This window comes from Pelodiscus sinensis, chromosome 3, assembly GCF_052426305.1.
Source record: "Pelodiscus sinensis isolate ZL-2025 chromosome 3, ASM5242630v1, whole genome shotgun sequence".
Classification (NCBI taxonomy): Eukaryota; Metazoa; Chordata; order Testudines; family Trionychidae; genus Pelodiscus; species Pelodiscus sinensis.
The window spans coordinates 9,645,409-9,789,587 of NC_143054.1; the positions used below are offsets into that span (position 1 = coordinate 9,645,409).

General features: G+C 45.2%; 7 long non-coding RNA genes across 7 annotated transcripts; 5 read left to right on the forward strand and 2 right to left on the reverse strand.

Moving 5' to 3' along the window:
• Positions 1-7,612: 7,612 nt before the first annotated feature.
• On the forward strand, positions 7,613-12,115 carry LOC149524611 (uncharacterized). The gene is made up of 3 exons (XR_016349093.1): positions 7,613-7,751; positions 8,269-8,390; positions 11,960-12,115. It is a non-coding gene; the product is annotated as an uncharacterized LOC149524611 (long non-coding RNA).
• Positions 12,116-23,955: 11,840 nt separating this feature from the next.
• Positions 23,956-26,761, forward strand: LOC149524612 (uncharacterized). The gene is made up of 3 exons (XR_016349094.1): positions 23,956-24,094; positions 24,608-24,732; positions 26,589-26,761. It is a non-coding gene; the product is annotated as an uncharacterized LOC149524612 (long non-coding RNA).
• Positions 26,762-31,570: 4,809 nt separating this feature from the next.
• On the reverse strand, positions 31,571-114,583 carry LOC149524613 (uncharacterized). Its single transcript, XR_016349096.1, has 2 exons — positions 112,135-114,583; positions 31,571-32,112 (listed from the first exon to the last, which is right to left on the reverse strand). It is a non-coding gene; the product is annotated as an uncharacterized LOC149524613 (long non-coding RNA).
• LOC106731785 (uncharacterized) lies at positions 35,671-38,346 on the forward strand. The gene is made up of 3 exons (XR_001368051.4): positions 35,671-35,809; positions 36,323-36,447; positions 38,173-38,346. It is a non-coding gene; the product is annotated as an uncharacterized LOC106731785 (long non-coding RNA).
• Positions 38,998-60,988, reverse strand: LOC112545314 (uncharacterized). The gene is made up of 4 exons (XR_012902450.2): positions 59,759-60,988; positions 53,234-53,391; positions 43,646-43,782; positions 38,998-39,759 (listed from the first exon to the last, which is right to left on the reverse strand). It is a non-coding gene; the product is annotated as an uncharacterized LOC112545314 (long non-coding RNA).
• Positions 45,560-48,391, forward strand: LOC149524614 (uncharacterized). Its single transcript, XR_016349095.1, has 3 exons — positions 45,560-45,696; positions 46,209-46,342; positions 48,255-48,391. It is a non-coding gene; the product is annotated as an uncharacterized LOC149524614 (long non-coding RNA).
• A 21,817-nt stretch (positions 114,584-136,400) lies between the features above and the next one.
• Positions 136,401-143,145, forward strand: LOC149524615 (uncharacterized). Its single transcript, XR_016349097.1, has 3 exons — positions 136,401-136,559; positions 137,072-137,196; positions 142,954-143,145. It is a non-coding gene; the product is annotated as an uncharacterized LOC149524615 (long non-coding RNA).
• Positions 143,146-144,179: the final 1,034 nt, after the last annotated feature.

Consider the following 144,179-nt stretch of genomic DNA (forward strand, 5'->3'; position numbering starts at 1 on the left):
AATATCACATTTGTCATTTTTGTCCTACTCCAGTTACTCAGTCTGGCTTTAACTGTGTATTTCAGGGTTTTCCAAGTCATGATGGTCCTGTTAAGTTTGGGGGTATGCTTGGAAGTCCCTAATGCCATGAAAAGTTGCTTCATCTTACCACTCTTTATCTAGGTGGGAGGGCCCAAATATCTGCTAAATTTCCTTTAGCTCAGCATACAGGAGGTAGCCCGTAGGCCCCTTGTGTTACAGCCAAACTGCTTCAGCATAAACCTATTGCATCCTGTTATAATAATCAAATATTTAAACCCTAAGGAAATAAGAAATCTATACGATAGTGTATAGCGATGCAAGTGGGTTAGCCCTATAGGCTACAACTGAGAAGGGGATTTAGAGGTGAGTAGATGAGGATTGGTGGAGAATAGGTGTAGGGGCTTCACATTCAGCTTCACATTTTCCCCTTCTCTATATGTGCCTAGATCTGGGCATGTTCTGTCCTTCTTGGGGTCGTGGGTTTGATCCTTCTTCCTTGCCTCCTTATATGAGCTAGGATTTGGGGGCTGGGCCTCTCTGTTTCCCCCTATGTATGCCAAGATCTGGGGGAGGGCTTGGTTCTCAGCAGTTTTGAGCTTTCTCAACTCAGTGCACAGGCCAACCTAAATAGAGTATTAACAGAGGTCAGGGTTGGGGATCCTCCTTTGCACAGGCCACACGTGGCTCATTGGTATTTGCCACCAGGCAGGCCCTCAGGTGGTTTGTTTATCTGATATCCACGGGCACAACACGTTGCAGCTCCTAGTGGCCACAGTTCAGCATTCCAGGACAATGGGAGCCGTGGGAAGCAATGGCCTGGCCTATGATGATTCTACCAGCTCCCATTGTCTGTGACTGGTGAACTGCATCCACTGGAAACTGCAAAGTTCAGTTCCTGTGAACGCTGTGGAAAACAAACGCACTAGTGCAGCCTGCCAGCAGCTAAACTTAAAGAGCCACATACAGGGTTCCCCACTCCTGAGGTAGGTTTTTTCCCATTGAATTCTTAAGGCTTTAAGAGACTGGGACGTGCTGAAGTGCAGATGTTTGGTTTGATGCAAGTGATATTTATCAGACTGTGTTGCAATCTGTTAATTATCACTCTTAGTCTTTGTACAGCACCAGCAACATCCCTGACCCATTTCAGGGAAATACAATTAACTGGGTCCTTCCTGGGAGCAGTTGCAACCCATAAACATAGACTTTCTAGAGCAAAGCCAGTTCAAACCAACGCTGAGACTCCCAGTGACTTCATGAAGCGTGGGGAAACTGTCCAGTTTCAGAGAGGGATTGCAGGAAGCAGGTCTATCCAGGGAGAGGCAAGGAAAGAAGGTGTATTCATTTAGAATAAATTGTATCAATATATTATATGTATGTTGGGCAATTTCCTACTTGTATGTATCGAAACCCAGAGGAGAAGAACAACAGCTCAGTGCAGGTGGTAGGGCAGTGGGGGAGCAAGGGACTGGTCTGGGAGAGGACGGAATTCCTTCCTCACAATAACCAGAAGCCATAGCTTGAAACTTGCTGATGGTGCAATCCATCCCCTTACTCAGGTCATTAATAAAGATGGTGAACAAAAATGGCCCAAGAACTGATCTTTGGGGCACTTTCCTTGATAGCGACCGCCAGCCAGCCAGCGAGCCATCTGCTGAAATAGATGATCTATCCAGCTTACTTTCTACCTTACAGTTTTGCACCCCTCCCTCCTTTTCTCTAGGGCAACCCATCCCTTCCTTGCACCCCCCCCCCCTCATGGCACAGTGGACGGAGATTGCCATACCTGCATGAGCACTGCTCCGACTGTGGATCTTCCCACGCTGAACTGGTTCTCCACAAATCAATAGATATCCGACGTGGAGAGCATCGTGCCCAAAATGAGCAGCAAAGTGCCCAGGAGCGGTTCTGGCTCCATCTTGCCGAGTGTTGTGGTGTCCTGAGTCAGGGCACCCAAAGCAGAGAGAGAGAAAAAATCTTTGCTGTGCTTCAGTGAGTTAGGCAAGCAAGCAGGGAAAGCTGAGAACTGGCTGTCTAGGGGGGTCCCTTTAAGCACAAGCCTCAGATAGCCTCAGCCAGCAGCCACACAAAATAACTACTGATCTGATGCCCTACTGACACCGGTTTCAGCTCCCGTTAAATGCAATTCAGCGTCCAATCAGTGTAGATGCGCTATTTTGAAATAGGACAGTGCTATTTCAAAATACATTTTGTATGTAGACGTGTTATTTTGAAATATCTTTTTTCGACTTAACTGTTTTGAAATAAAATATTTTGAAATAACTCTGTACGATAGACATACCCTTAGAGATCTGGGTGACCCCTCTCCCACAGTGAAGCTACCAAAATCTTCTGAAGAACTGGCACCATCTTATTTCGTAGTACCCTCAGTCCTTTGAAAAATCATAGACGGAATCTTCAAGAAATCCCTTTTGAAGCGCTTGGAAAAGAGGAAAATGATCAGGAATTGTCAGAATGGATTCACCAAGAGCAAGGCATGCCTCACCATCCTGATTGCTTTCCATGTTGAGGTAACTGGTTCTCTGGATATGAAGAAGGCAATTGACGTGATATAACTTGAATTTAGCAAAATTCTAATATTTCCCCACAGTATTCTTGCCAGCAAGTTAAAGAAGTATGGATTGGATAAATATCCATTTAAATATCCCCGGCTTCATTAAAATAAAAATGGCTACCACGCTGTGCCGGCTCAGCTGATAGTCGGCAGAGAGCATGAGTCAAGACGTGGATCGGTTGACAAGGGAAGCCTTTGTCAACCGCTCCTGTAAACATCGTTTCACGAGGCATAAGGAAGAGGGTGACAAAAGCTTCCCTTGTCAACCGATCAACGTCTTGACTCGCACTCTGTGCCGATGAGCAGCTGAGCCAGCACAGCATGGCAGCCATTTTTGTTTTAATTAAACCAGGGATATTTAAATCCTGGCTTCACTGACTATATTGGATAGTCTAATTCGCATGCCTCTGGCGACAAAGGCATGTAGTCTAGATATATCCCTTGTGTGAGTGGAAGGCGGAGGCTTTCCTGACAGCCTGGATGACAGAGGCCGACCACTTGGCCGGCCTCTATGTGCAGCCCCACATGGCTGCCAGCCGGAAGGCCCATCGGCGGGCTGTCTGCATCCGGGAGGCCCTGTGAGAGAGCTTTCACCCAGAGAAGGACTAAAGTATCCCTGGTGCGCCCCACTGGGGGCTTGTGCCTCATTTCACCCTCACATCCTTTCACAGACCCCTCCTTAACCCCCCCTTCCTGATATAAAATAAAGACACATATGTTGACAAAACCAAATTCTGTTTATTGACCATATCTGGGGTGAGGAGTGAATGAGGGTGAGAGAGGGGAAGGGTAAACCTGGGAGGCGGGAGCTGGAAGGGGGAGGCAAGGGGAGGAAATGTCAGGGTTGGGAGTCTTGCTGGTCCACCTGTCTCCCAGTGGCTGTGGGGGCCTTGGCGTTGGAGCGGGTATGGAGGGTGGGGAAGGTGTTGGGGGAGGAAAAAGCGGGAGGGGTAGCAGGAGTGGGAAAAGCAATGATAGCTGGGGCAGCAGCAGGGGCAGGAGCAGCAGCATGCAGAAATATCTGCACTAGGGCCTGCAGGTGGTCACGCATGGCATGCCCCTGGTCAAGCAGCTCCCGCAAGCTCTCCCGCTGCAGCTGCAGGTCTTCCTCCACCCAGTGCTCCTGGAAATGGACCCACCATCGCAGGACCTCCAGGTGCTGCTGCTGGTATCCTCCTGGTTCCGGGTCAGCCTGCTGAGGGCCCAGGTGCAGCAGGATGTCCTGGATGGGGTAGTGCACCCTGCACTCGCAGCAGCTGTAGCTGGGGAGAAACATGAGAAGTAGTCAGTTCTCCCTGGGAACACAGTGGGTGAAGCCCAGCCCCCCTCTGCAAGGCGAGGATGGCAGGTGTCCGCACCATCATGTCCTGCTATCCCCGGAGTGTGAGCTGGCCCCTGTGCTGCATATAATGTGTGTGGGGAGTAGGAAGGGGGGAAGGAAGTGGATTTGTGCCCTTCCTCTGCCTAGAGGGGGCTTGTGGAGGGAAGGCATCATGCAGTGTCCCTCCTTGGAGTCAGGACTATGTCATGTGCCTTCATACATACATACATGTGTGTGGGTAACAGGCCAGGGCCCCTCTGTGGCAGCCAGACCGGGCCACATGCCCAGGGTGGCACGGCACATGCACAGGTTTCTGCGTACTCCGTGGTCAGTCAGGCCCATACACATGGTCTTTGGTCTCCCTCTCCGCCCTCCCCATCCCCGCATAAGGGGACAGGGATGGCACTCACATGTCGAGGCCTCCCCGACCTCCGATGACACCGGTAACAGGCTACCTGGGATGGCTTGGGGGTCCTGGGTGAGTGCCACGCTCCCTCCTGGCTTCTGCAGCTCCTGGGTGTTCTCCTCCTGGTCTTCTTCTTCTCCCTGGGTGTCTGCCCCAGGATTGATGACCACCTGTGGGGCACGGACCGTCTGGCCCCCCAGAATGCAGTCCAGGGTATCATAATAGGGGCAGAGGTCAGGGTCAGCACCTAGTTGGGAGCTATCCCCATAGAGCCTGGCATAGGCCTGCTGCAGCTCTTTTATTTTCATGCACACCTGCTCTTGGGTGTGCATGTGGCCTTTGGTGGCCAGGCTGTCAGCCATCCACCTGTAGACATCCGTGTTCCTGTGTCTAGTGCACAGATCGTGTACATTGGAGGCCTCCCCCCAAACCTCAATGAAGTCCACAATCTCCGCACTAGACCAGAAAGGCGCCCACCTTTTTGGTCCCCTGGCAGGCTCCTGGGAGCTGCCAGCCTGCTCCTGGGGAGTGGTGGAGGGCTGGGTGCCACTGGGTTGCTGGCTCATGCCGGGCCAGCTGCACAGACTGCTGGCTCTGTCCTGACAGGCTTGAAGCTGGCATAGGCACTGTGGCCGGAGTCTACCCCTTTGAGAGCTCCATGGCTGGGGCGGGGGGAGCAGAAGAGTTTTTCTGGTTGTTCCCAGAGTAAGATACCCTTGGAGGGGCCGGAGGCCCCCTATTTCAAAATAAGCATCTACACAGAGCTTATTTCAATTTAGCTATTTCGAATTTGGCATTATTCCTCGTGGAAGGAGATTTACCAAATTCAAAATAAGTATTCCGCTATTTCGAATTAATTTCAAAATAGCGGTTTGGCTGTATAGATGCTAGAAAAGTTAATTCGAAATAACAGCTGTGATTTTGAATTAACTTTGATGTGTAGACATACCCTAAGATTATAAGAATGAAGGTTGGGATACCAACCATCTTTTGGAAAGTGAAAAGTGCATAATGTTGGTGGGAAACATAAAAAAATGGCTGGGCCATCCCTGAGGAACAGAGCACAAAATAAGGAGCAAATGCCAGGCTGTTAAATAGGTTCCATCTTTCGGGACCTAAAAAAGATGATGTTTGACGGAATGGAAGGAGACTATTTAGACCTCTCATGTATCCCTAAGGATTAGAGATTTAGATACAGGGCAACTGAATGTATTTAAATTTTAGTTATGTTATTTTTCAGCTTCTAGATGGATGTGAAAGGAGGCCCAGGTGTGATTAGTTGGTAGCAGAAGGTGAAAAGGAAGGTTTTTTTGGTTGGTTGGTTTCATGGGTGGATGTGTGTGTGCACAGAAGGGTGCTTTACATTTTCTCTGCAGCAGTTTGCTCTTACACATCACTGCCACCCACATTCTCCTGCCTCTCCCCAACCTAGGTGTGGTAATGAGTTGACCAGGCAGGGACTAATTAAGGGAAGAGCCTTATCTTCCATTAAGCAATTGGAAGACGACCATTAGCAGCACCAACACCTGTGGGGAAAGTGCTGTGGATTGAAAAGTGTAGGAAAACTGTAAGCGACAACTTTAAATTCTCAGAGTTTTCTCCTAGTCATGCTCAAAGGCTAGTGAGCTTTGATGGGAATCATGTGCTCTGGGATTAGCAGACTCAATCACCATGCACATAGACTAGTATATGGCGAGATGAGCGGTATCTTTCTGATTCATGGAGCAGCCTGCTTTCTCTTTCTCTGTTTTTACGTTTGTGCCTGTTATCAGTCTGAAGGCCAGGAAATAAAGGAGTCCCATCTAATGAACTTACCGTGAGATTATTGCTGATCATTGTGTAAAACGTCTCATTTGGGTATAATATGAATATAACAGGGAACAAAGAGTAAAATGGCTGGCCAGGCTAAAGTGCCAGATCCTGGTGTCCCAAGAGGGTTAGAAGCATTGAGTGCTCCCTGTCCTGTCTCTGTGAAGGACATGGTGTGGGAGGAAACCAGCATCTTCCATCCACACAGACATGGCTGAAATAGAGGGCAACAACTGGAGCTAAGAAGGTAAAGGCCCTTCCAATTGTGGACTGCCCTGCTGATTTCACCTGCCCCCAATACTTTGCATTTGGTACATCCAGATGTGTAGAAATGGAGGGAAGGAGGAAAGTAATTACCAGGAAATGATTCTGAATGAGGTTATGAAGCCTTACGTGCATTTATATTTTGCCAGGTCTGAACCCTTGTTGGAATGAATCCCCTGAAGAATGCAGAGGTGTCGGACTTCTATGTAGCACCTTAACAGTTTTCCAAAATATCCCTGGCTGCAGTTTCAACCCAATCAGTTGAAGAAGCATAGAATCCTAGGGCTGGAAGAGACCTTAGTAGGTCATCGTGCCCAATCCTTAGCCCTATGCAGAACCAACCCCAACTAAATCATCCCAGCCAGGCCTTTGTTAAGCCTGTACATAAAAACCTCTAGAGACGGAGATCATACCATCTTCCTAGGTCACCCATTCCAGTGCTTCGCCACTCTCCTAGTCAAATGATTTATCCTCATATCCTACCTAGAGCTCCCCCACTGTAATTTCAGACCATTGCTCCTCGTTCTGCTATCCATTAGTACTGTGAACAGTCTCCTTTGAACTTCTCTCTCTTTCCTGAGAATATGGGAGAAAACATGACAGAAGCTTATGTCCTGTGAGTTCACATGTTGCACCACCTATATTTCATATTTGTAGTTCAGAAAGTTATAATAAAAGCTGATGTTTGGTGTTTGGGGGGGGGGGAAAGAAAAATTATGATTTTTTCCAATCATTCACTGTAAAACTCCACAGTTTACCCTTAGAGGAAAAAAGCAAATAAAGTATCCATTCCTGTCAAAGAGTATTTTACAAAGTTAAAATACTTTCTCATTTCAAAGTGAATATAACCTAAATCCCTAAATATACATTGATAATTATTTAAAGCAACTACAGAAACAAACATTCCCTGCATTCAATTGTTTCCCTGGCAGAATCATATTCTGAAATTCTTCCGTGAATTATAAACCTCTTCTGAAGTCAGGATGAAGATTTTTACCCAGCGGTCAATGTTTATCAGATATAAGTATTCAAATTATTAATTTCTTAAGGCAGGGAGTTGTCAAATGTACTTCCTTGAAATTCTCCAGGACTGTTCATGGTGTTGTACAAATAATAATTACAGTGATTCACAGATTGCAGCAGACTTTCTGAATGTCATGTGCATCAACACAAGATTTCAACAGACCAGTCCATATTCTAATGCTCAGCACCCTATAAATAGACAGAGTTGCAGTCTCACGTCGATCTCAACGTCTCTTCTCTACAGGCGCATTGAGTTCCCAGCCAGCCTTCAGCTATGAAGATCCTGTACCTTCTTTTTGCTTTCTTCTTCTTGGTGATGCAAGTTAGTGGGCAAGGTAAGATTTTAATAAAGTGTGGGACCGCTATGAAAGAATATTTGTAAATAAAGACTAAGAGTGCTTAAAATCTTTTCATTTCTTCTTTCTTAATGCTTCTTTTCCTAAAGAACTCCAGTGTTTACATGATTAGCAGATGATTCTGTAAATTTAGCTGTGAAATAGTCCTAGGATTACGAAGATGCCTGAAATGTGCATGTGAAAATCTATTCAGAGCTGGTTGAATTGTTCTCTGTGAAAATATCCCCACTATTGGACCAATCCTATTCAACATTTTTATGAATGAGCTGGCAGAGAACATAAAATCATCACTGATAAAGGTTGCCATTGAAAATGGACAAAATTGCAGCTATGTAAGTATTATAAAATATCAAGCAAAATGGGGCACAGGAAGATTAGTGGACTGACTAGGCAGCGTCCTAGCGAGTGGGAAACACCCGTAAAACTGTAATCAGAACGCTCATTTTCCCTCATGTGTGTTTATGAAATTCAAGACTTTTTTCGTTTTTTGGTGCAGGCTGTCCTCTTGGTTGTAGAAATCGATGTATTAGGATGCGAGGCCGGTGCCTTCGTCGTTGTCCAAGCAATACGTTTCTCATATTTCGCTGCGGCTGGTACAGATGCTGTCGTCGAAGAGGGGTAAGTTCAGGATTCCACAAGGAAGACATGACTATGTCAACAGAGATATTTTTCCATCACTTTCTATAATGTTTAATCTTGGTGGAGGCATGTGACAAAGCACTTTCTGGGCTTCTGTGTTTTCCTGGTTCTGGCCCGCTTGGGAGCTCACTTAATGACGTCTTTTACTTAGAGCTGCCTTCCCCAAGTTGCCAAGAGAAACTCCTCTGAGCCCCTTAACAACAGCATCAACTCCAGCACAATCCATAGGTCCGTGGTTGAAAGAGGACAGCACAGAGCCAATTACATCAGCATTAGTTCGTCCATGGGTCTATTCTGTCAAAGCACCTATAAGTGCCAGACCATCATTATATGGGTATAAGCTACTCCGAAGATACATTCTGAAATAGCTTATTTCAAAATAGAGCATCCGCACTACAAGGGAGCTTCAAAATTATTCTGAGGCAGGCTCCCCTTATGTGGATGCACTACATAGATTTAGAGCCCCAAGAAGCATGAGGGAGATATTACTTAGAATGTCCCTGGTGAGGAGTTATTCTGTAATAGTAACACTGGAGCGTCTACACTGCAGCTATTTTGAAATGGCTATTTCGGAAGAGCAGTTCGTCCTCATGGAATGAGATTTAAAAAAGTCTGAATAAGCTGACCGTTATTTTGATATTATTTCAAAACAATTAATTGCTACGTAGACGCTCACATTTTTAATAACGGTGGAGTGTAGACACATCCTGACTCATAGCAGAACATTTCTTGGAGTTCTGTAGTGATGAGTTCTTGACCATGCACCATTTAATATTTTTGTCCTGGAAAGCAATGGGCTCGGCTCAACTCAACTAAGCAGAAGATTCAAAAGAGGATATGAATATTCAGCAGGAATTTCCATATCTTCTTCTGATCTCATTTCGAAAGTGGCTTTTTCCGTAACCCCTTTTTTTGAAAAGCCGTATAAACCTCATTTTTTAAGGAAGAGCGGCTTTTCGAAAAAGGGACGTGTGCCAAAAAAGCTGTATTCCAACTACTTTCACTTTCGAAAGCTTTGCGGAATTTCCAGACCCTCTTTTGAATCTGCCTCATAGTGTAGACATAGCCTTAGACAAAAGAACACAGGAAATTAAACTGGACCCCGGACTGACCACTATGGGGCCCCAATGTGCACACCCTACCAGTTTGAAAGTGAATCATTGACAACTGTTGTTTGATTTTGTTCTTTCAACCACTTGCGCCTCCACCTTACAGTAATATCCCCTAGACTACATTTTCCTAGTTCGCACATGAGAAAGTCTTGGGCAATCGTGGCAAACTCTTACTAAAACTCTTACTGAGCTGTATCATGTCTATGGCATCTCGCAGGTCTGTAGACAGTAATCCTGCCAAAGAATCATAATGTATTGTGTCGGCAGGATTTGCTCTAGAAAAAGACATGTTGACTGTCATCCTCCAGTGTTTATAAGTTAATAAGTTCAGAATTAGTTTTAGTATCTTTCCAAGAAATGAAGTGTGGCTGATGGATCTATAATTTTCCCAGTCCTGTTTGGTCCCTTTTTAAAGATAGATACAATCTTTTGGCCTTCAAAGTTCCAGCAACATCCCTGACCCATTTCAGGGAAATACAATATACTGGGTCCTACCTGGGAGCAGTTGCACCCCATAAATATTGACTTTCTAGAGAAAAATAATCAGGAACTCTCATCATGGATTCCCCAATGGCAAGTCATGCCTCAGCAACCTAATTGCCTAATTGCCTTCAATGCCTTCTTTTACGCCAGCTCCCCCCAGTCATGACTCTTGCTTCCCCCTCCCCTGGCTGCCTCTGATACAGTAGTCGAGTAGTGACTCAAATTTCCAGTTACCACCTTGAGGGTTGACAGGTTCTTGTCACAGGGTCAGGGCCAGTATTTAAATTATTGTATGCTTGGGAATCTGATGTGCACCGTGGCAACACTCACACTATAGGAACTCTCATGTGACTACAAATATATTTTATTAATATACTTAGAACAGTCAAAAACTCCCTAACGTAGACAGATAGACTGGGAATGTAGATCTATATTTCCACATACACCGTTCCTTCTAGAACATCCTCAAGTGTATTTACCCCCCTTACTAATGGTGAAATGTTTGTTTGTTTGTTTTTGTTTTTCATATACATCAATTTCCTACCATGGTTCCTTTTGTGGTATAAATATCACATTTGTCATTTTTGTCCTACTCCAGTTACTCAGTCTGGCTTTAACTGTGTATTTCAGGGTTTTCCAAGTCATGATGGTCCTGTTAAGTTTGGGGGTATGCTTGGAAGTCCCTAATGCCATGAAAAGTTGCTTCATCTTACCACTCTTTATCTAGGTGGGAGGGCCCAAATATCTGCTAAATTTCCTTTAGCTCAACATACAGGAGGTAGCCCGTAGGCCCCTTGTGTTACAACCAAACTGCTTCAGCATAAACCTATTGCATCCTGTTATAATAATCAAATATTTAAACCCTAAGGAAATAAGAAATCTATACGATAGTGTATAGCGATGCAAGTGGGTTAGCCCTATAGGCTACAACTGAGAAGGGGATTTAGAGGTGAGTAGATGAGGATTGGTGGAGAATAGGTGTAGGGGCTTCACATTCAGCTTCACATTCTCCCCTTCTGTCTATGTGCCTAGATCTGGGCACGTTCTGTCCTTCTTGGGGTCGTGGGTTTGATCCTTCTTCCTTGCCTCCTTATATGAGCTAGGAATGGGTGCCAAAAAAGGGACAGGTGCCAAAAAAGCTGTATTCCAACTAATTTCACTTTTGAAAGCTCTGCTTTCAAAAATGATATCGGAAGAAGATATGGAAATTCCTGCGGAATTTGCCTATCCTCTTTCGAATCTTCCTCGTAGTCTAGACGTAGCCTTAGACAAAAGAATACAGGAAATCAAACTGGACCCCCGACTGACTACTGTGGGGCACCAATGTACACATCCTAACAGTTTGCCTTCGGTCCACCCTCTCTGGGGAAGCTGGTGATAGCCACTGTCGGAAGACAGGATACTGGGCTAGAAGGACCTTTGGTCTGACCCAGTACGGCCGTTCTTATGTTATGTTCTTGAAAGTGAACCATTGACAACTGCTGTTTGATTTTGTTCTTTCAACCACTTGCACCTCCACTTTATAGTAATATCACCTAGACTACATTTTCTTAGTTTGCACATGAGAAAGTCTTGTGCAACTGTGGCAAACTCTTACTAAAACTCTTACTGAGCTATAACATGTCTCGCACCTCACTAAAAAGTAATACTGCCAAAGACTCAAAATGGATTGTTTCGGCAGGATTTAGTCTCGAAAAAGACATGTTGACTGTTCTCCTCCAGTGTTTACAAGTTAATGAGTTCAGAATTAGTTTCAGTATCTTTCCAAGAAATGAAGTGTGGCTGATGGATCTATAATTTTCCCAGACTTGTTGGGTCCCTTTTTAAAGATAGATACAATCTTTTGGCCTTGCCCTGTTCTCTGTGACCTTACTTGTTCACCACAAGATCTCAAATATATTTGGCCATTTTTATTAAAATTGTAGTTTTCTAATGTAATGTCATATTATTCAGGGTCCACGGGAGTGATGACAACAAAGATTCTCAAGGCATCATCTCTGAAGAAAATGCCCTTGCAGTGAAAATCTTGAAGAAAATCCAGAAAGAGGCTCTCTAACCTGCATTATGACCTCTGTCTTACTGGAATAAAAGCAACTGGTTGTGATGGTATATTGCAATTGTGTGTGAGTGTTTTCATGAGCACACTGAGCTTGTTTTCATACAGAGCAATGGGGACGATGGCCATGTCTTGAAATGTTTTCAAGGTGGAGTTGTTAAAAGGGACAGTGACAGAAATCTCCTCTGTGTTCTAAGTCCCTAGTCTTTGACCTGGTTATTACATGGCTGGCACAGCAATTTTAAGCGAGTGAGAGAAAACGGACAGTGCATCTCTCCTCTTCTCTACCAACTGCCTTATCATTCCCCATGACATTCCCCATGACAGGTAGCCACCCTGCCTCCCAATATCTCCTTCCCTACCATCCCGTTAAACCTGTAGTTGGTCTCCTGTCCTGTCCTGCTGGGCTCACATATCACAGGCAGAACCTCACGCACGAGACCTCAGCTGAGGCTTCACACTGAGCTAATCCCCTCGTTCCCAAAACCCATCTCCACCTGGGACACCTGCCTCTGCTTCAGCCATGCTTTCCCAGCCATGTTAACCCAGTGCTGCCCTGTTCCAAAGCAGAGACCTGCCCCACACACAACCAAGTCCATGCAGTGAGCATTTTTAATGTGTGCTTTCTGGGTGTCACATAATCAAATTTAAAATGCCCTCCAATCCTCCTTCTTCTCTCCCACCCCCCTCTTTATCTCAGGTCACATGGAAAGACAGTGAGAGGGGCTCAGACAGGCCAGGATTAGCAGGGCTCTGCAGATGTAAGGACACACAGCAAGGAGGGAGAAGGGCTTGGAGTCCTGCAGAGAGTCTGAGCTTCTATAGATCTATAGATCTCAGCATGCCCACAGGAGGAGAGAATTGAATGGTGACATCCCTACATCCTCAACTTCCTCTGGTACTCCTCCTATTCCCCCACCCACCCTGCCCTCTTCTATCCCCAGTAGCTACGAACCACCCTCCCCCACACACACATAGAAACACACTTCTTCTTTTTTCACATTTATCCATCTCCTCCTCATAGCCCCATCCTTCTATGCAGGCCCACGTCCTTATTCCCTCAGTCTTTCGCCCTGCCAGCATTCTCAAGGGGAATTTATTTTCTTTTAAAAAACAGTGGTAGTAAAATATATATAGTCAGCTGAGCTCAGATCCCATTTCTCCACAATTATAATGAGAAAAAAAAATGAGGAGAGGCAAGTTCATTGTCAGATTTCTCCCCCCAAAACAGCTTTCAAATATCAAACATCTTTTATAACCCCTGAATAATGTAACCCATTCAACAGCTCTGTATTTCCTCCATCCTTTGTGCTCTGTTCCTCGGGGTGGCCTATTCGCTTTCTTTCCTTCCCCTCCAGCATTATAAGAAGCTAACCCAATGCACTTTTGTCTTTCCAAAGATGGTGGTTGTCCCAGTCCTCATTCTTATCATCTTAAATGTCTGGGTGACACTTCTCACGGAGTGAAGGTACCAAAGTCTTTTGAAGAACTGGCACCATCTTATTTAGTAGAAAGTCCCCTCGGTCCTGGGTAAAATAAAAAAGGGGATTCCCAAAGAATCTATTTTAAAGCACTTGGAACAGAGAAAAATAATCAGGAACTCTCAGCATGGATTCACTAAGGGCAAGTCACGCCTCAGCAACCTGATTGCCTTGAATGCCTTCTTTTATGTCAACTTCCCCCAGCAGTGACTCCTGCTTCCCTCTCCCCTGGCTGCCTCTGATACCGTAGTCGAGTAGTGACTCACATTTCCAGTTACCACCTTGAGGGTTGACAGGTTCTTGTCACAGGATCAGGGCCAGTATTTAAATTATTGTATGGTTGGGAATCTGATGTGCACAGTGGAAACTCTCACACTACAAGAACTCTAATATGCTTATACATATATTTTATTAATAGACTTAGACCAGTCAAAAACACCCTAACTTAGACAGATAGACTGGGAATGTAGATCTATATTTCCACATACACCATTCCTTTTAGACCATCCTAAAGCGTAGTCCATCGTCTTCCTCATCACTATCGCCTTCCCTATGGTCACCAAGGGCCATCATTCTGGCACCTCCCAAGGAATACATCTCCGAATCCTCCCGCACCTCGGTTGGGATGGCATTTTTATATATTATGCTGATGATATTATGTTTGATACATATTCGAAAGGGGACTTTTTCCTATCACCTTATTTGTATTTACCCCCCTTACTAATGGTGAAATGTTTGTTTGTTTGTTTGTTTGTTTTTCATATATAACAATTTCCTACCATGGTTCCTTTTGTGGTTTAAATATCAAATTTGTCATTTTTGTCCTACCCCAGTTACTCAGTCTGGCTTTAACTGTGTATTTCAGGGTTTTCCAAGTCAGGATGGGTCTGTTAAGTTTTGGGGTATGCTTGGAAGTCCCTAATGCCATGAAAAGTTGCTTCATCTTACCACTCTTTATCTAGGTGGGAGGGCCCAAATATCTGCTAAATTTCCTTTAACTCAACATACAGGAGGTAGCCCATAGGCCTCTTGTGTTACAGCCAAACTGCTTCAGCATAAACCTATTGCATCCTGTTATAATAATCAAATATTAAAACCCTAAGGAAATAAGAAATCTATACGATAGTGTATAGCGATGCAAGTGGGTTAGCCCTGTAGGCTACAACTGGGAAGGGGATTTTGAGGTGAGTAGACGAGGATTGGTGAATAGGTGTAGGGGCTTTACATTCAGCTTCACATTCTCCCCTTCTGTATATGTGCCTAGATCTGTGCACGTTCTGTCCTTCTTGGGGACATGCGTTTGATCCCTCTTCCTTGCCTCCTTATATGAGCTAGGATTTGGGGGCTGGGCCTCTCTGTTTCCCCCTATGTATGCCAAGATCTGGGGGAGGGCTTGGTTCTCAGCAGTTTTGAGCATTCTCAGATCAGTGCACAGGCCAACCTAAATAGAGTATTAACATAGGTCAGGGATGGGGAGTCTCGTCCACGATCTCCGCACTAGGCACAGGAAAGTGGCCATCTAGGGCAGGAGAGCTGCCAGCTTGGCCACCCAGGAGCAGGTGTGCATGAAAATCAAGGGGGTCCACTGAGACCCCCGACCCTGAGCCCTGAGCTTACAATGGCCATCCTGGGACAGACCAAAGGTCCATCTGGCCCAGTAGCCTGTCTGCCGACAGTGGCCAACCCTAGGGACCCTGGAGGGGATGGACCGAAGACAGTGACCAAGCCATTTGTCTCGTGCCATCCCTCTCCAGCCTTCCACAAACCTTGGGCAGGGACACCACTCCTACCCCCTGGCTAATAGCACTCCATGGACCCAACCTCCATGACTTGATCTCACGTCCCTTTAAACTCTGTTCTAGCTGTAGGCTTCACAGCCTCCTGCAGCAAGGAGTTCCACAGGTTGACTCTCTGTGAAGAAGAACTTTCTGTTACTAGTTTGAAGCCTGCTACCCATTCCTTTCCTTTGGTGTCCTCTAGTCCTTCTTTATGGGAATTAATGAAGAACTTTTCTGTATGCACCCTCTCCACCCAACTCCTGCTTTTAGAGACCTCTATCCTGTCCCCCCTCCGTCTCCTCTTTTCTAAGCTGAAAAGTCCCAGTCTCTTTAGCCTCTCTTCATATGGGACCTGTTCCCAACCCCTCATCATTGTAGTTGCCCTCCCCTCTCCCAGCCTGTCTCTTCCCCTCTCCCACCTCCTTTTCCCAGTCTCCCCCAGTTTTGTTCAATAAAGACAGATTCCATTTTTGAACACAATTGTCCTTTATTTTGTACATCAAGAAAAGGGGCTAGGGAAGGGTAAGTGGAAGGAGATGAGGGAGGAATGGGGCACGAGCCCCCAATGGGGAGGACTGGGCTGGCTCTGCGGGATTCTGGGGGTGGAAACTCTCCTGCAGCCCCCCAATTGCCCCCTCTCCCCAGATGGCAGCCTGTGGCAAGTGCATCCAGGCTGATGGCCGAGTGCTGTGATGTGCCCAATGTGGGTACTCCGGGCAATCCAAGCCAGGACTGGTTTGCAAGCAGGGCACCCCTGAGAACGGTCTGTCCGAGATGGGGGTTGGGACCCTTTAAGCGCAGCCCTCGGCTAGCCTGAGACAGCATCTCCACGCTCTAAGTCCTCCTCTGATGCCCTGCCGGCACTGCTTCCGGCCATCCTTAAGCCTGGTTCAGGGTCCACGTAATGTGGACATGCTAGTTCGAATTAGCAAAACGCTAATTCGAACTAGTTTTTAGTTCTAGATGCGTTAGTTCGAATTAGCTTAGTTCGAATTAACTAATTCGAACTAAGTTAGTTCGAATTAGCGCTGTAATGTAGACGTACACTATGTTGGGCAATTTCCTACTTGTATGCATCGAAACCCAGAGGAGAAGAACAACAGCTCAGTGCAGGTGGTAGGGCATCGGGGGAGCAAGGGACTGGTCTGGGAGAGGATGGAATTCCTTCCTCAAAAATAACCAGAAGACGTAGCTTGAAACTTGCTGAGGGTCTAATCCATCCCCTTACGCAGGTCATTAATAAACATGTTGAACAAAAATGGCCCAAGAACCGATCCTTGGTGCACTCTCCTTGATAGCGACCGCCAGCCAGACAGCGAGCCATCTGTTGAGGTAGATGATCTATCCAGCTTCCTGTCTACCTTACAGTCCATTTATCCAATCCATACTTCTTTAACTTGCTGGCAAGAATACCATGGGGAAAATATTAGAGTTTTGCTAAATTCAAGTTATATCACGTCCATTGCCTTCTTCATATCCAGAGAACCAGTTACCTCATCATGGAAGGCAATCAGGATGATGAGGCATGAGTTGCTCGTGGTGAATCCATTTTCACAATCATAGAATCATAGAATAATAGGACTGGAAGGGACCTCAAGAGGTCATCGAGTCCAGCCCCCCGCCCTCAAGGCAGGACCAAGCTCCACCTACACCTGATCATTTTCCTCTTTTCCAAGTGCTTCAAAATGGATTTCTTGAAGATTCCTTCTATGATTTTTCAAAGGACTGAGGGAACTAAATAAATTATGAAATAAGATGGTGCCAGTTCTTTAGAAGATTTTGGTAGCTTCACTGTGGGAGAGGGGTCACCCAGATCTCTAAGGGTATTTCAAAATATCATATTTCAAAATAGTTAATTCGAAAAAAGATATTTCAAAATAACACATCTACATATAAAATGTATTTTGAAATAGCATTTTCCTATTTCAAAATAGCGCATCTACACTGATTGGACGTTGAATTGCATTTAAGGGCAGCTGAAACTGGTGTCAGTAGGGCATCAGGTCAGTAGTTATTTTGTGTGGCTGCTGGCTGTGGCTATCTGGGGCTTGTGCTTAAAGGGACCCCCCCCTGGACAGCCAGTTCTCAGCTTTCCCTGCTTGCTTGCCTAATTCACTGAGGGACAGCAAAGATTTTTTCTCTCTGTCTGCTCTGGGTGCCCTAACTCAGGACACCACAGCACTCAGCAACATGGAACCAGAGCCACTCCTGGGCGAACCAGTTCAGCATCGGAAGATCCACCGTCGGAGCAGTGCTCATGCAGGTATGGCATTCTCCGTCCACTGTGCCATGAGGAGGGAGGGGGGTGCAAGGAAGGGATGTGTTCCCTTAGAGAAAAGGAGGGAAGGGGTGCAAGTCCCATTCCTGGGAGGGTTTGGTCCATCCCAGTCGTACTATGGACAGCCTGCGGTGGCCAGATTTGCAAGGGGGGTTGCTCCTAGGGAGTGGGGGTGCTGGGCAGTGGGGGGGAAGGAGCATCCTCAGCCACCCTAGGACCCCAGTGACTCGCTGTTTTGTGTGTACCTCTGCAGGTGGTCAAGGCCATCGACAGAGTACTGCTCCACAGAGTCATCCGCCTCACCGATTTGGATGTGGTGATCAAGGGGTTTACTGCCCTGGGCTTCCCCAACTGCGGGGGAGCAATCGACGGGATGCACATCCCCATCCGTGCCCTGGACCACCAGGCCTCCCTCTACATCAACCGGAAGGGATACTTCTCAGTCATCCTGCAGGCTGTGTCTGACCACTGGGGACAGTTTGTGGACATCAACATGGGCTGGTCCGGCAAAGCCCATGACACGTGAGTGTACAACTCCTCTGTGTGCCGGAGGCTGCACGCTAGGATTTTCTTCCCCAACCACCACATCAGGGTCGGGGTCGTGGACATGACTGTGTGCCTGGTGGAGGATGTGGCCTACCCACTACAACCCTGGTTGATGAAGCTCTACATGGGACACTTCAACCCCTCCCAACAGGCCTTTAATGTCAAGCTAGGCAAGGCCCGCATTGCGGTGGAGAGTGCCTTCAGTCGGCTGAAGGCCTGCTTTAGATGCCTCCTCACCTGCCTGGACCTCTCTTCCGCATGTGGTGGCAGCATGCTGTGTGCTGCACAATTTGGGCATGTCTAGACTACATGTCTCTGTTGCCAGAGGCATGTAAATTAGACTACCTGACACAGTCAATGAAGCCGGGATTTAAATATCCCCGGCTTCATTAAAATAACAATGGCTGCCACACAGTGCTGGCTCAGCTGATAGTCGGCAGAGAGCATGAGTGAAGACGTGGATCGGTCGACAAGCGAAGCCTTTGTCGACCGCTCCTGTAAACATCGTTTCACGAGGCATAAGGAAGCGGTTGACAAAAGCTTCCCTTGTCGACTGATCCACATCTTGACTCAGATAGCCTCAGCCAGCAGCCGCACAAATTAACTACTGATCTGATGCCCTACTGACACCGGTTTCAGCTCCCCTTAAATGCAATTCAGCGTCCAATCAGTGTAGATGCGCTATTTCGAAATAGGACAATGCTATTTCAAAATACATTTTGTATGTAGACATGTTATTTTGAAATATCTTTTTTCGACTTAACTGTTTTGAAATAAAATATTTTGAAATAACGCTGTATGATAGACATACCCTTAGAGATATGGGTGACCCCTCTCCCACAGTGAAGCTACCAAAATCTTCTGAAGAACTGGCACCATCTTATTTCGTAGTTCCCTCAGTCCTTTGAAAAATCATAGATGGAATCTTCAAGAAATCCCTTTTGAAGCGCTTGGAAAAGAGGAAAATGATCAGGAATTGTCAAAATGGATTCACCAAGAGCAAGTCATGCCTCACCATCCTGATTGCCTTCCATGTTGAGGTAACTGGTTCTCTGGATATGAAGAAGGCAATTGACGTGATATAACTTGAATTCAGCAAAATTCTAATATTTCCCCATGGTATTCTTGCCAGCAAGTTAAAGAAGTATGGATTGGATAAATATCCATTTAAATATCCCCGGCTTCATTAAAATAAAAATGGCTACCACGCTGTGCCGGCTCAGCTGATAGTCGGCAGAGAGCATGAGTCAAGACGTGGATTGGTTGACAAGGGAAGCCTTAGTTGACCACTCCTGTAAACATCATTTCACGAAGCATAAGGGAGCAGTCGACAACAGCTTCCCTTGTCAACCGATCAACGTCTTGACTCGCACTCTGTGCCGATGAACAGCTGAGCCAGCACAGCGTGGCAGCCATTTTTGTTTTAATGAAACCAGGGATATTTAAATTCTGGCTTCATTGACTATATTGGGTAGTCTAACTGACATGCCTCTGGCGACAAAGGCATGTAGTCTAGATATATCCCTTGTGTGAGTGGAAGGTGGAGGCTTTCCTGCCAGCCTAGATGACAGAGGCCGACCACTTGGCCGGCCTCTATGTGCAGCTCCACATGGCTGCCAGCTGGAAGGCCCATCGGGGGCTGTCTGCATCCGGGTGGCCCTGTGAGAGAGCTTCTAACCAGAGAAGGACTAAAGTCTCCCTGGTGCGCCCCACTGGGGGCTTGTGCCACATTTCACCCTCACATCCTTTCACAGACCCCTCCTTAAGCCCCCTTCCTGATATAAATAAAGACACATATGATGACAAAAACAAACTGTTTATTGACCATATCTGGGGTGAGGAGGAAATGAGGGTGAGAGAGGGGAAGGGTAAACCTGGGAGGCGGGAGCTGGAAGGGGGACGCAAGGGGAGGAAAAAGTCAGGGTTGGGAGTCTTGCTGGTCCACCTGTCTCCCAGTGGGTGCGGGGGCCTTGGCGTTGGAGCGGGTATGGAGGGTGGGGCAGGTGGAGGGGGAGGAAAAAGCAGGAGGGGTAGCAGGAGTGGGAGGAGCAATGATAGCTGGGCAGGAGCAGCAGCAGGCAGCAATATCTGCACTAGGGCCTGCAGGTGGTCACGCATGGCATGCTCCTGGTCAAGCAGCTCCCGCGCAATCTCTCCCGCTGCAGCTGCAGGTCTTCCTCCACCCAGTGCTCCTGGAAATGGACCCACCATCGCAGGAGCTCCAGGTGCTGCTGCTAGTATCCTCCTGGTTCCGGGTCAGCTTGCTGAGGGCCCAGGTGTGGCAGGATGTCCTGGATGGGGTGGTGCACCCTGCACTCACAGCTGCTGCAGCTGTGGAGAAACAAGAGAAGTGGTCAGTTCTCCCTGGGGACACAGTGGGTGAAGCGCAGCCCCCCTCTGCAAGGCGAGGATGGCAGGTGTCCGCACCATGATATCCTGCTATCCCCGGAGTGTGAGCTGGTCCCTGTGCTGCATATAATGTGTGTGGGGAGTAGGAAGGGGGGAAGGAAGTGAATTTGTGCCCTGCCTCTGCCTAGAGGGGGCTTGTGCAGGGAAGGCATCGTGCAGTGTCCCTCCTTGGAGTCAGGACTATGTGATGTGCCTTCATACATACATACATGTGTGTGGGTAACAGGCCAGGGCCCCTCTGTGGCAGCCAGCCTGGGCCACATGCCCAGAGTGGCACGGCACAAGCACAGGTTTCTGCGTACTCCGTGGTCAGCCAGGCCCACACGCGTGGTCCTTGGTCTCCATCTCCCCTCCTCCTCACCCCCACATAAGGGGACAGAGATGGCACTCACATGTCGAGGCCTCCCCGGCCTCCGATGACACCGGTAACAGGCTACCTGGGATGGCTCGGGGGTCCTGGGTGAGTGCCGCGCTCCCTCCCAGCTCCTGCAGCTCCTGGATGTTCTCTTCCTCCTCTTCTTCTTCCTCCTGGGTGTCTGCCCCAGGATTGATGACCACCTGTGGGGCACGGACCATCTGGCCCCCCAGAATGCAGTCCAGGGTATCATAATTGGTGCAGAGGTCAGGATCAGCCCCTAGTTGGGAGCTATCCCCATAGACCCTGGCATAGGCCTGCTGCAGCTCTTTTATTTTCATGCACACCTGTTCTTGAGTGCGCATGTGGCCTTTGGTGGCCAGTCTGTCTGCCATCCACCTGTAGACATCCGTGTTCCTGTGTCTAGTGCACAGATCATGTACATTGGAGGCCTCCACCCAAACCTCAATGAAGTCCACAATCTCCGCACTAGACCAGGAAGGCGCTCGCCTTTTTCGTCCCCTGGCAGGCTTCTGGGAGCTGCCAGCCTGCTCCTGGGGAGTGGTGGAGGGCTGGGTGCCACTGGATGGCTGGTTCATGCCGGGCCAGCTGCACAGACTGCTGGCTCTGTCCTGACAGGCTTGAAGCTGGCATAGGCACTGTGGCCGGAGTCTACCCCTTTGAGAGCTCCATGGCTGGGGCGGGGGGAGCAGAAGAGTTTTTTCTGGTTGTTCCCAGAGTGCCAGAGGCCCCCTATTTCAAAATAAGCATCTACACAGAGCTTATTTCGATTTAGCTATTTCGAATTTGGCATTATTCCTCGCGGAAGGAGGATTACCAAATTCCAAAAAAGTACTCCGCTATTTCGAATTAATTTCAAAATAGCGGTTTGGCTGTATAGATGCTAGAAAAGTTAATTCGAAATAACAGCTGTGATTTTGAATTATCTTTGATGTGTAGACATACCCTAAGATTATAAGAATGAAGGTTGGGATACCAACCATATTTTGGAAAGTGAAAAGTGCATAATGTTGGTGGGAAGTATTAAAAAATGGATGGGCCATCCCTGAGGAACAGAACACAAAATAAGGAGCAAATTCCAGGCTGTTAAATAGGTTCCATCATTCCGGACCTAAAAAAGATGATGTTTGATGGAATGGAAGGAGAATATTTAGACCTCCCATGTATCCCTAATGATTACAGAAATTTTAGTTATGTTATATTTCAGCTTCTAGTTGGATGTGAAAAGAGGCCCAGGTGTGATTAGTTGGTAGCAGAAGGTGAAAAGGAAGGTTTTTTTTGGTTGGTTGGTTGCATGGGTGGATGTGTCTGTGCACAGAAGGGTGCTTTACATTTTCTCTGCAGCAGCATGCACTTACACTTCACTGCCACCCACATTCTCCTGCTGCTTTCCAGTTTAGGTGTGGTAATGAGTTGACCAGGCAGGGTCTAATTAAGGGAAGAGCCTTATCTTCCATTAAGCAATTGGAGAACGCCCATTAGCAGCACCAACACCTGTTGGGAAAGTGCTGTGGATTGAAAAGTGTAGGAAAACTGTAAGTGACAACTTTAAATGCTCAGAGTTTTCTCCTAGTCATGCTCGAAGGCCAGTGAGCTTTGATGGGAATCATGTCCTCTGGGATTAGCAGAATCAATCATCTTGCACATAGCGTAGTCTATGGCGAGATGAGCAGTACCTTTCTGATTCCTGGAGCAGCCTGCTTTCTCTTTCTCTGTTTTTATGTTTGTGCCTGTTATCAGTCTGAAGGCCAGGAAATAAAGGAGTCCCATCTTACAAACTTACTGTGAGATTATTTCTGATCATTGTATAAAACGTCTCGTTTGGGTATAATATGAATATAACAGGGAACAAAGAGTAAAATGGCCGGCCAGTCTAAAGTGCCAGATCCTGGTGTCCCAAGAGGGTTAGAAGCATTGAGTGCTCCCTGTCCTGTCTCTGTGAAGGATGTGGTGTGTGAGGAAACCAGCATCTTCCATCCGCACAGACATGGCAGAAATAGAGGGCAACAACCAGGGATGAGATACTTTGTATTTGGTACATCCAGATGTGTAGAAAGGGAGGGAAGGAGGAAAGTAATCACCAGGAAATGATTCTGAATGAGGTTATGAAGCGTTAAGTGCATTTATATTTTGCCAGCTCTGAACACTTCTTGGAATTAATCCCCTGAATAATGCAGAGTTAACATAATTTCTCATTTAAAAATGAATAGAACCTAAATCCCTAAATATACATCAAACATTGATAATTTTTTAAAGTAAATACAGAAACAAACATACCCTGCCATCAATTGTTTCGCTGGCAGAATCATTTTCTGAAATTCTTCCCGTACTATAAACCTCTTCTAAAGTCAAGTGCTGTGTCTAGACTGGCAAGTTTTTCCGCCAAAGCAGCCACTCTGGCGGAAAAACTTGCTAGCTGTCTACACTGGCCGCTTGATTTTGCGCAAGAGCACTGACTTTGTAATGTACAAAATCAGTGCTTCTAACGCAAATACTTTCACGCTCCCGTTCAGGCAAAAGCCCTATTCTGGAAATGCTTTTGCGCAAAAGGGCCACTGTAGAGAGCTAAAAACTGTTTTGTGCAAAAAAGCACCAATGGTGAAAATGGCGATCGGGGCTTTCTTGCAGAAAACCACATCTAGATTGGCACGGACGCTTTTCTGCATAAAGTGCTTTTGCGGAAAAGCGTCCATGCCATTCAAGACACTCTTTTCCACAAGTGCTTTTAACAGAAAAACTTTTCCGTTAAAAGCATTTCCGGAAAATCATGCCAGTCTAGACGTTGCCAAGATGAAGATTTTTACCCAGCGGTCAATGTTTATCAGATATAAATATTCAAATGTTTAATTTCTAAGGGCAGGGATTGTCAAATGTACTTCTTTGAAATTCTCCAGGACTCTTTATGGTGTCGTACAATTAATAATTACAGTGATGCAAAGATTGCAGCAGACTTTCTGAATGTCATGTGCATCAAAACAAGATTTCAACAGACCAGTCCATAATCTAATGCTTAGCACCCTATAAATAGACAGTGTTGCAGTCTCACGTCGATATCAATGTCTCTTCTCTATAGGCGCATTGAGCTCGCAGCCAACCTTCAGCTATGAAGATCCTGTACCTTCTTTTTGCTCTCTTCTTCTTGGTGATGCAAGTTAGTGGGCAAGGTAAGATTTTACTGAAGTGTGGGACCGCCATGAAAGAATATTTGTAAATACAGACTAAGAGTGTTTAAAATCTTGTCATTTCTTCTTTCTAAATGCTTCTTTTTCTAAAAAGCTCTAGTGTTTACATGCTTAGCAGATGATGCTCAAAATTTAGCTGTGAAATAGTCCTAGGATCAGGTGCCTGAGATGTGCAAGAGAAAATCTATTCAGAGTTGGTTGAATTGTTCTCTGTGAAAATATCCCCACTATTGGACCGATCCTATTCAACATTTTTATAAATGACCTGGCAGAGAACATTAAATCATCACTGATAAAGGTTGCCATTGAATGTGGACAAAATTGCAGCTATGTAAGAATTATTAAATATCAAGCAAAATGGTGCACAGGAAGATTAGTGGCCTGACTAGGCGGTGTCATAGCGAGTGGGAAAAACCCGTAAAACTGCAATCACAACGCTCATTTTCCCTCATGTGTGTTTATGAAATTCAAGACTTTTTTCATTTTTTGGTGCAGGATTTGGCTGTTCTCCTTGTTGTAGAAGACGATGTATTAGGATGGGAGGCTGGTGCACTCCTCGTTGTTGTCCCTTTAAAACCATGTTTCGCTGCGGCATGTATAAATGCTGTCGTCGAGGCTGAGTAAGTTCAGGATTCCACAAGGAAGACATGACAATGTGAACAGAGATATTTTTCCATCACTTTCTATATTGATTAATCTTGGGGGAGGTGTGTGACAGCACTGTCCAGGCATCTGTGTTTTCCAGGGTCAGGCCCGCCTGGGACCTCACTTATTGATGTCTTTTACTTAGAGCTGCCTTCCCCGGGCTGCCCAGAGCCAGTTCCTAGTTCAGAGCATCCAGAGTGGTTGGGTATTTGGAGTTTACTCCTCTGAGACCTGGCAACATCAGCATCAGCTCCAGCACAATCCATAGGTCCGTGGTTGAAAGAGGACAGCACAGATCCAATTATATCAGCATTAGTTTGTCCATGGGTCAATTCTGTCAAAGCACCTGTAAGTGCCAGACCATCATTATATGGGTATAAACTACTCCGGAGGTATATTCTGAAATAGCTTATTTCAAAATAGAGCGTCCACACTACAGGGAATCTTCAAAATTAGTCTGAGGCAGGATCCCCTTATGTGGATGCACAATATAGATTTAGAGCCCCAAGAAGCATGGGAGAGATATTACTTAGAATGGCCCTGGTGAGGAGCTATTTCGTAATAGTAACACTGGAGCGTCTACACTGCAGCTATTTTGAAATAGCTATTTCGGAAGAGGAGTTCTTCCTCATGGAATGAGATTTTAAAAAGTCTGAATAAGCTGACTATTATTTTGATATTATTTCAAAACAATGAATTCCTGTGTAGATGATCACATTTTTAATAATGGTAGAGTATAGGCACACCCTGACTCATATCAGAATGTTTCTTGGAGTTCTGGAGTGATTAGTTCTAGACCATGCACCATTTAACATTTTTGTCCTGGAAAGCAATGGGCTCGGCTCGACTATGCAGAAGATTCGAAAGAGGATAAGAATATTCAGCAGGAATTTCCATATCTTCTTCTGATCTCATTTGCGAAAGTGGCTTTTTCTGCAACCCCTTTTTTTGAAATGTCATATAAACCTTATTTTTTGTGGAAGAGCAGCTTTTCGAAAAAGGGACGTGTGTCAAAAAAGCTGTATTCCAACTACTTTCACTTTCGAAAGCTCTATGAGATCGGAAGAAGATATGGAAATTCCTGCGGAATTTGCATATCCTCTTTCGAATCTTCCTCATAGTCTAGACATAGGCTTAGACAAAAGAATACAGGAAATCAAACTGGACCCCGGACTGACCACTGTGGGGCCCCAATGCACACACCCTAACAGTTTGCCTTCGGTCCACCCTCTCTGGGGAACCTGGTGCTGGCCACTGTCGGTAGACAGGATACTGGGCTAGAAGGACCTTTGGTCTGACCCAGTACGGCCGTTCTTATGTTCTTATGTTATGTTCTTGAAAGTGAACCATTGACAACTGCTGTTTGATTTTGTTCTTTCAACCACTTGCGCCTCCATTTTATAGTAATATCACCTAGACTACATTTTCCTAGTTTGCACATGAGAAAGTCTTGGGCAACTGTGGCAAACTCTTACTAAAACTCTTACTGAGCTATAACATGTCTCGCACCTCACTAGACAGTAATACTGCCAAAGACTCAAAATGGTTTGTTTCGGCAGAATTTAGTCTCGAAAAAGACATGTTGACTGTTCTCCTCCAGTGTTTACAAGTTAATGAGTTCAGAATTAGTTTCAGTATCTTTCCAAGAAATGAAGTGTGGCTGATGGATGTATAATTTTCCCAGACTTGTTGGGTCCCTTTTTAAAAATAGATACAATCCTTTGGCCTTGCCCTGTTCTCTGTGACCTCACTTGTTCACCACAAGATCTCAAATATATTTGGCCATTTTTATTAAATCTGTAGTTTTCTAATGTAATGTCATATTATTCAGGGTCCATGGAAGTGATGACAACAAATATTCTCAAGGCATAATCTCCTGGAAGCTGGAAGAAAATGTCTTGTGGTGAATATCTTGAAGAAAATCCAGAAAGATGCTCTCTAACCTGCATTATGACCTCTGTCTTACTGGAATAAAAGCAACTGGTTGTGGTGGTGTATTGCAAACATGTGTGAGTGTTTTCGTGAGCACACGGAGCTTGTTTTCATACAGAGCAATGGGGAGATGGCCATGTTTTAAAATGTTTTCAAGGTGGAGTGGTTAAAAGGGACAGTGAGAGAAATCTCCTCCGTGTTCTAAGTCCCTAGATTTTGACGTGGTTATTACATGGCTGTCACAGCAACTGTAAGCGAGAGAAGACCTGCAGCGCATCTCTCCTCTTCTCTACCAACTGCTTCATCATTCCTCATGATATTCCCCACGACAGGTAGCCACTCTGACTGCTCATGTCTCCTTCCCTCCCATCCCGTTAAGCCTGTAGTTGGTCTCCTGTCCTGTCCTGCTGGGCTCACATTTCACAGGCAGAACCTCATGAACAAGACATCATCCCAAGCTTCACACTGAGCTAAGCCCCTCATTCCCACAACCCATCTCCACCTGGGACACCTGCCTCTGCTTCAGCCAGGCTTTCCCAGCCATGTTAACCCAATGCAGCCCTGCTCCAAAGCAGAGACCTGCCCCACACACAAGCAAGTCCATGCAGTGAGGATTTTTAGTGTGTGCTTTCTGTGTGTCACATGATCAAACTTCAAATGCCCTCCAATCCTCCTTCTTCTCTCCCACCCTCCTCTTTATCTCAGGTCACATGGAAAGACAGTGAGAGGGGCTCAGGCAGGCCAGGAGTAGCAGGGCTCTGCAGATGTAAGGACACACAGCAAGGAGGGAGAAGGGCTTGGAGTCCTGCAGAGAGTCTGAGCTTCTGTAGATCTCAGCATTCCCACAGGAGGAGAGAATTGAATACTGACATCCCTAAATCCTCAACTTCCACTGCTACCCCTCCTATTCCCCCACCCACCCTGCCCTCCTCTATCCCCTGTAGCTGCAAACCACTTTAGCCCCCCCACACACACACATAGAAACACACTTCTTCTTCTATCTCATTTCCCATTTATCCATCTCCTCCTCATAGCCCCATCCTTCTGTGCAGGCCCACATCCTTATTTCCTCAGTCTTTCACCCTGCAAGCATTCTCAAGGGGAATTTATTTTCTTTTAAAAACCAGTGGCAGTGCATTATATATAGTCAGCTGAGCTCAGATCCCATTTCCCCATAATTATAATAAGAAAAAAAATGGGGATAGGCAATTTCATTCTCAGATTTCTCCCCCCAAAACAGCTTTCAAATATCAAATATCATATTTAATAACTCCTGAATAATGTAACCCATTCAACAGCCCTGTATTTCCTCCATTCTTTGTGCTCTGTTCCTTGGGGTGGCCCTTTCGCTTTCTTTCCTTCCCCTCCAGCGTTACAAGGAGATAACCCAATGCACTTTTGACTTTCCAAAGATGGTGGTTGTCCCATTCCTCATTCTTATTATCTCACATGTCTGGGTGACACTTCTCACGGAGTGAAGCCACCAAAATCTTCGGAAGAACTGGCCCCATCTTATTAAGTAGAAAGTCCCCTCAGTCCTGGGAAAAATAAAAAAATGGGATTCCCAAGGAATCCATTTTGAAGCACTTGGAAATTCAAAGTTCCAGCAATATCCCTGACACATTTCAGGGAAATACAATATACTGGGTCCTACCTGGGAGCAGTAACACCCCATAAGTATCGACTTCCTGGAGAAAAATAATCAGGAACTCCCAACATGGATTCCCCAAAGGCAAGTCATGCCTCAGCAACCTAATTGCCTTCGATGCCTTCTTTTATGCCAACTCCCCCCACCCGTTACTCCTGCTGCCCCCTCCCCTGGATGCCTCTGATACAGTAGTCGAGTAGTGACTCACATTTCCAGTTACCACCTTGAGGGTTGACAGGTTCTTGTCACAGGATCAGGGCCAGTATGTAAATTATTGTATGGTTGGGAATCTGATGTGCACATTGGCAACACTCACACTACAAAAACTCTCATGTGCTTACAAATATATTTTATTAATATACTTAGAACTGTCACAAACACCCTAACGTAGACAGATAGACTGGGAATGTAGATCTATATTTCCACATACACCATTCCTTTTAGCAAAATGCAGGACAATGTAGCACTTTAAGGACTAACAAGATGGTTTATTAGATGATGAGCTTTCATGGGCCAGACCCACTTCCTCAGATCAAATAGTGGAAGAAAATAGTCACAACCATTTTCCTCAAACCACTATTTGATCTGAGGAAGTGGGTCTGGCCCATGAAAGCTCATCATCTAATAAACCATCTTGTTAGTCTTTAAAGTGCTACATTGTCCTGCATTTTGCTTCATCTACCCCAGACTAACACGGCTACATTTCTATCACCATTCCTTTTAGAACATCCTAAAGTGTAGTGCATTGTCTTCCTCATCACCATCACCTTCTCTATGGTCACCAAGGGCCATCATTCTGGCACCTCCCAAAGAATACATCTTCGACTCCTCCCGCACCTTGGTTGGGATGGCATTTTTATATATTATGCTGAAGATATAGGCTATGTCTACACTGGCCCCTTCTCTGGAAGAGGCATGCTAATTTCTAACTTTGGAATAGGGAAATCCGCGGGGGATTTAAATATCCCCGGCAGGATTTAAATAAACATATCCGCCGCTTTTTTTCCGGCTTGGGGAAAAGCCGGAAAAAAGCGTCTAGACTGGCGTGATCCTCCGGAATAAAGCCCTTTTCCGGAGGATCTCTTATTCCTACCTTTTGAGGTAGCTGATCTATCCAGCTTTCTGTCTACCTTACAGTCTTGCACCCCCTCCCACTTTTTCTCTAGGGCAACCCATCCCTTCCTTGCACCCCCCCTCCTCATGGCACAGTGGACGGAGATTGCCATACCTGCATGAGCACTGCTCCGACGGTGGATCTTCCCACGCTGAACTGGTTCTCCACAGATCAGTAGATATCCAACATGGAGAGCTTCCAGAGAGTGATGGCCACACTCTTTTGGAGGGGAATGGCTGGCCTCATGTGCGTGTTCCGTCACCGCAGAGCAAGGGTGAGCCACTCATAGAGCTCGAGGAAGGTGTCCTTCTTCATCCTGAAGTTCTGGATCCATTGTTGGTCTCCCCAGCGCTCCAGGATGATGTGGTCCCACCAGTCACAGCTGGTGTCCAGAGGCCAGATGTAACAGGGCATGCTGGCATTCGGGCACTGCTGCTGCTGCTCCCTGGCCCCCACGGTGTCAGGAAGAGGTCTTGGGAGTCGGGCTGCAGCAGATGCTGAAAGACAGTCTCCAGCACTTGCTCCCAGGCTTGCAGCAACGCGTCCAAAATGAGCAGCAAAGTGCCCAGGAGCGGCTCTGGCTCCATGTTGCCGAGTGCTGTGGTGTCCTGAGTTAGGGCACCCAAAGCAGACAGAGAGAAAAAATCTTTGTTGTCCCTCAGTGAGTTAGGCAAGCAAGCAGGGAAAGCTGAGAACTGGCTGTCTAGGGGGGTCCCTTTAAGCACAAGCCTCAGATAGCCTCAGCCACACAAAATAACTACTGACCTGATGCCCTACTGACACCGGTTTCAGCTGCCCTTAAATGCAATTCAATGTCAAATCAGTGTAGATACGCTATTTCGAAATAGGACAATGTAGCCTGGCATTTGTTCCTGTTTTTCTGCTCTGTTCCTCAGGGATGGCGCATCCAGAAATATAATTTATGCTATCATGTGCCAAAAGTGTCCGTCTGCTATGTACATTGGACAAACGTCTCAGACACTTCGCCAAAGGATCAATGCCCACAAAACAGATATTAGACAGAATCACAAAGAAAAAACAGTTTATTTTGTATGTAGACGTGTTATTTTGAAATATCTTTTTTCGACTTAACTATTTTGAAATAAGATATTTTGAAATAACGCTGTAGTATAGACATACTCTTAGAGATCTGGGTGACCCCTCTCCCACAATGAAGCTACCAAAATCTTCTGAACAAGAAGCACCATCTTATTTCGTAATTTCTTTAGTTCCCTCAGTCCTTTGAAAAATCATAAACGGGATCTTCAAGAAATCTATTTTGAAGTGCTTGGAAAAGACGAAAATGATCAGGAATTGTCCAAATGGATTCACCAAGAGCAAGTCATGCCTCACCATCCTGATTGCCTTCCATGATGAGGTAACTGATTCTCTGGATATTAAGAAGGCAATTGACGTGATATAACTTGAATTTAGCAAAATTCTAATATTTTCCCCATGGTATTCTTGCCAGCAAGTTAAAGAAGTATGGATTGGATAAATATCCATTTAAATATCCCCAGCTTCATTAAAATAAAAATGGCTGCCACGCTGTGCCAGCTCAGCTGATAGTCGGCAGAGAGCATGAGTCAAGACATGGATTGGTCGACAAGGGAAGCTTTTATCGACAGCTCCTGTAAACATCATTTCACGAGGCATAAGGAAGCGGTCGACAAAAGCTTCCCTTCTCGACCGATCAACGTCTTGACTCGCACGCTGTGCCGATGATCAGCTGAGCCAGCACAGCGTGGCAGCCATTTTTGTTTTAATGAAACCAGGGATATTTAAATCCTGGCTTCATTGACTATATCGGGTAGTCTAATTGACATGCCTCTGGCGACAAAGGCATGTAGTCTAGACATATCCCTTGTGTGAGCGGAAGGTGGAGGCTTTCCTGCCAGCCTGGATGACAGAGGCCAACCACTTGACTGGCCTCTATGTGCAGCCCCACATGGCTGCTAGCCGGGAGGCCCATCGGGAGGCTGTCTGCATCCGGGAGGCCCTTTGAGAGAGCTTCCACCCTGAAGTGCCCCACTGGGGGCTTGTGCCTCATTTCACCATCACATCCTTTCACAGACCCCTCCTTAAGCCCCCTTCCTGATATAAATAAAGACACATATGATGACAAAAACAAACTGTTTATTGAGCATATCTGGGGTGAGGAGGGAATGAGGGTGAGAGAGGGGAAGGGTAAACCTGGGAGGCGGGAGCTGGAAGGAGGAGGCAAGGGGAGGAGAAAGTAAGGGTTCGGGGTCTTGCTGGTCCACGTGTCTCCCAGTGGGTGTGGGGGCCTTGGCATTGGAGCGGGTATGGAGGGTGGGGCAGGTGTGGGGGAGGAAAAAGCGGGAGGAGGACCAAGAGTGGGAGGAGGAGTGATAGCTGGGGCGGCCGCAGGGGCTGGAGCAGCAGCAGGCAGTAAAATCTGCACCAGAGTCTGCAGCTGGTCACGCATGGCATGCCCCTGGTCAAGCAGCTCCCGCAAGCTCTCCCGCTGCAGCTGCAGGTCTTCTTGCACCCAGTGCTCCTGGCAACGGACCTACCATCGCAGGAACTCCAGGTGCTGCTGCTGGTACTCCTCCTGGTTCCGGGTCAGCCTGCTGACGGCCCAGGTGTGGCAGGATGTCCTGGACGGGGTGCTGCGCCCTGGACTCACAGGTTCTGCGGCTGGGGATAAACATGAGAAGTGGTCAGTTCTCCCTGGGGACACAGTGGGTGAAGCCCAGCCCCTCTCTGCAAGGCGAGGACGGTAGGTGTCCGCACCATCATGTCCTGTTATCCCCGGAGTGTCAGCTGGCCCCTGTGCTGCATATAATGTGTGTGGGGAGTAGGAAGGGGGGAAGGAAGGGGAGATGTGCCCTGCCTCTGCCTAGAGGGGGCTTGTGGAGGGAAGGCATTGTGCAATGTCCCTCCTTGAAGTCAGGAGCATGTCATGTGCCTTCATACATACATACATTTGTGTGGGTAACAGGCCAGGGCCCCTTTCTGGCAGACAGCCAGGGCCACATGCCCAGGGCGGCCCGGCACATATACAGGTTTCTGAGTGCTCAGTGGTCAGCCAGGCCCACACACATGGTCCTGGGTCTCCCTCTCCCCCCCTCCCCACTCCCGCATAAGGGGACAGTGATGGCACTCACATGTCGAGGCCTCTCCGACCTCCGATGACACCGGTAACAGGCTACCTGGGATGGCTTGGGGGCCCTGGGTGAGTGCCACACTCCCTCCCGGCTCATGTATGTCCTCCTCCTCCTCTTCTTTTTCCTCCTGGGAGTCTGCCCCAGGGTTGATGACCACCTGTGGGGCATGGACCGTCTGGCCCCCCAGAATGCAGTCCAGGGTATCATAATAGGGGCAGAAGTCAGGGTCAGCCCCTAGTTGGGAGCTATCCCCATAGACCCTGGCATAGGCCTGCTGCAGCTCTTTTATTTTCATGCACACCTGCTCTTGGGTGCGCATGTGGCCTTTGGTGGCCAGTCTGTCAGCCATCCACCTGTAGACATACGTGTTCCTGTGTCTAGTGCACAGATCATGTACATTGGAGGCCTCCCCCCAAACCTCAATGAAGTCCACAATCTCCGCACTAGACCAGGAAGGCGCCCGCCTTTTTCGTCCCCTGGCAGGCTACTGGGAGCTGCCAGCCTGCTCCTGGGGAGTGGTGGAGTGCTGGGTGCCACTGGGTTGCTGGCTCATCCGGGCCAGCTGCACAGACTGCTGGCTCTGTCCTGACAGGCTTGAAGCTGGCATAGGCACTGTGGCCAGAGTCTACCCCTTTGAGAGCTCCATGGCTGGGGCGGGGGGAGCAGAAGAGTTTTCCTGGTTTGCCCAGAGTGAGATACCCTGGGAGGGGCCGGAGGCCCCCTATTTCAAAATAAGCATCTACACAGAGCTTATTTCGATTTAGCTATTTCGAATTTGGCATTATTCCTCGTGGAAGGAGATTGACCAAATTCAAAATAAGTACTCCGCTATTTCGAATTAATTTCAAAATAGCAGTTTGGCTGTATAGACGCTAGAAAAGTTAATTCGAAATAACAGCTGTGATTTTGAATTAACTTTGATGTGTAAACATACCCTAAGATTATAAGAATGAAGGTTGGGATACCAACCATCTTTTGGAAAGTGAAAAGTGCATAATGTTGGTGGGAAATATAAAAAAATGGATGGGCCATTCCTGAGGAACAGAGCACAAAATAAGGAGCAAATGCCAGGCTGTTAAATAGGTTCCATCTTTCGGGACCTAAAAAAGATGATGTTTGATGGAATGGAAGGAGAATATTTAGACCTCCCATGTATCCCTAAGGATTACAGATTTGGATTCAGGGCAACTGAATGTATCTTGAATTTTAGTTATGTTATTTTCAGCTTCTAGTTGGATGTGAAAAGAGGCCCAGGTGTGATTAGTTGGTAGCAGAAGGTGAAAAGGAAGGTTTTTTTGGTTGGTTGGTTGCATGGGTGGATGTGTGTGTGTACAGAAGGGTGCTTTACATTTTCTCTGCAGCAGTTTGCACTTACACATCACTGCCACCCACATTCTTCTGCCTCTCCCCAGCTTAGGTGTGGTAATGAGTTGACGAGGCAGGGACTAATTAAGGGAAGAGCCTTTGGAGAGCAATTGGAGAACGCCCATTAGCAGCATCAACACCTGTGGGGAAAGTGCTGTGGATTGAAAAGTGTAGGAAAACTGTAAGTGACAACTTTAAATGCTCAGAGTTTTCTCCTAGTCATGCTCGAAGGCCAGTGAGCTTTGATGGGAATCATGTGCTCTGGGATTAGCAGAATCAATCATGCACATAGCTTAGAATATGGCGAGATGAGCGGTATCTTTCTGATTCATGGAACAGCCTGCTTTCTCTTTCTCTGTTTTTATGTTTGTGCCTGTTATCAGTCTGACGGCCAGGAAATAAAGGAGTCCCATCTTACAAACTTACCGTGAGATTATTGCTTATCATTGTGTAAAACGTCTCGTTTGGGTATAATATGAATATAACAGGGAACAAAGAGCAAAATGGCCGGCCAGGCTAAAGTGCCAGATCCCAGTGTCCCAAGAGGGTTAGAAGCATTGAGTGCTCCCTGTCCTGTCTCTGTGAAGGACGTGGTGTGTGAGGAAACCAGCATCTTCCATCCACACAGACATGGCAGAAATAGAGGGCAACCACCGGGGCTGAGACGGTAAAGGCCCTTCCAATTTTGGACTGCCCTGCTGATTTCACCTGCCCTCAATACTTTGTATTTGGTACATCCAGATGTGTAGAAAGGGAGGGAAGGAGGAAAGTAATCACCAGGAAATGATTCTGAATGAGGTTATGAAGCCTTAAATGCATTTATATTTTGCCAGCTCTGAACCCTTGTTGGAATTAATCCCCTGAATAATGCAGAGTTAACATAATTTCTCATTTAAAAATGAATAGAACCTAAATCCCTAAATATACATCAAACATTGATAATTTTTTAAAGTAAATACAGAAACAAACATACCCTGCCATCAATTGTTTCCCTGGCAGAATCATTTTCTGAAATTCTTCCCTGTACTATAAACCTCTTCTAAAGTCAAGTGCTGTGTCTAGACTGGCAAGTTTTTCCGCCAAAGCAGCCACTCTGGCGGAAAAACTTGCTAGCTGTCTACACTGGCCGCTTGATTTTGCGCAAGAGCACTGACTTTGTAATGTACAAAATCAGTGCTTCTAGCGCAAATACTTTCACGCTCCCGTTCAGGCAAAAGCCCTTTTCTGGAAATGCTTTTGCGCAAAAGGGCCACTGTAGACAGCTAAAAACTGTTTTGTGCAAAAAAGCACGGATGGTGAAAATGGCGATCGGGGCTTTCTTGCAGAAAACCACATCTAGATTGGCACGGACGCTTTTCTGCATAAAGTGCTTTTGCGGAAAAGCGTCCATGCCATTCGAGACACTCTTTTCCGCAAGTGCTTTTAACAGAAAAACTTTTCCATTAAAAGCATTTCCGGAAAATCATGCCAGTCTAGACATTGCCAACATGAAGATTTTTAACGCAGCGGTCAATGTTTATCAGATATAAATATTCAAATGTTTAATTTCTAAGGGCAGGGATTGTCAAATGTACTTCCTTGAAATTCTCCAGAACTCTTTATGGTGTCAAACAAATAATAATTACAGTGATTCAAAGATTGCAGCAGACTTTCTGAATATCATGTGCATCAAAACAAGATTTCAACAGACCAGTCCATAATCTAATGCTCAGCACCCTATAAATAGACAGTGTTGCAGTCTCACGTCGATCTCAATGTCTTTTCTCTATAGGCGCATTGAGGTCCCAGCCAACCTTCAGCTATGAAGATCCTGTACCTTCTTTTTGCTCTCTTCTTCTTGGTGATGCAAGTTAGTGGGCAAGGTAAGATTTTACTGAAGTGTGGGACCGCCATGAAAGAATATTTGTAAATACAGACTAAGAGTGTTTAAAATCTTGTCATTTCTTATTTCTAAATGCTTCTTTTTCTAAAAAGCTCTAGTGTTTACATGCTTAGCAAATGATGCTCAAAATTTAGCTATGAAATAGTCCTAGGATCAGGTGCCTGAGATGTGCAAGAGAAAATCTATTCAGAGTTGGTTGAATTGTTCTCTGTGAAAATATCCCCACTATTGGACCGATCCTATTCAACATTTTTATAAATGACCTGGCAGAGAATATTAAATCATCACTGCTAAAGGTTGCCATTGAATGTGGATAAAATTGCAGCTATGTAAGTATTATTAAATATCAAGCAAAATGGTGCAGAGAAAGATTAGTGGCCTGACTAGGCAGTGTCTTAGTGAGTGGGAAACACCTGTAAAACTGCAATCACAATGCTCATTTTCCCTCATGTGTGTTTATGAAATTCAAGCCTTTTTTCGTTTTTTGGTGCAGGATTTGGGTGTCCTCCTGGTTGTAGAAGACTATGTATTAGTATGAGAGGCAGTTGCCTTCGTCATTGTCCTTTCAATATGACTCCCCTGTTTCCCTGTGGCATGTATAAATGCTGTCGTCGCTGGGTAAGTTCAGGATTCCACAAGGAAGACATGACTATGTGAACAGAGATATTTTTCCATCACTTTCTATATTGTTTAATCTTGGTGGAAGCGTGTGACAAAGCACTGTCCAGGCTTCTGTGTTTTCCTGGTTCTGGCCCGCCTGGGAACTCACTTATTGAAGTCTTTTACTTATAGCTGCCTTCCCCGAGCTGCCCAGAGCCAGTCCCCAGTTCAGAGCATCCAGAGTGGTTGGGTATTTGGAGTTTACTCCTCTGAGACCTGGCAACATCAGCATCAGCTCCAGCACAATCCATAGGACCGTGGTTGAAAGAGGAGAGCACAGAGCCAATTACATCAGCATTAGTTTGTCCATGGGTCAATTCTGTCAAAGCACCTATAAGTGCCAGAGCATCATTATATGGGCATAAGCTACTCCGGAGAAATATTCTGAAATAACTTATTTCAAAATAGAGCATCCAAACTACAGGGGAGCTTCAAAATTAGTCTGAGGCAGGCTCCCCTTATGTGGATGCACTACATAGATTTAGAGCCCCAAGAAGCATGAGGGAGATATTACTTAGAATGGCCCTGGTGAGTAGCTATTTCGTAATAGTAACACTGGAGCGTCTACACTGCAGCTATTTTGAAATAGCTATTTCGGAAGAGGAGTTCGTCCCCGTGGAATGAGGTTTAAAAAAGTCTGAATAAGCTGACCGTTATTTTGATATTATTCCAAAACACTGAATTGCTGTGTGGATGATCACATTTTTAATAACGGTAGAGTGTAGACACATCCTGACTCATAACAGAACATTTCTTGGAGTTCTGTAGTGATTAGTTCTTGACCATGCACCATATAACATTTTTGTCCTGGAAAGCAATGGGCTCGGCTCGACTATGCGGAAGATTCAAAAGAGGATATGAATATTCAGCAGGAATTTCCATATCTTCTTCTGATCTCATTTGCGAAAGTGGCTTTTTTCATAACCCCTTTTTTTGAAAAGCCACATAAACCTCATTTTTTGAGGAAGAGCGGCTTTTCGAAAAAGGGACGTGTGCCAAAAAGGCTGTATTCCAACTACTTTCACTTTCGAAAGCTCTGCCATCGGAAGAAGAAATTTGCATATCCCCTTTCGAATCTTCCTTATAGTGTAGACATAGCCTTAAACAAAAGAACACAGGAAATCAAACTGGACCCCGGACTGACCACTGGGGGCCCCCAATGTACACAGCCTACCAGTTTGAAAGTGAACCACTGACAACTGTTGTTTGATTTTGTTCTTTCAACCACTTGCGCCTCCACCTTATAGTAATATCACCTAGACTACATTTTCCTAGTTTGCACATGAGAAAGTCTTGTGCAATTGTGGCAAACTCTTACTAAAACTCTTACTGAGCTATGTCATGTCTATGGTATCTCCCAGGCCACTAGACAGTAATCCTGCCAAAGAATGAAAATGGATTGTTTTGGCAGGATTTAGTCTAGAAAAAGATACGTTGACTGTTATCCTCCAGTGTTTACAAGTTAATGAGTTCAGAATTAGTTTCAGTATCTTTCCAAGAAATGAAGTGTGGCTGATGGATCTATAATTTTCCCAGTCCTGTTTGGTCCCTTTTTAAAGAGAGATACAATCTTTTGTCCTTCCCCTGTTCTCTGTGACCTCACTTGTTCCCCACGAGATCTCACATATATTTGGCCATTTTTATTAAATATGTAGCTTTCTAATGTAATGTCATATTATTCAGGGTCCATGGAAGTGATGACAACAAAGATTCTCAAGACATCATCTCCGGGAAGCTGGAAGAAAATGTCTTGCAGTGAAAATCTTGAAGAAAATCCAGAAAGAGGCTCTCTAACCTGCATTATCACCTCTGTCTTACTGGAATAAAAGCAACTGGTTGTGCTGGTGTATTGCAAAAGTGTGTGAGTGTTTTCATGACCACACGGAGCTTGTTTTCATTCAGAGCAATGGGGATGATGGCCGTGTTTTGAAATGTTTTCAAGCTGGAGTTGTTAAAAGGGACAGTGAGAGAAATCTCCTCCGTGTTGTAAGTGAATTAGAGAAGACCGACAGTGCATCTCTCCTCTTTTCTACCAACTGCCTCATCATTCCCCACGACATTCCTCATGACAGGTAGCCACCCTGACTTCCCATGTCTCCTTCCCTCCCATCCCGTTCAGCCCGTAGTTGGTCTCCTGTCCTGGCCTGCCGAGCTCACATATCACAGGCAGAACCTCAAGCAGAAGACCTCAGCCCAAGCTTGACACTGAGCTAAGCTCCTCATTCCCACAACCCATCTCCACCTGGAACACCTGCCTCTGCTTCAGCCAGGGTTCCCCAGCCATGTTAACCCAATGCAGCCCTGCTCCAAAGCAGAGAACTGCCCCACACACAACCAAGTCCATGCAGTGAGCATTTTTAATGTGTGCTTTCTGGGTGTCACATAATCAAATTTAAAATGCCCTCCAATCCTCCTTCTTCTCTCCCACCCCCCTCTTTATCCCAGGTCACATGGAAAGACAGTGAGAGGGGCTCAGGCAGTCCAGGAGTAACAGGGCTCTGCAGATGTAAGGACACAAAGCAAGAAGGGAGAAGGGCTTAGAGTCCTGCAGAACATCTGAGCTTCTACAGATCTCAGCATGCCCACAGGAGGAGAGAATTGAATGCTGACATCCCTAAATCATCAACTTCCTCTGCTACCCCTCCTATTCCCCCACCCATCCTGCCCTCTTCTGTCCCCTGTAGCTGCGAACCACCCTCCTGCCCCCATACACAGAAACACACTTCTTCTTCTTTCTCATTTCCCATTTATCCATCTCCTCCTCATAATGTGAGTGTGTGCAGGCCCACATCCTTATTCCCTCAGTCTTTCGCCCTGCAAGCATTCTCAAGGGGAATTTATTTTCTTTTAAAAAACAGTGGCAGTGCATTATATATAGTCAGCTGAGCTCAGATCCCATTTCTCCATAATTATAATAAGAAAAAAAAATGGGGAGAGGCAAGTTCATTCTAAGATTTCTCCCCCCAAAACAGCTTTCAAATATCAAACATCATATTTTATAACCCCTGAATAATGTAACCCATTCAACAGCCCTGTATTTCCTCCATTCTTTGTGCTCTGTTCCTCGGGGTGGCCCATTCGCTTTCTATCCTTCCCCTCCAGCATTATAAGGAGATAACCCAATGCACTTTTGACTTTTCAAAGATGGTTGTTGTCCCAACCCTCATTCTTATTATATCATATTTCTGGGTGAAACTTCTCACGGAGTGAAGGCCCCAAAATCTTTTGAAGAACTGGCATCATCTTATTTAGTAGAAAGTCCCCTCGGTCCTGGGAAAAATAAAAAAAGAGATCCCAAGGAATCCTTTTTGAAGCACTTGGAACAGAGAAAAATAATCAGGAACTCTGAACATGGATTCACCAAGGGCAAGTCATGCCTCAGCAACCTGATTGCCTTCGATGCCTTCTTTTACGCCAAATCCCCCCAGCCGTGACTCCTGCTTCCCCCTCCCCTGGCTGCCTCTGATACAGCAGTCGAGTAGTGACTCACATTTCCAGTTACCACCTTGAGGGTTGACAGGTTCTTGTCACAGGATCAGGGCCAGTATTTAAATTATTGTATGGTTGGGAATCTGATGTGCACAGTGGAAACTCTCACACTACAAGAACTCTAATATGCTTATATATATATTTTATTAATATACTTAGAACAGTCAAAAACACCCTAACTTAGACAGATAGACTGGGAATGTAGATCTATATTTCCACATACACCATTCCTAAAGTGTAGTCCATCGTCTTCCTCATCACCATCACCTTCCCTATGGTCACCAAGGGCCATCATTCTGGCACCTCCCAAGGAATACATCTCCGAATCCTCCCACTACCTTGGTTAGGATGGCATTTTTATATATTATGCTGAGGATGTTATGTTTGATACATATTCAATAGAGGACCTTTTCCTATCGCCTTATTTGTATTTACCCCCCTTACTAATGGTGAAATGATTGTTTGTTTTTTTGGTTTTCATATACACCAATTTCCTATCATGGTTCCTTTTGTGGTTTAAATATCACATTTGTCATTTTTGTCCTACCTCAGTTACTCAGTTTGGCTTTAACTGTGTATATCAGGGTTTTCCAAGTCAGGATGGACCTGTTAAGTTTAGGGGTATGCTCGGAAGCCTCTAATGCCATGAAAAGTTGCTTCATCTTACCACTCTTTATCTAGGTGGGAGGGCCCAAATATCTGCTAAATTTCCTTTAGCTCAACATTCAGGAGGTAGGCCATAGGCCTCTTGTGTTACAGTCAAACTACTTCAGCATAAACCTATTGCATCCTGTTATAATAATCAAATATTTAAACCCTAAGGAAATAAGAAATCTATACGATAGTGTATAGCGAAGCAAGTGGGTTAGCCCTATAGGCTACAACTGGGAAGGGGATTTAGAGGAGAGTAGACGAGGATTGGTAGAGAATAGGTACAGGGGCTTCACATTCAGCTTCACATTCTCCCCTTCTGTATATGTGCCTAGATCTGGGCATGTTCTGTCCTTCTTGGGGTCGTGGGTTGGATCCCTCTTCCTTGCCTCCTTATATGAGCTAGGATTTGGGGGCTGGGCCTCTCTGTTTCCCCCTATGTATGCCAAGATCTGGGGGAGGGCTTGGTTCTCAGCAGTTTTGAGGTTTGCTCAACTCAGTGCACAGGCCACTAAGCCAACCTAAATAGAGCATTAACATAGACTCATAGACTTTAAGGTCAGAAGGGACCATTATGATCATCTAGTCTGACCCCCTGCACCGTGCAGGCCACAGAATCTCGCCCACCCCTCTTAGAATAATCCTCTCACCTATGTCTCAGATATTGAAGCCTTCCAATACTTTGAAGGCCCCAACATGCAGAGAGTCCTTCAGCTGTGATCTGTGCCCAATGCTACAGAGGAAGGCGAAAAACCTCCAGGGCCTCTGCCAATCTACCCTGGAGGAAAATTCCTTCCTGACCCCAAATATGGCGATCAGCTAAACCCTGAGCATGTGGGCAAGACTCACCAGCCAGACACCCAGAAAGTTCCCTATAGCAACTCCTATCATCCCTCCATTGACCTATTTCCAACTGGAAATGAATGGTCAATTAGTTACCAAGGTCATGTTATTTCATCCAACCATCCCCTTATCATAGAATCAGAACTGGAAGAGACCTCAGAAGGTCGTCAAGTCCAGCCCTCCGCTCTAGGCAGGACCAATCCCATCTAAATCAACCCGGCCAGGGCTTTGTCAAGCCGAGACTTAAACACCTCTAGGGATGGAGACTCCACTACTTCCCTAGGTAACCCATTCCAATGCTTCACTACCCTCCTAGTAAAATAGTTTTTCCTAATATCCAATCTGGACCTCTCCCACCACAACTTGAGACCATTGCTCCTTGTTCTGCCATCTGTCACTACTGAGAACAGCCTCTCTCCATCCTCTTTGGAACCTCCCTTCAGGAAGTTGAAGGCTGCTATCAAGTCCCCCCTCACTCTTCGCTTCTGCAGACTAAACAGACCCAAGTCCCTCAGCCTCTCCTCGTAGGTCATATGCTCCAGACCCCTAATCATTTTGGTTGCCCTCCGCTGGACCCTCTCCAATGCGTCCGCATCCTTTTTGTAGTGGGGGGCCCAGAACTGGACACAGTACTCCAGATGTGGCCTCACCAAAGCCGAATAAAGGGGAATAATGACATCTCTGGATCTGCTGGCAATGCTCCTCTTAATGCATCCTAATATGCCATTAGCCTTCTTGGCTACAAGGGCACACTGTTGACTCATATCTAGCTTCTCATCCACTGTAACCCCCAGGTCCTTTTCTGCAGAACTACTACTTAACTGGTTGGTCCCCAGCCTGTAACTATGCTTGGGATTCTTCCGTCCCAAGTGCAGGACTCTACACTTGTCTTTGTTGAATCTCATGAGATTTCTAGTGGCCCAATCCTCCAATTTGTCCAAGTCACTCTGGACCCTATCTCTGCCCTTAAGCGTATCTACCTCTCCCCCTAGCTTAGTGTCATCTGCAAACTTGCTGAGGGTGCAATCTATCCCCTCATCCAGGTCATTAATAAAGATATTGAACAAAACCGGTCCTAGAACCGAACCTTGGGGCACTCCACTAGAAACCGACCTCCATCCTGACATCGAACCGTTGATCACTACCCGCTGGGCCCGGCCTTCTAGCCATCTTTCTATCCATCTTACCGTCCATTCATCCAATCCGCATTCCCTTAACTTGCTGGCAAGAATATTGTGGGAGACCGTATCAAAAGCCTTGCTAAAGTCAAGGTATATAACATCCACTGACTTTCCCATGTCCACTGAGCCAGTTACCTCATCATAGAAGCTAATCAGATTGGTCAAGCACGACTTGCCCTTTGTGAATCCATGCTGACTATTCCTGATCACTTTCCTCTCATTCAAGTGTCTCAAAATGGATTCCTTTATGATCCCTTCCATGATTTTTCCAGGAACCGAGGTAAGACTGACCGGCCTATAGTTCCCTGGATCGTCCTTCTTCCCTTTTTTGAAGATGGGCACTACATTTGCCTTTTTCCAATCGTCCGGGATTTCGCCCGATCTCCACGACTTTTCAAAGATAATGGCCAAAGGCTCCTCAATGACATTTGCCAACTCCTTCAGTACCCTTGGGTGCATTAACATAGGTCAGGGATGGGGAGCCTCCCTTGCACAGGCCACACGTGGCTCATTGATATTTGCCACCAGGCAGGCCCTCAGGTGGTTTGTTTATCTGATATCCACGGGCACAACTTGTTGCAGCTCCTAGTGGCCACAGTTCAGCATTCCGGGATAATGGGAGCTCTGGGAAGCAATGGCCTGGCCTATGATGATTCTACCAGCTCCCATTGTCTGTGAATGGTGAAACGCATCCACTAGAAAGTGCAAAGTTCGGTGCCTGTGGACGTTGTGGAAAACAAACCCTCTAGTGCAGCCCGCCAGCAGCTAAACTTAAAGAGCCACACACAGGGTTCCCCTTTCCTGACATGGGTTTTTTCTCATTGAATTCTTAAGACTTTGGTGACTAGGTGTCTGAAGTGCAGATGTTTGGTTTGACGCAAGTGATATTTATCAGACTGTGCTGCAATCTGTTAATTATCCCTCTTACTCTTTGTACAGCACCAGCAACATCCCTGACCCATTTCAGGGAAATACAATTAACTGGGTCCTACCTGGGAGCAGTTGCACCCCATAAACATCGACTTCCTGGAGCAAAGCCAGTGCAAGCCAATGCTGAGGGTCCCACTGACTTCATTTAGCTTGGGAAAAATGCCCAGTTGCCAAGAGAAGTTGCAAGAATCAGGTCTACCTGGCAAGAGGCATGGAAAGAAGGTTTATTTGTTTAGCAGAAAATGTATCAAGATTTTATATGTATGTAGGACAATTTCCTACTTGTATGCATCCAAACCCAGAGGAGAAGAACAACAGCTCAGTACAGGTGTTGGGGCAGAGGAGGAGCAAAGGAATGGACTGGGGGAGGACGGAATTCCTTCCTCACAACAACTAGAAGCCGTAGTTGAAACATGCTGAGGATGCAATACATCCCCTCATGCAGGTCATTAATAAAGATGTTGAACAAAAATGTCCCTAGAACTGATCCTTGGGGCACTCTCCTTGATAGCGACCACCAACCAGACATCGATCCATTGACCACTATCTGTTGAGGTAGATGATCTGAGCTTTCTGTCTACCTTATAGTCCATTTGTCCAATCCATACTTCTTTAACTTGTTGGCAAGAATACCATGGGGAAAATATTAGAATTTTGCTAAATTCAAGTTATATCATGTCCAGTCCCTTCTTCATATCCAGACAACCAGTTACCTCAACATGGAAGGCAATAAAGATGGTAAGGCATGACTTTCCCTTGGTGAATCCATTTTGACAATTCCTGATCATTTTCCTCTTTTCCAAGCGCTTCAAAATGGATTTCTTGAAGATCCCGCCTATGATTTTTCGAATAACTGAGGGAACTAAATAAACTACTAAATAAGATGGTGCCAGTTCTTCAGAAGATTTGGTAGCTTCACTTTGGGACACCAGGATCTGGCACTTTAGCCTGGCCGGCCATTTTACTCTTTGTTCCCTGTCATATTCATATTATACCCAAATGAAACGCTTTACACAACGATCAGCAATAATCTCACAGTAAGTTCATAAGATGGGACTCCTTTATTTCCTGGCTTTCAGACTGATAACAGGCACAAACATAAAAACAGAGAAAGAGAAAGCAGGCAGTTCCATAAATCAGAAAGATACCACTCATCTCGCCATATATTAAGCTATGTGCATGGTGATTGATTCTGCTAATCCCAGAGCACATGATTCCCATCAAAGCATTTTAGCCTTTGAGTATGACTAAGAGAAAATTGAGCATTAAAAGTTTTCACTTACAATTTTCCTACACTTTTCAATACACAGCACTTTCCCCACAGGTGTTGGTGCTGCAAATGGGCGTCCTCCAATTGCTTAATGGAAGATAAGGCTCTTCCCTTAATTAGTCCCTCCCTGGTGATTTCATTACCACACCTAGGTTTGGAAGAAGCAGGAAAATGTTGGTGTCAGTGGTGTGTATGTGTAAACTGCTGCAGATAAAATGTGAAACACCCTTCTGTGCACATAGAACCAGTCAAACAAAAAACCTTCCTCTTCACCTTCTGCTGCCAGTTGACCACACCTGGGCCACTTTTCACATCTTATTAGAAGTTGAAAAATAAAATAACTGAAATTTGAGATATATTCAGTTGCCCTGATTCCAAATCTTGTATCCCTACGGATATAGTGGAAGTCTAAATATTCTCCTTCCATTCCATCAAACATCATGGCTGTGTCTAGACTGGCCAGTTTTTCCGGAAAATCAGCAGCTTTTCCAGAAAAACTTGCCAGCTGTCTACAATGGCCGCTTGAATTTCCGCAAAAGCACTGACGATCTCATGTAAGATTGTCCGTGTTCTTGCGGAAATACTATGCTGCTCCCATTCGGACAAAACTTTTGCACAAAAGGGCCAGCACCCTTAATTGCCATGTGTATCAAAGCAACATTTCAACAGACCAGTCCGTATTCTAACGCTCAGCACCCTATATATAGACAGACTGTCAATCTCCTGTCCACCTCAATGTCTCCTCTATAGAGGCACATTGAGTTCCCAGTCAAAATTCAGCTATGAAGATCCTTTACTTTATTTTTGCTGTCCTCTTCTTGGTGGTGCAACTTAGTGGGCAAGGTAAGTTTTTAATGAAATGTAGGATGGCTATGGAAGAATATTTGTAAGTATTTACCTAGATTGCCTAACATCTTGTGTCATTTCTTCTTCTCAAATACTTCTTTTCTAAAGAGCTCTAGTGTTTACATGCTTAGCAGATGATGCTCAAAATTTATCAATGAAATAGTCCTAGGATCAGGGTGGTGCCTGAGATGTTTATTCAGAGTTGGTTGAACTGTTCTCTGTGAAAATATCTCCAGTATTGGATCAATCCTATTCAAAATATTTATGAATGACCTGGCAGAAAACATGAAATCATCATGGATACAGTTTGCCATTGATGGTGCACAGAATTGCAGTCATTTAATTATTCTTAAATATCAAGAAAGTTGGTGCATAGGAAGATTAGTGAACTGACTAGGCAAGGTCTCAGCAAATGGGAGATGTCAGTAAAACTGCAATTACACCTCTTGTTTACCAAGCTGTGTGTTGATGAAATTCAAGACTTTTTTTGCGTGTCTGTGTGCGTGCAGGATTTGGCTGTCCTCGTGGTTTTAAAAAACGATGTAAACGATTGGGAGGCAGATGCTATCGGCGTCAGTGTCCTGCCAATTCTTATCCTATTCGATACCACAAGAAACACGTGTGCTGTAAACAAAATGATGGGGTAAGTTCAGGTTCATTCCACAACATTCTATATTGTTTAAACATGTTGGAGGCTTCTCATTCAAAGCACTGCCCAAACTTCTGTGTTGTCCTGCCTTGCCCCCTGTGTATATTAGAACAACCGTATTGACCCCTTTTACTTGCAGCTGCCTTACCCAGGCTTCCTAGAGTCAGTCCCCAGCTTAGAGCATCCAGAGTGCTCGAATAAATGAAGCGTGTCCCTCTGAGGCCTGGCAACACCAGCACCATTTCAAGCACACCCTTAGGACACTGCTTGAAAGGAGGGTAGCACAGAGACAATTGGATCAGCATTCATTTGTCCATTGATTGGGCCAATTCTGTCAAAGCACCTATACATTGCCAGACCATCATAAAATGGGTGGAAGCTGTAGCCAGACTCACTCCTGTGATAACATTGGTTGTTGTTGTTCTTGTTTTTTAATTTTAAAGTAGATAAAAGAGGGGGAGTGCAATTCTCCAGGGCAGAAAGTGGGGAAATCTGTTCCTTAGGTTCCAGTTTGCAGTAACTCTCTGACTAGGATGGTTGCTCTCTGCAGACAGGCAGCATCCTTAGAATGTTAAAGATTAGCCATTTTACACTCTGGGTGTGTATGTGTGTGTGTGTTAGCCATTTTACACTGTGTGTGTGTGAGATTAATTGTTTCAGAATTTATGTGTGTCACTTTCTCCATCTCCAGTGGAAAGATCCCATCTTCCATAATTAGCTCAGGACAAATTCAGCCTTAGCATTTTCTTGGTACGAATCAAAGTAAAAAAACAGCTACCAATCGGTTTCCATAATACCACCAGGCTGCATCTAGACTGGCAAGTTTTTGCAGAAAAACTTGCCAGCTGTCTTCACTGGCTGCTTGAATTTGTGCAAAAACACTGATGTAAGATTGTCAGTGTTCTTGCGCAAATACTATGCTGCTCCTATTCGGGAAAAAGCCCTCTTGCGCAAATATATTTGCGCAAGAGGGCCAGTGTAGACAGCTCAGGACTGTTTTGCGCAAAAAAGCCCTGACGGCGAAAATGGCAATCAGGGCTTTCTTGCGCAAAACTGCATCTAGATTGGCACGGACGCTTTTTTTTTTTTTGCGCAAAAGCATCCGTGCCAATCTAGATTCTCTTTTCCGCAAATGCTTTTAATGGAAAAACTTTTCCGTTAAAAGCATTTGCGGAAAATCATGCCAGTCTAGACGTAGCCACTATATTTCATATCTTTTTTTGTCATTTTTTGAAACCTCTCCTATGTGGGAAGAATATCCATGATCTTTCTGTGACCCACAGCACACTAGCCAGCAATCCTGTCAAAGAAGGAAAATAGATTGCTTTGGTAGGATTTATTACAGACAAAGGCATATTGACTCTCATCTTCCACGTGTTTACAAGATAATGATTTCATAATTAGTTTCATCATCTTTCCAAGAAGTGAAGTGAGGCTGACAAATTAATAATTCTCCTGATCCTGTTTGGTCCCTTTTTAAAAGATAGATACAATCTTTTGTCCTTCCCCATTTCTCTGGGTGTTCTAGACTACACCTCTCTGTCGACAGAGAGATTTAGAATAGGCACATCGAAATTGACAATGAAGCACGGATTTAAACCTCATTTTTGAAGACTATAGAATCTTTCAAAAAGGCTTTATTTTCGACAGATCCGCATCTAGATTGCCGTTTTTTGTTTTTTTCCGAAAAAGCTCCATTTTGAAAAAAAGCAGCGGCCATGTTTATGCTAATGAGGCCTGAGATATTTAAATATCTGCTTCATTAGCTATTTCGATGTGCTTGATTTGCATCCCTCTGTCTAGACATAGCCTCTGTGACCTCACTTGTTCACCACAAGGTCTGACATATATTCAGCCATTTTTATTAAAAGTGTTGTATTCTAATGTAATGTCATAATATTCACAGATTGCACTAGAGTGATGACAGCAAAGCATCATCTCTGGGAATCTGGAAAAAAAGGCCTTGCAATGAAAATCGTGAAGAAAATCCAGAAAGAAGCTCTGTATCCTCCCTTATGACTTCTGTCTTACTGGAATAAAAGCAACTGGTTGTGGTGGTATATTGCAAAAGTGTGTGAGAGTTTTTTCATAGGCACATGGAGCTTGTTTTTCACTGTTCTTTTCTTCTTCCCCCTGTACATTTTGATACAGAGCAATGGGGACGATGGCCGTGTTTTGAAATGTTTGCAAGGTGGACTTGCTAAAAGGGACAGTGACAGAAATCTCCTCCAAGTTCTAAGTCCCCAGACTTTGATGTGGTTATTACATGGCTGTAACAGCAACTGTGTGAGAGAGAAGAGTGGCAGCGTGTCTCTCCCCTTCTCTACCAACTAGTTCATCATTCTCCACAACATTCCCCAGCACTGGTAACCCCCCTGACCTCCTATCTCTCCTCCCCTCCCATCCTGCTAAGTCAGTAGTCGGGAGTGTAGCTGAAGTTGCTCCCTGCTGTCTCTTATCCTGTGCTGCTGGGTTCACATATCCCAAGCCGAACCTCACGCATAAGACTGTAACCCAAGCTTCACACTGAGCTAAGCCCCTCATTCCCACAACCCATCTCCACCTGGGACACCTGCCTCTGCTTCGGCCAGACTTCCTCAGCCATGTTCACTCAATGCAGCCCTGCTCCAAAGCAGAGCCCTGCCCCACACACAGCCTAGTCCATGGGGTGCTAGTTACCTTAACTGTGTGCTTTCTGGGTGTCAGATACTCAAATTTCAAATTACCTCCAATCCTCCTTCTCTCCTGCACCACTTTATCCCAGGTCACATGGAGAGAGAGTGAGAGGGGCTCAGGCAGGCCAGGAGTAGCAGGGATCTGGAGATGGGAGGACACCTAGCAGGCAGGGAGAAGGGCTTGGAGTCCTGCCGAGCATCTGAGCTTCTGTAGATCACAGCATGCCCACGAGAGCAGAGAATTGAATGCTGGCATCCCTCCATTGACCCTAACTCCTCAACTAACTCTGCTACCCCTCCTATTAGGTTTTTTCACATACATCAATTTCTTACCCTAGCCTCTTTTGTGGTTTATATAGCACATTTGTTATTTTTGTCCTACCCCAGTTATTCAGTCTGGTCTTAATTGGATATTTCAGGGTTTTCCAAGTTATGATGGCCATGTTAAGTTTGGGGGTATGCTTGTGTAACCCATACACCTGGGCTACGTCTAGACTGGCCCCTATTCCGAAATAGCCATGCTAATTTTAAACTTGGGAATAGGGAAATCCGCGGGGGATTTAAATATCCCCCGCGGGATTTAAATAAACATGGCCGCCGCTTTTTTTCCGGCTTGGGGAAAAGCTGGAAAAAAGCGTCTAGACTGGCCCGATCCTCCGGAATAAAGCCCTATTCCGGAGTATCTCTTATTCCTACCTGAAAATAGTTTCAGGTAGGAATAAGAGATCCTCCAGAATAGGGCTTTATTCCGGAGGATCGGGCCAGTCTAGACGCTTTTTTCTGTCTTTTCCCCAAGATCTCGGTAAGTTTTTCTCCTTTTTGGGGGGGTCTGATCCCTCTCCCTTCCCTCCTTATATGAGCTAGGATTTGAGGGCTGAGCTCCACTGTTTCTCCCTAAGTGTGTGCCAAGGTCTCAGGGAGGGATCGGTTCTCAGCAGTTTTGGGTTTTGCTCAACTCAGTGCGCAGGGGTTACATACAACTGAACCACCTAAATACAGTGTGAACATAGGTCAGGGATGGGGAGTCTCCCTTGCACCTACCACACATGGTTCATTGGGGTTAGCCGCTGGGCCGGCCCTCAGATGCTTTATCTATCTGATATCCACAGGCGCAGCTCCTACTGGCCACGGTTCAGCATTCCCGGCCAATGGGAGCTGTGGGAAGCGGTGGCCTGGCCCATGATACTTCTCCCTGCTCCCATTGTCTGTGAATGGTGAACTGCACCCACTGGAAGCTGTGGGGTTCGGTAGCGTCACTCTGTGAGAGGGGTCACCCGGACCTTTGAGATAATAAGAATGAGGGTTGGGACACCAACCATCTTCTGGGAAGTCAAAAATGCATTGGATTATCTCCTCATAACACTGAAGGGGAAGGAGAGAAAGTGAATGGGCCACCCTTGAAGAGCAGAGCACAAAGAAAGGAGGAAACGAAAGGTTGAATGCATTGCATCATGTAGGACCTATATGAAAGATTAGGTTTGAAAGACTGGAAGGAGAATATTTAGATCTCCTCTGTATCCCTGAGGATTAGATATTTGGATTCAGGGTAACCTAATATATCTTACATTTCAGTTGTTATTTTCCAGCTTCCAGTTGGATGTGAAAAGAGGTCCAGGTGTGGTTAGTTAGTATACTGGGCACAGAAGGGTGTTTCACATTTTATCTGGAGCAGTTTGCACATTCACACCACTGACACCCACATTCTCCTGCTTCTCCCAAACCCAGGCGTGGTCATCAGTTCAACAGGCAAGGACTAATTAAGAAAAGATCTTTGTATTCCATTAAGCAATTGCAGGAAGGCAATTCGCAGCATCAACACCTGTGGGGAAAGCATTGTTTATTGAAAATAGTAAGCTAAAAATTTCAAAGTTCAGGGTTTTCTCATAGTCATACTTGTAGGCCAGTGGGCTTTGAAAAGAATCATGTGCGCTACGTTTAGCAAAATCAATGACCATGCAGATAGCCTAGTATACTGTGAGATAAATTGCATCTTTCTAATTTATGAAGCAACCTGCTTTTTCTCTCTCTGTTTTTATGTTTCTGCCTGTTATCAGTCAATTTCACAAGAAATAAAGGAGTTGTAGCCTACAAATTTACTGTGAGATTATTGCTACTTTTGTGTAAATCATGCTCTTTGAGTATAATCTGAACACAACAGGGAAAGAAGAGTAAAATGGCCAGCCTGGATGATGTGCCAGATCCTCATGTCCCACATGGGTCTGGAATCATTAAGTGATCCCACACAATGGAGCCTGGGGCTCTGGCCACAACCTCTGCTATGGTATCAACTGTTGCCTTAAAAAGAGCTGCCGATACCTGTGTTTCCCATCATTCTGCCTGCAACAAGCAAAGGACAGAGCCCTGCAGAAGTTCTAGTTATTTGCTCAGCAGCAGGTGGAGTAAAGCTATGGTTGGGTCTACCCACCGTTTCCGTCAGGGCAGTGACCGACAGAGAAGCTGTGTGACTATGGTTAAAACAGAGGAGGCTGTAGTGAGATGAATGCCTGAAACGTAAGCCCATGTAGCACAGGCCTGGTTTGAGGCCTGAGGCCTAGCTAACAATGGACAAAACATGGCTAACATAAAGCAAAGCTAAGCTGTGAGCAAGAGATAGGCCCCTGCTCACAGAACTTGGCACGGAAAGGGCTGAGAGAGCAAAACACTAATTGGTAATAGGCCCAGGTGCAGAATAATAATTGGAACTGGTCATAGTTGAAAGCACATGGTACCACCAGCTCATGAAAAAAGACCTTGGTATCCATTCCCCACAGATACAGACTCAGGTTCAGGAAAGGGTCTAAAATGAGAGCCTGATGGATACAGATGATATAATCAAACCACAAGGTGCAGGGTGATGGGTGATATCTAAGTAGTGTCAGAGGGTGGTAACCTGACAACATCAGGGGTGATGTGTAACTTGTTTGTACCTATATATAAAGTGGTGTCTTGGGTAACAGGCTTTGAATGACCTAGAGGCAATAGAAACTTCCGACTGATTGACTCATTCCATTGTTACAGGCTGTGTCTACATTGGCACCCCTTTCCGGAAAAGGGATGCTAATGAGACACTTCGGAATAGCAAAATCCATGGCGGATTTAAATATCCCCCGCGGTATTTGCATTAACACGGCTGCCGCTTTTTTCCGGCTTGGGGTTTTGCTGGAGAAAAGCGCCAGTCTAGACGGGATCTTGCGGAAAATAAGCCCTAAGTAGGAATAAGGGATCTTCCGGAAAAGGGCTTATTTTCCGCAAGATCCCATCTAGACTGGCGCTTTTCTCTGGCAAAACCCCGAGCCGGAAAAAAGCGGCAGCCATGTTAATGCAAATGCCGCGGGGGATATTTAAATCCCCCGTGGATTTTGCTATTCCGAAGTGTCTCATTAGCATCCCTTTTCTGGAAAGGGGTGCCAATGTAGACACAGCCACAGGGTACATGTGCGTAGTGGTTCAGTAGAGTCTACTGACAACTATTACTGTACTTCTCTTAACAATAAACCTGGCCAGGCAACTTTGATCCATATCTGTTTTGTGGTTTTGGGGGGCTATCTTGGGGTCTGCTGTGGAAACTAAGTGCACAAGTTGACACGACACACATCACTGAGGTTCAAATGCGACCGGTGGTAGATACACACACACAAGCAGCCTTCTGCTTATCATCATCGACAGAGCCAGAGACCTGTGAAGATGCCTCGGCAGTAAATCCCAACTGAATGCACAGTCTACACTGGCCTAGCAAGACTTTGTATTATATCTAGGGTCACCAGATGTCCCAATATTATGGGAACTGACCTGATATTAGCATTTATGCATTATATCAGCGTTTCCCAAAGTGTAGCCCGTGGCCCAGTACCGGTCCTTAGAAAAAAAATACCGGTTCCTAGAACAGTTTTCGTGCACAATTCTTGGGAGAGAGCCTGCCACCACAGTGTCTCTGCCGGGCATGCTCCCAAGTGGCGGGGCTAGATCCAGTGGGTGCTAGGACCCAGGGAGAAGGCTGGGCGCCATGTGCACCGATGCACAACGCCCAGCACCAGACGCAGTTGGAGGCGCCGGCACCAGCCGAAAAAGCAGCTGGGATTGGGGCCAGGAGAGGGGGCAGAACAACCCACCGAACAGGTAGGGCCTGCAACACACCTCAGGGCAGGGTGCGACCTGCGGTTACACCCACAAACGCAGGCAGGACTGGGGGAGAGGACACGGGGCTATTTACCTGACCTCCAGGGCCCATACGATCCGAGTCACCCGGCACGCCTGAGAAGGATCTTCTAACCTTACCGGTCCCAAACAGGGGTGAAGTAGACACGTTGGGGTGGGGTCGGGAAACCGCCCAGGACAGCCGACTGGGCCCACTCCTGTTGGCACTGGGGGCTTTAGGAAGAACAGAAATCATTTATTTGCATATTCATAATTTGATTAGTGAATATGCAAATATGCAAATAAATGTTACCAGTCCTCCAAAAGCTTGCAAATGGGTTTACTGGTTCCCAGTATCAAAAAGATTGGGAACCACTGCTTTATATAATCACTACTCCCACTCTCTCCCCTTAAAAATGAAGTGTCTCAATTTTTCACTTATTGGGAAATTTAGAGAATTAAAATGGTTAGACTGAGATGCTTAGGAAATTTATAAGCCAAGGATATTACCATTTCTCAAGCAATAAAGATGAAAAATGTAATCAATTTGAAGTCTTATCGCAGTTTTGTTGCCGAGGCAAACTTTATCCTAGCTCTATACTATGCTAGGCAGGAGATTTTGATAACAATTTCTCACTATAGCAACTTCATTGCAGCTTCTTATAGACTCATAGACTTTAAGGTCGGAAGGGACCATTATTCTCATCTAGTCTGAAGCCCTGCACAATGCAGGCCACAGAATCTCACCCACCCACTTCTCCATTTCTAGTCAAGCATTTTTGCTGGCAGAATTATAGGTCTATCCGTAGTAGTTCATCCAAAAAATAAAAAACATATAATTAGAAATTTAGACAAGTCGTTTAATTCCCAAGATTGATAATTTAATTAATCATCGCACGCTGTACCCAAATATCAAATGCAGATAATGCAAATTTCTTGCATTTTCTTGACGTGTTGAAGTAAGTGTTGATGTAAGTAGGTAGGAAAACTGTAAGTATGAGGAAATATTTTTCACTCTTAGCAACAGAAATGGAGTTCTTTTCACATTTATTTTCCTGGTACAGGTCTAAGGAATGTCTTCAGACCTTTTAGTACCTGGAATTCACGTGCTGAGACCTAATATAAGGATATGTCATGATCTAGAATATATGGATTTACACACACGCAAAAGAGGGAGAGAGAGATAAAGGCTATGGCTATTCTAGACAACTTAAAGCAGTTGCTCTAAGACAAAGAGGGAGAGCTTGCCCATCAGCTTAATTACTCCATGCCCAGTGAGTGGTAGTAGCAATGCTGATGGGAAAAACTATCCATACTTGTGCTTAGGTCAGTGTAACTTAGGTTGAGAGGGTTCACACTCCTGAGTGACATAAGTTAAACCAGAATAAGGGATAGTGAAGATATAGCCCAAAGTGCCAGAAACAAGCAAGGTAGCAAGATGATTAACTGGAATACACTTTCATATGACGTGTATAGAACTTTTTATGAGTGAGCAAGATTGCCTTAGGAATGTAACTTTGGAAAGCTCACTTTCTGCTTATAGTTAATATGACATCGCAGTGTGGGACTACTCTTCAGAAACTGGTGTTACGTAGGATTTTTTCCTGTATCGTGTTAATAAACCTGGCTGACACTGCCTCTTTGGTCTCTTGAGTATATTTTATAACAAAATAATGAGTCAAAAAGTGGTCAAAGAATGTTTATAATTGTTACGGTCAGCCAGAGGCCAACTAGCCAAAACCTCATTCTAGGAACCTCATTGTCTAGGAAGGAGTACAGCAGAAGGGGAGCTAGGGGTAATAGTGGACCACATGCTGAATATGAGTCAGCAGTGTGATGCTGTTGCAAAAAAAGCAAACATGATTCTGGGATGCATTAACAGGTGTGTTGTGAGCAAGACACGAGAAGTCATTCTTCCGCTCTACTCTGCGCTGGTTAGGCCTCAGTTGGAGTATTGTGTGCAGTTCTGGGCACCGCATTTCAAGAAAGATGTGGAGAAATTGGAGAGGGTCCAGAGAAGAGCAACAAGAATGATTAAAGGTCTAGAAAACATGACCTATGAAGCCAGGCTGAAAGAACTGGGTTTGTTTAGTTTAGAAAAGACTGAGGGGGGACATAATTGCCATTTTCAGGTATCTAAAAGGGTGTCATAAGAAGGAGGGAGAAAACTTGTTCATCTTAGCCTCTGAGGATAGAACAAGAAGCAATGGGCTTAAACTGCAGCAAGGGAGGTTTAGGTTGGACATTAGGAAAAAGTTCCTAACTGTCAGGGTGGTCAAACACTGGAATAAATTGCCCAGGGAGGTTGTGGAATCCCCATCTCTGGAGATATTTAAGAGTAGGTTACATAAATGTCTATCAGGGATGGTCTAGACAGTACTTTGTCCTGCCATGGGGGCAGGGGACTGAACTCAATGACTTCTCGAGGTCCCTTCCAGTCCTAGTATTCTATGATTCTATGATTTATTCACATAGAGCAGTAGAGGGTCACACAACTCGGCTGCGTCTAGACTGGCATGATTTTCCGGAAATGCTTTTACCGGAAAAGTTTTCCGTTAAAAGCATTTTCGGAACAGAGAATCTAGATTGGAATGGACGCTTTTCCGCAAAAGCACTTTTTGCGGAAAAGCATCTGTGTCAATCTAGACGTGCTTTTCCGCAAAAAAGCCCCTATCGCCATTTTTGTGATCGGGGCTTTTTCGGGGAAAACAAATCTGAGCTGTCTACACTGGCCCTTTTGCTCAAAAGCTTTGTGCAAAAGGGACTTTTGCTTGAACGGGAGCAGAATAGTATTTCCACAAGAGCACTGATTTCTTACAGTAGGAGTCAGTGCTTTTGCGGAAATTCAAGCGGCCAGTGTAGACAGCTGACAAGTTTTTTCAGAAAAGCGGCTGATTTTCCAGAAAAACTGGCCAGTCTAGACACAGCCCTCGAGTTCCTGGAGGGGAATTACACTGAGTATGCAGTAAAATTATAGTGTTTATGAACCTGTGTAGCCAGCCAGGCCAAAGGATGTTAGAGGTGACCAGACATTTCCTGTATGCATAAGAGATGCTACTATGATTTTTAATTATAAGCCCTTCTCTAGTAAGATGCCTTTTTAATAATAACCAGTTTTATAAAGATTGAATGATAAAGTGCTTGTGGCAAAACTTCATTGCACTAGGAATTCCTGTATGAAAAGCCAAATCTAAATTGTAATGCAAAGATTAAAGTTCTTTTATTGGCTAAATGCCATACACAGAATTAAAAAAAAAGAGGCAAATGGCAAATGCTGTTTAAAAATCTTAAAGCCACAATGAATATAAGTGAGAAGATGGAGATACCAAAATCCTTTGTTGTATAATTTGTGAATAGTCTTGCTGGGTCTTCCTTCAGGCTTGATATTGTAAATAATCTTAATTCTTATGGTCATCTGTGTGTGGATGGAAAAGTTAAAAAAAGGTAAAGAATGGGAACAAAATGGTATTGAAATTCATTGCCTCACTTATTTAGCACTTGCAGAGATACATAGGTCTGTAACTCAAGCAAGTTGGAGTAGAGAGTTGAAGATGTGTATGTCTTATTTAAATGCTTGTACTTTTCAATAATTCAGTGTTATTTTTCTGACATTTTTTATTTTGGATTTCATGAAAAAAGTATTGTTGTTATTATTATTATTAGTAAATGTTTTGAAATGGAAATTCCATCTCTATAAACTCTTATTATTCACTGGGTTTTACCAAAAAAAGGGGGGGGCTTTAGTCAATTTAGCTTCCAATAACATTTTATTCAAGTTTTCAAATCTTAGTATTCATTTAGCTGTGCAGAAGAGGGCACTACTCAGAATTTATCAGTGTTATCTCTTTTCTGTTAAGGTTTATTAAGAAGCTATTTTATTGCAAGTTCAACCTATTTTTCTGGCTCATCTCGCTTGTGTCTCTTTCAACATTCATTCGGTTAGGTCAATTTGGCAAAATACTTGCTTTGGTGATTCTGTCTTGTTTTTGTTTGGTTTTATGGAAAGCAATCCCATTCCAGGCATATCCCATTTTCTTGGCACAACCTAACCGTTATGTTGCTTTACGTTATGTGGCTGGTTTCGGCTAAACTCCTGGGTCCTGTGCTTCCTGATGGGTCTTTGTGTGCACCTCAGAGGCTCGCGGTGTCCCTATCACTTCCAAGTCAGGCAAGGGTAGGCCGCTACCAGAACCCTTTTCATCGTTGGCCAGTTCAGATTTTTTGGAGGTCAGTTCCTCCGCTTAGTCTACAGGGTCTTCCCTGTTTCATACTGACAGCCCACCCATCAGGAGGAGGGTTAGGGGGAACCCTGTTCCACCCACTTGCTCTGGGTTCTGGCCCAAGGCCCTACGGGGGTGGGGTGTGCAATCCCAAGTGAGCTGTGAGGCCTGGCCCTTGCCCCACTGAACATCGGCCCCTCCCTGGGCCACTTCCCCAACGCTTCCCAGATACCTCCTCCCCGATGCCTTGGAACAGTCCTTGATTGGCTGCTTTGGGTCTGTCTCCTGGGCTGGGCTGGGCTTGCTCTGTGACCAGGGCTGGCCCGAGCCCTTTTGGCACCCTGGGCCCGGGCGTGCAGCACCGCCTCTGGGCACAGGGTGCACGCGCACACCGGCCACGGCTGCTGGCGCAAAGCCTGGGACCGACCCCTGGGGCGTACGGCGCATGCGCTGCCCAGCCCGGCTCGGCCAGCACTACTGGCGCACGTGCAGGGCCCCGCAGCCGTGGGGGGAAGGGCGCTGCTGGCCAGCACTGCAGGGCCGGGCATGTGGCTCCTGATGGAAGTTGTAAGGGACACCATGCGCCCCTTACAGCTGCCATCAGGTGCCACCCGTCGGTTGGTGCCCTGGGCAGCTGCCCGGTTCTCCCATGCCTCCGTCAGGCCCTGTCTGTGACCCTCTCTTCTGGTCTATCCCTTTTCTCCTCCCCCATCCCCAGCCTTGCCTGAGGGAGGGTTTTTATGGTGGGCCTATCAGCCTTAATTGGCAGCAGGTGTGTGCCTCAGAGGCTCGCAGTGTCCCTATCACTTCCGAGTGAGGCAAGGGTAGCCCGCTACCAGAGCCCTTTTCATCATTGGCCAGTTCAGGGTTTTTGGAGGTCAGTTCCTCCGATTAGTCTACAGGGTCTCCCCTGTTTCATACTAGCAGCCCACCAGTCAGGAGGAGGGTTGGGGGGAACCCGATCCCACCCACTTGCTCCGGGTTCCGGCCCAAGGCCCTATGGGGGTGGTAGCTGTAACCCTAAGTGAGCTCAAGAACACATATTCCTGCGCATCCAGAAATATAATCTATGCTATCATGTGCCGAAAGTGTCCGTCTGCTATGTACATTGGACAAACATCTCAGACACTTCGCCAAAGGATTAATGCCCACAAAACAGATATCAGACAAGATCACAAAGAGAAAACAGTTTCTTGCCACTTTAACCAGAAAGGACACTCTCTAAATGACTTAGCCACCTGCATTCTGCTACAAAGACCTTTTACATCTGCACTTGAAAGGGAATCCTCTGAACTGTCATTCATGTTAAAATTCGACACTTGCCAACAAGGACTTAACAAGACTTTGAACTTTCTCACCCATTACAAAGACAGTTTCCCCAATTATCACCTGTAATACCATTAACTCACAAACATCCCACTCTCCCTACCTTTAATATCAGCAATTCACAGACACTTACCTTCCTTCCTCCCCTTTCCCACCCCCCCGCATCCCGCTTCTGTTCTGCAATGTGATTTGTCCTTTTCATATTTGTTCATTTTTTTAAATTGTATCCTTTGGTATATATGGTTGTGACTACTTTCTTCCACTATTTGATCTGAGGAAGTGGGTCTGGCCCACGAAAGCTCATCATCTAATAAACCATCTTGTTAGTCTTTAAAGTGCTACATTGTCCTGCATTTTGCTTCAACTACCCCAGACTAACACGGCTACATTTCTATCACCACCCTAAGTGAGCTGTGAGGCCTGTCCCTTGCCCCACTGACCAGAGGCCCCTCCCTGGGCCACTTCCCCAACGCTTCCTAGATACCTCTTCCCCGATGCCTTGGAACAGTCCTTGATTGCTGGCTGACTTGGGTCTGTCTCCTGAGCTGGGTTGGGCATGCTCTGTTCTGCCTCCCCTCTCCTCTGTCTGTCCCTTTTCTCCTTCCTCCCACCAGCCTTGCCCGAGGGAGAGTTTTTATGGTGGGCCCATCAGCCTTAACTGGCAGCGGGTGTTTTAATTAGCCTCCCTTTCAGGCTGACGCCATATGGACTTCAGGTGTTGCCTTGGCTGGACCGCAGTCTCTGGCAGCCTATTCCGGGAACATAAAACCACATATCCAGCTCCCCATGCATCTGTCTTCCACCAGGCTTTTGCAGCCCCCTGCTCTCAGGCTGCCACAGTTAAGATAAGAAGAATCTATTTACTGATTTTGGTGTTCTAGCTCTTACCATTTGGAGGAGTTCTTGACCAAACAGACAAACTCTCTAAAATATATAGTAGTTTAGCACATAAAGGAAGAAAGCTGGCAAAGAACTTAAAATCAGAATAAAACCAAGAAGGCAAAAGTAAAACCACCGGTGGGAGTACAAGCAAAGTAAATATTCCCGATACTTACAATACACAAGAAATGAAGGGAGACTGGGAGATTGTCAGGAAAGATGCAGCCAGCAGATGCAAAATGGGTTTTGCAACCACTGGATAACGATCTTAAAAATGCACATGGAGTTGCCCAGAAACAGAAAACAAAGAAGGGATCTTTCATAATCAATTTACTAGGCAGACAAAACCAACCGGTCTAGGGGGACAAATTCAGGTTTTGTGGGAACATGCAGCAACTTGCACTCTCATTTCAGAGCCGGGATGTTTTTATTCCGGTTTCCAGCCGTGCCTGCTCAAACCTAAAGAACCACCCTTCCTGCTCAGAACTAATAATATAACCCTTTTCAAATATTTTTTGATACAGGTTAAGCTGTTCCTTTCTGTCCTTTTGCATTTCACTATACTTGCTGCTGGTACCTGCTCTTTCAAATGAACTCATCGAGTTAATGTTTCTCACTTGGCTCATAGATCTGCCCACTTCTAAATTGCTGTCTCGACTTCTGGCCTTTCCTCCTTGTTTTAACAGTTAAAAAGTTGTAATTTTTACAGAAACCTCCTCCACAGAATGACATGAAGCTACTGAAAAAAACCCATCAAAATGCATAAGGTAAAAGCTTGACTTTAAATAAGCTCAGTTAATTAAGGGCTTTTAAACTGTCAGAAATGGAACTGCTGAAGACATCTTGGCTTTCTTGAAAATATGATTGCCAAGCAACAGATATGCTAACTTAGCTCCTAACATTAATCACTAATATATGAAACACGAATCTTCCTTATTTCCAGATAGTAATATTCTAAAGGCAAAAACAATATAAAGTAATGGAAACTGTCGTAACTAATTTAACACAATTTTTTTTTCAATTTTTGTTTCTTTTTTTCAATTCTTACTAAACATTTTAAATAAAAAAAGCTAGAATGTGCATAATTAAATTGTTAATTTGTCAGTTTAGTGTGTTTGTTTCCACATGCTTTGCCTTAACAACTTTAAGCTCCTACCTTTTATAGTAATAAAAGTTTTTGGTAACATTCATCTTTAATTGTATGTTTGCCACATCTATGCCATGTATATTGTCCTTTGTTATTGAATGTTATGTGTATTGTGTGATTACATTTTATTTTTATTTTGTAGCAGTAAAAGACAATTTTACCTTCATACTTATAAAGAGTAGTTTTAATATAAGTGGTATTTTGCTGTTTTAATATTATGGCTGGGTTATAGCTATCATAATGAAAACTTTGAAGCAATTTAAACAACAATCTTGATAAAACACTAATCAAGATTAATTGTGTGAGTAATCATGCTATTAAAATAATAGAATTAAATTTAATTCTTTTTGGAAATGTTTTACATTTTCAAATATATTTATTTCCATTAAAACAGAGAATACAACGTGTATAGTGATAAGTTTGTATTTGATTACAGATATTTGCACAGTAAAAACATAAAAGAAATCTTTTTTTCAATTCACCTAATACACATACGCTCATGTGATTTCTTTACCATGAAAGTTGAACTTACAAATGTAGAATTCTATACTTAAAATAATTACATTCAAAAATAAAGTTAAATTTTGGACCCTCCAAGTCCACTCAGTCCTACATCTTCTTTAGTCTACTGCTAAGACAAACAAGTGTGTTGACATTCACTTGCTCACTTCTATTTGACAATGTCACCCGAAAGTGGGAAGAGGCATTTGCATGGTGTTTGCATGGCACTGGTGTAGCCAGTGTTGCAAGTTATGCTAAAGATTCATATTTCCCTTCATGCTTCAACCGCTCTTCCAGAGGACAAGCTTCCATGCTGATAATGGTTTCCATTTGATAACAATCAAAAGCAGTGCAGACCCACACATATTTATTTTCATAATCTATTTTCATAATCTCAACAGAGGGCTGATTTACTCCTTCAGTGGTTCAGGTTCTGTAGTTTCTGTGCTGTAGTACTGCTGTTTCAGTCTTCTAAAACCATGATTCCACACCTTGTCCCACTCAGGTTTTGGAAGGCACTTCAGATCCTCAAACCTTGTGTTGAGAGGTGTCATTATCTTTAGAGGTCTCCCATTGGTATCATCTTTGGTCTCGTCTACACAAGACCAGGCAGTTGGGCTTAAGGTCTGTGAACCAGCTATGCAAAATATGTAGCTGGATTTGGCTTATTTTAAGTCAAGCTGCCGCAGAGTCTACACTGTGGGAGGCTGACAAGAGCATGCTAAATCGAACACTAGACGTTCGACCTCAAGAGGGTCGGTCTTCTCTGGAGTGTTTTGCTAAATCTGCAGTCAAAGTGTTCTTAACAAGAACAGTGTGTGCTGGGTTGTCATCCGTGATTGCTATAACATGGAATATATGGCAGAATATCAGTAAAGCAGAGCAGGAAACATACAATTTTCCCCCCGGGAGTTCAATCCCAAATTTAATTAACACATTATTTTAATAAGTATCCTCCGCATGGAAGAATGGCCTCTGCTATGTGCATACCTGGCATGTTAATACCTTGCAATGCGGGATACAAAAGTGCTATGTGTGAATGTCTGTTATCATTTTCTAGTAAAATTGTAAATAAGAAGCAGGCTCTACAATGTTACACTGTTTTATTTTTGAGTGCAATTATGTAACAAAAGAATTCTGCATTTGTACGTTGTACTTTCCAGATAAAGAGATTGTGCTACAACGTTTGTATGAAGTGAACTGAACATATTATTTCTTTTCTTTGTCACTTTTACACTGCAAATATTTGATATAGAAATCCACCGTATACGTCTATAAGTCTTGGAGTCAGCTTTTCTGTCTGTTTGCTGAATAAATATGCCTAAATGTTTGTCTGTTTTCTGATTAAATGCACCTTAAGGGTAAGATCTAGGACCACCAAATTCAGCACAAGGCTTCTTCTTATCATAACTTAAAGCAAGATGAAGGGTTTGGTTGTTCCAGGAAAAATTGCTTCTTCTAAAATGGAAAGGGAGAGCTGTGCTATATAATGACCACATGGGGGCAGCAGGGGTTATGGGATGGAAAGCAGGGACAGTTATACTGGACAATGACCACAGTGGGGCAGCAAAGAGCCAAAGATGGGGGCCAGGATAGTTATAACCAGGGCTCGACAATTAACGCGAGTAGATTTTAGCCCAGCATGGCCGCGGAACACGGTCAGCTCATGCGCAGCGCGGTCTGTGCATGAGCAGCGTGCCCTGGTTATAACCCCATGGGAGTAGCAGGGGCAAGGGTGGAGAAAGGGACAGTTATCTACTGTCCATTTGAGCTTCTCATAAAACCATACAGAAAGGAGAAAGAAGAGTGCAAGGGGCAGATGAACCTGGACCTGCCGCAGCTTGGAAGGCACTTCAGATTCTTAAACTTTGGATTGAGTGGCATCATTATTTACACACACACACCTCCACCACCACCAGATGTGCCCACTGCTCCAGTAAGAGAGGCTGGGGAAGTCTTCTCTCCCCAAAGCAGCCTGCATACTGAGCCCCGTACTAAACAAAAATTGAGTTAAGGACTGGGTAAATTTTCTAGTAATAATATAAAGTGAGCTCTCTACACACTGTATTTGGTGTTGTAACTGAAATCAGTATATTTGGGTATGTCCTCAAAAAATGAGGAATAACGTTAGTTCAAGCCAAGGAGTTTGATTTGAGAGTGCACTTCCTGGTTCAAATCAGCTGTTGAGTGGAATAACACGCAGGAGAGATTATGCTAATGAAGCGCAGGATATTTAAATTCCCGCTTCATTAGCAATTTCGTTCGGCTACGTTTGCATCCCTAGCTCAAACTAGGGAGCAAGTGTTGACGTACCCTTTGAAAATTTAAAATATATCCACAAATGTGCAATAAATGTTAATTGATATTCTATTGTGTGATTAAATCTGCAATTAAGGCTGATTAATTTTTTATTGTGATTAATTTTAGTTAATCCCATGAGTTGAATGCAATTAATAAACAACCCATTTAGTGATCTCCCAAAGCTCAAAAATGCTCCAGGTATAAGTATATAACCATGTATTTCTGACTCGGGGTGTGTCTACACAGCAGGGCTTACTTGAAAATAGGCTACGCACATTAAGGTACATCAATTGCGTATCTTATTTTGAAATAGTTTATTTAGAAATAGGGAGCGTCCACAAAGCAGCATTTATTTCGAAATAGAGCAAGACGTTTTTGAGGAAGATCTCTTCTGATAAAAGCTTCTTGCACAAGAAGCCTGCAGTGTAGACATAGCCTTACAAACGACTTGGTCCCTATTACATTTGTAAGTAATCTAAATTAATCTGCCATACATTTGTGTAACGGAAAAGAAGAGAATCGAGTCTATGCATAAAAATGTACTTTTAAGTCTGTCTCTATGAAATAGAGCTAACATTCTTTTGTAAGAGCAAATGCATCATTACCCTATATATTAGTTTGTTAATTAATATAATAGCATCTTGACAGGAATGCGCTCAAGACTCAAGAGCTCGGCAAAGAATTATCCCAATGTTTTTCAGTCCTTTAAAATTAACATTTTTTTAGTTTGTTCAGTTTTTGTCTTGAGTTGGTTAGTTGTGGGCTCGCTTGCTTGCCCTGTGCTTGCTTGCGTGAAGACTGTGGCATGGTGTCTTATGAGGGCTTTGTGCTAACTCAAACTGCCTGCTAGGTTAGGCTGAGAGCTCACTAACAAGGCATTAATGTGCTATCCCTTTTGACATTCCTGGATAGGGCAGTGGGATAAGCTAACTTAGGGGGAACATGGAGTTTTAAGACAGCTCCTGTCAAAATTAGACTCAGAACTCACAATTTAGCAGACCACTCTGTTTTATTAGTGAAGCGCTTTGCCAATACAACCAGAAAAGCGAGTTCCCTTAACAAAGCTCAAGCCACCTTATTTATACAGATAAAAGGGCACGAACTCAAACAAGGTTACAAGATTATCTGGGGCTAGTCACGTATTTCATTTCCTTATTAACTCTCCCCAATCTCCTGTTAATATCCCACTATCACCTTAAGTGGAATCATTGTCTACTTTCTTAACATCTTTCTTCCTGCTTACACAAAACAACATTATCTTAACATTCCCCTTCCTGAAAAGGAACAAACAACATCATTTTAACTCATTCTACTTTCACACTCCTAAGTGACCGTAGGTATTAGACAACAGGAGTGTTTAGAGAGGAAATATGAGAGGCAGATAAGTCTAGCAAACGTACGCTAAACATAGGCCATGCCCCATTCCACATTCTAATAAACCCTGCAAGCATACACATAATGCAGGCAGAAGTCCAGCAGAAGGGTGGGAGCATATATTGCCACATGTATTATTTCCTGTCTTGTGGGCCTGTGGGCTATGTGTGTATCTGGTAAAAGCAAATCCTGGCCTGCAGGTCACCATACAGGCTCTTGAGTCCACATTGGCAGAATGGTACCACAATATTTTAATACTATGGCTGGATTATATAGCTAAGAGACTGTGCAGAAGTGCAAAGAGACCGAGAAATTCCAAGATTATATAGCTTGTAGTGTTGCTTCCCCTCATTCTTTACCTACCAGATTGAGGAGGCTGATTCTCCCCCCCCCCCCAGCCCCTACTACTGCACAGGGCAGAAGCTTCTAGCCACACTACCCTGCCATGCAGCTGAAGGTCTGAGCCCCATCAGGCACTTCTAAGGTTGTCATAGATGGCTTGGGATTCTTCTGTCCCAAGTGCAGGACTCTGCACTTGTCCTTGGTGAAATTCATCAGATTTCGTTTGGCCCAACCCTACCATTTGTTTAGGTCATCCAGGGCCCTATCCCTAGCCTCCAGTGTAGCTTCCTCTCCCCCTAGCTTAGTGTCAAAACCAGCCCCAGAACCAACACTTGGGGCACTCTGCTTGATATTGACTATCAACAAGACATCGAGCCGTTGATCACTACCCATTGAGCCCGGTGATCTAGCCAGCTTTCTATCCACCTTACAGTCCATTTATCCAGTCCATATATCCTTAACTCGCTGGGAAGAATTCTATAGAAAACCATATCAAAATATTTGTTAAAGTCAAGGTATATCATGTGCATCGCCTTCCCCATATCCATAGAGTTACCTCGTCATAAAGGGCAATCAGGCTGGTCAGGAATGACTTGCCCTTGGTGAATCCATGTTGGCTATTCCTGATCACTTTCCTGTCTTCCAAGTGCTTCAAAACAGATTCCTGAAGGATCCCCTCCCTGATTTTTCTGAAGACTAAAGGGCCTTACTACTAAAGAAGAGGGTGTCTACTCCCCAGAATATATTGGTAGCTGCAGTCAGTGAAAGGGGATTATCCAGACTTCTGAGACAATAGAAACGGGCGTTGAGCCACCAATCATCTTCTGGGAAGTCAAAATGCATTGGGTTTTCTCCTCATAAGCATGATATTTGAAGGAATGGAAGAAGAATAGTTAGACCTCCCCCCGTATCCCTAAGGACTGGGGATTTGTACTGTAAATTTCAGTTAAGATGTTTTCCAGCTTTATATGAAAAGGGTCCCAGGTGCTGTTAGTTGCTTCTACATTCAGAGGACATAATGCTGCCCACTTCTTTTTTACAATGTCACCTGAAACTGAGAAGAGGCATTTGCATTGTGATTGCATGGCACTGTTGTAGCCAGAGATGCAAGTTATGCTAGATGTCCTGTGTCCCTTCTTGTTTTAACCAGTGTTCCAGAGGACATGCTTCCATGCTGCTGATGGTTTCTATACAATAACATAAGAACATAAGAATGGCTGTACGGGGTCAGACCAAAGGTCCATCTAGCCCAGTAGCCTGTCTGCTGACAGTGACCAGCACCAGGTGCCCCGGAGGAGGTGGACCGAAGACAATGATCAAGTGATTTGTCTCGTGCCATCCATCTCCAGCCTCTGACAAACAGGACACCATTCCTACCTCCTGGATAATAGCCTTTTATGGACCTAACCTCCATTAATTTATCTAACTTCTCTAAACTCCATTATAATTCTAGCCTTCACAGCCTCCTCTGGCAAGGAGTTCCACAGGTTGACTATGCGCTGAGTGAAGAAGAACTTTCGCTTATTAGTTTTTAACCTGCCACCCAACAATTTAAAGCAGTGCAGACCCACACATTTATTTTCATAATCTGTCAGATACCACCAACAGATGATAGATTTATTTTTTTTTTGGTGGTTCGGGTTCTGTAGTTTCTGTGCTGGAGCACGGCTGTTATCAGTCTTCTGCAATCATGATTCCCCACCTTGTTCCACTTAGGTTTTGGAAGGCACTTCAGATCCTTAAACTTTGGATTAAGTGGTGTCATTACCTTTGGAAATCTCACATTGGTACCATCTTTGGACTTGTCTACACTAGACCAAGGAGTTGGGCTTTAAGGTATGCGAACTAGCTATACAAAATATGTAGCTGGATTACACTTATCTTAAGACAAGCCATCGTAGAGACTACACTGTGGGAAGCCGACAGGAGCACACTAAATCAAACGCTAGAAAATCAACTTCCAGGCGGTCGATATTCTCTGGAATGTAGACATTCTCTTTGTGTTTTCATAAATTGGCAGTGAAAGTGTTCTTTAAAATAACAGTATGTGCTGGGTTATTATCCATGATTGCTATAACATGGAATATATGGCAGAACGTCAGTAAAACAGTGCAAGAGACAGGCAGTTATTCCCCAGGGCGTTCAGTCGCAAATTTAATTAACACATTAGTTATTTTAATGAGCATCATCTGCATGGAAGAACGCCCTTTGGAATGTGCATACCTGGCATATTAATACTTTGCAATGCTAGTTACAAAAGTGCTATGTGTGAATGATTGTTATCATTTTCAGGTAAAATGGCAATTAAGAAGCAGGATCTTAAGTTTTACACCATTTCATTTTTGAGTGCCATTATATAATAAAATAGACATGGATTTGTAAGTCATACTTTCATGATAAAAAGATTGTGTTACAATATTAGATTGAAGTAAACTGAAAAAAATATTATTTCTTTGTTTTGTCATTTTTACGATACCAATATTTGATATAGAAATCTACTATATATTTGAGAGTAGTGGATCTGTCTGTGAATCTGCCTGTCTGTTTGTTCAGGAAATCCTCCTAAATGATAAGATCCAGGATCACCAAAGTCAGCACACAGCTTCCTCTTACCATAACTGAAAGCAAGCTCTAGGGTTTGCTTGTTCCAGGAAAAATGGGATGTGCCTGGAATGGGATTGCTTCTCCTAAAATGGAAAGGGAGGGCTCTGCTGTTTAATCATCACATAGGGGCAGCAGTGGCAATGCGATGGAAACCAGGGACAGTTAGGCTGTCTACACTGCACCTCTTTTCCGGAAAAGGGATGCAGATTAGACACATTGTTATTGCAAATGAAGCGGGGATTTAAATATCCCCCGCTTCATTTGTATAAACATGGCTGCCGCTTTTTTCCGGCTTGGGGCTTTGCCAGAGAAAAGCGCCAGTCTAGACGGGGATCTTTCGGAAAATAAAGCCTTTTCCGAAAGATCCCTTATTCCTCTTATAATCAGGAATAAGGGATCTTTCAGAAAAGGCTTTATTTTCCGAAAGATCCCCATCTAGACTGGCGCTTTTCTCTGGCAAAGCCCCAAGCCGAAAAAAGCGGCAGCCATATTTATGCAAATGAAGCGGGGAAGATTTAAATCCCCGCTTCATTTGCAATTGCACTGTGGCTAATCTGCATCCCTTTTCCGGAAAAGGGGTGCAGTCTAGACACAGCCTTATAGTGTTCAGTGATCACAAGGGGATCAGCAAAGGGCAAAAGATGGGGACCGGGACATTATAACCCCATGTGAGTACCAGGGGGCAAGAGTGGAGAAGATGGTTATCTGCTGCATATTTGGGCTTCTCATAAAACCACACAGAAAGGAGACAGACCGCAAAAGAAGAGCGCAAGACGCAGATGAACCTGTACCTGCCCCGGCTTGGAAGGCATTTCAGATCCTTAGACCTTGGGTTGAGTGGTGTCATTATTCACCCCTCTATGAGATGGGCCCGCTGGGGCTGCAGAGGCTATGGGGAGGGCATTTCTCACCTGGCTCCAAATTGCTGTGGCAAGAGAGGGCTGGGTTAGTCCTCTCTCCCCAAAGGGGCCTGCATACTGAGCCCCGTACTAAACAAAATGAATTGAGTTAAGTACCCGAGCAATGCTGGGTAAATTTTTTAGTAATAATATACAGTGAGTGCTCTCTGTATGTGATGTTGTAACTGAACTCAGTATATTTGAAAATGTAAAAAATATCCATAAATATGTAATAGATGTACGTAGGTATTCTATTGTTTAACAGTGTGATTAAAACTGCAATTGAGGTTGATTATTTTTAATCATGATTAATGTTAGTTAATCCTATGAGTTAAATGCAATTAATCAACAACCCATTTAGTGGTCTTGCAATGCTCCAGTTACAAGTATATATCCATGTACTTCGGACTCAGTAATAATGCAATTGTTAACAGAAAGAATGTTGAGGTTTTGTGTGGTTGGGTTTCCTCCAATTAATCAAGAAATTAGGGGAAAAAAACCCTTTGTGTTAATGAAAAGCTTTTAAAAACAGAATATCATCATTTGGGGGGAGTAATACAGGCTGGACCTCTGTTTACTGGGACTCCCTGGTCAGGACCAGAGACTTCTAGTGGAAGGCTGGCTGCTGGGTTCCGGGCAACAGAGCTGCCCAATAGGCTACACCTGGGCTGCTTGGCATGGCCAAGAGCCCAGTGCACTGGAAGCTGGGCTGGAGTTGGTCTGCCCATCTTTGCAAGGAAGAGCGTAGGCTGTTGAATGGGTTGCATCATGCAGGACCTATAAAACATGAGGTATGAAGGAATGGAAGGAGAATATTCCCTATAGACTGGAAATTTGTATTGTAAATTTCAGTTATGTTGTTTTCCAGCTTCCGTGTTTATATGAAAGGCGGCCCAGATGTGGCTAGCTGGAAGCAGAAGGTGAAGAGAAAGGTTTTTTGTTTTGTTTTTGGGGAGGAGGGATTTTTTTTGTTTTTCTGATTATTTGTTTTGTTTGCTGCACAGAAGGATGTGTTTCAGATTTTATCTGGAGCAGTTTGCACATACACACCACCGACACATGCATTCTGCTGCCTCTCCTCAACCCAGGTGTGGTAATCAGTTCAACAGGCAGGGAGTAATTAAGGGAAGAGCCTTGAATTCCACTGAGTAATTAGAGAGGGTCCATATGTAGCACCGAAACCTGTGGAGAAAGTGTTATGTACTGAAAAGTTGTAAGCTAAAATTTTAAATGCCATAGGTTTTGAATAAATGCATCCTAGAATACTCAAGGAGCTGATAGAGGAGGTATCTGAGCCTTTAGCTATCATCTTTGAAAAATCTTGGAAGATGGGAGAGATTCCAGAAGACTGGAAAAGGGCATGTATAGGGTGTGTCTAGACTACAGGGTTTTGTCGACAAAAGTGGACTTTTGTCGACAAAACTATACCTGCATCTACACTGCCGCTGAGTTCTGTCTACATAACGTCGACAGAACTCAGCAGTTTTGTCGACGGCTGTAAACCTCATTCTACAAGGAATAACGCCTTTTTGTCAATAGAGTTCTGTCGGTAGAAGGCGTTATTGCATCTACACTGTCCTTTGCATCTACACAGTAATGTCGACAAAGCAGCTTGCTTTGTCAACAGAACTGGCTGTAGTCTAGATGCTCTTTGTCGACAGACGCTTTGTCAACAGTATCTGTCGACAAAACTTCTGTCGACAAAAGCCTGTAGTTTAGACATACCCATAGTGCCCATCTATAAAAAGGGAAGTAAGAAAAACTCAGGAAAAAACAGACCAGTCAGTTTAACTTCTGTGCCAGGAAAGAAAATGGAGCAAGTAAATAAGAATTAATCTGCCAATATCTGGTAGAAAATAAGGTGATAGTTAACAGCCAGTATAGATTTGTAAAGAACAAATCATGTCAAACCAAGCTGATAGCATTTTTTGTTAGGTTAACAAGTCCTGTGGATAAGAAAGAAGCAGTGGACAAGGTATACCTAGACTTTAGTAAGGCATTTCAGACAGACTCACATGATCAATAAAATAGGCAAATACATTTTATATGGGCTTCTATAAGGTGGGTGTGTAACTGCCTGGATAACCATTCTGAGAGAGTAGTTATTAATAGTTCAAAATCTTGCTGGAAGGGCAAAACAAGTGGGGTTTCATAGAGGGTCTGTTTTGGGACTGGTTCTTTTCAATATCTTCATCAACTATTTAGATATTGGCACAGAGAATACGTTTTTTAACTTTGCGATGATACCAAGCTGGGAGGGGATAACTGCTCTGGAGGATAGGGTCATAATTCAAAATGTTCTGGACAAACTGGAGAAATGGTCTGTGGTAAATAGGATGAAGTTTAATAAGGACAAATGCAAAATACTCCACTTAGGAAGGAACAATCAGTTTCACACATACAGAATGGGAAGTGACTGTCTAGGAAGGACTATTGCAGAAAGAGATGTAGGGGTAATAGTGGACCACAAGTTAAATATGAGTCAACAAAACCAAAAAAAGCAAATATGATTCTAGGATGTATTACTAGGAGTGTTGTGAGTAAGACATGATGGCTACGTCTACACTGGCCCCAAATTCCGGAAAAGGGATGCAAAGCAGGTAAGTCAGCATAGGGAAATCCGCGGGGGATTTAAATATCCCCCGCGGATTTAAATAAACATGTCCGCCGCTTTTTTTCCGGCTTGGGGAAAAGCCGGAAAAAAGCGTCTAGACTGGCGCGATCCTCCGGAATAAAGCCCTTTTCTGGAGGTTCTCTTATTCCTACCTTATTCCTAAAGGTAGGAATAAGAGAACCTCCGGAAAAGGGCTTTATTCCGGAGGATCGCGCCAGTCTAGACGCTTTTTTCCGGCTTTTCCCCAAGCCGGAAAAAAAGCGGCGGACATGTTTATTTAAATCCGCGGGGGATATTTAAATCCCCCGCGGATTTCCCTATGCTGACTTACCTGCTTTGCATCCCTTTTCCGGAATTTGGGGCCAGTGTAGACGTAGCCGATAAGTCATTCTTCCTCTCTACTGTGCACTGATTAGGCCTCAATTGGAGTATTGTGTCCTGTTCTGGGCACCGCCTTGGAAGAAAGATGTGGAGAAATTGGAGAAGGTCCAGAAAAGAGAAACAGGAATGATTAAAGGTCTAGAGAACATGAGCTATGAAGGAAGACTGAAAGAATTGGGTTTGTTTAGTTTGGTAAGGAGAAGACTGAGAGGGGACACAATAGCTGTTTTCAAGTATCTAAAAGGGTGATACAATGAGGAGGGGAAAAAAATTGTTCTTTCTGGCCTATGAGGATAGAACAAGAAGCAATGGGCTTAAACTGCAGCAAGGGAGGTTTAGGTCGGACATTAGGAAAACCTTCCAAACTGTTAAGGTGGTTAAACACTGGAATACATTGAGTAGGGGTTATTTAGAATATCCATCTCTGGAGATATTTAAGAACAGGTTAGATAGATACCTATCAGAGAGGGTTAGGTGGTGCTTGGTCGTTCCATGAGGGCAGGGGACTGGACTCGATGACTTCTCAAGGTTCCTTCCAATCCTAGTGTTCTATCATCAGTCTGATGGCCAAGAAATAAAGGAATTCTGTCTTACAAATTTACTGTGAGATTATTGCTCTTTTTTTGTAAAATGTCTCTTTTGAATGTAATATGAACATAACGGGAGAAAAGAGTGAAATGGCTGGACAGGCTGATGTTCCAGATCCTGGTGTCCCAAGTCTGTAGAGAAACATTGCGTACTCCCTGTCCTGTCTCTGTAAAGGGAGTGGTGTGTGAGGAAACCAGCACCTTCCGTCCATGCAGACATGCTTGAAATTAAGAGCAACAACTGGGGGATGAGAGGGTAAGGTCCTTTCCAATCTCTGACTGCCTGTTGATGTTCCTCACTGTGTCGCTTTGGGAATCACTGATTCTCATTCTTGGTCATCTGGCTTCAGTATTTTGTACTTGGCACATCCAGATATGTAGAAATGGAGGGAAGAAGGAAAGCACTCTCTCGTCAAAAGTTATGAATGAGGTTATGATGCCTTATCCACATTTATATTTTGTTTTCTCTGAACCATTGTTAGAAGGAGTCCTCTGAATAAAGCAGAAATGTCAAACTTCTTTATCGCACCTTAGCAGTTTTCCAAAATATCCCTGGCTGCAGTTTAAACCCAATCTCTTCTTCTCTTTCTTTCCTGAGAATATGATAGAAAACATGACAGAAGCTTATCCCCTGAGAGTTCATATGTTTCATACATCTATATTTTACATTTGTCTTGCAGATTGCTATAATAAAAGCTGATGTTTTTATGGGGGGGGGGGTGGAGAGAAAACATGATTTTCTCAGAGCACTGTAATTGTGTAAAACTCTTAAGTTCACCCTAAGAGGGGGGTAAAAAGCAAAGTAACCATTCTGTTGCAGAGTATTTTCAAAGTTAATAGTGATAGAAATGTAGCCATGTTAGTCTGGTGTAGCTGATAGAAAATACAGGACTAAGTAGCACTTTAAAGACTAACAAGATGGTTTATTAGATGACGAGTTTTCGTGGGCCAGACCCACTTCATACATTGATGCGAGGAAGTGTGTCTGGCCCACAAAAGCTTATCATCTAATAAACCATCTTGTTAGTCTTTAAAGTGCTACTTAATCCTGTATTTTGTTTCAAAGTTAATGTTATTTCTCATTTCAAAATGGATTTAAACCTCTTTAGAATGGGTGTGAGAGGAAATTCCCTAAACATACCTCATATATTGAAAAAAATCTTAAAAAACAACAAATGGTCTGGTAGCACTTTAAAAACTAACAAAACGTGTAGATGGTATCATGAGGTTTCGTGGGCACAGCCCACTTCTTCATTTTTAAAGCAAATATACAAAGACACAAAAACCCAGCTACCAATTCTTTCCCTGGTAAAGTTGTGTTCTGGAATTCCTCTCTTCATTAGCAACCTCTTCTTAAGTCAAGGGGAAGATTTTCAACCAGGCAGCCAATGATTATCAGATAGAAATATACATTTTATGATGTTCTTAAGGCAGGGATTTATCAAATGTTCTTCTTGGAAATTCTCCAGGAATTTTTATGGTTCTGCACAAATAATAATTACTGTAATTAACAGATTTCAACACGCTTAATGAACGTCATGTGCATCAAATCAAGATTTCGACAGTCCATATTTTAATGCTCAGCACTCTATAAATTGACATTCGCAGTCTCTTTTCCACCTCAACATCTCCTCTCTACAGTCACGTTGCGTTCCCAGCCAACCTTCATCTATGAAGATTCCTGTACTTTCTTTTTGCTCTCTTCTTCTTGGCGATGCAAATTAGTGGGCAAGATAAGATTTTAATGACGTGTGGGACAGCTATGGAAGAATATTTGTAAGTACATATTAAGATTGCCTAAAATCTTGTGTCATTTCTTCTTCCCAAATGCTTCTTTTCCTTAAGAGCTATAGGCTGTGTCTACACTGGGCCACTTATTCCGGAAAAGCGGCTGCGAGCTGTCTACACTGGCCGCTTGGTTTTCCGGAAAAGCAACGACAATCTACTGTACAAAATCAGCCGCTATTCTGGAAAAACTATTCTGCTCCCGCTCGGGCATAAGTCCTTATTCCGGAACACTGTTCGGGAAAAGGGCCAGTGTAGACAGCCCAGTAATCTTTTCGGAAAAAAGCCCCGATCGCGAAAATGACACTCGGGGCTCTTTTCCGGAAAAGCGCGTCTACATTGGCCACGGACGCTATTCCGGAAAAAGGGCTTTTCCGGAAAAGCAGCCTGCCAATGTAGATGCTCCTTTTCCAGAAATACTTATAACAAAAACTGTTCCGTTTTAAGCATTTCCGGAAAAAGGTGGCAGTGTAGACACAGCCATAGTGTTTACATGCTTAGCAGCTAATGCTCAAAATTTAGCTATGAAATAGTCCTAGGATGAGGAAGGTGCCTGAGATGTGTATGTTAAAATCTATTCTGAGTTGATTGAACTGTTCTCTGTGAAAATTTCCCCACTATTGGACCAATCCTATACAAAATTTTTATGAATGATCTGGCAAAGAACAGATAAAGGTTGCCCTTAAAGGTGCACAGAATTGCAGCCACGTAAGTATCATTAAATAGTAAGCAAAATAGTGCACAGGATGATTAGTAGGCTGACTAGGCAGGGTCTCAGCGAATGGGAAATGTCTGTAAAACTACAATCACAACTCTTGTTTTCCCTGCTGTCTGTTAATGAATTTCAAGACTTTTTTTTTTTGTGGTGCAGAAAAGGCCTGTCCTTCCTGTGAATAACAATGTGTACTAGTGTCTAGCAAGTGCTCTTGGCGTCAGTGTCCTTCCAATTCGTACCTTGTTAAACACTGTGGCGAGTATGTTTGCTGTCAAAGCATGGTAAGTTCAGGGTTCCACTAGGACGTCATAACTCTGCGAGGAGAAATATTGGTGCCATTAATTTCTATATTGTTTAATCATGTTGGAGGCTTCTTACTCAAAGCACTGCCTTGGCTTCTGTGTTGCCCTGGTTCTGGCCTTGCAGGGGAGCTCACTTATTGCCCTCTTTTACTTGGAGCTGCCTTCCCCAGGTTGCCTAGAGCCAGGCCCCAGCTTAGAGCATCAAGAGTGCTTGGTTACATGGAGTTTGCCCCTCGAATGCCTGGTAACACCAGCATCCACTCCAGCGCCACCCTTAGAACAGTGCTTGAAAGAAGGGCAGCACAGAGCCAATTAGATCAGCATTCATTTGTCTGTGGATTTGTTCTACCGTGTCAAAGCACCTATATGTTGCCAGACCATCATAATATGGGCAGAAGCTGTAGACAGATTCAATCCGGTGATAACGTTGTTGTTTCGTTTTAAAGTAGATGAAAGAGGGAAAAACTAAAACAAAATCTTCAGGAGAGAGCATGAGGGATCTGTTCCTGAGGTACCCATCTTCAGTAGCTCTCTGACTAACATGGCTGCTTTCAGGGCTAGATTAAGACCTTTAGAGGCCCTAAGCACTGAAAATATTATGGTGCCCCCCATGTGTAATTCAAAATAAAAACAATACTGTGCCGTAAAATCTCTCTTTTTTTCCCCCCTGCTTTGCTGGTGCCCTAAGCACGTGCTTAGTCTGCCTATTGGGTAATCCAGCCCTGGCTGCTCTCCACAGATAGGCAGCATCTTTAAAGCTTAGCCATTTTAGAGAGAGACAGAGAGAGAGAGAGAGAAAGTGTGTGTGATTAATTAGTTTATCAGGATTTATTCTAGACAAAGTCATGTGTGTGTGTGTGTGTGTGTGATTAATTAGTTTATCAGGATTTATTCTAGACAAAGTCATGTTGATTGTTACCTTCCAGTTGCTTACCAGTTAATGATTTCATAACTCGTTTCAGTATCTTTCCAAGAATTGAAGTAAGGCTGATTGATCTATAATTCTCCCGATCCTCTTTGGTCCCTTTTGTACAGATAGATACCATCTTGGTCCTTCCCCAGTTCTATGTCCTCCCTTTTTCTCCTTGAGTTTTCACATATATACGGCCACTTTTATGTAAATTCTGTGGTAGGTTGTTGATTTCTAATGTAATGTCATGTTATTCACAATCCAAAATGGAGTGATGACAACAAAGATTTTCAAGGTATCATCTTTGGGAATCTGGAAGAAAATGCCTTGCAGTGAAAATCTTGAAGAAAATCCAGAAAGAAAATCTGTATCATCCATTATGACTTCTTAGCCTTATTTGAATAAAAGCAACCGGTTGTGGTGGTGTATTGCAAAAATGTGTTCGAGTGTTTTCATAAGCACACCAAACTTGCTTTGATAGTGCTTTTTCAGCTTTCCTTTCTTCTTCCCCCTGTACATTTTGATACAGTGCAATGGGGACGATGGCCGTGGTTTGAAATGTTTGCAAAGTGGAGTTGCTAAAAGGGACAGTGGCAGAAATCTCCTCCATGTTCTAAGTCCCCAAAGTTTGACGTGGTTATTACATGGCTGTCACAGCAACTGTAAGCAAAAGAGAGCAGACAGGCAGTGTGTTTCTCCTCTTCTCTGACAACTGCCCCCATCATTCTCCACAACATTCCCCAGAACGGGTAGCCACCCTGAAGTCCCATCTCTCCTCCCACACAAAAAAAGAGAGAGAGAGAGAGAAAGGCTATGGCTGTTCTAAATAGCTTACAGCAGTTGCTCTCTGCCAATGGGGGAGAACTCGCCCATCCACTTAATTACTCCAGCCCCTGGGAGTATCTATGTTGACGGGAAAAGCTGTTCATACGTGCACATAGGTTGGTGTAACTTGGGTTGGGAGGGTTCACACTCCTGAGTGACATAAACTCTACCAAACTAAGTGATAGTGAATATGGAGCCCACGGTACCAAAAACAAGCCGGCCAATGAGATGATTACATATTCAGATGACATGTAATGAGATGACTACAGATTCAGATTATGTGTATAGAACTTTTTATGGGTGAGCAAGTAAGGTATTAAACAGATGGGTGTGACTTTGAAGAGCTCACATTCTGCTCATGGTTAATGTGACATTGCTACATGGGACGACTCTTCCGAAGCTGGTGTCATGTAAAACCTTTTTCCTTTACCATATTAACAAATCTAACTGACACTGGCTTTTTGGTCTCCTAAGTATATTTCATAACAAAAAGATGAACCAAAAAGTGGTCAAATAATGTTTATAATTGTGACAGTCAGCCAAAGGCCAACTAGCCTAAACCTCATTCAAATCAAACAGTAGGAGGTCACACAACCTGAGTTCTTGGAGGGGGATTACACTCAGTATGCAGTAGGATGACAGTGTTTGTCTTTATCTCTGTGTAGCCAGCCAGGCCAAACTGAGCAAGAGGTGCTCAGACATTTCCTGTCTGCATGAGATATGCTACTATGATTTTTAATAATAAGCCCTTGTATGGTGAGATGCCTTTTTAATAATAACCAGCTTTATAAAGAGTGCATGGTAAAGTGCTTGTGGCAAAAGTCCAATACACTAGGCATTCCTGGGTGAAAAGCCAAATTTAAATTGTAATGCAAAGACTAAAGCTCTTTTATTGGCTAAATGCCATACACGGAATTAAAAAGAGAGAGAGAGAGAGAAAGGCAAAATGGCAAATACTGTTTAACAATTTTAAAGCCAAGGTAAATAAAAGTGAGGGGCTGGAAATAACAGACTCCTTTGTTGTGTAATTTGTGAATAGTCATGTTAGACCATCCTTCAGGCTTGATATTGTAAATACTCTTAATGCCTGAAGTCATTTGTGTAAAGATGGAAAAGTAAACAAAAATGGTAAAAAAAGCTTTGCAATCATGTTGCAATGCATTGCATCAGTTATTTAGCGCTAGCAGAAGTACTCATGTCTGCAACTCAAGAAAGCTGGGATGGAAGATAGAAAAGGCACATGTTTTATTTTAATGCATGTCCTTTTCAAAAACAGTGTTATCTTTATGACGTTATTTTTTATTTTGAATTTCTTTTTAAAAGGGTTGTTAAAAATATTTAGTAAATGTTTCAAAAAAGGGAATTCCATCAAGTGTATTTTTTTCTTCATCCTTATAAATTCTTATTGTTCGCTATCTTTAACACACAAAAAAGGGCTACAGTGAATTACGTTTCTATGATGGGAAGTTTGCCCTTTAAGAGTATAACTCAGCCCTGGGCAAGGGCTGAGAGGGCAAAGCCCCCAGCTGAGGCAGATCCTCCCAATTAGGGCTCAAGTGGGGAGTGTATAAATAAGGGCTCCAGGAAGGAGGTGAAGACAGACAACAAAGCCTTGCTCTAGCTGGGGTGCAGGAAGAACCTGGCTGCCAGGGAAGGTGAGGGTTTCCTGAGTCAAAGCAGTGATGGGGAAAGGCAGGCAGAGGTGAGGAGCTCTGGCTGACGTCACTCCCAGCCTGCAGGCCTGAGTGTACTAAGGCTGCAGGGGAACAGCCAAGATAGGAAGAGGCAGCAAGTCTCCATCCCTTAAGAATGGTGAGTGGCCGTGTCAGACTGCAGTTTGCCCCTGAGGTAAGGGGCTAGATGACGACTGGCAGTGGGGCACCAAGGCAAGGTGGGTGTAGGAGAATTGGGGGTGCCCAAGGAAGGGAGGACCTCAGAGCACAGACACAGGACTGCTGATAACCCTCCCAGGAAGGGGGATGGGAGACAACTGTAGTGGGCACTGCCATAGGGTAGTGTCCTAAAGAGGACACTGCTGTCTGGGAGCAACACAGGTCCAGAGTGAAAACTGTAGATAGACCGTAGTGACAGGGGAGAAACTAGCCAAAGGGAGGTGCCCTGCTGATCAGCTAATTCCCAGTGCTACCAACAGGAGGCGCTGTGGCAGTGAGCCAGACCTTGTGACGTGTGGTGGAGAATGGAGACACCCCATTGTGGCTCCCCCCGCCCCTTCTAATACAAGAGGGCTGTGCTATAGACTCTAGCCTTTAGGCCAGGCTGCCTGAGTCCAAGAGAGCTATTTTAAGGACTCTGGTCATTGTGCTGTGCTACTCTGAGCAGCGGAGGGGACGGGTTTGGCTGCTGCAGAGGTGGGCACTCGGACTCTATGGGAAACCAGGCACGAAGAGTGGGGAGTTGATGCCGGGATCTAAAAATTGTTATGCCTGTGGGCACCTAAGGAGGGAGTGCCCCTGCTGGGTTGGAGCAGGGAGGCCACGCCCAGATAATACAAACAGCAGGAGAGCACTTCCTGTGAAGATAGTGTCCTGAACATGTTGGGTCTGTGGGGAGCCCAGGCACCTGAAGAGGGAGTGCACCTGGGGGACCTGCAGGGCCCTGGCTAGCACTGAGTGAAGGGCAGCAGCAGGTGGAGTAAAACTATGGTTGGGTCAACATACCATTTCCGTTAGGGGAGTAGCCAACTGAGAATAGTTGTGTGACTATGGTTAAAGCAAAGGACTTTGCACCATCAGTCTACACTGGCCTAAATGACTCTGGCAGAGCTTCTGTATTGTAGCAAGTGTGACCAGATGTTATGGGAATGGTCCTGATATTAGGATGTATGCTTTATATAGTCACTACTTTCTATCCCCTTGAAAATCAAGTGTCCCCATTTTTCATACATTGGGAAAGTAAGAAAATTAAGATACTTAGATTGTGGTGCTTAGGAAATTTGCGAGCATAGGATTCGGCAATTTCTCAGGAGATAACAAAAAGAAAAAGATTGTAATCAATTTGAAGTCTTATCACAGTCTTTTTACTTAGGCAAAGTTTATCCTAGCGCTATACTATGCGAGGCAGGTGATTTTGATAACACCTTCTAACTATGGAAACTTCACTGCAGCTTCTCCATTTCTAGTCAAGCATTTTTGCCAGCAGAATTATAAGTTTCCCCATACCCTTCAACCAAGCAATGCACGGATTCAGAAAACCAGTTAAAGGCTATGTCTATTCTAGAGAGCTTACAGCAACTACTCTAATCAAATGGAGAGTTAACCTGCCAGGGCATTCATTAATGGATCTCAAAGTCACCCTGTTGTTTTAAACCAATTTCTTAAGCTAAATACACAGGGAAGCCTTGGAACTTAACTTCATGAGTAAGATGACAGTGTTTGTCTTTACTTCTGTGTAGCCAGACAGATCAAAGTGTGCTTGAGGTGCTCAGACATTTCCCGTATGCAGAAAAGATATTAGTCTACAGTAAAACTCCAATAGTCCGGCACCCAATTGTCCGGCACTCCCGATAGTCCAGCATGAAAATAGCAAGTGCTCCTGACAGAATCGGGATGGAACCCAGAACCGCTCAAGTCAGCCGCTCTCACATGGGTTATAGCAGGGAGGGGAAGTGTTTGGCTCCAGGGAAGGGAAGTATGAGGGGGATTGAGTTATGCACAGCGTCCCGGCCAGCTGAATGCACGTGCCGGCTGTACCGGGACCTGAGCATAAGATTGGGCGGGGGGAGTGGGATCAGGTTACAGCAGGGAGGAGAAGTTTTTGGCTCTGGGGAAAGGGAAGAGCAGGGGGAGGGGGACTGGTTTATGCATGGCGTGGAGCCAGCTTATTCAAAAGCCAGCTGCTCTGCACACGTGTCCCAGTGCCTGGAGGGAGACGTGCATCTGTACTAGCGGCTCTGGGACCTGAGTATAAGGTTGAGGGGGAGGGAATTGGGTTGGCAGTATGCAGTACCTCCTGGTACTCCAGCATATCTGATCATTTGACACCACCTAGGTCCCAAAGGTGCCAGATTATCGGAAGTCTACTGTACTATGATTTTTAATAATAAGCCCTACTCTGGTGAGAAGCCTTTTTAATAATGGCTGTTTTTATAAAGATTGTGTGAAAAAGTGCTTGTAGCAAAACTTCAATACACTAGGAATTCCTGGGTGAAAAGCGAAATCTAAACTGTAATGCAAAGACTAAAACTCTTTTATTGGCTATATGCCATACACAGCATAAAAGGGGGAAAAAAAGAGAGGAAAATGGCAAATGCTGTTTAACAATCCTAAAGCCACAGCAAATAAAAATGAGAAGCTGCAGATACCAGAATCTTTTCTTGTATAATTTATGAATAATCATGTTGGGGCATCTGTGTATGGATGGAAAAGTAAAAAAAGGCGGCAACAAATGGGAGTGAAATGTTACTGCAATGCATTGCCTCACTTATTCAGTACTAGTAGATGTACTGAGGTCTGTAACTCAAGAAAGTTGGAGCAGAGGGTTGAAAAGCGCATGCCTTTTCAATGCTTGTACTTTTCAAAAATACAGTGTTATTTTTACAAGATTATTTTTTATTTTGGATTTCTTAAAAAACATCTTGTTAATTGTTTTTAGTAAATGTTTTAAAATGTATTTTTTCCTTCATCCCTATAAAATCTTATCGTTGGCTATGTTTTAGAATCATAGAATAATCATAGAATAATAGGACTGGAAGGGACCTCAAGAGGTCATCGAGTCCAGCCCCCCGCCCTCAAGGCAGGAAAAAAAAGGCTACAGTCAATTAGGTTTCCAGTTATATTTTATTCTAGTTTTCAAACCTTAAACATTGATTTAGCTGTACTAGAAGTGAGCACGACTTGATATTTCTCAGTAGTAATCTCTTTTCTGTTAAGGTTTATTGAGAGGCTATCCTATTGCAGGTTCATCCTATTTTTCTGGCTCTTTTTGGCTCAGTCTCTTTCAGTATTCATTCAATTATGTCAGTTTTGAGGAGTATACTTGCTTTGGTGATTCTCTCTTGTTTTTGTTCGGTTTTATGAGTGGCAACCCTATTCCAGGCATATTCCGTTTTTCTGACCCAACCCAACCCTTATGTTGCTTTAAGTTATGATAAGAGGGAGCTGTACAGTGATTTTCAGTTCCTGGCTCTTACCGTTTAGGAGGAGTTCTTGACCAAACATACAAACTCTAAAATATATAGTAGATTAGCAAATAAAGGAAGAAAGCTGGCAAAGAAATTAAAATCAGAATAAAATCAAAAAGGCAAAAGTAAAACCACCAGTGAGACTACAAGCAAAGTAAATATTCCCGATACTTACAGTACACAAGAAATGAAGGGAGACTGGGAGATTGTCAGGAAAGATGCAGCCAGCAGATGCAAAATGGGTTTTGCAACCACTGGATAACGATCTTAAAAATGCGCATGGAGTTGCCCAGAAATAGGAAACCAAGAAGGGATCTTTCACAATCAATCTACTAGGCAAACAAAATGAAAAGGTCTAGGGGAACAAATTCAGGTTTTGTGGGAAGATGCAGCGAATTGCACTCTCCTTGCAGAGCCAAGATGTTTTTATTCTGGTTTCTAGCCCCACTTGCCCCCGGGCTCTAACCCATAGACCACACTTCCCTCTCAGAGTTAATAATATAACCCTTTTAAAATATTTTGTAATACCTGTCAAGCTGAGTACAGTTACATACTGTAGGGGGGAGGGAGAGCTTTGAGCATTGGCCTGCTAAACCCAGGGTTGTGAGTTCAATCCTTGAGGAGGCAATTTGGGGCAAAAATTTGTCAGGGATGGTAGTTGGTCCTACTGTGAAGGCAGGAGACTGGACTCAATGGCCTTTCAAGGTCCCTTCCAGTTCTAGGAGATAGGCAATCTCCATTAATTTAATTTACGTAACAAAATAAATCTGCATTTGTAAGTTGTACTTTCATGATAAAGAGATTGCTCTATAATACTGGTACAAGGTAGAATGAAAAATATTATTTGTTTTGTCATTTTTACAATGCCAATATTTGAAACAGAAATCTACTATATATTTGAGAGTTTGTCTGTGAGTCTGCCTGTCTGTCTGTTTGCTGAAGAACTCCTCCTAAATGGTAGAAGGTAGGACTACTAAATTCAGTATACAGATTCCTCTTATTATAACTTAAAGCAAGGTAAGGGTTTGGTTGTTCCAAGAAAAATGGGATGTGCCTGGAATGGGACTGCGTCTCATAAAATGGAAAGGGGAGGGGGGTTGTGCTATACAGATAGTCTCTGACTTACGAACGAGTTACGTACCAAGCACTTGGTCGTAACTCGATGTGTTCGTAAGTCGGACCCCATTCATTTCAATGGGACCGTGCTGTTTGTAAGTGCTGATCACCATTCATAAATCGAGGCTGCGCTTAATGGGAGGTTGGTCGTAAGTGCGGTTGGCCGTACGTTGATGCGTTTGTAAGTCAGGGACTACCTGTATAATGACCACATGGGGGGAGAAGGGGCTATGGGATGGAAAGCTGAGACAGTTATAGTGTATAATGACCACAGGGGGGCAGCAAGGAGCCAAAGATGTGGATAGGTACTGTTATAACTCCAAGGATGATAGCAGGGACCAGGGTAGAGATAGGGGCAGCTATCTAGAATATATTTGTGCTTCTCACAAAACCAAACAGAAAAGAAGAGCTCAAGGGGCAGATGAACCAGGACTGTCCAATCTGGAGGACACTGCCCCCTCCCCCAAATGTGCCTGGTGGGGCTGCAGCATTGATTATATTACAATTGCCTTGGCCTCTGTTTCACTGTAAATAAACAAAATCATTCTGCCTATATAATCGAGTTACTGCAAGCAAGAGAAATCAAGTTTGTGCATATCACTGTACTTCTAAGGCTTTCTCAGTGGAATATGGATAAAGTTTTAACTGTGTAAAAGCAAATGATCTCTGTATATTTGCTTGTTAATATACTAGCACCTTACCAGGAATGTACTCAGTACTCAAGAGCTGGGCAAAAGATTATCCCAACACTTCTCAGTCCTTTAAAACTGACATTTTAGTTTGTCTGTTCAGTGTGGGTCTTAGGTTGGTTAGTTGTGGGCTCGCTTGCTTGCCCTGTGCTTGCATGAAGAATGTAGCATGGTCTGTTCTGGGAGCTGTGTGCTGACTCCAGTCGCCTGCTAGGCTGGGCTGAGAGCTCACTAACAACGCATTAGCCTGCTATCCCTTTTCACATCCCTTGATAAGGTAGTGGGAGAAGCGAACTCAGGGGGAACAAGGATTTCTAAGCCAGCTCCTAAGTGACCACAGGAATTAGACAACAGGAGCCTTTCGGCAGGTGTTTAGAGAGGAAATGTGAGAAGCAGATATGCCTAAGAAACCTACTCTAAACTTAGACCACGCCCCATCCCACCTTCCAATAAACCCTGCAAGAGTACAAATAATGCAGGCAAAAATCAAGCAGAAGGGTGGGAGTTGTCCAGTTTATTGCATTGAATACCGCATGTATTATTACCTGTCTTGTGGGCCCATGGGCTATGTGTGCATATGGTGAAAGCAACCCTGGCCCTCAGGTAAACCATACATGCCCTTGAGTCCAGAGTGACAGAAAGGTACCACACTATTTTAATATTATGGCTGGGTTATATAGCTATCAAACTTGGGAGCAGTGTAGGGAGACAGAAATACCAAGAAGAGACTTTCCAGGATGTAGTCGAGTGGACCTGCACCCAACCTGATGAACTCTATGTTTTTGAAGAAGAGGAAAGTTTCAGGGAAGGAGAACATGAAGCTGAAGTGAAGTGCACCCATCCTATAACTGGGTCCTGTCACAGGGTGAGCACTCACCCCCCAAGGGCGCCAACGGTTGGCCACTCTCAGAATCAGCACTCCTGCCTCAGAGCAGCCTCCTCCTGCCCACAATGCCCTTTTCTCCCAGTACTGCCCTAGGTCAGTGCCCCTGCTATCTGGGGTCCTCTCCTAGGGAATCCCCAATCTCCCTACACCCATGTTGACTCAGTGACCCACTGCCAATCTTCATCTAGCCCCTTACCTCCGGGGCAACCTGCAGTGTGATGTGGGCACACACCATATCCTGGGTGTTCCTCTGCAGCCTTAATACACTCAGGACTTGCTTCAGGCCCTGCAGCCTGGGAGTAAGGTCAGGCCAGAGCTCCCCAGCTCTGCCTGCCTTTCCCCAGCATTGTCCTGTCTCAGGAAGTCTCCAACTTTCCTGGCAGCCATGTCCCTCTTGCTCCCCAGGTAGAGCAAGAGCAGGTCTGTTCTTCCCTCCTTCCAAAAGCCCTTATTTGGATAGCCACAGTTGGGCCCTAATTGTCTGTATCTGCCTCAGCTGCAGGATCCACAGCCCTAGCCCTCTCCCTTTCCTTCCCCCCATTCCTAGCCATCCTACCTAATAGCCATTGATGGACCTAACCTCCATGAATTTATCTAGTTCTTCTTTTCAATCTTGTTAAAGTCAATGTCTTCACAGCATCCTCTGGCAAGAAGTACAGGTTCTTCATGCGCTGCATGAAGAAACACTTTCTTTTGTTTGTTGTAATCCTTCTTAAACCCTTGTACGCCGAGTGGAGCATAGGTCATCTACAGGTCTCCTCCACTTCACTCTGTCTCGAGAAAAAACTTCTAGCTGACTCCAGGAATACCCCAGTTGTTGTCCTTCAATCTCAGTAGATCTTCTCCACGTTGTCTGAGATCTTCCTCGTTTGCGTTTTCCTTGCAGGTTCCGTGTGAGAGCTTGATGGACTATACTGGAAGATGGTTTTCTGAGAGTGTGACCTAGCCATCCCCACTTCCTCTCTTGATTTGAACATCAAGTGGTTTTTGTCCTGCTCTGTTCCAAAGCTCCTCATTTGTGACAAAGTCATGCCATTTGATGTGAAGGATGTACCTCAGGCATCGGTTTATGAATGTCTGTAGCTTGTGATTTGAAGACTTTTTAGTATGCCAGGTCTTGCATCTATACAAGAGCACACTCTTCACATTTGTGTTGAAGATTCGCAGTTTCTGCTTCGCAGATATTATTTGTGAACTTCATATGGGACAAAGAGTCTTGAATGCAGCTGTTGCTTTCCCTATCCTAGCATTGATATCCTTGTCTGTTCCTCCGTCTCTGCCCATAATACTCCCCAAGTAGATTAACTGCTCCGCATCTTCCAGGTCATTCCCTTCCAGTGTGATGGTGTTGTTGGACTGATCGATCCTCATTGTCTTGGTCTTTCCCTTGTTAATGCTCAGTCCAATCACTGAGGCAGTTTTGTCTAGTGTTGTGACCTTTTCTTTCATGCTTTCATGTTGGTGTGAAAGGAGGACGACATTGTCAGCTAAATCAATGTCCTCTAGTTGTTCAAAAAGTGTCCACTGAATGACCCCTTGATGGCCAAATGTTGTCCTGCTCATAATCCAGTCCATTGTGTTCAAGAACAGGAAAGGTGATAATAGGCACCCTTGTCACACTCCTGAGAGTATGTTGAAGGATTCCGACAAGACACCATTGTGAACAACTTGGCACGTCGAGGGTTCGTGCATTGAATGGATCAGGTTAATAATTTTGGATGGGATGTCATGGCATTGCAGCAGTTTCCACAAAGTGTCTCTATCAACAGTGTTGAAGGCTTTTTTGAAGTCTATGAAGTTTATGTACAGGGGGGAGTTCCACTCAAGTGACTGTTCTATGATAACTCTGAGAGTTGTTATTTGGTCAGTAGAAGATCTCTTGTTCCGGAAGCTGTCCTGTTCTTCTCTGAGCTGTCTATCAATTTCTGTCTTCATTCTCTCCAAAAGAATTCTATTGAACACTTTTCCTGGAATAGACAGTAACGTGATGCCCCTCCAGTTCTTGCATTCTTCCAGGTTGCCTTTCTTTGGAGGCATGATAAGGTCACCATGTTTCCAGTCTTATGAGATCTCCTCAGTGTCCCAAATTTTCCCAAATAGATTATACATCATGTTGACTGATGTCTCACTACCTGCCTTGATTGCTTCTGTGGGGATGTTGTCTGGACCAGGTGCTTTCCCGCTTTTCAGATGGACAATGGTTTTTCTGATTTCTTCTTTTGTAAGTCTGCTGCTGTTAATTTGCAGAGGTATATTTGTGGTATCTCCGGAGGTTCCGTGTGGGCAGGGCAGCTCAGTCGCTCTTCAAAAGTGTTCCTTCCACCTACTGAGCTGCTCACTTGGGTTCGTTAGCACACGCCCCTCCTTATCCTGTACTGGCTGATCCACTGTACGCCGTGACCCAGCTAGCTTCCGTGAGCTATCATACAGCTCTTTCAAGTTTCTCCATCCTGTAGCTTGTTCCACTTGTTGTACAAGGTTTTCCACAAATGTTTTAAACTTACTACCCATTTATTCAATTTGGTGACCCCAAGTTGTTATGTTATAGGAACAACTAAATACATTTTCCTTATTCACTTTTTCCATACCAGTCATGAATTTATAGACCTCTATCATATCCCCTCCCCCGTCTCCTGTTTTCTAGATATGAAAAAAGATATGTTGGCATTGGAGAATTAAATTAATAACGGGTTAAAAGGCAGGAAACAAAGGGTAGGAATAAATGGTACATTTTCTAAGTATCTAAGAATAAATGGTAAATTTTCAGAGTGGAGAGCAGTAACTAATGAGATCCCCCAAAGGTCTGTCCTGGGTCCAATTCTATTCAACTTATTCATAAATGATCTGGAGAAAAGGGTAAACAGTGAGGTAGCCAAATTTGCAGATGATACCAATCTGCTCAAGATCGTTAAGACCAAAGCAGACTGTGAAGAGCTTCAAAAAGATCTCACCAAACTAAGTGATTGGGCAACAAAATGGCAAATGAAAATTAATTTGATAAATGTAAAGTAAAGCACATTGGAAAAAATAATCCATACATACTATGCATACAATATGATGGGGATTAATTTAGCTATAACCTCTCAAGAGAGAGATCTTGGAGTCATTGTGAATAGTTCTCTGAAAACATCCACTCAATGTGCAGCGGCAGTCAAAAAAGCAAACAGAATGTTAGGAATCATTAAAAAAAGGGATAGGGAATAAAACAGAGAATATCTCATTGCCTCTATATAAAGCCATGGTACATCCACAGCTTGAATACTGTGTACTGAGTTTCTAGTTTCAACTAATTTGCCCAGTACTGATGTTAGACTTACCAGTCTGTAATTGCCAGGATAATCTCTAGAACCCTTTTTAAATATTGGCGTCATGTTAGCTATCTTCCAGTCATTACATACAGAAGCTGATTTAAAGGATAGGTTACAAATCACAATTAATAGTTCTGCAATTTCACATTTGAGTTATTTCAGAACTCATGGGTGAATGCCATCTGGTTCCAGTGACTTGTTACTTTTAAGTTTATAAATTTGTTGCAAAACATCTTCTAATGACACCTCAATCTGGGACAGAGTGACAGATTTGTCACCTAAAAAGAATGGCTCAGGTTTGGGAATCTCCCTAACTTCTGCAGCCATGAAGACCGAAGCAAAGAATTCATTTGGTTTCTCCGCAATGACCGTAACATCTTCGAGTGCTCCTTGGCATCTCAATCATCCAGTGGCCCCAATGGTTGTTTAACAGGCTTCCTGCTTCTGATGTACTTAAAAAGTATTTTGCTATTACTTTTTGAGTCTTTGGCTAGCTGTTTTTCAAACTTCTTTTTGGTTTTTCATATTATATTTTTACACTTAACTTGACAGAGTTTATGTTCCTTTCTATTTTCCTCACTAGGATATGACTTCTGCTTTTTAAATTATGCCTTTTTATCTCTCACTGTTTCTTTTGTTAGCTTATTAAGCCACAGTGGCACTTTTTGGTTCTCTTACTGTGTTTTTTAATTTGTGATATACATTTAAGTTGGTCCTCTATTATAGTGTCTTTGAAAAGTCTGCATACACCTTGCAGGAATTTTACTTTTGCCACTGTACCTTTTAATTTCTATTAAACTAACCTTCTCATTTTTGTGTAGTCCCCCTTTCTGAAATTAAATGCCACAGGGTTGGGCTGCTGAGGTGCTTTTCCTACCATAGGGATGTTAAATTTATTACATTATGGTCACTTTTTCCAAGTGGTCCAGTTATATTTACTTCTTGGACCAAATCCTGCACTCCACTTAGGCCTAAATCAAGAATTACCTCTCCCCTTGTGAGGTCTCAGAACCAGCTGCTCCAAGAAGCAGTCATTTACCTTAAAGGACCAGTGTGGGGCAGATGCCCTGTCACAGGTCATATCTATCATATCCTCTGACAGTGGGGAGGGAAACTCATTTATTAGGAACTGCCAAGTAATAGCTGTGGGGAATTCAATTATTAGAAATATAGGTAGCTGGGTTTGTAGTGACAGGAAAAATTATATAAAACGTTTTGTGACTTAATAGGCTTTGTGGAAACTATTGATCTATAATGGCATTAAACAGTAGAAACAATCCAGGTTTGGTTTTATTGGTAGCTGAAGAAGGGTTTTATTCTTAATAATAATTATTATTATTATTTCCCACAAATAGGCCACCTAGTCTCATAAAATCCTCAAACCAGCTCTCAGATAGAGCTCATTACATATCACTGCACTATCATGATAAAATTAAGAGATACTAATGCTAGTGTGGCCAAACTGTGGCTAGTAAGCCACTTTGAGGCTCTTTTACAGCTAATGTACAGCTCTCCCCATTCTCTACCTACAGGAGTATGAGGTGACTGACACCCCCCACTGCACATGGCAGAAGCCTCTAGCCACACCACCCTGCCATGGGGCTGAAGGCCTGTACCCCATCAGGCACTTCTAAAGATTGCCATAGATAGCTCAGAAGGTTGGTGAGTTTGGCCATCTCTGTGCTAATGACTGAATGAGTCAGTCATCATGGAGATTGGGAGCTGGGAATTCACCCTTCAATTAACACAACTAAGGATAAGTTAATGTCAATCTAACTTAAGACAAAGGGCCTTTTGGACTGAATGGCTAGGTATTGCTCTAAATCGGTGACTCATAGACAACAGTTTTGTATTGGCAGAACATAATCACAGCCTATGGAAGGAAAATTGAGAGCTGTGAATGCCTGCTGGGCAGGGAGGTGTATTAAGCAGCAGAGGGGTGAGTAATAGGAGGAGAGTATGGCAGTCAGGAGAGAGAGAACACTTATGGGGCGGAGGATATATTGCTCTGTATGGTAGGGGCAGGGAAATTAGTCATTAGATAAGGTTTAAGAACAAATTAATAAACTAAACTCTAAGAAGTCACAAGGACCAGATGACGTTCACTCAAGAGTTCTAAACAAACTCAAACGTGAAGTTGCAGAATTACTAACTGTGGTGTGTAACCTATAACTTAAATCAGGTTCTGTAACAAATAACTGAAGGGTAGCAACTGTGATGCCAATTTTTAAAAGGGGCTTCAGAGGTGAGCCTGGCAATTACAGGCCAGTAAGTCTAACTTCTGTACCAACTAATTGGTTGAAAACATAGTAAAGAAAAGAATTGGAAGACATCTAGATGAACAACATTTGGTAAGAAAGAGTCAATGTGGCTTTGGAAAGGTAAATCATGACTCACTGATCTACTAAAATCTTTTGAGGAGGTGAAAGAACATGTAGACAAGGGGAATCCAATGGATATAGTGTACTTAGATTTTCAGAAAGCCTTTGACAACGTCCTTCATTAAAGGATCTTAAGTAATATAAGTTGTCATGGGATAAGTGGGATGGTCCCCTCATGGACTGGTAACTTGTTAAAAGATAAGGTAGGGAAAAAGGACAAGAATAAATTATCAGTTTTCAGAATGGATAGAGGTAACCGTGATGTTCCCTGGGGTCAGCACTGAGATCAATCCTATTCAATGTATGCATACATGTTCCAGAGAAAGGGGTTATCTGTGAGATGGCAAAATTGAGACATGATATAAAACTGCTCAAGATACAGTAAACTTCTGATAATCCGGCACCTTTAGGACCCAGGGGATGCCGGATTATCAGATATGCAGGAGTACCGGAAGGGGGGCTATGAGGGGTCTGGGGTGGGGTGGGGTTGGCAGGGAACTGCACAACGTGGGAGAGGGCAGCGCTGTGGGACCAACCTGGCAGCACCCCGGCTACTCTGCCCCCGGCTTCTCCAAGTCAGCCGCTGCTCAGTTTCAGCAGCGGCGGACTTGGGGAAGCTGGGGGCAGAGCAGCTCCAATTGTCCGGCTGGCCGGAGCACTTTCGGGTTCCAGTTGGTGCCGGACTATCAGGAGTGCAGGACCACTGGATGCCGGAAAATTGGAGTTTTATTGTACATGGAAGACAGCAAAGAGTTTCAAAAGTTACTCACAACATTAAAGCAACTGGACAACTCAATGGCAAATAAAATTCAATGTTTATAAATGCAAAGAAATGCATATTTAAAAACACAAAATGATGCATTCTAAATTAGCTATTCTGCTCAAGAAAGAGTTCTTGGAGTCATTATAGATGTTCTCATAAGACATCACCTCAATGTGCAGTGGCAGACAAAAAAGCAAACAGAATATTGTGATGCATTAAAAAGTGATACATGAAAGGACAGAAAATATCACATTGTCTCTTTATAGATCTATGGCACATCCATATCTTGAATGCTATGTCCAAATGTGGTTGCCCCATCCAAAAATGTTATATTGGAATTGGAAAAGGTTAAGAAAAGGGCAACAAACGTTATTAGAGATATGGAACAACTTCCATTTGAGGAAAGCTTAATATGACTTGGACTTTTCAGCTTGTAATAGAGATGACTAAGGGGTCTATGAGAGAGATTTATACAATCACGATTGGTGTGAGAAAGTAAATAAGAAAAAGTTATTTACTCCCATAGAACACAAGAAGTAGAGGTCACCCACTGAAATCAATAGGCAGTAGATTTAAAACAAACAAAAGGAAATACTACTTCATATAACACACAAACAACCAGTGGAACACTCTGCTGGAGGAAGCTGTGAAAACGTTAACAAAGTTCTTAAAACAAAATACATAAATTAATGGAAAATATGTGCATTGGCTATTTAGCCAAGATGGACAGGGAAGGTATCTCTAGTTTCTGTTTGACAAGGCTGTGAATGGGCAACAGGACATGGATCACTTGATGTTCTCTGTTCCGTTCATTCCCTGAGGATTACCTGGCATTGGCCACTGTCAGAAGACAGGATGTTGGATTAATGGACCTTTCATCTAACTCAGTGTGACCATTCTTATATTCTTAGGAGAGAGATGGGAGCTTAGGTGAAGTATGCATGGGGTTTAGCGGGAACAAAGGGGCACTTAGAAAAGGAATGGTGGCGGGGGGGGGGGGATGGCATGGGGACTGGGAGAGAAGATGAACGGGACACCTATCAGCCCCACATTCTCCCCTTCCACCTGTGCTAGGGTCTGGGGTCCGGTGCCTAGCTTTCAGAACTTTGGGTATGTCTACACTACAGAGTTAGTTCGAACTAACGGACGTTAGTTCGAACTAACTTTCATAGGCGCTACACTAGCGCTCCGCTAGTTCGAACTTAATTCGAACTAGCGGAGCGCTAAGTTCGAACTAGGAAAACCTCATTTTACGAGGATTAAGCCTAGTTCGAACTAGCTAGTTCGAATTAAGGGGTGTGTAGCCCCTTAATTCGAACTAGTGGGAGGCTAGCCCTCCCCAGGGTTCCCTGGTGGCCACTCTGGCCAACACCAGGGAAACTCGTCTGCCCCCCTCCCGGCCCCGGATCCCTTAAAGGGGCACGGGCTGGCTACGGTGCCCGTGCCAGGTGCAAGCCTGCCAGCACCCAGCCAGCAGACCCTGCACCTGGCACGGCTCAAGCCAGCCACCTGATGCCCCCCAGCCCTCCCCCTCTTCCCGGGACCAGGCTGGCGGCTCCCGGGAGCTTGCCCGGGACCGCAAGAGGCGGGCACCCGCCTGGGCTAGTGCAGACATCGTGGACCTCGTCCACGGTCTCCGCACTAGGCACAGGAAAGTGGCCAGCTAGGGCAGGATAGCTGCCAGCCTGGCCACCCAGGAACAGGTGTGCATGAAAATCAAGGGGGTCCACTGAGACCCCCGACCCTGAGCCTACAATGGCCGTCCTAGGTCAGACCAAAGGTCCATCTAGCCCAGTAGCCTGTCTGCCGACAGCGGCCAACCCTAGGGACCCTGGAGTGGATGGACTGAAGACAGTGACCAAGCCATTTGTCTCGTGCCATCCCTCTCCAGCCTTCCACAATCCTTGGGCAGGGACACCACTCCTACCCCCTGGCTAATACCACTCATGGACCCAACCTCCATGACTTGGTCTCACTTCCCTTTAAACTCTGTTCTAGTTGTAGCCTTCACAGCCTCCTGCAGCAAGGAGTTCCACAGGTTGACTCTTTGCTTTGTGAAGAACAACTTTCTGTTACTACTTTGAAGCCTGCTACCCATTCCTTTCCTTTGGTGTCCTCTAGTCCTTCTTTATGGGAACTAATGAAGAACATTTCTGTATGCACCCTCTCCACCCAACTCCTGCTTTTAGAGACCTCTATCCTGTCCCCCCTCCGTCTCCTCTTCTCTAAGCTGAAAAGTCCCAGTCTCTTTAGCCTCTCTTCATATGGGACCTGTTCCCAACCCCTGATCATTGTAGTTGCCCTCCCCTCTCCCAGCCTCTCTCTTCTCCTCTCCCACCTCCTTTTCCCAGTCTCCCCCAGTTTTGTTCAATAAAGACAGATTCCATTTTTGAACACAATTGTCCTTTATTTTGTACATCAAGAAAAGGGGCTAGGGAAGGGTAAGTGGAAGGAGGTGAGGGAGGAATGGGGAGGACTGGGCTGGCTCTGCGGGCTTTTGGGGGGGAACCTCTCCTGCAGCCCCCCGATTGCTCCCTCTCCCCAGATGGCAGCCTGCGGCAAGTGCAGCAGTTCTGATGGCCGAGTGCTGTGATGTGTCCAGTGTGGGTAGTCCGGGCACTCCAAGCCAGGACTGCTTTGCAAGCAGGGCACCCCTGAGAACTGTCTGTCCGGGGTGAGGGTCGGGACCCTTTAAGCGCAGCCCTCGGCTAGCCTGAGACAGCATCTCCACGCTCTAAATGCGAAGCTCTACCAGTTGGTAACAGAGATCAGTACAATGTTACACCACTGGGCACTATGGCCCGCGTTGACACGGTACCAACACCGGGCAGGCCTATTGCCATATAACAAATATTAACAGCAGTTAGTCAAAGTTAAGCTACTGTGCATTCTGTAAGTTTAGGCAATGACACCTGCCGTTCAGGCGCCTAGTGCGCCCCCCCCAAGGTCGGCCGGAGAGCACCCTCTGCGGTGTCCTTTTATAGACAGGTACAAACAACTTACATCATTTCTTTACATACCAGGTTACCACCCTCTGTTGCCTAGTTACCACCCCTCACCTTATGGAAGGGGGGCTTACTTACTATCCTTCATGCTGTCAATTTCGACCCAGTCCTGAACCTAGGTCGGTATGTGCATTAGTTTTTAGGGAGTTTTTGTACCAAGACATTTCTATTAAGATGTTCCAATACTCCCCTTTGGCTCACAGTCTGTACCCAGTACCTTCCTGTGTCCTTCCATGCTCGACCTAACTTACACAATCACATAATTTATCAATAGGGCCTTTCTTGGCTCCTGTTACTGAACCAAAGTCTTGCTCACTAGATTGCAGGCCTGTTGCTGTTTTCATGTTATAGGCCTCTATTTAGGCCTGCTGACTCCATGTTACTGACCTCAACTTACTACATAAGTCCTCCTCTGATGCCCTGCCGGCACTGCTTCCGGCCATCCTTAAGCCTGGTTCAGGGTCCACTTAATGTGGACATGCTAGTTCGAATTAGCAAAACGCTAATTCGAACTAGTTTTTTAGTCTAGATCCGTTAGTTCGAATTAGCTTAGTTCGAATTAACTAATTCGAACTAAGTTAGTTCGAATTAACGTTGTAGTGTAGACGTACCCTTTGCAAGTTGTTCAACTCAGCATTCTGCAAGGGGACGACGTATCACCAAGAAACTTTACCACCGCATTAACAGAGGTTTTAACACTGCATTCACAGGCATCTGGGGTCTGTGCTATGCAGAATTGCAAAACCTTTATTTGATGCAAGTGATCTTTTTGCTACAGTCTGTTCATTATAACTATTTATATTTGTACAGCAGCATCCACATTCCTGGCACATTTCCCGGAATTTTAATTAGCACAAGCCTGCCTTGAGGACGCAGCACCTGATAAAATCTACTGCCTGCTCCAGTGCTTTTTGAAATGAAAAGGATGACTCCCATTGACATCATTCGGGTGTGGGTAAGATTTACTACTCAGAGAGGAATTCCAAAAAAACTGGTGTATCTGAAGGGAGGCTCAAGAGCAAGGAGAGTGTCATTTCCAAACCCTATGCATCCAAACCCAGTGAGATCAACCCTTGAGGCTAATGTGTGTAGGGACTTGAGGGACAGGAGATAAAGTAATGGTACCTACTGAGATTCAGCAAGCGTATGGCCGGCCGGCCAGCTCAGGTGTGGGAAATAGGGTCCCAGCCACTCCTTCCTCCTCTGATCCTGCAATTCCTCTACATCCTTCAGGTCCTGGTATAAACTCCGTATACTTCAGCCCCTGCACCTGTTTGGGTTAACATAGGGACAGGGCCCCTTCAATATTTCTACCTGGCCAAAATTCTTTAAATGAGACAGAAACACACGAAGTCTCTCCTTTTTTTTTTTTTAGTTTTATTTTTAATTTTGTAGCGGTAACCACTGGCAGCCTTCACAATGGCAGTGAAAAGCTGGATGCATTGAACATGTGAGAGCTATAGGTCCCTATGGCTACTAAACACCTGTTAAGGATTTGTCTCATCCACACTGTGGCGAGAGGAGAAAATAAGAAGTGACTGGGCTACAATCTTCAGATAGGAAAACTGAAGAAAATGTCTAAGGAGTCTGTCCTGGATTTGGACCTATTTCCGCAACTACCATAATGTAGTGAATATACCCCGCACCTGAGTGTACCCCACGGTTTTTTCCTTTTGAGTTTAGAAATCCCTGTATACCCCGCACCTGACTACAGCCCACAGGACAGACTCGGTGATTAATGGTACTACAAAGCCCCTTTAATCACCAGTCAATGAGCCGCAGCTGATGATGGTATTGGGAAGCTCCTGTAATCAGCTGTTAATGAGCCGCAGCTAATAACGCTGAGCAGTAAGGGATATATAACCCCTTTGAACAACACCGCTTATTCAGTCACTGATTTTAACTTGTATTTTAGCATTTTAAACTTTTAAAACTTTAAACCTTTACCCTTTTTAAGTTTTTCAAACTTTTTAAAGCTTTTAGATCAGAGTGAATGAGAGTGCAAAGCCTTTTCTTTTTTTTACAGTGTTTTTATTCTTTTACTGGTTGCACAATAAAGTAATGTTATTAAATGTGTTGCCCCATGCCTGCAACTTGCTCCAGACTCCTTCCCTTTGTCCTTGCTCCAGGCTCCTTCCCTTGCTCCTCTGCTGGGGATGCTTCTGCCCCAACTCCGGAGCATTCCCGGCTGCTGCGCCCCCTATAAGTTTCCCTGCGTTGTTCGGTACTCAGCCCAGCAAAGGTAGTGAAGGGGGGTGTTTCTGCCATTTCTGTAAAAAAAAACCTATATAACCGGCACACGACTTTAGCCCACAGGAGGAGACGGGAGGGGGGGACGAATATAACCCACGGATTATATTTGCTAAATTACGGTAGGCACACTCAGTTCACTGCAAGTCCAAGTAGGATCTAAGTGGCAGCTTAGATAATGCTTAGGTTTTTTTTGCCTAGTGAAGCAGACCTGCTATATTCTACCACACTTGCATCTATACTAAGGCTACGTCTACACTGGCATGAATTTCCGAAAATGATTTTAACGGAAAAGTTTTCTGTTAAAAGCATTTTCGGAAAAGCACATCTAGATTCGCAGGATGCTTTTCCACAAAAGCACTTTTTGCGGAAAAGCGTCCGTGGCCAATCTAGACGCGGTTTTCCGCAAAAAAGCCCCAATTGCCATTTTTGCGATCGGGGCTTTTTAGCGGAAAACAGTACTATGCTGTCTACACTGGCCCTTTTGCGCAAAAGTCTTTCGGAAAAAGACTTTTGCCCGAACAGGAGCAGCATAGTTTTTCCGGAAAAGCACTGATGATTTTACATGAGATCGTCAGTGTTTTTACGGAAATTCAAGTGGCCAGTGTAGATAGCTGGCAAGTTTTTCCGGAAAAGCTGCTGATTTTCCGGAAAAACTTGCCAGTCTAGACACAGCCTAAAAGTGCCAGAGCAGCACAGCTTCAGTTCTGTGCTTATGTCTCTGTAGCCCTGGAGTGTGCACACGTATTACAGTAACAAAGGGGCTTTTCTGTCACTGCATTAAATCCACCCCTCTTCACCAGCACAGCCAGGTCAATGGAAAAAATCTTCTATCAGCCTAGCAGTGTCTACTCTGGGTCTTAGATCAGCTTAAATACGTCTCTCCAGGTTGTCAGGTTTTCACAACCTCAAGTGGCATCACTGGGTTGACCTGCATTTTAGATCTAGATGAAGCCTCACGTAGGATTGTGACAGAAACAGCGTCATTGATATTAATGCCCTAGTTCACAGAGCAAGAACTACTCATTATGTGGGAGGGAGGCAAACGCTTCATATCTAATCATTGTGCGTTGCACATTGTATGTTGCCGATGGAATCCTAGGAAATCCCAGCCTGTCCTAAGCAGCGTGGGTGCTGTCAGCCTCCAAATTCATATTTTCCATATCCCAACCGATTATTATGAGATTTCAATGAAGTTACCTGACCGAGAGCTATAGGCCAGGGGACTCATTTCTCTTATTATAGACTCAGATAACAAGACATTCTCGTACAATGGGACCAGACAAATAGATACACCGAGAGAGAGGGACAACTGGAAGATCAACACGGCATCTATTAAGGAAGAACTTAAACCTATTTTTAATTAACAGATATTTCATTCAAATGCCCTGCAAACACTTTGTAGAAAAACACATTTTACAGACTCAAGAACTCCCCTTTTCAGCTCTGTGCAAATAACAGACATTTCCCAGAGGATGCCGAAAAAACTTCCAAGCAAAGGAGGGAAGACCAGACTTAACTTCCTTGATATTGGTGAGCTAAGTAACAAGCAGAAGGAAAAAAAATCTATAAAAAACACAAAAAAACCCATTCTTTCAGGTATTCTAACACCTTATAAAGAGGCAAAAAAGCACAGACTTATGGCTATTTTCTTTTTGGCTACAGCCCTACAGTAATGTAGGCGAAATATCAACAGTGCATTAGAGTACAGAAACATTCCTGACTTGGTTCAAAAACAAGAGTATCAGTAGATTCAATCTGTGAGGGGCATGGCCAGACCTCTGAGACAATCCAAGATTAGAGTGGGCCACTAACCCTGAAAAGTCAGGAGAGTGATGGACCATCTTCTGAAAATGCTGAGGAGACGAGATTGGTCGACTTCCTATCTCCCATAAGGAACAGCACAAAGCAAGGAGGAAGCATAAAACTATTAGGAGGGATCATTCCATATTCATGTTGGACCTCTAGGAGAGGAGGTTTGATGGATGCGAGACGAATGTTTAATTCTCCTATCTCTCCAAGGAATAGAGATTTGGGATCCATGGCTACGTCTAGACTGGCCCCTTCTTCAGAAAAGGCATGCTAATTTCTAACTTTGGAATAGGGAAATCCGCGGGGGATTTAAATATCCCCCGCGGGATTTAAATAAACATGGCCGCCGCTTTTTTTTCCGGCTTGGGGAAAAGCCGGAAAAGAGCATCCAGACTGGCGCGATCCTCTGGAATAAAGCCCTTTTCCGGAGGATCTCTTATTCCTACTTGCAAGTAGGAATAAGAGATCCTCCGGAAAAGGGCTTTATTCCAGAGGATCGCGCCAGTCTGGACGCTCTTTTCCGGCTTTTCCCCAAGCCGGAAAAAAAAGCGGCGGCCATGTTTATTTAAATCCCGCGGGGGATATTTAAATCCCCCGCGGATTTCCCTATTCTGACTTGCCTGCTTTGCATGTCTCTTCCGGAGAAGGGGCCAGTCTAGACGTAGCCCATGTGTGTGAGTGCCTCTGGAGAAATGAAACAAAAGACAGAACTATGTAGCACTTTAAAGACTAACCAGATGGTTTATTAGGTTTATAAACTAAATGGTTTATTTAATAAACCATCTGGTTAGTCTTTAAAGTGCTACATAGTTCTGTCTTTTGTTTCAGCTAGACCAGACTAACACGGCTGCATCTCTATCACTATTCTGGAGAACTGAAACTTCCTCAAGTGACAGTGAATTTTCCCTCCCACTTACATTTGGTTATGACAGGAGGCTCCAGGAGTGGGGGTGTTAATTGGCAGCTGAGGGTTCTTTCCTCTGTTATCTGGGACAATTGCAAAACCCAACCTGTGACACCCACACTCTACAACCTCTACCAAGCCCAGATACATGTGAGACGGTGCCAATTAAAAGCAGGATTCTAGTCAGCAGCTGGAAGGAATCTCACTGGGGAATGGCTGCCAGTTGGGAAAGCATGGCATACTGAGACCTGTACTAAAAGTGCTCAGAGTGCTGCCCTAGTCTGAGCTCAGCAGGGTCAGTAGCTAGACAGCCTGGAATAAAGTGGAGAAAGTTGTGCTTCCCTCTTTTAGGGGAAGTGGTGGTTACAATGAATCCACCAAGATACATGAGGAGTCAAACTCCTCTGTAGAACACTTAGAATTTTTTTCTCTGATTTTCAGGGGGTGGGGGTGGAATTCTTATTCCAAATTCTAAGAAACAAAAGAACAATGAGGTGCAGAGCTTTGTGTTTTTATCTAACATCTCTGTGGCTATAGACTCACAAAGCTGGAAGGGTACTTCTACACTACAGCATTAATTTGAGTTCCCTTAATTAGAAATAGTTAATTTGAATTATGCTAATTCGAATTAATGCATCTACACCCAAAACCTATTTTGAAATAGCATTTTGCTATTTTAAAATAGCGCTTCCACATTGAGTGGACCCTGAACTGAAGTTAAGGCAGGCCGGAACCAGCGCTGGCAGGGCATCAGGTTAGGACTTAGTGTGTGGGGCTGCTGCCTGAGGCTAACTGAGCTCCGTGCCTACCCCCACCCCAGACAGACAGTTCTCAGGGTTCCCTGCTTGCTTGTCTCCCTCGATGAGGGACAGCAAAGCACTCCTGTCTTGGAGTGCCCTGAGTGCCCACACTCAGGACACCACAGCACTCGGCCACATGGAGCCAGAACTGCCCCAGGTCATGCCGGTGAGTCTTGTGGGGTCATTGCCATCAGCCCGGGCTGCCATCCGGAGGGTCCATCGGGGAGCTGTCAGGATCCAGCAGGCCCTGTGGGAGAGCGTACACCCCAAGAAGCCCTCAGAGCCACCCCGGTCCTCCCCACCGGGGGCTTGTGCCCCATTCCTCCCTCATGTCCTTCCACTTACCTCTCCCTAGCCCCCTCTTCCTGATGTCAAACAAAAGACATGTATGTTCAAAAATAGTAACTGGGTTTATTGAACAAAACTGGGGGAGGATGAACCTCTGGGGAGACTGGGAAAAGGAGGTGGGAGATGGGAAGAGAGAGGTTGGGAGAGGGGAGGGGGAAACCTGGGAGGAGGGAGCCGGAAGGGAGAAACAAGGGGAAGAATGGGGAGAGGAAGCTCAGGGCCCAGGGTTAGGGGTCTCGCCAGACCAACTTGATTTTCATGCAAACCTGTTGCTGGGTTCGCATGTGGCCTTTGGTGGCCAGGCTGGCAGCTATCCTGCCTTAGACGGCAGCATTCCTCCATCTAGTGCGGAGATCATGGACGCTGCGGGCATTCCCCCCAAACCTGAATAAGGTCCATGATCTCCAGCCTGGACCAGGAAGGGGCCCTCCATCTCCAGCCACTGTCAGGCTCCTGGGAGCTGGCAGACTGCTCCTGGGGAACAGTGGAGGGATGGCTGCCAGTGGCTTGCTAGGTCATGTTTTGGGGCCACTGGGTCAGGGGCCCCGGTGGCCACTGCTGGCTCTGGGCTGGCAGGCTTGGAGCTGGCACAGGCACTGTGACCAGGGTCTACCCCTTTAATGTCTCCGGGGCTGGGGGAGAGGAGAGTAAGTTTTCCTGGTTGTGCCCAGAGTGGCCACCAGGGCTCCCTGAGAAGGGCTGGAGACCCCCTATTTCAAATTAAGTGTCTACACAGCACTTAATTCGAAATAGCTATTTCGAATTTGGCGTTACTCCTCGTAGAATGAGGTTTCCCAAATTCAAATTAAGTGCTCCGCTATTTTGAATTAATTTTGAAATAGCGGTTTGCATGTATAGTTGCTATTAAAGTTAATTCAAAATAACGGCTGTTATTTCGAATTAACTTTGCAGTGTAGACATACCCAAAGAGACCTCAGGAGGTCATCGAGTCCAGCCCCCTGCCCAAAGCAGCACCAATGCCGACTAAATCAACCCAGCCAGAGCTTTGTTAAGCTGAGACTTAAAGACCCCTGGGAATGGAGAGTCCACCACCTCCCTGGGGAACCCATTCCAGAGCTTCACCACCCTCCTAGTGAAATAGTTTTTCCTAATATCCAACCTAGACCCCCCCCTCACACACACACACACACACACACACACACACTGTAACTTGAGACCACTGATCCTTGATCTGCCATCCGTCACTACTGAGAACAGCCTCTCTCCATCCTCTTTGGAACCTCCCTTCAGGAAGTTGAAGGCTGCTATCAAATCCCTTCTCACTCTTCTCTTCTGCAGAATAAACAAACCCAAATCCTTCAGTCTTTCCTCAGAGATCATGTGCTCCAGCCCCCTAATTATCTTGGTTTCCCTCCACTGGACCTTCTCCAGTGCATCCACATCCTTTCTATAGTGGGGGGCCCAGAATTGGGCACAATATTCCAGATGTGGCCTCACCAGATCCAAATAAAGGGGAATAATCACTTCTCTAGATCTCCTCCTGGAAATGCTCCTCCTAATGCAACCTAATATGCCATTAGCCTTCTTGGCTACAAGGACACACTGTTGACTCATATCCAGCTCCTTATCCACTGTAATCCCCAGGTCCTTTTCTGCAGAACTGCTACTTAGCCAGTCGGTCCCCAGCCTGTAACAGTGCTTGGGATTCTTCCGTCCCAAGTGTAGGACTCTGCACTTGTCCTTGTTGAACCTTATCAGGTGCGAACATCAGAGGGAAAGAAGAAGAGTGAGATGGTCAGCCCAGAGTGATGTGCCCAATATCTATGTGTCCCCTCTACCATCCCTGTCCTGTCTCTGTGGAGAAAGTGGCAGGTCAAAAGACCAGCACCCTACATCCAAAAAGGGGAAGTCAAAATACAGGGCAAAAACTAGCCCAACAGCGGGCAATTATTTTTGCAGGGGAGCTACTTAATAAATTTTGGTACATGATCACAAGCTGGCTACACTCCCAGAAGGGGCGGGGCCTGGGTGGAAGGGGTGGCCTGGGGACTAGCCTTCCCCCAAAGTCACCTGGGGCCAGAAGCTTTGAATTTAAATACACAGCAAAGGGTTGTGGTGCCTAGCCTTGCCACTACTTTGTTGCCTGGCAACCTCCCAGTGTTTCTATGGCTATTTAAAGAGTTCATGGCACTGGACAATGCGAGGGTAGCACCACAACAGGAGCCGTGAGCCATTTAAACTGGATCTGGCTCCCTCAGCCGCCACCTGGAAATTCAATGGCACAGGCAAGCAGGATATAAATAGAAAGCAGCTGTCTGCAGGCCGGATCACAGCGCTAGGCAAGCTGGATCCGGCCTCCTGGGCCACATCTTGCCCAGCCTTCAGCTAGGGGATGAGAGAGACAAGTCTCCTCCATCACCTCATTGCCTGAGGTTGACAGAATCTTTCAAAACGGGGCATTTCTGTCGAAAGATCCCCGTCTTGACCGCATTTCTTTTTTTTTTTTTTGTTGGAAAAGCGGCTTTTCAAAAAAAAAGCCGTGGCTGCCATGATGTAAATGAAGTGCGGGAAATTCCAATCCCAGCATCATTTATAATTTTGATATGTCTAATTTACATCCCTTTATCGAAAAAGGGATGTAGTTTAGACATACCCAAAATTAGGAAAAAATTCCACAAATGTGTAAAATACTGAAAAAAAATCTGTACAAAAAATATACAAACACTCAGATCCTTCCATCAAAGGCTTAGCACATGACGCTGAATTCTAGAATTTTCCTCTGCACTAGAACTCTCATATGGCGTTCATGAAAATCTGCCCATTGACTTCAAAGGAAGCTTTGGACCAGGAAGCAGAAATTTGAACATAAGAATGGCCATACTGGGTCAGACCAAAGGTCCATAAAGCTCAGTATCCTGTCTGCCGATAGTGGCCAATGCCAGATGTCCCAGCAGGAGTGAACACAACAGGTAATCATCACATGATTCCTCTCCTGTCATCCATCTCCAGCCAAACAGAGGCTGGGGACACCATTCCTACCCATCCTGGCTAATAGCCATTGATGAACCTAACCTCCATGCATTTATCTAGCTATTTTTTGAACCTTGTTAGGGTGTGTGTAAACTGTACCCTGACCTCAAAATAAGCTACGCAATTTGTGCTTCACAAATTGTTTACCTTATTTCAAGGTAATTTCAAAATAAAGTGCTATTCTGACAAGTCCCTTAACCCTTGTGGACTTATATATTTAGAAATAATGGGCATGTTTAAAGACATGGAATAGCTATTTCAGGATACTTCCAGTATCCCGAAATAGTGCCACTGTCTAGATGTAGCCTTAAAGTCCTAATCTTCACAACATCCTCTGTCAAGGAGTTCCACAGACCAACCATGTGCCACGTGAAGAAAAACTTCCTTTTGTTTTTTTAAACCTGCTACCTTTTAATTTCAGTTGGTGACCCCTAGTTTTTATGTTATGGGAACAAGTAAATAACTTTTCGTTATTCACTTTTTCCACACCAGTCATGATTCTGTAGACTTCTATCATATCCCCCCTTAGTCTCCTCTTTTCTAAGATGAAAAGTCCAAGTCATTTTAATCTCTCTTCATATGGGACCCATTTCCAAACCCCTAATTATTTTTAATGCCCTTTTCTGAACCTTTTCCATGCCAAGATATCTTTTTTGAGATGAGGTGAACACACATGTACATAGTATTCAAGCTGTGAGCAGACCATTGTTTTATACAGGGGCAATAAGATATTCTCTGTCTTATTCCCTATCCCTTTTGTTATGATTCCTAACATTCTGTTTGCTTTTTAACTGCTGCTGCACACTGAATAGATGTTTTCAGAGAATTATCCACAATGACTCCAAGATCTCTCTCCTGAGTAGTTGTAATTGCTACTAGTAAATATTCATATTGCAACTTCCTCCAGGCAGGGATTGGTCATCTGCATTTCCTTAAGATGTCCTTGGAATTTTTCTGCAGCTGTACATGTAATGATCATTATAATTATGGGTTTGCAGCACACACTTGTAAAACCAAGATTTCGACAGATATGACTATCACAATCCCCCGTGTCCTATATATAGAGAAACACGCAGTCTCATGGCTAACAGAGTCTATTCTCTTCAGTGATACTGAGCTCTCAGTAAAACATTAGCCATGAAGATACTTTACCTGCTTTTTGCTGTCTTCTTCCTGGTGGCACAAAGCTCTGAAGGTAAGACTTGGATGAAATGAGGGGAGAATATAGAAGGACATTTGTGGGCTATACTAAGGCTGCCTAAATCTTTGTATCGTAGTTTCTCCAACTCTTCTTCTAACGACCTCTAGTGCTTACAAGGTGTGGAGCAGACACTTAAAATGTATCTGATTAATAATATTGGGGTCAGAAGGTGTCTTAGAAGGTGTCTTTGTGCTGATGAAAATCTGTTCAGATGTAGCTGGACTATAACTTGTAAAAACATCGCCTGCATTCTGTCTTGCGGGTTCCATCTGGGGTTGGTTCTTTGCTATTAAAAACATTGAATAGGACAGGACAATCTCGAAGGAAACATAAATTTTCTAATAACATTTGCAGAGGAGAATGAAATTTGGGAGGTGATAAATACTGAAGAAGATGTATCTCTGATAGTGTGATGTGGATTAAATGATAAACCGGGTGCAAGCAAAGAATACACGTTAAAATAGAGCTAAGAAAAAAGAATGTTGACATAGAGGGCAGTCTTTCCTGGGAAGCATTTGGGGGTAGGTGGAAGATAATCAGCAGAACATGAGCTCCCAACGCGAAGCTGTGGCCAAAAGGGCTGATGCAATTCATGGTTGCATTTACCGGGGATTGTCAAGTAGGAGTGGAGAGGTTATATAATTCTGTATTTGGCACAAGTGAGATTGCTGCTTGAAATCTGGGTCTAGCTCTGGCGTCCACAAATCAAGACTGTTAAACACACTCAGGCTGTGTCTACATTGGCCCCTTCTCCGGAAGAGGCATGCTAATTTCTAACTTTGGAATAGGGAAATCCGCGGGGGATTTAAATATCCCCCGCGGGATTTAAGTAAACATGGCCACTGCTTTTTTTCCGGCTTGGGGAAAAGCCGGAAAAGAGCGTCCAGACTGGCGCGATCCTCCGGAATAAAGCCCTTTTCCAGAGGAGCTCTTATTCCTACTTCTAAGTAGGAATAAGAGCTCCTCTGGAAAAGGGCTTTATTCCGGAGGATCGCGCCAGTCTGGACGCTCTTTTCCGGCTTTTCCCCAAGCCGGAAAAAAAGCAGTGGCCATGTTTATTTAAATCCCCCGCGGATTTCCCTATTCCAAAGTTAGAAAATAGCATGCCTCTTCCGGAGAAGGGGCCAGTCTAGACGTAGCCTCATAGTTTAAAGCAGTGGTTCTCAAACTTTTTTTTTCTTGGCCTACTTAAAAATTGCAGAAGGCCTCAGCAGACCACTTAAGGCTCTCTCCAAACATTGTACAGTTAGCTAACTACTGTAAAGCACTTTCAATAAAAGCACTACCTATAAGAATTAAAAAGTAATAGTTTTGCTCTACAAATAAAAGCACACAACTCCTATTTTCCTGTCAGTAGTCTTGTCTTTCCAATGCAATGGATGTGTTTTTGTGAGCCAAGCTCAGGGAAGTCAGGTGTAATGTTTGTCAGCTTTAGCCTCAGGTCAGGTTCAGCATTATCGTGCCTCTGTGTTTGGACTGGCAGGCAGTAAGTGATAAAAATCGTCTCACATAGGCATGTAGCAGCAAGTTACGTCACAAAACGCACTGCTTTGTCTGAGAATTCTGGGTATTCTTAATTTCTTTAACTCCAAAACTCAGTTAGGGAATTAATGTCTTTTATATTCTGACAACTTTCATCGCAAGAAAGCTTAAAAAAGTACTCTTGTGCCTGATTGGACAAACCAAAGAGCAGCTCACCAATTATGAATAATAGAATACAAGGCCTAGAATGGACCTCGAGAAATCATCAAGTTCAGTCCCCTGCCCTCACAGCAGGACCAAGAACCATCTAGAACATTCCTGATAGATGTCTATCCAACCTGCTTTCAAATATCTCCAGTGATGGAGATTTCACAACCGCCCTTGGCAATTTATACTAGTGTTTAATCACCCGGACAATTAGGAAGTTTTTCCTAATGACAAGCCTAAGCCTCTCATGCTGCAATTTAAGTCCATTGCTTAAAGTTCATTTAAGCCCTTTCCTTGACCTCATCAAAGGTCATGGAAAACAATTTATGACTATATGTATAGACACATTCAAGATGCATCCTCTTCCTTTGGCCTGAAAGAATGAAAATACAGTTTGTACTAGTGGAGGATGAACTAAGTTGGAAACAGACCATAAATTAGAACCTAATTTCTTCAGCTCACAAGTGTTAATTATCCGGGGCTTTGACGTTCCTGATTATTAAGTGATGTCTCACACCCCCCGAAGAGACTACCCAGTCTAGAACTAAAACCCTAATTTTAATGTGACAAATCATTTTTTCAGTGTTTTAGAAACACTGACTCCCAGAAATATTCTGCTGTCTCTTGGCCTGTTTACTGGAAACACCATTGTGTTGGATTGGAGCAGTTTCTGAGGAAATGGCATTGTATCTGTATACAGAATTATTATTTTATTAATGAATTAGTACCTAGGAGCCTCAGTCATGGATTTGGGCCCCACACTCCCCACACCAAACATGTATAAGAGAAGATAGAAATCACATACAGAGAGGGGAAGCTGAAGGAGGCAATGAGACACCACAGTTTAGATTGGGATGGGCAAGATACAGCCCAGTGTAGGATCTAGCCTGCCAAGCCTTTCAATCCGGCCCTCAGCCTGCCCCACTGGACCCATAGGCTGGCTGCTCCATCTGCCTCACTATGTCGGGGGGAAGCTTCATGCACTGTGAACCCTCTCCATGACCCAAATTCCCTCTCAGACCCCATGCCCTCTCCATCACCCAAATTCCCTCTCAGACCCCATGCCCTCTCCTGCACCCCTCAAACTCTCTTCTGCATCCAATCTCCACCCCAAACCCCCTCCACAGAAAATTGCAGCACTTGTCAACATTTTGGAGAGACACCCCCCCCCCCCAAAAAAAAAAAATTATTGCCCATCCCTGGTTTAGATCCTGGGTTTATGCTGGAGTGGATTGGATACTTTAATGAAAACAAAGCTAAAATCCAGTTTAAAAATATTCTGATCTACACAGAGGTGAAATTAAAGCGGTGCGCCCTGGTGCGCCACTCCGATACGAGCCATCTGGGGCACTTGGCTGCAGGAAGAGGTGCGGCGTGCTCCCAGCTGGGCCTCCCATGGCTCTTCTACAGATTCCTGTGTTAAGCAGCAGGCAGGTGAAAGAGACTGGATGACCAGCTCCAAACTGGTCTGGGACTGCCTCCCCTAGATCCCCTCCCTGGTCACCCTTTACAGAAGACGGGGGTCTGCCCACATTCGATTCCGTCAGACACCGCTTGTTGCTTGCTGTTACCCTCCCATCACTGTCAGAGAGCAAGAGGAAAGGACACAGTGTCCCTGCTTTTCTCTCTCTACTGGCTGGTGCAGGAAGGAGACAGAGGTGTGAGTCATCCACCTGGGGTTCTTTCCCCTCACTCCCTCAGAGTCATGGAAACGGGAACAGCAAGCAACAAGCAGTGTCTGTAGGAATCGGGGGCTTCAGGTCCCCCGTTTTCCTCCACACTCTCCAAACCCCAGCCCTGAGCCCTTGGACAGCTGTGCCTGATTCCTGCAGTCCGCCCCCACACACTCTCACCCTTGAGTCCTACCACACCCATAGCCCTGATTTCTGCACTCCCCAACTCTCCCCTTGTCCCTTCTGCCCACTCCCCAACCCTGACTCTGGACCTTCCCCAACCCAAATCCCTTGTCCTGCTTCCTGTACCTCCACATCCCCACTCTCTGCCCTGGGCTGCTCCACATCCCCACACCCTCCTGCTCTGAGCCTCCTGCACTCCACCCCACACTTAAATTTCTTATAAGTACTGTGGTATTGCTCCCAGCCTCAGGGAGGGCTCAGGGAAGGAGGGTGGGGGAAGTGTGATATAACAGTAACTGTAAGTTACTTTCACCCCTCCATCTACAGAACCCAAAAGGTGAGCTGATGGACATTCGGTCCTGTCTCTCAGCCATGTCTGTAACTGGCAAGAGGTCAGGAAGAAACTATTCCTGAGGCTGAGTTGTCACAGGAACGTTTGTGCGGAGTCGCCCAGACTATAAGGCATTCGGACGGGCAGGGACTTGTTCAAACACTTCTGTTCCTAAATGTTGCAACCGTCCGTCCCAATGCTGAGCCAGTTTAACCCTGCTCAGCCAATGAGCATGTGCCATGTTCCCTGGAACATCACTGTTACCAATCAGAGTCAGAGATGCAGCAGGGGCCACTAAGGGAAGTTGGTGATGAAGGAAGCTACCGGCTTTCTGTCCGTGAAAGGGATGGAGCTGTGAAGGACACCCATGCTCAGCACTACGGTTCTGAAGTCGGCAGCCAAGGAGCCTGCCCACCTGCTTAACTAACGTGCTCTGTTCTCTTCCTAGGGGCAGCCATTCAATGTGCAGAGAGCGACAGGAATTTAAGATAATTGGGTTGATGTGTCTGGATGTCGGTGACTGGGCAATGCATTAAATGAGACATGCCCATTATGTTCCTGTTTCAGCTCTTCCCTCCCGGAAAATCGTGACTCTTTTCTTTGTTTGTTTGTTATTTTCTGTGCAGTTTCTGACCGTGGAATCATTGGCACCTCCATATGTGTAAGACAAGGGGGTGTCTGCCTCCCTTTCAGATGTCCACTCTATACCATGCGCATCGGCCGCTGTGGTGTGTTTTGGCACTGCTGTAAGTGGTAAGTTCAATGCTGCACCAGAGAGACTTTTTATTTAATCCTTTTGCAAGCTTCACACACTAGAAACAGGGCAAAGGAGGTTCCTGTAATACTCTGATTCTGGACTATCTGGGGTTTGCTTGGACGCCTGTTGACTTCTCTCATTTATAGCTGCCTCACTCTGCTGTTCATGCTTGGTCCACACTCCGGAGCACCTGTAGTGCTCTCTGATCCAGAGGTTGCCTTATTGAGACCTGATAACAGCCAGCACCATCTCCAGTATGACCCCTAAGGCAGCCCTTGCAATTAAGGCAGGAAAGGGCCAATTATGCCAGCTCTGTATTTGTACATACATTAGGGTAACTCTCCTTCAATCTCTGTGACTGCCCCAATGTGCTTCTAGAACATCAGTAAGCACTCACAGTAAAGGCAGTTTCCAGTCTTTCTACAATATCTCCATCCTTTCGCATGCTTCTCTGTTTCTTAAACACCCTCTTCCTTACTGGGAACATCCCTGACTCTACTACATACAACAGTGGAATATTTTTGGGGTGTGTCATGGCTCCTTCCCCACTCTGGCATGATAAATGCAGAAGTGGGGGCTAGCAAGTGTACCCCAAAACCTTATTTACCAGGCTTTGGTATTAAAACTTCCCCCCAAAATCATAAAACCCTAGATTTTGGGGATCAAACGCCGCTGCAACCACCCAAATATTAATAAAGAGATCAGGGGAAAGATCAGTGGGGAAATCTCACCCCTAAAATGAAAATCAGGGCACACAATTAACCAATGCTAGGTTAATAAAAAAAATGAGAAAACGTTTATTATTACAATATTCCTGTTGCAAGCATAAGGACTAGATGGAAGGGTAACAAAATATACTCATGGAGAAACTCCATGGCCGAGAACTTAGTTACAAAAAAAAGTCAAAACATTTTTTAAAAGGTGCACAGATATCAGATCCCATCCTCAAACATAAAATAATAAAACCTAAGAGATTTATGTAAACTTTACCCTACTTACAGAAAGTGAAGAAAGAGTCTTTTCTTGGAGGGAGAGGGAGACATGCTTGCCTCTCTCTAGCTGCAGAGCAACAACTTAGGTTATGTCTAGACTACATGGCTCCGTTGACGGAGCCATGTAGATGAGTTTACTAGACATAGGAAAATGAAGCAGCAATTTAAATAATCGCTGCTTCATTTACATCAAAATGGCCATCGCGCTGTGCCAATCAGCTGTTTAGCGGCATAGCGGGGCAGTGTGGACACGCCGCGGTCGACAAGTGAAGCCTTTGTTGACCGCTCCAGTAAACCTCATTTCACAAGGCATACCAGAGCGGTTCACAACGGCTTCACTTGTTGACCGTGGCACATCCAGACTGCCCCGCCGTGCCACTAAATAGCTGATTGGCACAGTGCGGTGGCCATTTTGACGTAAATGAAGCGGCAATTATTTAAATCGCTGCTTCATTTTCCTATGTCTAGTAAACTCATCTACCTATGTCTAGTAAACTCATTTTCCTATGTCTAGTAAACTCTCTGTCGACGGAGCCATGTAGTCTAGACATACCCTCAGAGACAAAGGAGGGAAAAACCCAAATTCCTTCGTCCTAGTTTGAAAGTCCTACCTACATTCCAATTGGCCACTCCACCTGGGTAGGTGTAGTTAACCCCTTAGTCCCCAGGCTGCTGGCTAACCTTCATAATCATGACAGGGTGTCTGAGCAAAATTTATTCTGCCATTTCTGGTGTGTTGAACCCAAACTCTGTCCACACTTGGGACCATGACCTCTGCCAAAATCAGGATTCTTTGACTTGTAGTCAAAGAGTTATAGGAACTGTAGGTTCATTGGAAAGCATTCGAGATGGCCTGTTGTCCTCAGTCTGAGGGGAATTAATAGGACTTGTGAATCTCTTTGGCACATAGAGTAGGGAATAACAGGAGGGCTGATACAGAGCGATGCAGATCACCAGGTAAGCTAGGCTGAAGAACACAATATGGGCTTTAATGCAGCTAAATATAAAGGTATACATCTAGGAATATGGGACATATTTATAGGATGGGGTATTCTATGCCGAGGCATGGTAAAGGGACGGGCACTCCATGCTCAGAACTGTGGTGTAATTAGCTGGTAGGCCATATACTCAGAGCTAAATATGTGAATTGGCTGCCTATTAAAACTGCAGCAGAATGTAAAATACAGAATATGAATCACCAGTATTGGTGTTCACCAGGGATATCTGCACTCATGGTCACATTTTCCTCTTTTAATGGATAAAAACACAGACTAACTATTTCTTTACTTTTTGCAGTCCTAGGAAAATCTAATGGCATCCAAGATTGTCAAGGCAGGATCTCTGGGGATCTGGCAGATAACACCTTGCTCTTAAAATCCTTGGAGCCTCTTCACCCGGGCTGTAAAGAACCTTGTGAGCAAGAGGAAACCTGCAAAGGAACCCTCCTATCACCCAGAATAGCATGTTTCCCCCCTGTTAATAAAAGTAACATGCTGTGCTTGTGCTTTGTAGAAAAGCGGCTGTGAGTGTTTTCATGGGTGTGCCCCAGCCAGACCCCAGGGGCGGTTTAGCGTTTTCTTTCCCATGAAAATCCATTTTCCCCTCTCGGAATTAGAAACAAGGAAATGAAGGGCCACTAATGTATGTTAAATCCCATAACACGGATGTCCCAATCCCACCCTCAATTCACCCCGCCCCCAAGTCCCCACCTTGTGCCTGCCTCTTCCCCCTCCCCTCCATAATCTCCCAAACACCCCAAGACTGGTGTTTCCCCAGGATGGGGAGGCACAATGGAAAGGGCCCCCAAAACTCCCCCTTCACGCAGCCCATGGCAACATAAATCTGGATCTAATTCCAGAACAACTACAAATCATATACATCTAATAGAACACTTCAAAATAAACAATCTTTACTTAACTTAACAGGGATTAACAGATTTAGCAATGAACAGCATTAACAAAACACATCACAATAATTGAAGCTTATACAGCTAACATTTGTACTACCTGTGACCCCACCCCAGAGTGTGCACACCCCTAGACTCACAGTCCCAGACTTGCTTGCGTGGGCGCGCTGATGTTGCAGCTGTAGTGAAGATTTGGTCCAGGCTAGACAGCAGCTCTGTCCCAGGCAGCACTTTCCCAACAAGGCCCAAAACTTACTGCCTCATGCTGTGCCTATTGGAAGCAGCCGGCTAACTCCCAGTTTCAACAGGCATCTAGTAGCTGCATCCAACAGCCCCTGCACTGGGTCAATATCCTTGGCAGCAGCTTGGCTCCCCCTTTGGTTCCAAACTCCAAGGCAGAGTCCCAGACTGCTAGGCCTCTTTCTTCAAGCACATGGAGAGAGCAGTCCTCTCTCACACAAGAGTCCTTCCTTCCTGTTTTTCCCATGGGATCATGGGAATTGTAGTCTGGATTGTAGCACACAGAGTCTTTTCAGAATAAAACAAAGGCCCCTTTAGTAAGGGGACTACATTCAGATGACAAATATGGAGCAAGAGGCAGAGGTTCAAATATAAGTCAGAAAAAAAACCCAAAAACCCAAGGAGCAAAGTACAGACCTGAATGACAGACGTAATTACTGTGATGGTTGCACGCTGGCATAAGTTAGGCAATTTCATTTTGTACTGTGGACATTTTATTTTTATTTTATTTCTTTAAATATTTTTACCCCGCCTTTCTATTTAAAATATTCAAGGCGGCTTACAAGAACAAACAAAAAAATACAAATATAAAAAATTTAAAATATGAGACCTCAGAGGGAAATAACCAGCTAAACACATATAGAGAGGAGGAACACACACATACAGACTCAAACATTAATAAAAGCATGAGTAAAAAGGGTGGCTTTAGCCTGACGCCGGAACAACACTAGCGTTGGCGCCATGCGAATATCCCGAGGAAGAGAATTCCACAGCCTGGGAGCAAAAGCTGAGAATGCCCCGTTCCGCATAGATGTTAATCTTATCTCTGCAAGTGGGGGAACACGAAGCAAAGCCTCCCCAGCTGACCTCAATCCCTGGGCAGGTTCATATGGGAGAAGACGGTCCTTCAGATACCCTGGACCCAACTCATTTAAGGCTTTATAGGTCATAACTAAAACCTTACATTGTGCCCAGAAACATACTGGAAGTCAGTGCACCTGCTGAAGCACTGGCATAATGTGCTCCGTATAACTAGTGTTAGTTAAGACATGAGCAGCCGCATTCTGGACCAGTTGAAGTTTCCGAAGGCTCTTTAGAGGCAGCCTTACATAAAGTGCATTGCAGTAATCCAGTCGGGGTGTAACAAGAGCATGGATCACTGTGGCCATGTCATGTTTGTTCAGTAAGGGTCGCAGCAGGCGGATTAAACGAAGTTGCCCAATGGCACTCCTGGCCACCGAAGAAATCTGATTTTCAAATGTTAAAAAAAGGTCCAGGAGGACTCCCAAGCTGCGTACCTGTTCTTTCAGGGGGGGTATGTCTACACTACAAAGTTAATTCGAACTAACGGACGTTAGTTCGAATTAACTTTGATAGGCGCTAATTTGAACTAGTGGAAGGCTAGCCCTCCCAAGCTATCCCTGGTGGCCACTCTGGCCAACACCAGGGAAACTCTATTGCCCCCCTCCCGGCCCCGAACCCCTTAAAGGGGCATGGGCTGGCTACAGTGCCTGTGCCAGGTACAAGCCTGCCAGCACCCAGCCAGAAGATCCTGCACCTGGCACAGCTCGAGCCAGCCACCCGATGCCCCCCAGACCTCCCTCTCTTTCCGGGACCAGGCTGGCGGCTCCCGGGAGCTTGCCCGGGACCGCAAGAGGCGGGCACCCGACTGGTCTAGTGCGGACATCATGGACCTCATCCACGACCTCTGCACTAGGCACAGGAAAGCGGCCGTCTAGGGCAGGAGAGCTGCCATCCTGGCAACCCAGGAGCAGGTGTGCATGAAAATCAAGGTGGTCCACTGAGACCCCCGACCCTGAGCCCTGAGCTTACAATGGCCGTACTGGGTCAGACCAAAGGTCCATCTAGTCCAGTACCCTGTCTGCCGACAGTGGCCAACCCTAGGGACCCTGGAGGGGATGGACCGAAGACAGTGACCAAGCCATTTGTCTCGTGCCATCCATATCCAGCCTTCCACAAACTTTGGGCAGGGACACCACTTCTACCCCCTGGCTAATACCACTCCATGGACCCAACCTCCATCACTTTATCTCACTTCTCTTTAAACTCTGTTCTAGTTCTAGCCTTCACAGCCTCCTGCAGCAAGGAGTTCCACAGGTTGACTCTTTGCTTTGTGAAGAACAACTTTCTGTTACTAGTTTGAAGCCTGCAACCCATTCCTTTCCTTTGGTGTCCTCTAGTCCTTCTATTATGGGAACTAATGAAGAACTTTTCTTTATGCACCCTCTCCACCCCACTCATGCTTTTATAGACCTCCATCCTATCCCCCATCAGTCTCCTCTTTTCTAAACTGAAAAGTCCCAGTCTCTTTAGCCTCTCTTCATATGGGACCTGTTCCAAACCTCTGATCATTTTAGTTGCCCTCCCCTCTCCCACCCTCTCTCTTCCCCTCTCCCACCTCCTTTTCCCAGTCTTCCCGAGTTTTGTTCAATAAAGAGAGATTCTATTTTTGAACACAAGTTTTCTTTATTTTGTACATCAAGAAGAGGGGCTAGGGAAGGGTAAGTGGAAGGAGGTGAGGGAGGAATGGGGTACGAGCCCCCGATGGGGAGGACTGGGCTGGCTTTGCAGGCTTCTGGGGGTGGAAGCTCTCCTGCAGCCCCCCAATTGCCCGCTCTCCCCAGATGGCAGCCTGCGACAAGTTCAGCCGGGCTGATGGCCGAGTGCTGTGATGTGCCCAGTGTGGGTACTCCAGGCAATCCAAGCCATAGCACAATCTCCATGGGGTCGAATAGCAGCCCCCTAGCTCCACCTTCTGAAAGCATCCCGATAGGTAGGACGAGAACCATTGCAAAACAGTGCCTCCAATACCCAACTCCACCAAGCGTCCCAGAAGGATATCATGGTCAATGGTATCAAAAGACGCTGAGAGGTCTAGGAGAGTCAACAGGGATACACTCCCCTTGTCTATCTCCCGGCATAAATCGTCTACCAGGGCGACCAAGGCTGTTTCAGTTACAAAACCAGGCCTAAATCCAGACTGAAATGGATCTAAGTCTGCTTCTTCCAAGAAAGCTTTGAGTTGCAAAGCCACTGCTCTCTTGAGTACCTTGCCCAAGAAGGGAATATTAGCAATTGGGCGATAGTTATTTAAGCAATGTGGGTCCAGAGAGTTCTTCTTGAGTAATGGTTTTATCACTGCCTCTTTCAAGGCAGCAGGAACCATGCCAGATCTAAAAGACGCATTAATAATCCTCTAGACCCAGTCAGTTCTCCCTTCCCGGCTAGATTTAATAAGCCATGAAGAGCAGGGGTCAAGTGAGCATGTGGTCGGTCACTCTCCTCCAAGCATCCTGTCCACATCCCAGTCTGCAATAGCTGAAACTGATCCAGAGGAAAAAGACTGGGTGGTGCACTCAACACATTCTGTGCCTGTGACGGGGCTGCGGAACGGAGCGCATCCCCACCACTAGACCTCCGTCGGGAGCGGGGCAAGTCGCTTCTGCCCTCAGCTGCGGTGAGAGAAAAGCCGGTGGCCAGAGCGGATCCGGGGAGCGGCAGACCATGCTCAGGCTGCGCATGTGCTTTGGGCGCTGGATGCTGCGATGCCGGCGCAGGTGCATGGAGAGGCGGGTCGGGTGAGGATATGGGGGGTGGGGTAGGGAGCCGGTCGGGGGACGCTGACGCAGGCGCGGGGGAGGGGGGCAGCAGCTATAAAAATGGAAGGCATGGAGGACACAGGGGGGCCAAGCCGTGGTCGAGGGAGGACCACCGGGATTAAGGCAGTGGAGCTAAGAAAGAAGCCAGGATGCTCGGGGGTGAGGAAGTGGCCCAGGGGGGGCGGACAGACAACCGCTTGCAGGCTGACAAGTTTAGGCCGTTAGCCCCGTCAGCCAGGTGAACAGTGTCCTGAAGGAGCACCCCCACATTAGGGCCCTAGATTGGGTCCTGGAGAGAGGGTGGGCCCAGGTCCCCCTCAACCCCCGAGCGGGGGAGCGTGGAAAGAGGAAGCTTTCATGGTCGCACTAATGGAGGGAACGGGGTCGGAAGGTCAGGGACGAGGACTAAGAGAAGGGGGCTCCAGAACAGGTGGGGGGGCTTACCCTTTCGCAGTGCCCCACTTAAACAGCAACCAGAGTCTAAATCCAACCAGATGCGGGCAATCTTATTAGCAAAATGTTTTGCAAACAGATTGCAGCTGGGGGCCAAAGGCTCCTCTATTTCGTCACGAGTGCCAGACTGCAATAGGCCCTGCACTACTCGAAACAATTCCACTGGACGGCATTGTGCGGACGCGATACGGGTGGAGAAGTAGCTTTTCTTCGCTGTCAGCACCGCCACAGAGTAAGCTCGCAGTTCAGCTCTAACCCACAGTCGATCAGACTCAGCTCTAGTTCTCCTCCAGCAGCGTTCTAGCCATCACACAGACTGTTTTGCTGCCATCAGCTCCCTAGAAAACCAGGGAGCAAACTTGGCTCGACTGGTCCGAAGAAGGCGCTTAGGAGCAATCATATCAACTGCCTGGGCTACCTTGGTGTTCCATGTATCAACCAGGGTATCTACAGGACTATTTGCCATAATGGCTGAACAATCCCTCAGCGACCTAAGAAAACCCTCTGGATCCATCAGTCTCTGAGGATGGATCATCTTAATTGGTCCTCCGCCTCTGTGGAGGGGAAGGTCAGCAGATAGTCTAAACTTGACCAGGTAGTGATCAGTCCATGACAAAGGGAGTGTAGCCACAGCCCTTATCCCAAGAACTCTATCACCCTTAGTCCAAAAAACCAAATCAAGCACATGACCTGCAACATGTGTTGGGTCAGTTATTTCTTGCAATAATCCTAGGGTGGTCATGGTATCCATAAAATCTTGGGCCGGACCAGACAGAACAGCCTCAGCATGGATATTAAAGTCCCCCAAGACCAAAAGCCTTGGCGTCCTCAATGCCACGTCCGAGACCATGTCAACCAGCTTGAGCAGAGCATCTGCCGTAGAGCGAGGTGGGCGGTTCACAAGCAGCATACCCAACCTATCCCTGCCACCAAACATCAAGTACAGACACTCGAATTTGACACTTTGTTGGACCACAACCCTAGCCAGTGAGATAGTATCTCGATAGACAATTGCCACCCCACCTCCCCGACCATTAAGCTGTGGCTGATGCTGTACCGAGAACCCAGCCAGGCACAACTGAGAAAGGTCAATGCCTCCCTCCACTCTTAGCCAGGTCTCAGTGATACAAGCCAAGTCAGCCCCTTCATTCAGAATTAAATTGTGGATGACAGCTGTATTCTAGGATACTGACCTGGCATTCTGCAACAGCACCCTCAGGGCTGAGGGCCAGGTATTAAAGTTCCCAAAATTTTTAAGGCTGGGAATAGAACTGGAAAAAGGAATAGCACATAACTGTCTAAACCTCATTCCCCTTGGCTGGCCAGTCCAGATCTTACTTCCATATCTTCCTCTACCTCTCACAACTGCCACAATGCCATCTGAGCCCTCCTCCTTAGGCACCCCATCTGTGCCAAACCACATATTGACGGTGGAGGGGTGAGTAGCAGAACAAACACACACCTTCAGTTTGGGTAGTTAAAGGGAATTTCCTCTCACCAAGAACCCTCACCTGCCCTCCCTGCTCTCACCAGGGATGGAATAGGCCACCACACAACCAAGTGTGCTGCTCTCACCAGCAGCGGCGGATATAGGGCAGGGCGAGCGGGGTGGCTGCCCCGGGCCCCACGCTTCAATAGGCCCCGTGCCAACGGGGTCACTTTCTAGCTTTCGCCACTAGAGGGCGCTGCTGCCCCACGCCTCACAGGGAAGCCACGAGATTCGGGGAGTGGGTGGGACCCGGGCAGAGAGATACCGGAGCATTTGGGCAGCGGTCTCAGGGCCCTGTCTCACAGAGCATCCCCCCAGCTTCTGCAGTTCTGTCTCTAGAGCAGCCTGGCCAGCCCGCAGGCACTCTGGGGGATCTCTGCTGGCGGGTGGGTACCGTGACGCACCTTTCCCCAGCTCTGCAGACCCAGACACGAGCCCAACTCCTTGAAAGAGTAAAAAAGAATAAAGTGGCAGCTTCTGCAGCCCGGCTCTGGGGGCCACTCTCCTAAGAGGCACAGGAGCCTGCAACGTGGCGCTGTGCCTAGCTCCGCTCCACCGCACATCTCCTGCCCCCCAGCTGCCGCCGGATCCTGCAGCCAGAGTCCTCTGCCCCAGCATGGGAAGGGGTGGTCTTGGTGTGGGAGAGCCCCGTGAGCCCCACACTAGCTGGTCTGTGCCTGGGCGGGGGCTGGGCATTGGGGGCTGTTCCATTCCTGCCCCCGGCACCCAGTCGTAAAGCAATGCGCTGGAGCGCCCACACAGCTGACTTGGTGCGGATATAGGGCGACTGAGCCACGCGGTTGCCCCCAACCAGAAGGGAGCCAACCCACAAGCTGAGCAGCATCAGGCTGGCAGAGTGGTCTGCACGGGCCACTCCTGGGGGTGGGTGATGGGGGCTACAGTGGCAGGTTCGTTTGCTGTGTCTAAGCTCCCTTTCTCGGCAGGGGACAGTCCGGGCAGCCTCTATGGCCCCTCCTCTGACCCTGCATGGAGCCTGAGGTACCGTCTCCTTTCCCTCCAGCTGCTCTGCAGGCTCCTGAGAGGCTGCTGGCTCAGACACAGCATCCAGCCCCTTCTAAACTGGGTCAGGATTTCCCTGCTCCCGGGTGCCTCGCTGCTCCAGTGCCTGGGTCTGGAGAAGGGGCTGATGCTGGGAAGAAGCCTTTTCCCACCGGCTGTTAGAGACCCAGCTGCCAAAAGAACTAGACAGCTATAACAGACTTAAATACGAATGAAAATGTTGAATTATTAATGCAGAATTTTGTTTCAGAATGAATTACAATATAATTAAAATAAAAAATTATCCAACTAAATTAAGTTTCTATCAAATTTACCCAATTCACATGTAATATGAAAATAGCCTTCAATCTGTGCATTTGACGCCGTTTCCTATTTTTTCTCCAAAGGGGGGCCCTGCTAAATTGTGCTGCCGCAAAACTCTCATCCGCCCCTGCTCACCAGCACACCTTGCCCTGCCCCCGAAGGGCTCCCCCAAAAGGGTGGCCCACCGGCAGCAGCCCGCCACCAGGGGTAGCCTCCTGGCTTTAAGGCTGCCCCTGGTAATGGCTGCAGGCAACACCTGCAGCTGAAAGGTCTGAGCCCTACCAGGCAGGCCTCTCATTCAGGAGCTAGGTGGTAACAGCTGTGCAGCAAGAGCTCTGCCTTCTGAGGTCATGGCCTGTGTTACAAACCACATCCCAGTATAAAATAATGATATTTTGTATTACGGCATGGGTCAAATAAATTACCCATTTTTGAAATTTTCATTGACATTTGGGCTTGGGATGTGGAGTGTAGAGGTCGGCTTCAAAGAAGAACCTGAGCACAGATAGCTACACAGCTATTTTTAATGTCAGAGCAGGTGTCCCACAAGGCCAACACTGACCTCAACATTTCCTGGCTATGAGATCCTGCTTGCTGTGTAGACATATTCTAAGTGGTTTATCCTAGATGTCACAATCACCATCCAGTGATAGGGAAATTCCTTCTGTGCATTTTCATCTCTCTTCTCTGTATGCAGAATGCACATCTCCTAGGGTTCTGTTGAATGTCTAAGCAAAACCTTTGGGCAGGGCTGGCCTTATCACGAGACGAACTGAGGCGGCTGCCTCAGGTGCCAGACTGTGGGAGGGAGAGTACCACCAGGGCCAGCTTTAGGAAGTGCGGGGCCCAATTCAAACAATTTCGACGCAGCCCCATTCGAACAATTTTGACACAGCCCCACAGCAATTTTGATTGAGCAAAAAAAAAAAAAAATCACACGAAAGTTTCAATGGGAGGTCCCAGGAATTTTTTTGATTGAGCAAAAAAAACCCAGCACAAAACACTGCGCTAAACTCACACCTCCTGTGGCGCAGGCAGCCAACACACTCCTCCTCCGGGGCTGGCAGATGTGTGTAATTTTTGGTGGTCCATTAGCCACACCCCCTGACTCCCGTTAGCCAGGCCTCTGGAGGTAACATGCTCGGGGCAAGATGGACACATGACCAGAAGTAAAAGGTGTCATGTCACCCCTCTCAAAGGACTTTTCCCACCATCCTCCTACCAATAGGGATTAGTTTGGCCCCCACCAACCCCCCGTCATGCAACTATCCTGCAATTGCATTAACCCAATGTGTGTGACATTAACTCAGGGGCAGAGAGACTGGGGGAAGTGTTCCCTCTAAGGCTATGTCTACACTTGCGGCTTCTTGCGCAAGTACAGCCGTTCTTGAGCAACAACCCACAGAGCAGCCACACTGCCTACCTGCTCTTGCACAAAGAAATTTACAGTACAATGTGGTAAGACAGGGCACCAAGTGCAAGAGCTACGCTTTTTTCTAACAGGTGTTAGCTCTCTTGTGCAAGAGGGCAGTGTGGATGCTCGGCAGGGATTTCTTGCGCAAGAAACCCTTATGGCTAAAATGGCCATTGGAGCTTTCTTGCTCAAGAGAGTGTCCACACTGCCATGGATGCTCTTGTGCAAAAGCACAGCTCGCACATGGCAGTGTGGACATGTTCTTGTGCAAGTCTTCTTGCACAAGAACCCTTGCGCAAGATGTTCTTGCACAAGAAGCCACCAGTGTAGACATAGCCTAAGAGTTTCCTCCCATGAGCAGAAAAGGTTTTGTGTTGTGCACCTGTACTGAGTTCATGTGGCTTGTTCGGATGAGCCTCTGTGGCACCCGAGTTATTAATAAATAGTTTATGAACCTTTATCTTTTCTCTCCGCTGCCATGTCTCCTCCCCTTGCTCCATCAACTCCCCTAGTGGCTGCTGCCCCCCAACTCCTCACCCTCCTCTGCTGTCCTGACTCCTGCCCTTCTCAGTGCCCTCAACCCTCCTGCGACCTGCCCCCCTCCACCAGCCCTTCTCTCCCCCCGTGCCCACTCCTCCAGTAGCCTCACTCTGATCATGTGAGCTACCCCGCCTCATCCCCTCTCCTAACACCTCCCTCTACACACCTGCCCTGCCTCTCTCCTCTGGTGCTGGTCCCTCCCCTGCAGATCTCTGCCCTTCTGCTTCACCCCAGAATCCCCTGGCACCTGCACCTTCCCTTAACCCTGCACCCTCCTGGTGCCTCCCCCTTCCCTTACTACCTCTGCCCTCTTTTTCCCTGATGCCCACCCCCTCACCACTCTCTGCCCCATTCCCCTCCTGCCCCTCTGTGCTCTCACATGACTTGCTCCATCTCCACCTTTCTCATGCCCAACCCTTCTTTCAAGCCTTCTCCCAGCACCTCCCCCTCCCTCTCTAGTCCCCAATGTCCTTCCCCTCTCCTCTCCTCTCCCAGCATAACCCTGTCCCCCCTCCCACTGACACCTCCCCACCTGCCCTTTTCCTCATTGTCTGCACTTGGACCCCTACCATTTGTCTCTCCTCCTCCCTGCCTTTTGGTGTCTTCCTCTTTCATCCCCCTCCGCACAAGCCCCTTCCTCTCCCATCCTCTCCCCCTAGTTTTCCCCTACCTTCTGCCTATGCAGGGCAGGAGTCTGTACTCGGGCCCCGGACTCCAAACCCGGAGCCAGGTCATATGACGCAACATGGCACCAAGGAGTTTTAAAGTCCCAGGCCATGATGTCACATCACGGCTGGGCATCTCCCCACTCACCTACAAATGCCATGTATGGCAGCAACAGCTGGTGAGGGGGACCCGCACTGAAAGCCGCAAGAGACAGAGATGATCTGGGGTAAGCGTGGGAGAACACACTTGTGAAAGTGTGTGGGGAGAGGGGCAGAGGATGGGGCCAAAGGATGTTTCTATCAGTTTTCTCCATCAAATTCTACTTATCCGGGTGTTTAGGTCACCAAGCCCTGTTCATCTGCCTGTGTATCAATGAACTCAGACTGATATATTCTTTACCCATTTCTTACACATGTAACATATCCTTTTGGCTTGTATTATTCTCTGAGGATGCATCTACATTGCATTGTTATTTCGGAATAACTAGCGTTACTCTGAAATAACAGTGCGAGCATCTACACAGAAGTTCCATGATTTTGAAATAATATCGAAATAACGGGCAGCTTATTACGACTTCTGTAAACCTCATTCCATGAGGAATAACTCCTCTTCCAAAATAGCTCTTTTGAAATAGCTGCACTGTGGACACTTCCCTGATAGGCTACGTCTACACTGGCCACAATTTCCGGAAAAGGGATGCAAATCAGGTAAGTCAGGATAGGGAAATCCGTGGGGGATTTAAATATCCCCCGCGGATTTAAATAAACATGTCCACCGCTTTTTTCCGGCTTGGGGAAAAGCCGGGAAAAAAGCATCTAGACTGGCGCGATCCTCCGGAATAAAGCCCTTTTCTGGAGGATCTCTTTTTCCCCAAGCCAGAAAAAAAGCGGCGGACATGTTTATTTAAATCCACGGGGGATATTTAAATCCCCCACGGATTTCCCTATTCTGACTTACCTGATTTGCATCCCTTTTCCGGAAATTGTGGCCAGTGTAGACGTAGCCATACTGTTTCAAAATAGCTCTTCGCCAGGACCCTTCTAAGTGATTTTTCAGCGGTGCTTCCTGGGGCTCTAAATCAATATAGTGCACCCACATTAGGGAAGCCTGCCTCAGACTAATTTTGAGGATCCCCTGTAGTGTGGACACTCTATTTCGGAATAAGCTATTTCAGAATATATCTTCTGGAATAGCTTATTCCGAAATAAGAGTGCAGTGTAGACGTATCCTGAGGAGTTAGGTGCGGTCACACCATTGCTGTGTGAAAAGTAACCCAACTTTAGCTCACATATTTCATGTCATTGGAAATACAGCAGCACAGGCCACATCCAGTGAGAATACCCGCATGGAGGCAGTCTCCCAGAAAGGAGAAGCTTGCCCCAGAGTAGAGGCCAGTAAGCCTAAACTGAGATAACATAGCTTCCAATGAGTGCAGGCCTGAACAGTGCATGATGGGAGACAGCAATAAGCACCCGTATGCAGTTCTGTAGGTCCAGACTAACATGGCTACCCTTCTGATACTAGATGTAGAAGTTTCCAAAAAAACCTTAAGTGGGGGGGAGCCTTCGCACAGCATTAAGCCCACTTTAGCCTTAAGACACGCATCTACATTGTCAAGGAGAGGCAGTTTGTTATGACATTTCATGGGAGTGAAGCAGAGGTGTGCAAGGTTGATGTGGGAGAGGAATGTGAAGGACTCCCAGGGGCAAAATACTCATTGCCAAAGGGCTGAGGGGAAACCCAATGAATTGAATCCACTCCCAGTTTCCTCCTGGCCCACATATGCAAACGAGAACCCACAGACTCTGATTTGCATGATGATACCTATGAATTTGGAGTCACATTGCCTGTTTGTCCTGCTCACGCCCACTTGGTGCATTTATTCCGTACATCTCCCATTAGCATTCCATACCCACTCTTGCTCCACCTCTTCTTTCCACCCACAGTCTTTACACCCTGTTCCTCAAGATGCAACTTACTGAATCACCTACCCCCATGAATCACACACTCTCTTATCCACTTGTTCTTCCTACTCACCACATAGCGATAGATGCAGACTTCTTCACACCCGTGCTCACCATCCTAGAGGGCCCACCTTCTTACTCTACACAACAATTTTGAAGACTTAATCTAGTTCTTTCTTGCACCTTGCACTGAATGCCAAGACTATAACATCCTCTAGCGAGATGTTCCAGAGACTGACAGTATGTTGAGTGGAAAAATACTTCCTTTTCTTTGTTTTAAACCTGCTCCCTCTTCATTTTATTTGGTGACCCCTAGTTCCTCTGGGTATGTCTACACTACCCCACTAGTTCGAACGAGGTGTACAAATAGGTGGAACGAGGTGTACAGATAGTTCGGAATGGCTTGCTAGTTCGAACTATCTAGCCCGTGCCGCGCGGCTACACGCGGCACGGGGTTCGAACAAGCCGGCATTTAAAAATGGCGCTGGCCGGCTTATGCAAATGAAGCCCGGGAAATTCAAATCCCGGGCTTCATTTGCAAGTGCGGTATGCCTACATTACCACCCTAGTTCGAACTAGGGTGGTAGTGTAGACATACCTTCTGTTATGAGAATTATATAGCACTTTCTTATCTACCTTCTGTACATCAGTCATGATTTTATCAGTCTTATAATCCCTTATTCAGCTCTTCTCTAAACTGAAAACTTCCAGTCCTATTAATCTCTCTTCATACACTAGGGCTGTGTCTACACTGGCCACTTATTCCGGAAAATCAGCCGCTTTTCCGGAATAACTTGCCAGCTGTCTACACTGGCCCCTTGAATTTCCGGAAAAGCACTGACCATCTACTGTAAAATTGTCAGTGTTTTTTCAGAAAAACTATGCTGCTCCCATTCGGGCAAAAGTCCTTTTCCGGAAAACTGTTCCGGAAAAGGGCAAGTGTAGACAGCACAGATTTCTTTTCCACAAAAAAGCCCTGATCGCGAAAATGATTATTGGGGCTTTTTTGTGGAAAAGCGCATCTACATTGGCACGGATGCTTTTCCGGAAAAAGTGCTTTTCTGGAAAAACATCCTGCCAATGTAGATGCACTTTTCCGGAAATACTTATAACGGAAAACTGTTCTGTTTTATGCATTTCTGGAAAAGGGTGCCAGTGTAGACGTAGCCAAGCTGTTTCATGCCCCTAATAATTTTGTTGCCCTTTTCTGAACCTTTTTGAAAATCCAATATATTTTTTTGAGATAGGGTGAACACATCTGCATGCACTGTTCAAGATATGGGTCTACCATGTATTTATATAAGGCAATATGATATTTTCTGCCTTATTCTCTATCCCTTTCTTAATGATTCTCAACATTTTGTTCACTTTTTGACTGCTGCTGCCCATTGCAAGGATGTGTTCAGGTATCTATCCATAATGACTCCAAAATCTCTTTCCTGAGTAGTAGCTGCTAATGTAGACCCCATTTATCACATTATATTTATATCTGTCATTTTGTTACCCAGTCAATCAGTTTGGAGAGATCCTTTTGTAGCTTTTCACAGTCTTCCTAGGATTTAACTATTTGAAGTAATTTTGAATCATCTGCAAATTTGGCCACCTTACTCTTTACCCCTTTTTTCCAGATCATTTATGAATATGTTGAATATCATTGGTCCCAGCATATACCCTCTGGACATCACTGTTTACCTCTCTCCTTTATGATAATAAACATTCATAACCGCTCTTTTTTCATATCTTTTAACCAGTTACCATTCCATGAGAGGACCTCTTATCTCATTCCATGACTCCTTACTTTACTTAAGAGCCTTTAGTGAGGGACCTTGTCAAAGGCTCTCTCATAATCTAAGTACACTGTAGGAATGTGAACGGGTAGTCAACTAGTCAATTAACTGATAAACCAAGACTTATTGGTTAATCTAGTTCAGTGTTTCTTAAACTGTGCTCCGCGGAAACGTCTCCAGGGGCTCCACGAGGTTGACAAACTGGAAAGCCTTCAAAAGCATAATTGTACAACACAGTGGACTGCTGTGGCTCTGCATAAATTTTTATGCATGTAAAGGGCTCTGGACATGGGGAGGCTGCTGGGAAGCGTGGGCCTTCTGGGCTGCCACGAAGCAGCCTCTGTCCACTGCAGTACCCACAGACAGGGAAGCAGCCTCTGTCCACTGCAGTACCCATGCTAGTCGTGGACAAAGGCTGAGACCACCCGCCACAGACAGGGAAGCAGCCTCTGTAGCCGGCCCTGATCACCATGAACAGAGGCTGCTTCAGGGCTCCCTCACTCCCAGCAGCCTCTTTCTACAGGGAGATTGGATCCGTCCCTAGACAAGGGCTGCTGCCACCCTGCACTATTGCAGGAAGCCAGTCTGCACAGGAAGCTGGTTTTTAAACTGGCTCCCCTCACAGACCAGCTCCTGCCTGGAACCCCACACTGCCGCCTCTGTGTGAGGAAGCAGTGTGGTGTGGCAGGGGATTTCCTGGGAAGCTGCTGGACCCACCCTGGGGACTATAGAATAGTCGACTAACCGTTAAGATTTCATATGGCTACTCAAATATTTAATTATCTGTTAGCTAACATCCCTTGTACACTGCATATACTGGATTCCCGTTGTCCACTTGCTTGTTGGCCCCCTCAGAGAATTCTAGTAGATTGATGAAGAATGATTTCCCTTTACAAAAACCATGTTGACCAGGGGTGGACAATAATTTTTGATGGGGGAGGAGGCATTCCAAGATTTTGGAAAGTAGTCCAGGAGGGGGTACGGGGCTTGGGACAGAGTCTGGGTGCAGAAGGGAGCTTGGGGTAGAGGATTGGGGTGCAGAAGAGGATGTGAGGTCTGAGAGGTCAATCACATCCTGGGGAATGGGGGAGAACACAAAGTCTTTTGCCCCTCTCCAGGGTCATGCAGCAGCTAGAGGGAACCACCAGCTATTTTGAAGAGCTGATGGCTTCATTTAACATAAGAACATAAGAATGTCCGTACTGGGTCAGAATAAAGGTCCATATAGCCCAGTAGCCTGTCTGCTGACAATGGCCAGCGCCAAGTATCCTGGAGGGGGTGGACCAAAGACAATGATCAAACAATTTGTCTTGTGCCATCCATCTCCAGCCTCTGACAAACGGAGGCCAGGAACACCATTTCTATCCCCTGGCTAATAGCCTTTTATGGACCTAACCTCCATAAATGTATCTAGCTTCTCTTTAAACTCTGTTATAGTTCTAGCCTACATGTCGTGTGATACTCACAGTGGCGGGCTGAGGAGAGGAGACTTCTTATGCTACCTTGCTCCCAAGCCAGTGTTTGGGGGTGGGGTAGTGCACAAAAGTCTCTCCTCCCTGCCAAGGAGGCAACAAGCCAGATCAAATGGCTTGGCATCTGGTTGTAGTCTGTGGGCCTCTATGTTCTAGATCTTATTTTTAGGCCCACAGTTTGTTTAATGTTTGTGCTTCAACTAGAAAAGAAAAATGAACTTGATCAAAGCAACACCACAACTTAAACATGGTGGCTGTGTCTACACTGGGCCACTTATTCCGGAAAAGCAATGACGATCTACTGTAAAATTGTCAGTGTTTTTCTGGAAAAACTATGCCGCTCCCATTCGGGAAAAAGTCCTTTTCCGGAAAAACTATTCTGGAAAAGGGCCAGTGTAGACAGCCCAGTAGTCTTTTCTGCAAAAAAGCCCCGATCAAGAAAATGAGGATCGGGGCTTTTTTCCGGAAAAGCGCGTCAACATTGGCCATGGACACTTTTCCGAAAAAAGTGCTTTTCCGGAAAAGCATCCTGTCAATGTGGACGCACTTTTCCGGAAATACTTATAACAGACAACTGTTCCGTTTTAAGCATTTCCGGAAAAGGGTGCCAGTGTAGACGTAGCCGGTGAGTTCTAATTTATTATCAATAGGATAAAAGCGAAGAAGTGGTGTGTGAAGAAATCAGCATCTTCCATCCACACAGAAATGGTTGAAATAGAGGGCAATGACTGGAGGATGAGAAGGAAAGTTCCCGTCGAAATCCTAACTGCCCTTCTCTGTATGGCTGCAGGACTCATGGATTCTGGTTCTCAATCCCCTCTCCTCAGCATGCTATGTTTGGTGCCTCTGGGGGGGGGGGGCAAAAAATGGAGGGAAGAAAGAAAGTGATGACTAGATGGAGGTTCAGGGATTCTGAAACTTTATGGGCTTTCATATTTTGTCACCTGTGAGACCTGGCTAGAATATGTCTCCCAAATGATGAGATATCAATCTTCTGTATAACATCCTAGACCTTTTCAAAAATTTTCCTGAATGACATCTAAGCCCAAACACTTCCTATTCTCTGTTCCCTGAGAAAATGCAACAAAACAAGAGAAGGGTTGCCATTGGTATATTCATGTTTGATACATCAGTATTTCATGGTTCTACTTCAGACTATAATTAAAACTGATGTTTGTTAATGGAGGGAAAGATACAACTCATGATTTTCTGCAAAGAGAAAATTTGACAGTGTAACAGTCCTGGGATGAGGAAGGTGCCTGTGATATCCCCATGAAAATCCATTCAAATGTGGTTGAACTATGAGCTGTGAAAATATCCCTAGCATTCAGTGTAGGGGAGTCCACCCGGGACTGGTTCTTGACATGTGCTGTTTAAGATTTTTATCAACGATCTGGCAAAGAACATGTTCATTATCACTGACCGAGTTTGCCATTGAGTACAGGACCATTGTTGGTTTTTATTTTTACTTTTTTTAAAATTACAGGATACCCCTCTGAGCCTTTTAAATATTATGAAACATCAAATAAAATGTAATACAGGAAGACTTGGGGGCTGTGCCCCCAGCTCGCTGCGCTTGCCAATCCCCCTCTCCGTGCCAGCCCTGATCCCTTCTCCTTCCTCCAGCTCCATGAACCAGAATCATCTCCTGTGAACCAGGGTCCCTTCTCTGTCTCCCCACATCCCGCAGCCTAGACTCCCATTCTCCCTCCTCTCTCTGTCATGCTAGTCCGGCCCCTTCTCCATCTCCCCCGCCACAAGCCAGTATCCCTTCTCCTCCCCCCTCCCATGAGCCAGGGTACCTTCTCTCCCCGGCCCTCTCCCTTCCCCCTGCCCAAGACCTTTCTCTGCCCCTCAGCTGTAACCCTCCTCCCCCTCTAGCCCCGGTGGCCGGGGAGGTGCAGGATTGCCTGCCTGCCCCAGGTGGGGCACAGTGAGGAGCAGGTAATGCCGTGTGCACACAGCACTCCAGGGCACTGCAGCCTGCTGAGGTGGCAAAAGTAGCAGTGCTGGGGGCTGCTGTCCCGTCTTCTCCCCCGTGTGGTCCCGCCTGCGCTGCTCACTGCCTCAGCCCTGCCTGCAGAGCCCAGGGCCGCCCGGCCACCTGCTAGGAGGAGAAGGGAAGGAGCAGACGAGTCAGTGCAGTGGCTCCCCCAAGCACCTTGTGGGTGCTCTGGCAGCTGCGGCAGGTGCAGCCACTGGGGAGGGAGGAAGTCTTTGCGGGGGCAGACGGACTCCAGGCGGTTGGGCACCATGCTCTGGCTCCCCAAGAGCCTGGCAGTGGGAGAGCCTCCGAAGCCCTGCTGCTTGCACATAAGTCTGGCTGGGAGCCCCTCTTCTTGTGCCTGTTCCCGGGCTGCTGTCCAGAGTAACACCACCCCATTCCTCCAGCCCCTGGCTGTCACGGCTACAATGTGGGATCTGCCAGCTCCTGGTCCATGTTTCTAGGCATTGAGATGTCAATTTTCTGTATAACATCTTAGACCTTTTTTAAAATTGTCCTGAAGGCCTTCTAAGCAGAAACACTTCCTGTTCATTGTTCCCTGAGAAAATGCAACAAAACAAGAGAAGGGCTGCCATTGGTATTTATATGTTTGATACATCAGTATTTCATGTCTCTGCTTCAAACTATAAATAAAACTGATGTTTGTTAATGGAGGGAAAGAGAAAACTCATGATTTTCTGCAAACACTATATTTAAAACTGTTTGTTTTATATTGACAGAAAAAAAGAAAGCTAAAAACCCGTACATTCCTGTTACAGAGTATTTTCAATGCAATTAACTTTATTTCACATTTCTAAAAGGATTTAAATTCCCTGTAATAGGCTTTGATACACCAATCTCAGAAAATTCCCTAAATACACATCCAATATTGATTACAAATAGTAAATAGTGAATACACAAATACATACATCCAACTACCAATCGTTTCCCTGGTAGAGTTGTGTTCTAGAATAGCTCTCTGCACTACGGTCTTCTTCTAAAATCTGTTGGAGTATTTTCCATGAGAAAGTAGATGTTTGCCAGATATAAATATTCATATTGTATCTTTCTCAAGACAGGGATTTGCCAATTGTATTTTCCCTATAATGCTCCAGGAACATTTGTGATACTGTGCAGGTAATAATCATTTCAATTCACAGATTGGTTAATTTATGAATGTCACTTGCACAAAAACAAGATTTCAACAGATCTATCCATATGCTAATAATGTTTGGCACCTTAGAAGTAGAGAGAACCTCAGTATACTCCATAGTACATATGCTGTCTTTGCTTTATAGTAAAAAAAACCAAATCGTCTGGTAGCATGTTATAGACTAACAAAACATGTAGATGGTATCATGTGCTTTCGTGGGCACAGCCCACTTCTTCAGATGACCGGAGTTATGAGTAGGGGATATGAAAACTGGAAATAAATAGAAGAGGGGAAGGAAAGGGGGAAGAAAAAGAAGGAAAAAAAAAGGAAAAAGGAAGGGGCGGGGGTGAGGCAGGGCATCATTAAGTATCTGGAGAATGGGTATTTAAACCTAAGCAGATCCCAGCCAAACCTCAGCTTTGCGATTTGTTACCTTCTTTTTTGCTGTCCTCCTATTTTGAGGATACAAGTTAGAGTATAGGAGAAAATTTTAGTGAAATGTAGGGAGACTATAGATGTCTGCGAGCATGTGCTAAGATTACCTAAAATGTTACCTTATTTTATCTTCCCACATCTTTTCTAAGGAGCTGTAACGTTTACTTGGCTAGCGGCAGATACTAGAAATTTGACAGTGTAACCGTCCTGGGATGAGGAAGGTGCCTATGAAGTTCCCATGAAAACCCATTCAGATGTGATTGAACTATGAGCTGTGAAAACTGTAACATTTTCTAGGCAGCATTCATAATAAAGGACAGCTGACAAGTTGTTTGCATAACACTCCATCTTCTTGCATCCTAGTTTATTTCTGGGTATGTCTCCTCAGTAGGGGGAAAACTGAGGCTTGTTCTGGAAACAACAGACAAACATTCATTTGGAATCCTGTGCTGGTCAGTTTGTGGCCCTACACTGTTTACAATTTTTCTCCAGGAAGGGAAAGAAAAGGAAAAATCCTCATGGATGAAGTTTGTAGACAAAATAAATGGTGTGGGACTGATTAAATAATGAGGAGGACAAGATTCTGACAGAGTTATCTGGACTACTAAATAAAGTGGTCTGAAGCAAAACTATGTTTAATATTTCATACAGCTGCATAGAAATGTAGGCTGTCTACACTGAAGAGTTTTTGCGCAAACACAGCCATTTTTGCCCAAAACTCTGGGACCGTCCGCACTACAAGCGCATTTTTGTGCAAGAAAAAGTACAGTAAATCATCAGAAGACAGGGATTTTTGCACAAGAGTTATTCCTTTTTCTACGAGGCGTGTGTGGACGGACAACAGGGGTTTCTTGCGCAAGAAACCCCTATTGGAAAAAGCACAGGTGCTCTGATCTCCTTTCTGTGAATAGCAATCAGAGCCTTCTCGTGCAAGAGCATCCATGGCAGCGTGGACACTCTCTTGCGCAAAAGCACATGGCAGTTTGGACGCGCTCTTGCGCAAGAACTTTGTGTGGAAGATCTCTTCTGCAAAAAGTTCTTGCACAAGAAGCCTGCAGTGAAGATGTAGCCATAGACATCTAGGAACATGGAGGGGAATGAGAGGGGGATTCAATCCTCGGAAGCAATGACTGTGAGAAAGAATTGGTGCACTGGTAGTGGAAAAATGTTAACTATCAGAACTGATGGCCTACCATAGTCACACGATATGGCCTGGGGTAGGGGAGGGACAAGCCCCGGACCATGAGAGGAACAAGGAGGCCTCCCACTGATGCTCCCTGGACCTGTCCTGGGAAGGCTATGCAGGCTTGCTGGTGTAGCCATTCTGGGAGGGGGGGTCTGGTGTTGCTGGGGGGGGGTGCTTGTGTGTCTTACAGGGGGGTGGGATGGGTCTGCACTGCCTAGCCCTGGTAGTGTTTGAGGGGGGCATAGTGGTAGGGGCAACAGTGCTTCTCCCCTGGGTCCAAGGGCTGGGAGGGAGGTGTTTGAGAGAGGAAGGGCTGGCAGCTAGTAAGATGGAGAGCTCTGTCCTCAGCTGGCCTCACTCTCCTGGTCTGGTTGCCTCCATTGGTCACTCTGCTGTATACCTGTGCTAGTGCTTGCTGCCCCCGGTGATGAGTGGGCAGTACTGCATCCCTCTCATCAGCCCCCTCCCTTTCCATGTTATGGAAAACTATTGAATTCCAGGAACATCCCATTTTCCTGTCACAACCAAACCCTGACCTTGTTTAAGTTAGGATAAGAAGCTGCATATCGAATTTGGTGGTCCTAGCTGTTACCATTTAGGAGTTCTTCAACAAAGGGACTTATAGACAGTCAGACAGACTTACAGACAGAAGCCTTTAAAATATAGAGAGAGATTATGCAAAATGTCTTTTGCTGGGGGAAAAAAGCTGAACTAAATATATGGTAATTTTTATTAGCCCAGTGATAAACAACAGATCACCACTTTGGCTTAGCTAATGTACCCTGGTGGTAAAGCACAGGTTTTTTGGAGGTTTTGAGGACACTTACAAGAATCCTTACAGATGCCTGCTCATGGATTTTAATGCTTCAGTGCTTGAAGCCCACAACCAGACTGGACCTGTGTATATACCTTGAAAATAAAAGTCATTTTTATCAGATTTCCATTTAAAAAAGAATGTCTCTCTGAAAAGCATGTTTAGCCATTGGCAGAGACACCTGGCTCTTTTCAGAGCCTTTGTCAAAGCCAAACCTCAGCTAAGGAAGGCCGTCCTCTGCTCAGCTTATAGAAATCCATATACAGGCATTCCTCAGGTTACGTACAAGATAGGGACTGTAGGTTTGTTCTTAAGTTGAATTTGTATGTAAGTCAGAACTGGTACATATTGTAGGGGAAACTCTAGCCAAACATTTCTCCAGAGCTCAGTTCTATTCTCCCACACCTCACTTCCCTCAGTCCTTTATTCTCAAGCTGAGGTGTCTGCTGAGAAAAGCCGCTCCGTGTCTCCCTGGTCTGCTCGGGGGGGTGGGGGGGGTGCTAGCTTCGCATCTCCCTGGTCTGCTGGGGGGAAGCAGCTAGTGCAGGGTTGCCTCACCCCATTTGTAAGTAGGCATCCGATGTAAGTCGGATCCATGTAACCCGGGGACTGCCTGTAATCACAAAGACACCACTCCTGTAAATGGCTTTATAATATGGGGTCCAAGGGACACAGAACCACTAATGCTTTTTAGGAGAAGTTAATTCTTAATTCATTATCTCCTGATTTCCCATCTTTCCCAAGGGGGAAAAATATTTTTAAAGGAGTAAGGCTGCAGATAGTTTGTTCTTTTCTGTGTGTGTCCTACCCAGGTGCTCACATATGTGCATCATGAGGCAGCAAACGCAAGCTCCTTGTAGACAGAATGTGTGGCAACCCTCTGACAAGATCTCCTGGGGAATGAAGATTAATGACTATGTGGGAAAGTGCCACTGTTTTCTGAAATTGAGTCTTCCCTACATTTCATCCCTGTTTTACTCCAGCTTCCAGTTGAATGGGAAAAAGAGATCAAAGTGGGGTTTACTGGCAGCAGAAGGGGAAGAGTAGGCATTTATTATAGTTATTATTGTGTACAGGAGGGCGTTTCATATTTAACTGGAGTGATTTGTCCATCCACAATTGTAGCACCCACTTTCTCCTGCCTGGCCCAAACCCAGGTGTGGTCTTCAGTGCAATAGGTGCCAATTAAAGCAGATCCCTGGGTTCCAGTCAGCATTTGGAGGTGATCCAACTGGCACATCGCCATCTGTGGGGAAAGCTTGGAGAGTTGAAAACAGCGTTAAAGTTGTAAGTTAAATCATTCAATGTTCAGGATTTTGTCCTGGCTCTGCTTGCAGGACACGGGGCTCTGAGGGGACATATGTGCGGTGGGCTTAGCAGAGTCAGTCACCAGACAAATAGTCGAATGTAAGGTGAGGTGAGCTGTATCTCCCTGATTTGCGGAGTAGCTTGCTTTTTCTCTCTCTGTTTTTATGTTTGTGTGCTATCATTTTGCATACCAAGAAATAAAGCAGTTTGATTTTACAGACTTCTTGTAAGAGTATCGCTGTATTTCTGTAAAACCTATCTGCGTCGTCTAAACCAGTGCTTCTCAACCAGAGGTATGAGTACACTTGAGAGAAGTGTGGGGGGGTACATCAACACGACTGAAATTTGGAGAAAAATGAAGTTTTATTTTAAGTTTCACAGCGCTTGATTATTTTCATCACCTGTCTGGCTACAATTAAGTTGTTTAAACAAACATGTTGCAATGGTAGAAAAAAATTGAGTCTGAAAACTGTAGGTACTGGGGGTTCTTTAATATAGGGGTACCTTATAAAAAAAGGTTGAGAAACACTGGTCTAAACAGAACAGGAAAACTCTCAGAGCTGGCCAGCCAGGTAAACATGCCAGCTCTCATTGTTCCAAGTGGGTGGGAAAGTTCCAATGCTCCCTCTGCTATTTCTGTCCATCTACACAGACAAGGGTGAAACAGAGGGTAATCACTGGGGGCAATGACTGGGGTGGGGGAGGGGGGAGGTGAGCAGGAATGGTCCCTTCCAAATCATGACTGCCCTGGTAATGTCTCTCTCCATCTTGCTGAAGGGCTCAGGGATTGTCATTTTTGGTCCCCTCCACTCAACAGTTTTCATTTTGTATCTGTAGATGGGCCAAAAAATGGAGGGATGGAAGAAAGTGATAACCAGAAGGAGGTTATCTAGAGAGTTATGAAGCTTTATCGACACGCACATTTTGCCATTTCTGGGCCCTGATTAGAATGTGTCCCCACAAAAATATTGTGGTGTCAAAACTTCATGAGAGCACCATAGTCATTTTTTAAAAGTTTCCTGAATACAGTTTACCCCTTCTTGGAACAAAGCAAGAGAGTTGTTTATCGCATGTGGGTGCATTTGGTGGTCACATGTTTGATACGTTAGTATTTTATGTTGCTACGTCATACTATTATACTTAAAACTGATGGGGGAGGAGTGGAGAGACTATTCATGACTTCCTCCAATCATAAATATAGTCGCCCAATTTCTGTGTCTCTGTAACGCTGAAACACTGGCTGTTCCCTCTGGGCGGCACTGTTGCCTCCCGCCGTGGCGCTCGGCTGACTTCTGAGGAGTAACGGTAGTTTGAATTAGAGATCCTAATTTGAACTACCTACTCAGTGCCGCGTGTAGCCGCGGGCACGGAGTTCGGACTAAGGGACATTTAAAAATGCTGGCACCTGGGAAGATGCAAATGAAGTCCAGGATATTTAAATTCCGGGCTTCATTTGCAACTTTGAATGCCTACATTAGCCTCCCTAGTTCGAACTAGGGGGCTAGTGTAAACATACCCCCAGAGAGAGGCAGGAGGCAGACGAGAGCTGAGTGAGAGAGAGGGCGAGGCAGTAGGAGGAGGAGAGAGAGAATGGCCATTTGCACCGCTTGCTCCTGTGCAGCGGCCCGGTTGAGTGGCACAGAAGCCAGCTGAGCGCTACAGCGAGAAACAAAGGGGGGCAAGGCGGTGACGTACATGCCCAGCGGATGGGGCCTGGACGAGTGTGCATCCCCAGTGGAGACAGAGGAGAGCGGAGAGAGAGTGAGAGGCAGGAGGGGGAAAAGAGAAAGAGAGAGACTAAGCGGAGAGAAAGTGAGAGGCAGGAGGGGGAGAAGAGAAAGAGAGAGATGGAGAGAGAGGCAGAAGGTGGAGAAGAGCCGAGAGAAGGGGGGAGGCAGTAGGAGAAGAAGAGAGAGAGAGAGAGATGGAGCGAGAGACTGGAGGCTCAGGAGAGAAGACGGACGTGCAGGACAGAACTGAAAATCCCGTCTTAAGATGGGCTAATTGGCTAGTCACTAGATATAAAAGTCTTCCATTTACCTTTTCAGAAAATCCTTCAGTTTAAATTTGCAGAAAACATCACACAACAAAACAAACTCTACATTCCGGTCACAGAATATTTTCAATGTAACTAACTTTATTTCTCCTTTTAAAAAAAGCATTTAAACCTCTCTGTCATGGGTTTTTATGCATGAAATTCAGAAAATTCCCTAAATACTCATCACATAATGATTAAAAATTGTACAAAGCAACTACACAAATGCACACACCTACTACCAAACATTTCCCCGGTAGAGTTGTATTCTGCATGTGATCTCTCCCCTAGACTCCCTCTTATAGTCAACTGGAGGATTTTCAAGAAGGCAGTAGATGTTTGCCCAATATGAATACTCATGTTGGAACTTTCTCAAGGCAGGGGCTTGTCAATTGCAGGGCCTGAAATTCTCCAGCAATCTTGGTGGTGCTGCACAACTAATAATCCTTGTAATTAACAGATTGCAGCATCCTTCATAAATGTCACTTGCATCACAACATTTCAACAGACTAATCCATATTTCAATTGTCAACGCCCTATAAATAGAGAGAATCTCCTTCTTCTGTCTGTCTCAGCATCTATTCTCTACAGTGACTTTGAGTTCCCAACCAAACGTCAGCTATGAAGATCCTTTACCTTCTTTTTGCTGTCCTCTTCCTCATGATGCAAGCTGGTGTACAAGGTAAGATTTTAATGTAACGTGGGGAGACTGTAGAAGGATATTTTGAAGCATCTACTAACAATGCTTAAAAGGTTTTGCGTCCCAAATCTCTTTCTAAAGAGCTCTAATGCTTACATGTCTGGCAGCAGATACTCAAAATTTAATTGTGAAAGAGTCCTGGGATGAGGAAGGTGCCTGTGATGTTCCTGTAAACGTCCATTCAGATGTGACTGAACAATGAGCTGTGAAAATATCTCCAGCATTCAGTCAAATGGAGTCCAACAGGAGCTGATTTTTAGCCCTACTGTATTCAACATGGACATGGACGAGAACATGAAATCATCACTGATAAAGTCTGCCATTGTCTGTGCACAGAATTACAGACATTGAAGTATTATGAATCATCAAACACAATGTTGTACAGGAAGTGCATTTTGTTGATTTGGTTGATTGGGAAATACCTGTCCTCCTGCACTCGCAGTTCTTCTTTACCCTACTGTGTGAATGAAAATCAAGAGTCTTTCTTTATGCAGGACGTTGTAGACCCGAGGCTACCTGGCTATGTTTGCGAAGAGGAGGACGGTGCTACAGTTGGCGGTGCCCCTTTTTTCAGCGTCCCATTGGACGCTGCTGCCGGTCGAGCATTTGCTGTAGATGAGTAAGTTCAAGATTCCACACGGGAAATACCACTCTGAGAACAGCAATATTTGTTCCTCTCCTTTCTATATGTCAGTTGTTGTTTAATTCTCTTGTAAGCTTCATGTCCACAGGATGGCTGGGGAGAGGGAGAAGAAGGGGAGTAAAAGAGGCTTCTGTGCTGCCTTGATTCTGGACTAATTTGGAACTAGATTGGCCCTTGTGTATATTAAAACTGTCTTATTGATCCCTCTTACTTGGCTAGTCCCCAAGTTGAGGAACAAATCGATAACTATTTCCCCCTCTGAGGCCTGATAACACCCAACATTATCTCCAGTGCAGCTCTTACAACAGCACTTGCAAAGAGGGTAGAAAAGAGACAATTATCTCAGTCAAAGATTGTTCATACGTTCATGAAACCCTTCCGAGTCCCTTTCAGAAAATCACTGTTCATCATGAGAGCAGCATAATACAGGCAGGGCCTGTGGCCAGATTCCTCTGTATCTATGCTCTTATTTTATTTTACTATAAGGAAAGCAACAGGAAAGAATAAAAGTGAAGTTTCCAGATGGGAGCATGGGGAATATGACTTCTTTGCACAAGTCTGCAGTGAACCTTAAAGCAACAGGGCTGTATTCTGCAGATAGACAGCAACTTTAGAACTTTATTGCTTAGATCACAAAAGTACAAGGCTGTGTCTAGACCACATCCCTTTTCCGTAAAAGGGATGCAAATTAGACACATCGCAATTGAAAAAGAAGGGGGGATTTAAATCCCCTCTGCTTCATTTGCATAAAAATGGCTGCCGCTTTTTTCCGGCTCGGAGCTTGGCCGGAAAAAAGCGCCAGTCTAGACGCGGATCTTTCGGAAAATAAAGCCTTTTCCGAAAGATCCCTTATTCCTTATTTTACAAAAGATCCGCGTCTAGACTGGCGCTTTTTTCCAGCACGGCTCCGAGCCGGAAAAAAGCGGCAGCCATTTTTATGCAAATGAAGCGGAGGGGATTTAAATCCCCACTTCATTTGCAATTGTCATGTGTCTAATTTGCATCCCTTTTCCGTAAAGGGATGCAGTCTAGACACAGCCCAAGTGTTTAGCTACCTAAACGGTGTGCGTGCAGGGCACGGGAGGGGAAGGAGGTCTGCCACGTTCCAATATTAAACGATTGCATGTGTCAAAGATCAACCCAAATAATCACATTTTGGTATCTAATCAAGGCTTATCCTTTTAAATAGCTCATTGTTTATATATGCCGTGGCCCCACTCTCCGGTGGAAGGATCCTATCACATAGGGTATGTCTACACTGCATCCCTAGTTTGAACTAGGGATGCAAATGGAGACAATCGAAGTAGTTAATGAAGCTGGGATTTAAATATCCCGCGCTCCATTAACATGATCTCGCCGGCGCGCTAGTTCGAATCACAGCTGATTCGAACCAGGAAGTGCGCACCGGGACACGTTAGTTCGGACTAAAGCCCTTAGTCCGAACTAATGTTACTCCTCATTTTTTTAGGAGTAACATTAGTTCGGACTAAGGGCTTTAGTCCGAACTAACGCGTCCCGGCACGCACTTCCTGGTTCGAATCAGCTGTGATTCGAACTAGCGCGCCGGCGAGATCATGTTAATGGAGCACGGGATATTTAAATCCCCGCTTCATTAACTACTTCGATTGTCTCCATTTGCATCCCTAGTTCGAACTAGGGATGCAGTGTAGACATACCCATATATAGTAGCCCAATGTCTGTGAATCTGTAACGCTGTAGCATTACGAGTCGCCTCTGAGGGGTGCTGTTGCGTCACACTGTGGTGGATGACTGACTTCTGCGCCGCTCAGCCGGGCCACCGCGGGGGAGCAAGCGGAGCAAGTGGCCGTTTAGGCTCCGTGGTCCCCATGCTACATGGAGAGCATGGAGCCCAAACAGCCGCTTGCGCTTATTGCCCCCACACGGGGAGCACATCTGTTTGGGCTCCGCAGTCCACCAAGTGAGAGGCAGGAGGGGGAGGTGAAGAGAAAGAGAGAGTGAAAGGCAGGAGGGGGAGAAGAGAAAGAGAGACAGAGAGAAAGGCAGGAGGTGGAGGAGAGCTGAGAGAGAGGGGAGAGGCAGGAGGAGGAGGAAGAGAGAGAGAGAGAAAGAGACAGACATGGAGAAGAGACCCGAAAAATCCAATTCTATGACGGGCTATTGGCTAGTTTTCAATAATTAGCTCAGGAGAAATTCAAGCACAGCATTTTCTTAGTACACTATAATACTGATCATAAAAAAACTGCTGACCGGCTGTTTATATAATAACTCCACCTTCTTCCATCTTTGTCCTTTTGTGGAAATGTTCCCTTTTTAGGGGGAATATCTAGGCTTCTTATGGAAACAATAGATCAACATTGGTTTGGAGTTCTTCAGTGATTTATTTGTGGCCCTGCACGGCTTAACATTTTTCTCCAGAAATTGAAAGGCGAAAATTTGTTCCTTTTGGTTTCTGAGGACAGGACAAGGAGTAATGGGCTTAAAGTGCAGCAGGGGAGGTTTAGATTGGACATTAGGAAAAAATTCCTAACTGTCAGGGTGGTCAAATATTGGAATAAATTGCCAAGGGAGGTGGTGGAATCTCCCTCTCTGGAGATATTTAAGAACAGGTTAGATAGACATCTGTCAGGGATGGTGTAGACGGAGCTTGATCCTGCCTTGAGGGTGGGGGGCTGGACTCGATGACCTCTCGAGGTCCCTTCCAGTCCTATTATTCTATGATTCTATGAAAGAAAACGTAAAATCATCACTGATGAATTTTGTAGACAAAACAAATATTGAGGGGCTGGTTAAATAACGAAGAGGACTAAACAGTGATTCGGAGCTACCTGGAGCCATTGGTAAATCAGGTGCCAGCTAAACATACATTTTAATATTCAATACAGTGATGTAAAAATATTGACCTTTAGGATCATGACAGGAGGACTCCATATAGAGCAATGACTATGAAATAATTCGGTGGAATGGTAGATAATCAACTGATTGTTCCCTGTGCAGTCACAGTTTAGGTCAACAGGGGAATCTGGGATTTTGTGCTGATGCGACCACTGCTGTAATATTCTATCCATTTCTGGTGCCCTCAATTGAAGAAGAGGCGGGTAAAATTGGAAGGGGTCAGAAAAAAGCCAAGAGAATGACAGAACCATCAGAAAACTTTTCAATGACTAACTGTGCTTAGTGCAGTTAGTTTAAGAAAGAGAAAGTTAAAAGGGTAACTTGATTGTCTCTGAGTACTGTACCTACAGGGGAAACTGATAATGGACTATTTAATATAGCAGATAGAGGGATAACATAATTCAATCACTGCAAGCTGAAGCTAGAAAATTTGGACTAGAAATCAGTTGTAAATTTGTAATGGGGATAACCATTAACAATCAGGTTTTGGGTGGATTTTTCACTGACAATTTTTAGATTGTGAATGGATGTTTTTCGAAAAATATCTCTTCTCTTGAGTTACTTTGTGGAAAAACTTTGGCCTGTGTTATAATGGAGGTCTTACTGGAATAGAATCAGAGAATCAGAGAACGTTAGAACTGGAAGGGACCTTGAGAAGTTATCAAGTCCAGTCCCCTGCCCTCACGGCAAGACCAATCACTGTCTAGATCATCCCTGACAGGTGTCTGTCTAACCTGTTCTTAAATATCTCCAGTAATGGGGATTCCACAACCCCCCTACGCAACTTATTCCTGAAAGGCAGGACGTTTTTCCTGATGTCCAACCTAAACCTCCCTTGCTGCAAATAGGTGATCACAGTTGTCTCTAGTGGCTTAGGAATCTATGCATCACTGAAAAACATTGTAAATAAAAACAACTGAGCGGAACAAATGTCCAATAAGGCCCTGAGGAAGCCTTTTTAGCGCAAAGAGTTTTCTTTTCCCTTTGTAGCTATTTCGTTCATTCTACATGGGGGAGGTTTTGGTTCAGCTTATTCTAAATGACCCTTCCTAGCCTTGACTTCTTGTTAGCTCCAGGGTGTACTGTAAAGCATGCAGGATGCCCAGCATGTTCCCAGAAATAGTCACAATGTGTAGTCAGCTCTTTCATAGTCTATACCTAGTTAACCCAGTATTTCAACTGTATGCCTTACCCTTACCAGCTACAGTGGAAAATGAAGACCTGTGCTTTTCCTACAGTACACCTGCTAATGCACCAAAAATATTAGACTTTTCGCAGCTGCATCATGTTATTGTCTCATATTCAAGCTATGAACAACTATAACCCTACCAATATTACAACCTACCCTATGAATTCCTCACTTTGTAGCTATGAATTTGATATTCTCCTTTGTAAGTGCAGCACTTCTCACTTAATTTCATATTGGTGAATTCAGACCAATTCTCCAACTTGCCTTTGAAGTCTGAGGCTGTCTCCCAAAGTGCTTGCACCCCCTCCCAGGCTGAGCACATCTGCAAAACTTATAAATAGGCTCTTATTATATTATCAAACTGATTAACGAACATGTGAAATCATACTGAACATAGGACTGACCACTAGGGGCCCCTCCATATCCACCCTCCAAGTTTGAAAGTTAACCATTGACGATTGCTGTTTGAGTAAGGTCTTTCACCCAGTTTTGTCTCTGCCTTATGAAAATATAACCTCAACAATATTTCCTGTGTCACTTTATGAGAATGTAAAATCCTCACTAAAATTGAGGTATATTTTGATATATTTTGTGTACATCTTGTTAGAGAAGAAACAGGCGACCCAGGAGCGGACGGGGTAAACAGAACTGCTTTATTGCACACGCACGTTTACCTCGGACATTCAATACAGTGTCTGAGTGACAACAAATTGGCCTCAGATGCTTTTATCTATTTTAGTATGTTAATTCACATGTCTATCCCTACTTTTCCTAAACCCTAATTTAGTAATGTTAACTCCCATAAAATGAATATTAATAAACAAATAATGAATACAATTATACCCACCTCTAATTACTATTTATATAATTTCTAATTTAATCAACACTTTCCTATATTACAAACTAACAGACTATAGAGATTACAAGGAATTTGACCCTGAAGATATTCTGCAGAGCCAATGAGGATAAGTAAGAGACATAACAAAATAGAACAACTGCATGTTTATTTGGTTTCCTAGGCTACAAAAATGAAGAGAGAGAACACGTTAATACATCAGAAAGGATAATACTGCTTTTGACCAGACCCTTAAGCTATCTTTCCAAACTACAAAACAAAAGGAAAAAGCTTGTTTAAAGGGTAATGCTGTAGCTGATCCCTGAACTACTAATGAAGAGCCATTTCAGACCTATTAATTGTTACATACCTTAACACATCTTCCCTTTGATCCACTAAGACAGTGATCATTCAAGAAGGAAAATGGGTTGGTTTGGTCTGATTTATACCAGAGAACTCCCTGATGGCTAATATTCTCTAAATGCTTACAGATTAATTGTTTAATATTTATTTATTTATTTATTTATTGGTACTTTCCAAGTAGTGAAGTTAGTCTGACTGGGCTACAAATCTCCAGATCTTCTTTGGTCCCCTTTACAAAGACAAGTACTGTATTAATCCTTCCGCAGTTCTCTGCGACCATTTTTCCTCCCTGAATTCTTGCACGTATGCAACCACTTTTATTAAAATTATGTGTCGAGAACATTGCATAGGGACAAAGATTCCCCTGCTCTGGAGCTAACCAGGAATATCTCTGCTCACTTTTAAAGGACAGGAACATTCCTGCTCTGCCCTTTGATTCCTAATGTAATATCATATTATTCTTTTTCTTTAGATATAAACACAGGGTTGGAATGAGTGAAGGCGGCAGAGTTTGTCAATGCAGCATCTCTGGGAATCTGGGAGACAACCACTTGCTTCTAAAACCCTTGGAGAAAATCCACAAGAGAGCTTCGTATCATATTTTCAGACTTCTTACTCGTCTTTCAATAAAAGCAACTGGTTGTGGTGGTGTGTTGCAAACAAATGTGTGAGTGTTTTCATTAGCATGTGGGGGAGGGTTTTTTCATACTTCTTTTCCATCACCATCCTTTTCTTCCTGCTCCTGCACATTTGACACGGGACAATAGGAATGATGGCCATGCTTTGAAATGTTTCAGAGGGGTAGCCGTGTTAGTCTGTAAGGGTACATCTACAGCAGAAGGTACCTCAAAATAAGCTACGCAATTGGAGCTATGCAAATTGCATCACTTATTTAGAAATAGCTTATTTCAAAATTTGATGCTTCTACACAGCACTTATTTCAAAATAAATCGCTATTCCGCTGCTGTGATTGACCGGGCCGTGTCTGGGCACCGCTGAGGTCGTCCGCTCAGGGTGAATTGCTCACATTCGGGGCTCCTTACAGCCCTCAGACTGGTGACCTTTCCAAACAGGCCACAAACCAGTCCCACAAAGCGTTTCAGCAGCCTGCCTGAAGCCTCACGAGCAAAACCCCTCCGACACCCCAGCAATATCCATGCCCCAGATGGCCCCGGGCCTCATACACTGGTGGGGGTTAAGCTCCACCATGTCCAGAGATGGGAGCTTAACTGCCCTCTCCTGCATCCTAGAGAGAGTGACCACACAGCTGTTCTGCTCTGCATACTTAGCTACCCAGCCCTTCTCCTGAATCTGAGACACTAACTTCCCACTCTCCTCATTCACCTGGGAATAATCCTGTCCCACACACACTGGCTTCCCAGCAAGTTGGTCACACACAGTCACTTGGTCATCAGCATGCTCCAATTCTCTGGCTGTTCCTGCCTCATCTGGAACAACCCTCCGTCCCTCTGAAAACTCTCCACAACCATCCACACTGGATTAGTCTACATCCAAGTCAATGGAGTCACTGCTAACGGACAAATTCTGTCCCTCAGGCACTGCAACAAGTGCCTCACACAACAGGCTGCTGCCTTTTACAGGCAGAGCTTTCTCCTGAATACCTTCTCCAAGCCAGGCATTGTCACCTCCCTGAGTTACTGCAACCTGCTTGCTACAAGCACTGCCAGGACTCTCTTC